At 41.7% G+C, this 128146-nt stretch overlaps 4 protein-coding genes and 1 long non-coding RNA gene across 10 annotated transcripts; 1 reads left to right on the plus strand and 4 right to left on the minus strand.

Annotated features, from left to right (window-relative positions):
- Window positions 1-16597: 16597 nt before the first annotated feature.
- Window positions 16598-22950, minus strand: tmem150b (transmembrane protein 150B). 3 transcript variants are annotated; one of them, XM_066707181.1, is made up of 8 exons: window positions 22457-22950; window positions 20472-20545; window positions 19172-19253; window positions 18931-18990; window positions 18327-18394; window positions 17980-18107; window positions 17586-17766; window positions 16598-17241 (listed from the first exon to the last, which is right to left on the minus strand). In XM_066707181.1, the coding sequence occupies exons 3-8, from the start codon at window positions 19234-19236 to the stop codon at window positions 17036-17038; spliced, it is 708 nt and encodes a 235-aa protein (XP_066563278.1). In that variant the 5' UTR covers window positions 19237-19253; window positions 20472-20545; window positions 22457-22950; the 3' UTR covers window positions 16598-17035. The 3 variants fall into 3 exon arrangements, with proteins under 3 accessions (XP_066563278.1, XP_066563277.1, XP_066563279.1); XM_066707180.1 differs by lacking the exon at window positions 20472-20545 and having other exon boundaries at window positions 22457-22948; XM_066707182.1 differs by lacking the exons at window positions 19172-19253; window positions 20472-20545 and having other exon boundaries at window positions 22457-22946.
- Window positions 22951-24824: 1874 nt separating this feature from the next.
- Window positions 24825-46843, minus strand: dlgap5 (discs, large (Drosophila) homolog-associated protein 5). Of its 3 annotated transcripts, none has more exons than XM_066707175.1 (19): window positions 46757-46843; window positions 45265-45570; window positions 44853-45049; window positions 44396-44467; window positions 44152-44224; window positions 41536-41637; window positions 37600-37701; window positions 37080-37129; window positions 34196-34557; window positions 33964-34077; window positions 33653-33741; window positions 28219-28379; window positions 27893-27994; window positions 27501-27732; window positions 26418-27138; window positions 26186-26243; window positions 25897-26089; window positions 25295-25353; window positions 24825-25133 (listed from the first exon to the last, which is right to left on the minus strand). In XM_066707175.1, the coding sequence occupies exons 2-19, from the start codon at window positions 45566-45568 to the stop codon at window positions 25026-25028; spliced, it is 3099 nt and encodes a 1032-aa protein (XP_066563272.1). In that variant the 5' UTR covers window positions 45569-45570; window positions 46757-46843; the 3' UTR covers window positions 24825-25025. The 3 variants fall into 3 exon arrangements, with proteins under 3 accessions (XP_066563272.1, XP_066563270.1, XP_066563273.1); XM_066707173.1 differs by having other exon boundaries at window positions 34196-34560; XM_066707176.1 differs by lacking the exon at window positions 25897-26089 and having other exon boundaries at window positions 34196-34560.
- Window positions 46844-47418: 575 nt separating this feature from the next.
- adsl (adenylosuccinate lyase) lies at window positions 47419-55970 on the minus strand. Its single transcript, XM_066707177.1, has 13 exons — window positions 55724-55970; window positions 54019-54225; window positions 53672-53716; window positions 51496-51575; window positions 51229-51400; window positions 51023-51069; window positions 50776-50866; window positions 50470-50539; window positions 50135-50282; window positions 49947-50037; window positions 48782-48871; window positions 48491-48667; window positions 47419-47622 (listed from the first exon to the last, which is right to left on the minus strand). The coding sequence occupies exons 1-13, from the start codon at window positions 55895-55897 to the stop codon at window positions 47536-47538; spliced, it is 1479 nt and encodes a 492-aa protein (XP_066563274.1). The 5' UTR covers window positions 55898-55970; the 3' UTR covers window positions 47419-47535.
- A 1216-nt stretch (window positions 55971-57186) lies between these two features.
- Window positions 57187-63117, plus strand: LOC136751513 (uncharacterized). Of its 2 annotated transcripts, XR_010817019.1 has the most exons (10): window positions 57187-57646; window positions 57982-58072; window positions 58624-58872; window positions 59026-59162; window positions 59271-59444; window positions 59533-59577; window positions 59659-59751; window positions 60510-60613; window positions 62184-62276; window positions 62476-63117. It is a non-coding gene; the product is annotated as an uncharacterized LOC136751513 (long non-coding RNA). The 2 variants fall into 2 exon arrangements; XR_010817018.1 differs by having other exon boundaries at window positions 60510-62276.
- Window positions 63118-108957: 45840 nt separating this feature from the next.
- LOC136751514 (nuclear body protein SP140-like protein) lies at window positions 108958-115998 on the minus strand. Its single transcript, XM_066707184.1, has 14 exons — window positions 115506-115998; window positions 114731-114853; window positions 114382-114515; window positions 113804-113869; window positions 113604-113657; window positions 113193-113220; window positions 112257-112421; window positions 111342-111484; window positions 111154-111219; window positions 110926-111044; window positions 110707-110815; window positions 110322-110393; window positions 109783-109926; window positions 108958-109522 (listed from the first exon to the last, which is right to left on the minus strand). The coding sequence occupies exons 2-14, from the start codon at window positions 114786-114788 to the stop codon at window positions 109442-109444; spliced, it is 1239 nt and encodes a 412-aa protein (XP_066563281.1). The 5' UTR covers window positions 114789-114853; window positions 115506-115998; the 3' UTR covers window positions 108958-109441.
- Between the last annotated feature and the right edge of the window lie 12148 nt (window positions 115999-128146).

The raw sequence follows: 128146 nt of genomic DNA on the forward strand, positions 1-128146 counted from the left end.
TCACCATTATTAAGACCTTGTGTTTCATAACCTATAGTCCTCTAGCACCATCTATTAGTATTTCAGTAAACTAAATTATTTATTAAACTAAAATGTAATTATGACAAAGTACATTCATTACCACATAGATTAATAGACAGATAGACATGGCTTCTGACTCAATTAACTGCTTACCCTACTGCTCATAGACCTCCAGTTTATTCCAAACTTTATACATTAAGGATACACAATTTGTAGATATATGGAATAAAACCACCTCCTATTTTGTCAATATAGATTTTACATACATTATAATTGCACTATACCTATGTATCTGTATTATTATTATTATTATTATTATTATTATTATTATTATTATTATTATTATTATTTCTTGGAAGATGCCCTTTTCCAGGGCGACTTACTACATAAATGCAAAACAAAGTGCAAAAATACAGTTAAGTAAAGGCATCAAACATTACAAATTCAATTTACATCAAACAGAAATTCAAAATATAATACATTTAGTACCCACTTATATTAGACCCTTTTACATTATGCTCTTACATTATTCAATTTCTATCATGTATCTATATCTAGAACATATTACAGCTGGTTATGTTGACTACAATTTCTGAAACAATTAACTTAATGTGTATGACATGCTTTATGCAAGATGAATATTTAATATGTTTCAAACTTGGTTTTTTGTGACAGTGTGGGGGATATATCCAGTACTGTTGGGGCTCTCATAGCATGGTTTAAGCAACACTTAGACAGAAGTATAGTGAAAACTGTGCAAGATTGTTATACTGTGTGCGAAACCAAAAGAAATACCAAAAATTGAACAAAAAAACTAGCTCCTCTTGAGGCTGCCTAACACTAGTAAACAAGTCCCTCTCTACACAAAACTAATAATGAACACAAATAGCAAACAATCCAGAGACCGTATTCCAATTTGTAACCCAAAGTCCATAAACAAAGTCCTGTTGTCCAAACACAATCTTTTCAGTATTGCACTCACAGTTGTCTCCTGCACACCCTCCTTCCAGGCTTACCTTGCTTCACTGTTTAATAGAGGCTGGGAGCCAGTAACTACCGGTAAATCCCCTCCCCCAGGGTCAGGAGAGGTAGAGGGCAGTTTTTAAAACAATTGTTAGATGAAATTCACAGACACTGCAGTCTCATATGTTCTGTACATCTGCAGTTTGACTCACTCTTTGTGTGAACTGTCCTTTTGTGGTTGTTCCTTTTAATTAATATCCTGATGCACTTCCTCATATAATCTGTCTAGCAGCCATGCTTTACCTGAGATTCTGTTTGTAATTCTGCTCATTTTGATATGCACTATGGTAAGTTCCCCTGCAGTCAGTTTGTACCATCACCACATTTGTTCTTATGACACCACCATAAATAGACATCTTAAATAAACTCTAATGTGCATGAATCCTGCAATTATACATTTGGAAGAACAATCAATCCAGGTTGGAATGTTTGTTGCAATGCCTTCATTACACATGACGTGGAGAACAGCAGTGAATCAAGAAGATCCCAAAGCTGTTCTCCTTTCATGTTGAAAGTCAGAGCTTTTTATAGACAGAAAACAAAGATCTGATTACAATTAATTGTAAGTACTATGTTATCTAAAAAACTAGCTAAGCAGAATATATTATTAGAGGACAGAGTCCGGGTCAATACAAGGATTAAAGGAGCAGACACTCAAATCATACTGTTTGTCACTGTCTCCAGGATGCTCATTGAAAATAACAAACAGGGGTCAAACTAACTTCTGGCCTGGCTGTTGACTTAACCTTATCTTTCTTAAGTATACATGAAGTAAAATATTTGTGAGGGGAATTTCTAACTTTACTTCAACATACAGCTGAATTAAAGTATGGGTATGTAGATGTTAATAATGGAAAATACTGTGTTGTACCGAGGACATTGCAAATGTCAGGCTTGAGATATGGGAACAGCCAGGGAAATGCAGGACTCAGGCACGGGCAAAAGGCAGGTCAATAACAGGCATAGGTTATGTAACAGTGATCAGGTCAATGCAGGCAAGGCTTCCTGTGTATTTGCACTAATCACTTAATCTGACCATTGTTCCCTTACTCTTCAATCCTCTCTACAGTTAAGTCCATAAATATTTAGACAGTGACACAATTGTCATCATTTTGGCTCTGTACCACAATAGATTTGAAAGGAAACAATCAAGATGTGCTTTAAGTGTAGACTTTTGTCTTTAATTTGAGGATAGTTAAATCCAAACTGGGTGAACAGTGTAGGAATTATGCCCATTTTTATATGTGGTCCCCCCAATTTTAGGGGCACAAAAGTAATTGGACAAACTAACATAATTATGAATTAAATAGTGAGTTTCAATACTTGGTTACAAATCCTTTGCAGTCAATGACTGCCTGAAGTCTGGAACCCATAGCCATCACCAGATGCTGGGTTTCTTCCCTGGTGATGCTCTGCCAGGCCTGCACTGCAGCTGTCTTTAGTTCCTGCTTGTTCTTGGGGCATTCTTGGACCATAATTCTCAATCTTTCATAACTACGTATTTACAATCTTTCACAATTCTCCACAATTAACCAATCAATTATATACACCTTTCAGCCATAACATTATGACTACCTGCCTAATATCATGTAGTCCCCCTTTTGCCGCCAAAACAGCCCTGACCCGTCGTGGCATGGACTACACTAGACCTGAAGGGGTCAGATTGCTGTATTTATCTCCCTTCATGAGCTGTCACTACATCTCACAGGAGCTCTTTCTCTTTCTCTTTTCTCTGCCTTGGTTTTCTTTTGAACAACAAACACTGTGATTGTGACTTAGAGCAGTTCATTGCAATTGACACTTGATGACACATTTAGGAAATAGTTACTAATAATAGCCTGTAATCTTTCCATTTAATATAATTTGCCCAAGTACATAATTGTGTCCAAGGGAATCGGTTTGATTTTAAGAGTATGGTTTTTATGTTCAGTTCTGAATAGTTGGTTGAAAGTAAGCAATGTGAAGTACATTCCTTGCTTTACAGTAACTTCATATACACTCACCTAAAGGATTATTAGGAACACCATATTAATACTGTGTTTGACCCCCTTTCGCCTTCAGAACTGCCTTAATTCTACGTGGCATTGATTCAACAAGGTGCTGAAAGCATTCTTTAGAAATGTTGGCCCATATTGATAGGATAGCATCTTGCAGTTGATGGAGATTTGTGGGATGCACATCCAGGGCACGAAGCTCCCGTTCCACCACATCCCAAAGATGCTCTATTGGGTTGAGATCTGGTGACTGTGGGGGCCAGTTTAGTACAGTGAACTCATTGTCATGTTCAAGAAACCAATTTGAAATGATTCGACCTTTGTGACATGGTGCATTATCCTGCTGGAAGTAGCCATCAGAGGATGGGTACATGGTGGTCATAAAGGGATGGACATGGTCAGAAACAATGCTCAGGTAGGCCGTGGCATTTAAACGATGCCCAATTGGCACTAAGGGGCCTAAAGTGTGCCAAGAAAACATCCCCCACACCATTACACCACCACCACCAGCCTGCACAGTGGTAACAAGGCATGATGGATCCATGTTCTCATTCTGTTTACGCCAAATTCTGACTCTACCATCTGAATGTCTCAACAGAAATCGAGACTCATCAGACCAGGCAACATTTTTCCAGTCTTCAACTGTCCAATTTTGGTGAGCTTGTGCAAATTGTAGCCTCTTTTTCCTATTTGTAGTGGAGATGAGTGGTACCCGGTGGGGTCTTCTGCTGTTGTAGCCCATCCGCCTCAAGGTTTGTATGTGTTGTGGCTTCACAAATGCTTTGCTGCATACCTTGGTTGTTACGAGTGGTTATTTCATTCAAAGTTGCTCTTCTATCAGCTTGAATCAGTCGGCCCATTCTCCTCTGACCTCTAGCATCAACAAGGCATTTTCGCCCACAGGACTGCCGCATACTGGATGTTTTTCCCTTTTCACACCATTCTTTGTAAACCCTAGAAATGGTTGTGCGTGAAAATCCCAGTAACTGAGCAGATTGTGAAATACTCAGACCGGCCCGTCTGGCACCAACAACCATGCCACGCTCAAAATTGCTTAAATCACCTTTCTTTCCCATTCAGACATTCAGTTTGGAGTTCAGGAGATTGTCTTGACCAGGACCACACCCCTAAATGCATTGAAGCAACTGCCATGTGATTGGTTGGTTAGATAATTACATTAATGAGAAATTGATCAGCTGTTCCTAATAATCCTTTAGGTGAGTGTATATGTGAACCCATGTATTCACTTCATAGAGGCTGCTTCCTGAACAGTACTTAACTTGGCTCAGACGATATTGTCAGTAAAGTCCTAATAATAATAATTATAACAAGAAAATTGAAAAAGCTGTAGTAATGTGTGCACTGGCATAGTTTATAATATTGTATTATAATCATATCATATGATTGATTTATTTCCATTGTTTAATGTCATTATAGGGAAGTAAAGTGGTAAAGCATATTATTCAGTTGATTTTAACTTTAGATTGATTACAAATGTAAAGACACTTTTTGAAAAATGTGATTCAAACGTATACAATTGTACAGATACCGCAGTGTAGATCTCATTGGCTGCAGCTCCTCGCCGATCTCACTACAGCGCTCAATAGGTACCGATCATTTCAAACTTGCTTAAAAACATCGGGGCGTCTGGGACAGCTCAAAACTGGGTCAGACGCGTCTCTGAGCTGCTCAGACTTAATGCGGTGAAGGGCCAGCACCAATTTGGCTCCGATCTGGGTTTTTGTTGCAGACCTCCAAAATGTGTCTGCAACACAAATCAAATAATGTGCACCTAGCATTAGCGCAGAGAGAGGTGTCCTCTGTGAAGTAAATGTGTGTGTCCATGACCAGTCGCTTTTGTGTGAGAGTGTCCTGATATTCAGGCTACGGGTACAAGAGCTTACTCTGTGCTGTGTGTGTGTGTGTCTAGTATTTGGAGGGAGTGCAGCCAGCGATCATAAATCACTGAGCTGGACAGAGGAGTGCCTCTGGTATGCAGTAGTTGTGTGCAGTGTTGGGCAAGCAACTTGGAAAATGTAGTGAGCTAAGCTACCAGTTACTCTACATTAAATGAAGCTTCACTACACTGAAGCTACCCCCCCCCCCCCCCCCCGGAAATGTAGACTCGCTGCAAGACTCGGATAAAGTGACCACTTCGTCAAAGGTAAGTTAGTTAATACAATTTATGTGGCTATGTTTATGTAACGTTAGCTGTTTCCGTTTTTTATTGTAATTGAACAAACATAGGTAACGTTAGCAAAGCTAACTTCAGTGTTTTGCAGGGTGCAGCCTTATTGCTACGGGGCTGTGCTCTTTAGGCTGCCCTGGTGCTTTAAACGATGTTGAGTCTGTAGACAGGGCTCCTACAGTCAGCCCATGTCATGCCATGTTAGTGGTTAACCTGAACGTACAGTAAACAACCGTAACGCTAACACAGAGAGGCGTTGAATGTCTGTTGCTATAATCCACAGGACAAACAAATAAATGCCACTCACCCGGACGAAAACCAAACGACAGTCTTTGTGGAGCACTTTGGTACCGTGGACCCAACCACTAACAAAAACCTTATAAGTCCATATTTTTGCATGCTTTTATTTGTTTTCTTGAGTAGAAGGATGTCGCAAATTGCAGTCTTTACGGCTGCATTTGTCGTCATTAGGACGCTTTGCGTTCTTCCCGGTTCTTCCACACGTGTCGGATGCGGCAAGAAATGAGTATCAGGAGAGAGACCCGACACACAATAACACACAACCAAGAGATACTGTAATGCGCAAGCGCACACGGTCCGGCCTGCTCTCGTCGCCGGGCTAAACTCGATCTGCCAGCACCCCCCACCCCCACTAATTTAGATTGATATCGTTTGTATAAAATTAATAATGACGTTTGTTTGCATTTTAATAAATTGGAAAGCAATGCAAACACATGCAGAAAGTATCGTTTTCTTTTTATTAAGATGGTGAAGTTGTATTATTATTATTATTGTTATTACTATTGTTATTACTATCATAACTATTTTGTATTAACAACGTGCTGTACGTATACGTAGATGATGAGACGCGACAGTCAGAGGAGAAATGTCTCTGTCTAGCAGATGTTAATGCTCCACTATAAACCCGGCTGTGGTAAATCTTCCTGAATCTATATCATTTTACAGCGCATGTGTTGCGTGATTAATATTACTTGTGGTATTGTTGTTATGTGACAGTAAATCATACTGTGTATATGTATATATGTGCTCTGAGGAAGATAAGCATTTTGATGTTCACTTTTTCTCTAATAAATAATTTTTGAGACCTCTGTGAATATGGACTGTTTTTAGATGGGAGCTGCTGTCCTTCCTTGACCGGATAATTGTTCTATATGAAATCCCTGGGATAAGGCACCCCGCATTTAAGATTTATTAAAACTATTGTAATGCCAGCTATTTTTAAACTTATATATATATGATTAGGGCTCTGGACTCATGACTGGAAGGTTGTGGATTCAAATCCTGGGTGGGGTGCTGTCCAGTGCTGCTGTACCCTTGAGCACCCTTGGTGCTTCACTGAGATTGCTCCAGTAAAATGCCCAGCTGTATAAATGGGTACAAATGTAAGTCGCCCTGGAAAAGAGCATCTGCAAAATGTCAAAAATAATAATAATAATAATAATAATAACATAACACAAGTAATAGTAATCACACACCACTTGCCCTGTAATGTGTTGCATTCTTCTTATATTTACCACAACAGCCTGCATGTAGTATTTGTTAGTTTTGCTTATTGAAGGATTAACAAAATACTTGTAGTTTGAATGTCTTTGGTCTTATTTTGTGGCTTGATGGATAAAAACAAGAAATATCGAGATCATGTATCGCCCAAACTCCTACAAATATGGAGATATTATTTTTAAGTCATATCGCCCAGCCCTACTACAGATGTGTAACTGCCAACGACACTTTTGACCGTATTATTTTAATTTAGTTAGGAGACATCCATAACCAGGGCAAGTTAACAGTAACAAAATACACACTTCACGATTAATCACACAGTATCATCAGCTACAATATAGTAGGTTTAATTGAACTAAAGTGTGCACGTCTCAGTGATGGCGTTTATGGACGCATTTATAAACCAGTCCAGCGGCGTCGCAGCCATTTTTGCATAATTCATTTTAATATCTCGACAAAAAGAACATAATGTGTGAGAGAAAACACCGTCAGCCCCCCCCCCCTCTTTCCGGAGAAAACACTGTCAGCAAAAATAACTTGAGATCAGGGGACATTCATAAAACATTCGGGGCTGTAGCCGCCCTAAAAACTGAAGTGTAGCAACGCCCCTGAACCAGTCCTTAATATTTTAGAGGGAAACCCAGATCTGATGGATTTATTTATTTATTCATTTAACTTGTAAATGGACACACGTTAACTGAATCGTGTTCGCCTTCATGCTGATTGTCTCTGTGGGGCTGTTAAACACCAGAATGCAGATATTTATTTTGTTGAGGAAAAAGGACTGAAAAGGGATTTTACTTAATTTTACTCATGCATATTTTTATGTTGAAAAAATATTTTATCATTATAATTGTTTTGAATGTTCTACCTCAGATTTCTGAAATGATCCACTGTTTGGCAAGTGTTTGTCATGTTCTGAACCATAAAGAATAGTTAAAAACCACAATTAACCATCTGGTTTCTTCAACTTTCACTCAGGAGCAAAAATCAGCCTTTAAACTTGAAAGAAATAATGATTTCACATTTACCGTGATAATTATCGATATCGACTGATATGATTGTTTTTAAATCGTGATAACATTTGTGGCCATATCACCCAGCCCTAATTGTTTGTAGAATTTTGAGGAAAATAATTAATTTAATCCATTTTGGAATAAGGCTGTAACATAACAAAATGTGGAAAAAGTGAAGCGCTGTGAATACTTTCCAGATGCACTGTAAATAGACAGTGTGCACTTATGACATCCAAATACATCAGAACATAAGCGATACCTTGTTGCAGGCAGGTTACATTTTTTGCAAGTGAATGTAAATGTACCTTTTCCAAAAGTAACTCTATCCCTTTATCAATTACAAATTAAAGACTACTGTATCTGTAAACGTTTTTGTAATTGTTAAGCCTACAGCTTAAATGGGAGGGTGATGTGCCCAAATAAAAAAATAAAAAAGAGGGTGCAGAGGCTTACAACTACTGGAACTAGCAAGGCCAGTTGCCTCTGGTTTCCTTATTGACAGTATTGGGTGGTGTTTTAAGAAACCTGTGAGTTGGCTGCTCTTTATCTGTCCGTGACTCCGACACCTTCAGGTTGTTGCCACAGCTCACTGGAAGGCAAGCTTCTGTACTTCTTTTGGAGAAATACCAAAATAAATATCAGACACCTTGTATATGTATCCACTGCTGCCTCTCCATATCAAAAGTTAAGATCTGTCTATTCTTATTGTAGCCAGATGATGCTGTTCTTCCCTGGGTGTCCTATACTGATCTTTTTACAATATCGACATGTAACAACCAGCCCCACATTTCATGTGACAACTTGCCTCAACCAGACTGTTATGCTAACTTAATGCTGACTACCTGATATGATATAGCATAGCCTTCCAGATAAAGAGTCAAAACATAACTGGGTCCTTCTTTAATTCAATTCCTATTTCTTGAATACCCCAATGTAACATAATAATAAGTTTTATTACAAAAGTAGTAGGAAACCCTTTTTAATTGTTTGGTGGTAAAAAACATGAACATTGTGCTTACCTCAATGTTTTGTGACTTGCAGTTGAACTAACACAATGGTTGACCTCAGATGAAAAAGGCACACATGCATTTTGATGTTACATGTTTGTATCAGAGTCAGGGGTGTCACTAAACACTATTTCCTGTATTTTCTCTCAGGCCCCCTAAAAATAATACAACAAAAGAATCCAAGAATGAAGAAGTAACTCAGCAACTCCCCCCCACCTTACACCAGAAAAAAAGACACCATCAGCACCCCCCAGTTTGTTTTTTAAATTGTTTTGCAAAGGGTTAGATGGATCTGTAAAGTAATGTTAATCGCTGTGTTAGTATGTATTGAAATAAGCAAAGTGTGTTTAATACTTAAAACTGAAAAGGAAAATTAAAAAAAATGTGTAATTGTAATGGAAGTGAGAAGTTGTTTAGACAGCATAATAATAATCATTCCTCATTTTTTTTTTAAACTCATCGGAGCTTCAGCGCATGCACACCAGCGTTACAGCTTTTGGATCGGATGATCGTTCAGCAACGACAACATCAGCCATCGCAGCTCAGCTCCACCTCTCTACTCAGACACTGTTCATGTGATCTGCTCTGAGCTGCAAGAGTGGTTGGACAAACGAGCTGATTGAGACAAAGAACTGTGCTGTCATTTTATTGTATTTGATGTCTTTTAGTTTTTTTGTTATTGGAATTTACTGATTGCACATTATTTCTTAAAAAAGTAAAATACCATTAAAGGAAAGTAGTAACACTGGTATGTTTTTATTCAAGGGTTTAGTATGCACTATGCCACAACCCTGAGCATATTGTACACTCATATAGGATTACAACAGCATAACAGAAGCATGCGTTCTCTCTTCACACAATTAATCTGCATGCATTTAATTTAAAGATATTGAGTTTTTCCACTAAATTAAATAATTATTAATTGTTTGATATGCTAAATGTTCTGTTCATTTTAGCACATCTAGTACAAAGTTGGAGACAAATAAAGTTAATTGTGCATATTAATTGCATATAGATAGATTAGATAGAAAGTATTTGTGTGTTTTCTGTTTTTGTTTATATATTTAGGATCACCTGAGCTCCTACCAAAATAAGTTAGTGTAACGCCCTGTGGGGCAGTCTTTTATTCTGACCCATCTTTAGACATATGGATTCAGTTATTAACTCTCAGTGGGCTCTAGGACAGACACAAGACAAGATACAACATGAAACATACAGAGGACAAGGTACCACTTAAATATACCGCAGGGTCCAAAACTGGCTTATCCCTATTTTCTTTATAAATGTGGTATATCGTGCACTGCTGTTTTGAAGTCTTCTGGATCTTCTTGTTGCTGTCAAAGAAGAGACGCTCACACCCAGGTCTTAAGATTAGCCCATAATACATTTAAATTGATGGACTGATTGAAAATCTTATTTGAATTCCAGTGCCAATGATCCTCCTTACATTCACATTTAGTGCTTAAAATATGTTGAGCATTCTCTGTTATATATGGTTTTCAGATGTGAGCTAGTCTCAGTATCCCAGAAAAGAGAAAGCAGGGAACTTCCAGGAAAATGCTCTGGAAGTACTGACCTCTGTTTCAGAGTTTTCCCAGTAAAACCTGCAATGCATAAAGTAGTCATTTGAGAAATTAACATTAGGGCTGGATAGGGCTTCACAGTTAGACCTGTGGGATGAGTATGAGAGTTTTTTGTTTCTGTCCCCTGTGAGGACAGATAGAAAAAGTTAGATTTTGATTCTTCTGTCAACTTCAATATCAATATATATAAAAGGTTTTACATAACCAGGCATTCAGTCTTGAGTGGCATGTGTTTGTGTTTATCAAACTGCATCTTATATAATGTAACATCCCTAACACACTGTGCAGTTTGTGCACTGTAGTGGAATTGGACATTTATTAATTGTTTCTTTTCTTGCATGTGCTCTTTCTCTCCAATTAATGTCCCAAGTACTTTACTATTTATTGACATAGTTGTGCTGTTCATGGTGCAGCATACTGTTCACTTACACCTCCAGTCACAACGTTCCTGGTCTCTCTCTCACTGCAGTCTCAGCTTCTTGTTTGATATTGTTTGGCACATGGTGGGGGAGGTGAAGCTGCATCCAATGTAGCTGCCCCCCTTTCCAGATGGGTTAGTTTATTCCCTTTATCAGCTTGGCACTGTCTCTGATTAGCTATGATGGCATCCCATCCTTCCCCCAATCTCTGCATTTCTCGATCCCATTGCTCACACTTCCTGATTTGAGTGACTAGTTACAGTTTGTGTTGCGCTATCCTCATTGTTTCACATATCGCAGTATCTAAGCTACAAACTGTGCCTTTGCACCACTACAAACACCTTTCTGTGACTCTGTCCACTGCACTGGCGGATCCAAGGGGTGGCAGATACCACCCCAGCAAAAAAGACTTGCCACCCCAATCTCCCCATGCTAAAATATATAATTTTGACATTATAGTACATTTCATTCAATAATATTAATATTATTATGATTGGCATTATTTAAATTACAATGTTATCACAAAGGTCACATTGTCCCTCCGATTTCGCAGCGAATAACTCACTGACAAAGATAATCGCAACACCTTTCTAATGGAAGGTGCAATGTATTTTCTCGACCATGGGGTGGCAACAGCAAGCTCAGCAAGCTCTCAACATGATCCTGAATACAGTCTAGACTCTATGGTAAAAATCTGAGAGAGAATGGTCTAATATTTCTTTCATGCTCCTGCATTTTTGATGTTTGTATTTAAGGTGAGTAAATAAGTGTACCTTCAAAGCACACTTTGGTATTGTAAAATCACCCTTAAGTGTATATTTTGTTCTAATTGAGTAATTGTCATTTGACTATGTTTATTAAGTGTCACAAGTATGCGCGTTCCTGTTAGGCTAATGCTACTCGTATCCTAGAGCCAGTTAAGCTAAAAGTACCTGCGTTCTTATTATACGTCCATGGGAGATACAAGCTGTGGTTCTTTTTCATTTTCTTGGTTGTAAATGGTAACATGTTCAGTATTTAAAATGAATTACTAAATCCTTTATTTTGACAATAATGTTTTCTTTTGTAATTGTAATTTGTAATTTTTCTATATTATTCATCAAGGAGTTTTCACACTGCTAGCTACATGTTTCTTTTATGATTATTTCAGAATAAAGCAGCATATTAATGATTAATCATGCTGTAAACATGTATGACATAGATTAACCTAAATATAATTTTTACATCTTGAATACTGTAGGGAAAAAATGAAAATGAAATTTAAAAGTGGGGACATTTCCAGCTTCTTCCTTCCCCTAAAAAAGTGTAGGGGGCAGAAGGAGGGAAAGTTGGAGAAAGAAGGAGAGCAGAGTGAGAGACAGGAGAGAGATGGTGAACTAAGATACAGAAATAAAGAGAAGAGACAGAGATGGAATCAGCAGACCCTGAGAAGAAAGAGATTCAGAGACAGGCAGTGAAGAAAGTGAGACCGACCGAGAGAAAGACAGGAACCCAGAGGTGGAAATTGAAGGGAGACCGAGAGAGATTGAAATGCCTGCCCCAAGTGCAGCTGAACTACATGGTATGTTTGTTGTTTGTGGTCTAGATACCTCAAATTGGAAGCTGTATGCATTTAGGATAATGTAAGTAGATGGATTATGAACTGGTTGATGTATAGGAAACAGAGGGTGTCGATTAGAGGAGTCGCTTCTAACTGGAGTGAGGTTGTTAGTAGAGTTCCACAGGGATCAGTACTAGGGTCTTTGCTGTTTCTAATCTATATTAATGACCTGGACTCTGGGATAGTTAGCAAACTTGTCAAATTTGCAGATGATACTAAAATAGGTGGCTCAGCAGAAACAATCTCGGCAGCACAGGCTATTCAAAGGAACTTAATAATTAGATAATATTCAGCTGTGGGCCGACACCTGGCAGATGAAATTCAATGTGTACAAGTGCAAGGTAATACATGCAGGTAACAAAAATGTCCACTATAATTATACTATGAGACGAATAGAACTAGATGAAGTAACTGAGAAAGATCTAGGAGTCTATGTGGACTCCTCACTCTCCCCATCCAAACAATGTGGGGAAGCAATAAAAAAGGCAAACAAAATGTTAGGGTATATTGTCTAAAGTGTAGAATTTAAAACAAGGGCAGTAATGTTCAGACTGTACAATGCACTACATAGAGCTCATCTGGATACTGTGTACATCTGGGCTCCACACTTCAAGAAAGATATCGCTGCTCTAGAGGCAGTTCAGAGGAGAGCAACCAGACTTATTCCAGGTCTGAAGGGAAAGTCCTACTGAGAGACTGAGGACCTGAACCTTTTCACCCTGGAACAGAGGAGACTACGTGAAGACTTGATTCAAGTCTTCAAAATCATGAAAGGCATCGAACACATCAAACCAGAGGAGCTTTTCCAGATCAGCAAGGACACAAATGGAAATTAGGTTTCAAGTAGGGCTGGGTGATATGGCCAAAAATGTTATCACGATTAAAAAAATAAAATAAAGACAGATAAAGAGCAGCCGACTCACAGGTTTCTTAAAACACCACCCAATACTGTCAATAAGGAAACCAGAGGCAACTGGCCTTGCTAGTTCCAGTAGTTGTAAGAGATGTGGAGCTCTGCACCCTCTTTTTTATTTTTTAATTTGGGCACATCACCCTCACATTTTAGCTGTAGGCTTAACAATTACAAAAACGTTTACAGATACAGTAGTCATTAATTTGTAATTAATAAAGGGATAGTTATTTTTGGAAAAGGTACATTTACATTCACTTGCAAAAAATGTAACCTGCCTGCAACAAGGTATCACTTATGTTCTGGTGTAGTTGTAGTGTGCACTATTTACAGTGCATCCAGAAAGTATTCACAACACTTCACTTTTTCCACATTTTGTTATGTTACAGCCTTATTCCAAAATGGATTAAATTAATTATTTTCCTCAAAATTCTACAAACAATTAGGGCTGGGTGATATGGCCAAAAATGTTATCACGATTAAAAAAAAACATCATATCAGTCGATATCGATAATTATCACGATAAATGTCAAATCATTATTTCTTTCAAGTTTAAAGGTTGATATTTGAGTGAAAGTTGAAGAAACCAGATGGTTGTGGTTTTTAACTATTCTTTATGGGTCAGAACATGAAAACACTTGCCAAACAGTGGATCATTTCAGAAATCTGAGGTAGAACATTCAAAACAATTATAATGATACAATCTTTTTTCAACATAAAAACATGCATGAGTAAAATTAAGTAAAATCCCTTTTCAGTCCTTTTTCCTCAACAATATAAATATCTGCATTCTGGTGTATAACAGCCCCACGGAGACAATCAGCATGAAGGCAAACACGATTCAGTTAACGTGTGTCAATTTACAAGTTAAATGAATAAATAAATAAATCCATCAGCTCTGGGTTTCCCTCTAAAATATTAAGGACTGGTTCAGGGGTGTTGCTAGACTTCAGGTTTTAGGCTGTGAATACTTATACTTAGTGCTTTTTTGTTTTTTATTTTTAATACATTTGCAAAGATTTCAAACAAACTTATTTCACATTGTCATTATGGAGTATTGTTTGTAGAATTTTGAGGAAAAAAATGAATTTAATCAATTTTGGAATAAGGCTGTAACATAACAAAATGTGGAAAAAATGAAGCGCTGTGAATACTTTCCGAATGCACTGTATAATTCATGTTGAAGTGAAGATCTGAACAATGTCCAATGTCCACGTGGAATTGAAATTAGCGGCATATGATGTGCGGACAGATAAATATAAGATTGAGTAAAAACTGTGACAGCCAGTCTCTCCCAGCGCGGGTTTTCCATGCACATTGCATCACCACAAAATGGAGGATTCTTTACCTTAGTTCAAGAGACATGCAAACTCAAACAAACAATACATCAAATAAACAATGTCCTCACCATTCCTGGCTGCTTTTGTAATTACTCGAATTCACAAGATTTCAAATTAATTCTGGTTGTTTCACATATTTACAAACGTATGTATTTAAGCATAAACATCACTGACCCATTAAATCGTTTCATAGCGCCCACGATCCATCACCTCATTCCCCGGTTGCTTAAAAATTATCCATAACATTATTTATAGTTATTTTATATATAATGTTGTATTTTTCCTTAAAAAATAAATAAACCTTCTATTAAACTATTATGTTCTCTTCTCTGCTAGGTGTTCTCTGCAAGCTTCTCTTGTTTTTTTTATTGTTTTTTAAAAAATATATACATTTATTTGCAAGGCCCTGCCGAGGCAGTTCCTCTGAAGCTGACGGTGAAAAATGGGAATTACTGCTAAAAGGGCTGGCCCATTTTCAAAAGCCCATAACTCTGTACGTATGTGCATCATACGCATATGGATGGTATTATTTGAAAGGAAATCACTTGATTTTTCTTTTCACAATTCAGGACATAGCTTGGAGTAACACAATGCACATAACACAAGATAACGCACAGAAAAGTAGAGTTTTATTGTTTCAATTTTCAAAATTATGTTTCGCATCACCTAAAGAAGGTGCCTCTCAGTACATTTCTCTGAATCGTCTCATATCCTGTCAGACCAATGTGTGTGCAGCTGCGCCCCACTGTACCAGGGCGTGTGTGAGAGGTGTCTAGTGCTGTCCAAACACATGCCCAAGTGGCCAAGTGGCACCCACTCAGACATGCACAGATCCATCAGATTCAATCTCATTTATTTGCAGATAGGCTTGTTTTGTTTAGAACACCCTTATGATGAATCCAGTATATATGTTTTATATGTAATATGTTCTATCAAACACAGAGAAGTTCAGATCCGATGATAAAACATAGTTCTGTATCAATGCACTGTACAGAGAGAAATGTTTGGCATATACATTTTAGCTGCTAATGCCTGTGCTGTGGCCCTGTGAAGGATCCACTCTCATCTCTATCCAACTGGGCACACTGCGCATGTCCATTCCAACATCTCCACCACGTGACATTGATATATGCAGTGACATATTGTTTCTGCTATATGATATATCCACTTTGGTTTATGATTTATATTTTTGTGCCATATGATCTATACATTTTGGTATATGATTGTTTTGTTTTCCTGCTATATGATATAGCCACTTTGGTATATGATTTATTTTTTCTGTTATTTTTTAATTGAACGGCCCCTCATACACTGCACCTGTCTGTGCATCTGTCCTTCTGTTCTGTGTGCCACCAGATGAGGGTGCTGCCCACTCAATATACACACTCCCTAAGCCCATTAGATCATCTGGGTCTCAGACAGAGAGGAAAACGCAACTGACTACAACTTTTGTCCATCTCCGCCCCTCCCCTCACCCCCTCAACAGATGCTGTGGTGTCAGTAGCTGATGTATCCCTGTATCTTTGACCTGCTGTAAAAGGGCTGTAAATATTAATCCCAGATGGGCCAGCAGTGTGGTCCGATACAGGCTCACACCCATCTGCGTCTCCACTGGCTGTCTGCTCAGTTATTGCCCTCTGTCTGGTTTACAGGCGGGATATTAGCTGGGTTATTTACCTAAGAGCTGCAATAAAAACAAATCAGTCATAAAAAGGAATTGGTCGTATTAATGTGTTACATTACCTTGTGTGCAATTATTATTGACTAGACTGAACTGAACTGCCGCAGAGTCACTGACTGGACTGGACTGGACTGCTGCAGAGCCACTGACTGGACAGGACTGGACTGCTGCAGAGCCACTGACTGGACACGACTGGACTGCTGCAGAGCCACTGACTGGACTGGACTGGACTGCTGCAGAGTCACTAACTGGACTGCTAGTGTGTGTATCAACAAAGGAAACCGTGACACAGTATATTAAGCACCCATTTTATACAAACAAAATATCCTTTAATTTCAGCTCAGCAGTTTTGAGATATATGTGTTCTATACATTACAGTAAATGCCAAAGTATATCAACAAACCTGCACCATTTAGAAAATAACTCTTATAATATATATCCATGTATCAAGTACATTACAGAATGTATATATGTGTGTGACTGTTTGTGTCAGTGTGTAATTGTGTGTATCAATGTGTCAGTCAATCTTTCTCCCTGTCCCCAAGTCTGTGTCTGTGTCTGTGTCTGTGTCCCTTACAGTATCTTTGACTCTCTCAGATCCTAGCTGTCTCCCAGTGGGTTTCCCAGTGTCAATCAGTCTCTCCCTCTCTCTCTTCCCCTCTCCCTTTTTCTCCCTGTCTGCCAGTCTGTTATCTTATTAGTTCCTCCTTCTCCTCACGCAGTGTCAGTCTTTCAGGCTGTGGGGGCAGTGGTGGCAGTGGAGGTCATCTCCTGGGGTGTGCCCTTTGCCCTCTGGCCATTCTGGACGTGGTACTGGTGGCAGTCCACGTAGCGGAAGTCTTCGGCGAAGAGGGCGAACAGCAGGAAGAAGGCCGTGGCTGCCCCCCACTCACAGCCCGCCGCCGCTGACCGGTAGTCTTGATTGTGGAGCACCGACACTGCAGGGGTTTGGGGTCAAGGGTCACAACCCCCAGAGCACAGTTACACAGCATCTTATCTCTTTCTATCACTCTTTTTTCATTCCATGTCTCTCTCGCTGGCTCTCTCTAGCATCTTCTCTCTCTCCCACTTCTCTCTGTCTCTTGCTAGCTTCTCCAACCTCTCTATCATCTCTCTCTTTCTATTTGTTCCTTCTCCCTATGTCTCTCACTCTCTTTTTATCTCATTCTCTTTTTTCTGTTGCTCTTGGTCTACAGCTCTCTGTCTCTCCAACTTCTCTCTCTCTATATAACCTCTCTTCTTTTTCTCCCTTCCCCTCCTCCATTTCTCCTTGTCAGGATACTGGTGATGATGAGCACAGTGCAGAGGCAGCAAAGCATGATGCGGACAGGGCCAAGCCAGCGCCCACCACCGGGGCAGCAGGCCGTGCTATAAGTCAGGTACACCTGGATCCAGAAGTAGGCCACGCCAACAAAGAAGGCCAGGAACGCCCCCAGGAGGTGAACCTGCATCACAGCCGATTGCTGTAGGGAACAGAGGGAGAGAGGGATGGAAATCGAGGGGAGGAGAGGAGAGGGAAGGTGGGAAGGGAGTTGATGACATTGGAAGGGACAGGTGTTACCAAAGCATTTACAATTAGGAAGAAAATCTATCTCTTTCCCCTTCTCCCTCCCCCATCTCTAGTTCTCCGTCTTTCTGCCCCCCTTTCTCTTCCCTAACACTCTCACTCCCAGTACCTGGAAGTTGCCCACGATGGAGCACCCCAGCGCACACACCAGCCCCAGCACCAGGCTGGCTGTGTTGGCCCGGCAGGCATAGCCACAGTCACGCAGCTGCTGGAAACGGATCAGCACTATCCACACCACTGTGAGAGAGGAAGGGGGTGGGAGAGAGGGAGGGGGGGAAGAGAGAGGTTGGTGGGGAAGAAAGGGTGAGAGGGAGGGGTAGGAGAGGGGTTGGGGGTGAGAGAGAGAGGGAGGGAGGGAGAAGATCTCAGTATTACTGCCCACAGAAAGAGAGGTGTTAATATACATCCATACTGACAGACAGAGGGGGGGAAGGAAGGAAGGAGAGAGAGACTCACCCATCAAAGCGCCAATGCTGAGAATCTGGGCAAAGACACAGCTCTGAGGTGTCTGGGTACCACATGTACTGAGAGAGAGAGAGAGAGAGAGAGAGAGAGAGAGAGAGAGAGAGAATGATGGGAGATGGGGGAGGGGATGAAGGGAGGGAGAGAGAGAGCAAATACATAAATAAATAGTTTCCTTTTCAGGCATGAAAGTAGTAAACCATCGTAATATTTTTGCTTCGTTTATCTCACATGTAAACAGCAGTTGGCTCCCCTGACTGCTTGCACACCCAGGGCCCACTGCGCTGAGGCTCAAACCCGCTTCCTGTAGGGCCCCTGCCTGTCGCAATTGCACAATCAACCCAGTTTATTTATTTATTTGTGTTTTTGTGAAGACTGTTTTGCCAGGATCCTCCAACTTTATCCCAATGTGTGTCTCCCCTCTCCTTCTCCCCTCCCTCTCACTCGCCCTTCCCCCTCTCCTTCTGCCCTATTTCTCTCCCCCTCCCCATCTGCCCTCTCCCTTCCTCCACCCCCTTTCCAGTATCCCACACCTCTCCCCTCCTCCTCCCCCTCTCCAACTCTCTCCCTCAGACTCTCACCTCTCCTGTCTGCTCACCTGATGTAGGGGAATTCTTGAGTCAGGTTGACTGATCCATTGGACACTGCCATACCAAACCTGAAACAGCAGAGGGAGAGTGAGAAAGAGATTGCTCAATTGCTTTGGCAGCACACATTTATTTGTCATGTCAGTAAAGTTCCTTAAATTGAAATTTTAATTGAACTGAGAGAGAGAGATCACAACTTCACACACAGAGGTAGGATGAACGGAGGGAGAGAGATTCTAGTGAGAAACTTACACTGCCCAGAACCCTATGGTTCCAATCATCGCCATGGCGATCGGAAGCAAAGCCCATACCCACATCCTGGCCAATCAGGAACCTGCGGAACACACATAGAAAGAGTGGGAGGGAGGGGCTGGGAGGGCGGTGGTTGTGGTAGGGGTCACAGGTCTGGTAGGTCAAATCTGTATTTACATATTTACATGAATGTATTAATAATCAGTTCTGGTGTTGAGACGACCCTATCCTCCAGGCTCACTTAGAATTTAAGTCTATCTTTCCATGGAAAATGCTTGCCTGGGACACAGTTTCTCCCAATTACTAAATTAATGTCATTATTTACTCAGGTAGGCTTATCTAAAACTTGTTTTTATTATTTTCATAGACGCTACTTTACATTTGGTCGATTACTCAAAACATTGAAACCATAGAACTTTTCAGAGTCATAAGAGAAGTGTTAAATTAATCCAGTTAATTGTATAATTTGACCAATTAAGGAGCCAAGCACTGTGCTGGAACGAAATCCAGCAGACACTGTGGCTCTCAAGGACTGGAGTCTGACACCCCGGCTGTGGGCCTAGTGTCTCTGCTGTAGCAGGACTGGCCACGCCTGCCCAAAACCTCCTTCCCAAAGATTTCAATAGCCAATCCTGTGGTCTGTTTAAGATTTGAGGGAGGTCCTCCCCCAGTACACAAATGTTTGCTCTTAAATAATTATTCTGGCATATTTCTACATTGTTTCTGCCCATCATTCTGCCCATTACAGCAGGGGTTCACAACCATAGTCCTGGAGCATCGCCTACCCTGCTGGTTTTAGTTTCAACTGAGCTCTCAATTACTTAACTGAATCCATAATTTAACAAATGATTTGTTTACATTTGACTTTTTAAATTGTGTAACTGATTAAAAGTTGGTTCCTTAATTAAAAAAGTTATTTATATAATTGTATGCTGAAAAGCATGGAACAAAAACCAGCAGGGTAGGGAGTCCTCCAGGACCAAGATTGGGAACTCCCATTTTACAGTCCACACACACAGCATGTTGACGCTGTTAATTTACCCATGCTGTTTGGGTGCGTCAGAGTAAGTTTAAGAAAATTTCTCCCAAAATGTATATTTTTCTGCCATATATTCCAATAAAAAAGCACAGATTTTCAATTGCTGTTAAGTGTGATTGTTGGTTTTTTTACATTATTTGTCATTTAGCAGACACTCTTATGCAGGGTGACTTACATTTGTACCCATTTATACAGCTGGGTATTTCACTGGAGCAATCTAAGTGAAGTATCTTGCTCAAGGGTACAACAGCACAGACTCACCCAGGATTTGGGCCCACAACCTTCCAGTTAACCTTCCAGTTAGTCCAGAGCCCTAACCACTGAGTCCCTTGAGTCTGAGTTGAGACCAAGACCAAGACCAGCAAACAATTACTGGACAGTTCATAGTATCACTAATAAAACATAAATTACTATTATTATTTGTATTAATCACAGTAATAATAATGATAATTGAATTCATACACCAATTGAACTGAGTGCAAGGACTCCTATTTACAAAAGATTATGATTTTATATCTTTTGGAATATTGTTTTTTAACATCCCAAAAAAGGAATGTAGACAAGAGAACTTAATTTAATATATCACATAGCATCTAGATAAAGTACATTATGTTTCAAACACAATCCCCAGTTATTAACAGTTTTATTTTACAAATGTGTGACCTACATACCTACATAGGAAGGAAAGATGCAACAGCTGCAAGTAACACTATTGGTAATGCAGTTAAAAATAGAGAACAAAAAAAGAGGCATAGCTTAGAACAGTGGTTTTAAAACCGGTCCTGGAGTACCCCCTGCCCTGCTAGTTTTTGTTTCAACCAAGGTTGCTTAATTGATTCCTTAATTGACCTAACAAAGCAATATACCATTCAATTAAGTAATTAAGACCTAGGTTGGAACAATAACCAGTAGGGCAGGGGGTACTCCAGGAAGGGTTTGAAAACCTCTGGCTTAGAAGAAAGTATTTTTAGAAGAGGAGTATTTTTTAACAACTCTTTCATTTTATTGCAATAAGTGATCCTAGTTGATCCTTGAAGAGGAGTTTGACTGTGGGGTCGTCCAAGATTCATGAGATGTAGAGAATGAGACCTTAAAAATCCTAAATCCTAAGGCACTGTTTGTATTGTGTTAATTATTACTTTCATATCCATTTTTTAATTTTTAATGTTTTTTTTTAATTATTAAATGTAATATTATTACATTAATAAAAGCTTTGGCTACACCAAACAGAGACAGTTCATACCAATACAAGTTTGAATTTAATTTAAATTGTGAGTGTGTGTGGACATACATTACAGTCAAAGTAGGAACAGAGTTTCTGGAACATGTCCCACAATGACCATTACCCCTGACCAGTTCACACTGTGGTGATGACCATACTTTGTCTAGCAGGCTTTTAAGCTAAATATCTAACACACACACTCACACACACACAAACTCTCTCCCACAGAGACACACACTTTCTCTCAGACACAACCACACACAGACACACTCTCTCTCCCTCTGGCATATGCACACACACACACACACTGTCCTTTGCTTTCCCCTCTGAGCTGTCCTCTTTGTCTTTCCCCTTTTCTTTCACTTTCTCTCACACACTCTCCAACTCCTTTTCTGCCTCACCCTCTCCCTCTTTCCGTTCTTCCTTTCCCCCACTCCCCATCTTCCTCTATCCCTCTCCGTTCCTCCCCTCCTCATAACAATATATAATATCTGTGACAATTATAATAGTTATTATAATTATTATAATAGTAAATTATTATTATTATTATTATAGTGTACATCGATGCACAAGATGCAGTGTAGCTAAATATGAAACCATTTTATATTATTTTATACAAATTGTTAGACATGAGGCAGGGAGAAGGAGAGAGAAGTGGAGGGATGGAAAGGGAGATGAAGAGAGAAGAAGTGAGAGAATGGGAAACAAAATTGAAAGCCGATAAAACGAGAGAAAGAAAGAGACATTACAGATATTACCCACAGACAGAACACAGTGATACACACAGTACACACACAGAACACAGCAATACACACACACAGACAGAACACATTGATACACACAGTGCATACACACACAACACAGCACTATGCACAGTACACATACCATACAGACAGAGCACAGTGATACACACAGTACACACACACAATACAGACAGATCACAAGCCGTGCAGATACAACACTGCTTTCAGACAAGACCTGCACCCCATAGACAGAAACCCCCTTTCACACAATACACACTCACCTTCTACTTCTGAGCACTGAGTGTTCAGGAGAGGTAGATGGACACAATATAAACTTGATTTTCCTGTAACCCCTGCCTCTCTCCCTCTCCACTTCCTCTCTTCCTTTCTCCTCACTATCTCTTTTGCTCTTCCTTTCCCGTCTTCACTCGTTCACGTTTTCTCTTATTTCCCCTATTCCGTTTCTCTCTTCCTTTGCTCTCTCTTTAAGCACTTCTTAAAAGTTTGTGATTACCATATTATCTCTCCTATAAGACCTCCCTGTTTTATGACAGTTATGCCCCACTCTCATTCAAGCTTTTGCCCTTATACCACATACAGTGGAGACCTACAGCACAGGACCAGGGCTGGAGACACCTGCTGTACTGTACTGTTGCCCCCCTCTCTCTGTCCTTCACACACAGAGATGCAGCACTAACACTTCTCTCTTTCTCAGATGTTGGTGTCTCACTCTGTTATACCACAAGCAGCACTAATTTCCTTACTACTGCCCCCTCCCCCAGATCTGTCCTGACACAGTACAGTGCACTGTATTACACTGCAGTACTCTACGCTCTACACTGCATTAACAGGAGGAACAAACAAGAGAATAAAGTGTTGTGGGTGTGCGACCTATACAGTTATTACGGTAGTTTCTGTTGGACTTTGCAATGCTTTCCGCCGGGTCTGTGATTTACAACTGTTGACGCAAGACACTCTGGGCAGATAAGATGTGCAACCAGGCTGCTTTCTGTCAGAGACCAGTCATTGATAACTAATGCCATAACAACTGGGTGGGTGGGCAAGATAAGATAGAGGAACTGAACTCTCCTGTAGTGGACTGGGCTGGGCCTGGCAGGACTCTGACTCAGTGCCTCCTGATTGTAATGTTCCTTTATTATTATACTCCATATATGTATTGTTATATTAAGTGTTTTATATTATGTTATTATACACTACTTACTATATACAGACGGGTGACAAACTAAAGGAAAAACCAACATAAAGTGTCTCAGTTAGGTGTTGAGCCACCATGAGCCACCAGAACAGCTTCAATGCACCTTGGCATATATTTTACAAGTCTCTGGACTCTACTGGAGGGATGAACACCATTCTTCCAAAAGATATTCCCTCATTTGGAGTTTTGATGACGTGGTGGAGAGCACTAACACATCAGTCCAAAATCTCCCATAGGTGTTCAATTGTGCTGAGATCTTGTGACTGCGAAGGCCATAGCATATGATTCACATAATTTTCATACTCATCAAAAAAAAAATAGGAAGTCATAAACTTTTTATTTTCACTAAACGCAGTAGAAATTAGTTTCTGAAGGGAGCACTGCAATTGTTTCTTTGGTTTTAGATGTGACACAGGAAAGCATACTAATCACTAAATAATCTGTTTTGGTTAATGTAGTATTTTGTTAGTTACAAGATAATTAAATTACACTCATAAAGTCATTTCTACATTTTTTTGTTGATTTTAAATCTTTTCTCTGCATTCCAAGTGCATCATTTTTCAGGTATGCTCAACCCATACAGTGCAGTGCTTTTGTCCTGCCACTGATAGCGAAATGAACACCATGTGCTGTGTGCTGCAGGGATAACAGCTGGTTTAATAAAGTGCTCAGAGTTAAACTAAAGGAAACTAGTAGTTTAGTATTTTAATGTGTACATCTTGTCCTCACTGTTGCTGCTGTTCTTTCAATAAAATGTGGCAATTAGTTATTCCCAGATCCTGCTAGTGATAGAATATGTAATAAACAAATCATTATAATTCACTAACATCATCCCAACAAAATCAATAGAAATCATGTTCGTTTTAGTTCTTAGTGTTATTTAAATAGCAGAGAGCGCTTAATTTTACAAATCTGCCATTTGACTTCGAATGTTGGTACAATACATCTTGAAACAAATTGGATATATTGCCTCTTTTGGCATGAATTTCTTTTAGATATTTTCTGCATTTTGGCTTTCTGTTGTCAACTGCCTAGCCCTCTTTATTGCACAAGAAACCAAGATATACCCAAATCAAACTATTATAAAAAAAAAAAAATGTAACAAGTTGAGGAACATTTTGGTCAGTCGTGTTGCACGCACAATGAGTTGTGACACGATCGTCTCCCTGTGCTATCGTGTGTCCTGGGAATCCACAATATAAGAACCAGCACATTTTGGTGTCGCAGTGCACTGCTGATGCTGGGACTGGTGCTATAACCCACCACTACTGGAACTCAAACCAGACGTGTTATTAGTAGGTACTGGAACCCAAACCAGTGTTAGCAGATTTTGGGAAAACAGTCTAGGCGTGTAGAAGGTGAACAGGCCTTGGGCTGCCCCCCACCTGCAAACAGGGAAGGAAATAAAGCTGTCTGTCCAGAACAGCACTCAACCGTAAACAGTGTAATACACTGATGCACACATAGCGCACAAAACTTTAATCACATTAATATAGATATGTTTTTTTTCCTATTATTTAAGGACTATAAAGATATACATACAAAAAACATACAAAATATAAAGAAAATTAGAAAACAAAGCAGTACAGTACACGAGTATATGGACATGGCTGCTGTACTGGACTGCAGGGGAGCTATTGGCTGGTGGGGGGGGTGAACATCATCAGGTCACTGGCGGCCAGCGACTGGCGCAGGGCCTCTCTCTGCTGGGGTGTGAAGAGGAGGAGGTCTTCTGCTCTGGGCTGGAGAGACAGGGGGAGAGGGAGCGAAATAAATAAAAATACAATAGGCAATGCAATACAAGGTCAGACAGGAAGTGAAAGGGCCAGTTAAGAGAAAAACCAGGTGAAAGAGTATGATAAGAAAGTGAGAGACAGTGACAGGGAGGGCCGGTGTTACTCACCGAAGCAGCAGGCGTGACGGAGTCAGTCAGGGCAGCCAGCTCTCTGGGCTGGACTGCAGCTGGGGAGGGGGAGAGGGATCAGTGATACAAGGTCAGATTCTTCCACATTTGTAGTCAGTGTGTGTGTGTGTGTGTGTGTGTGTGTGTGTGTGTGTGTGTGTGTGTGTGTGTGTGTGTGTGTGTGTGTGGGCGGGTTTATGTGGTTCACGAGGACAATTTTTTAAGGTTACAAACTGGTAATTACAAAGTTATTATGTTGTAAGTCGCCCTGGATAAGGGCGTCTGCCAAGAAATAAAAATAATAATAATAATTATTATTATTATTATGCTATAAAGGGGGTTTATGAGGACATTGCCAATGTCCCCATAATTCAAATCGCTTAAAAAACATACTAAATTATTTATTGAAAATGTAAAATATAAAAATGCAGAAAGTTTGTTATTAGGGTTAGTGGATAGAATCTATAGTTTGTACAGTATAAAAATCATTATGTCTATGGAGAGTCCTCATAATGATAGCGGCATCAACATGTGTGTGTGTATGGGTGAGTGAGTATGGGTCAGTGTGTGTGTGTGTCTGTGTGTCAGTGTCTGTATAGTACCTGTATAAGGGCTGTCAGTGTGTACTTCAGACCGCTGCTGCCCCCCCTGGTGGGCCAGCACAGGGCTCTCCATCTCCACATCTACGCCCAGCAGCATTGCTGGGGACGTCACCTCCATGGCAACAGCCTCCCGTGGTGACATGCTGCATCGCACAGTGGGCTGCAGGTACCGCAAGTCCAGAGCCGAGAACCCCTGGAGGACAGACACACACACAATCAGACTCAGAAACTAAATCACACAGGCGCAATTGGGGGGGGAGGGGACGGGGGGCTGCGGACTGAGACTCACCTGACACTGGGGGCTGGCTGGGGTCCCAGGTAACGAGAGCATTGCAGGACCTAGTGGACTGAGAGAAAGAGAGATCAGTCATGCCCACTAAGCTTTCTTGAACTGAATTGAGAGAGGAGGACAGTCCTGGGCAAGAATATAAACAAAATGAGAAACAATCAAAAATATATGTGAGAGAGAGAGACAGAAGACAGAGACAGTGGGGGAGACAGAGGTGGTGGGAATAACCTACCTCTCTGTCCTGTCCACACAGTGTGGGGCCAAGTTTGTGACCTTTAATCCCTCTGCCTCCAGGGGGTCAGAGTGCCCATCCGCCTCCCCCAGAGCAAGGGAGAAGGGAGCTACAGAGGGGGTGGGGGAGAGGGAGAAACTCAGCCCCCCTACCTGAGCCAATGGTGGAGAAACGGAGCTTGGGACGAGGAAGCGAGGGGAGAGGGAAGGGGGTGGCGAGCCAGGGGTCCTGGACCCGCAATCTGCCTCGGGCTGCTGGGGGGACAGTGGGCACTCTTTCTGGGCCAGGGAGAGGCTGGCTTCCTGTCCCTGTGTCTCTGTGGGATCAGAGGTCACCCAGTCTGGAGAAGAGAGGGGAGGGTTTGGCATTGGGGAGAGAGGAAGAGGAGGAGAGAGAGATGGGTTGGAGACAGGGGCCCTGGATGGAGTCAGAGAGACAGTGGAAGGAGGAGCGGATGGGGTGGGCATGACCATGGGGCAGTGGGCCTCAGTGCAGAGGGGAGGGGAAATGGGGTCCGAGTGGGCGTGGGTGTGCGTGGGGGCAGGGGAGAGAGGGGGAAGAGGGCAGAGCGAAGGAGAGGGAGGGGCGAGAGAGGATGGGTTTGAGGGAGAGCGCTCGATGTCTGGGGTGGGCTGTGGGAGGAGGAGGAGGCGGCGCCGGGGGGACAGCTTGGGGGAGGAGGCTGGTACTGTACTCTGATGGAGAGATTTTCTCACAGAACCTGCAGGAGAAAGAATAATAAAGGAGAAGGGAGGGAGAGGTGTGCAGAAGAGGGAGAGAAGGGCAAGAGGGTGGGGGAAGAGAGAAACAATTTTTGACTAATGTACTGAGGTACACACACTCTTACATGCCTATCCCCCCACCCCCTCCTCACCACTCACTGTCTCTGCCCCCTACCTCCAGCATTCAAATTTTAAATAACTTTATTGACATGCCATTGTGACCCCAGTGCTGCCAGAGCAGTGACAGACAGGCCCAGAGCTCTGGAACAGGAGCCACAGATACAGCCACTCTGCACTGAGGGACAGAGCACAGATGTGCTCTCTCTCTCTCTCTCTCTCTCTCTCTCTCTCGCTCTCTCACCTGGTAGCTTGGCAGGGCTCTCCACCTTGAAGAAACCGGCGTCAAACACCACAGTCTCTGTGTCAGAGGCGGCAGTGGCAGTGGCAGGCTCCCCCTCTGTGCCACAACCTGTCCCTTCCCTCTGCCTGGCCCTCATTGCTGCCTTCACAGCCGCCAGGCGGCTCCTGGCCCCCGCCCTCGAGCCCCCGGCCACCCCCGGCCCCGCGGCACTCTGAGAAGGGGGGGGCAGCTTCTGCAGAGACAGAGGGAAAGAACAAAGAGAAAAATTATGTATCTCTAGATGGCAGAGAAAATTGAGAAGATGGTGCTGAAAGAGATAGAGAAGGAAATAGAGAGAGAGCAAGAGACTCATACAATCACACACCCCTACCCCCCTCACTCTTAGCTCTTACCCTGGCTGTCTTCTTGGGGCGTGAGGGGGCTCTCTGGAGCTGCTGCCACCCGCTCTGCTCCAGCTGCTCCAAAGAACTGAACTTCTTACTAACATCCTCCACCTGAGGGAGGGAGGGAGAGAGGATAGAAGAGGGAGGGAGAGATGAAAGAGAAGGAAGGAGTTTTTGATGGTCATATTATACATCACTCCCCCTCTCTATCCTCCCTTCACTCCTCTCACCAACCACTCCCTCTCTCATGTCCTAAAAGTGCAAGTCAGAGGTCATTGGCTGCTGTGTGCTCAAATGTAACCCCTCTCTCCTGTCCCTGACTCTCAGCCCCTAACCTGGAAGTACACCATGTCCCAGAAGCCCTGGAGGTCAGAGGTTGTGGTCTCTTTCTCCCCACGGCCCAGTTCACAATCATCCACCAGCCCCGTGAACTGCAGGAAGCGCTGTGACATCAGCAGCCTGGCCTGGCCCACTGTGGTCCTGATCAGGTCTTGTACTGAGAGGGGGAAGAGAGAGAGAATAGTCTGTAACAATACCACTGCACACAGGAGGATTCCATTGACTGGATTCCACCCCTGACAGAGAGAGAGAGAGAGAGAGAGAGAGAGAGAGAAACAGTACATATACTTAAGACTGCAATCAGTGCATCAGGGAGCTTCAGCCTGGCAGTGAATGAACACAAAGTAAAATCCAGAAGAGCTTTATAAGCCATCAGATGAAAATTATACAAAATAAATATACCCATTAGAATCTGGGGTAACATATTCAACAGTGTGGTCCAGCCCATTGTGCTGTACAGCAGTGAGGTGTGGGGTCCAGTCAGGTGGCAAGACAACACTAACGCTAGGGAAAAACACCCAGTAGAAATCCTGTAGTCTGAATTCTGTAAAGTCATATTACAAGTACAGAGAATTACTCCCAACAACACATACAGGGCAGAATTAGGCAGATACCTCTTGCTCATCATAGCGCACTCGACACGCCCTGTCTGCAATCAGAAGCGTTACACTGTGTAGGCTGTGATTATTTAGCATTTGTTTAACATTACTACGAGCTATTGTTCAGTGTAACTGCGTGTATCTGGCACTGTCTTTTTCTGTATTCAGATATTAAGCGGCCAGTAATTGTGCTATTAGCAGTCCTGCGTGGGAGGGAGGGCCATCCTGACCAGCCTCGTGTCATTCAACGCAACACAGGTGTGCACTGTCCTCATTAGTTACAGGTGTCGTATTTAACCGCCCCCCACCCCTCTGCGCCAGCAGCCTCAGTGCCCCCCTTCCGAAGGGCCCCAATTACAAAGGGCAGGGACTCTAGCTGCGGGGACTCCAGCGAGGAGACGCTGCACAGCAACAACAGGCAACCATGACGATCTCTCCAATTCCTGTCCTGCTCTCTCCTTCCTCTCGGCGTGCAGCTGTGCGCCATTGTTTCCCTAATCCCTCTAACCTCATCTCTTTGCCTCTCCCCCCCTCCTCCTCCCTCTCCTCTACTCCACTCTCTGGAGGCCTGTGGAACTGCCACTCAGCTTCCAACAAGGCCGACTTCATCTCTGCCTTCGCCTCCCACCAGTCTCTGGATTTCCTCACTCTCACAGAGACATGGATCTCCCCAGACAACTCTAACACCCCTGCTGCCTTATCCTCTCTCTTTGTCCTGTCCCACTTCTCTAGTCTTACTGGGCGGGGAGGAGGAACAGGGCTCCTGCTCTCCCCTTCTCTCCTCTTCTCTGTCCCCCCCTCTCTCTCCTCTATCACGACCCACAGCTTTGAATTCCATGCAGTGGAAATCACCTCTCCCTCTCACCTCTTCCTTCTAGTTCTCTACCGTCCACCTGGTCCACTCACCTCCTTCCTGGATGAACTCGACTTTCTTCTCTCCTCTCTCCCCTCGCTGTCCTCACCTACCATCCTCCTGGGAGACTTCAACATCCACCTCTCCAACCCTTCCCACTGTGCCGGATTTCTTCCTCTCCTTCACTCCTTTAACTTCTCTCTCTCCCCATCTCCCCCCACTCACAGGGCTGGCCGCCAGCTAGACCTCATCTTCTCAAGAGGCTGCTCCCCTTCGACACTCTCCGTGACACCCATGGACATCTCGGACCACCACTTCATTTCCTTCTCCCTTTCCCTTCCCTCCCTCCCCTCTCCAGCCACTCCCTGTCACCTTCCACCAAAATCTCCGCTCTGTCTCCCCCTCCACCCTTGCCTCCACTGCCCTCACTCTCTTGCATTCCATTGATTGCTTTTCAAATCTATCTGTCAACTGTGCTACCTCCTCTTTGTTCTCCTCCCTCACCTCCTCCCTTGACTCTCTCTGTCCTCTGACGTCTCATCCTGCCCGTCCCTTCCCTCCTCAGCCTTGGATCTCTGCTGTTCTCCGTGCAACCCGAACTAGTCTGCGTGCCGCCGAACAGAAGTGGAAAAGGACAACAACCCTCGCAAACTCTTCTCCACCTTCTCCTCCCTCCTTGCCCCCCCTCCCCCTCCTCCTCCCTCATCTCTCACTGCTGATGATTTCGCCTCCTTCTTCTCCTCCAAGATTGCAGACATCCACAGGCTCTTCAATACTCCACCCTCATCTCCCACCACACCGAAACCTCCCACCGACCTAGCTTCCTTTCCTTCATTCTCACCTCTCTCAGATGCTGAAGTTTCTGCTCTCCTCCTACATCACAAACCCACAACATGCGACCTGGACCCTCTCCCTTCTCGTCTCTTCCAAGCAACCGCTCCTGATCTTCTCCCCTTCATCTCCTCCCTCCTCAACTCCTCACTCCTCTCTGGCTGTTTCCCCTCTGCATTTAAACAAGCTGCTGTCATCCCACTCCTCAAGAAACCAACCCTTGATGCCACCTCTCCTCAGAACTACCGCCCCGTCTCCCTACTTCCCTTCCTCTCCAAGACTCTCAAGCGGGCGGTCCACCGTCAGCTCTTGAACTTTCTGTCCCAACACTCACTCCTTGATCCTCTGCAATCCGGCTTCCGCACAGCTCACTCCACTGAAACAGCTCTCCTGGCTGTCACTGACTCCCTCAGCCGCGCTCGGGCAGCCTCCCTCTCCTCAGTCCTCATCCTCCTTGACCTCTCTGCAGCATTTGACACCGTCGATCACTCCATCCTCCTCTCCTGCCTCGCTGACCTTGGGATCTCTGGGACTGCGCTCACGTGGTTCTCCTCCTACCTCAGCGACTGGTCCTACCAAGTGACATGGCAAGGCTCCTCATCCAACCCCCAACCTCTCCTCACAGGTGTTCCCCAAGGCTCCGTCCAGGGCCTGCTCCTGTTCTCTCTCTACACTCGCTCCCTGGGCCCCCTCATCGCTTCCCATGGCTTCTCCTACCACTTCTACGCTGATGATGCCCAGATCTTCCTGTCTTTTCCCTCTTCTGACCCTCTCATCCCCTCACGCATCTCTTCCTGCTTGTCTGCCATTTCCGCCTGGATGTACTCGCACCACCTCAAGCTCAACCTCTGCAAATCAGATCTCCTCTTTTTCCCCAACTCTTCCTCACCTTCTGCTGACCTCCCCATCTCGATCCCCTTGGAATCCACCACACTCTCTCCTTCTTCTTCCGCTAAAAATCTAGGAGTCACCCTCGATCCTGCACTCTCCTTCTCCCAGCACATCACCACGCTGATGCGCACCTGTAGATTCTTCCTGAGCAACATACGCCGGATCCGTCCCTTCCTCACCGACTACTCGACTCAGCTACTCGTCCAGTCACTGGTCCTCTCCCGCCTGGACTACTGCAACTCCCTCCTGGCCGGCCTGCCTACATCCACTACCCGCCCACTCCAGCTCATCCACAACTCTGCGGCTCGTCTGGTATTCTCTCTGCCATGATTCGCACACGCTACTCCACTGCTCTGCTCCCTCCACTGGCTCCTGATAGCGGCACGCATTCAGTTCAAGACTTTGACCCTCACCTACCGCTGTCTTGACCACACTGCACCAAGCTACCTTCAGACACTCGTCTCTCCATACATCCCCTCCAGACCACTGCGCTCCTCCAGTGCCAGAAGGCTAACTCTGCCTCCTCTCCACTCTCCTTCCTCCAGAGCCGCTCCTTCTCATCCCTGGCCCCTAAGTGGTGGAACGACCTGCCCACCGAAGTCAAAACAGCAGAGTCCTTGACCTCATTCCGGCGCTTACTCAAGACGCATCTCTTCCGACAGCACAAAATATTAGTCCTCTATCCCTGCTAGATAGCACTTCAGCTTATTACGCTCCTCGCGTTCTTGATTGTTTTCCTCCTTGCTCCCTTTCCCGTAGCCCTAGTCTGTAACCCTACATCTTGACAGCACTTAGCTTTCACCGTCCAGGATGTAGGAAGTCTCTTACTGTACTTGTGTAAATTGTAATTGGAATTTGTAAAATGTATTATTTTGAATTGCTATGTTTTAGCTAAGTTGAATTTGTAATGATTGATGCCTTGTACTTCTCTGTATTTTTGCACTTATGTTGTAAGTCGCCCTGGATAAGGGCGTCTGCCAAGAAATAAAAATAATAATAATAATAATAATCATTATTCAAAAAGAGCACGAAATTGTTTAAATTACCTCAAAATTAACCCATGAGACTCATTACAATATAAAAAAGCCCTAAAAGCCCAAGAAGTCAGCCCAGAGAAGAGTCCCTTCTGTCAGCTGGCCAGATAACTTCTTAGTAACATCTACTATATTTCTATGAATCAAATCTCATCCCATGTCCCTTAACCCTTAAATCCCCAAAATCTCATTCCAATTCGACCCCCCAAACCCTAACCCCCATCCAAAATCTAACCTCTATATTCGAAATTTTACTAGACCTCATAACCTAAACCCTAACTCACACAATATGATAACTCTTTATATACAACAAGGGATATACAAAGGCCAATACAACCTGGAAGAGCCAGTACACTTTGGGGAGTTGGACAGAACATCCTTTTGATTAATCCAACACCCCAAACTCTATTTTCCAAAACTAACCAGCTTCAGGTCAGCACTGCTGAACAACAGCCATTCAGAGCCAACCAAATTATAGAACAAACCAAAACCTCCTATCTAGATCATTGGGACAATGAAACAAAATCCCAAAGTAAACTGGATTGTTATCAGGCCCTAAACAGAGAATCAATCCTAGCAGAATCTCTCTTCAGTGTCAGATGCAGAGATGGATCCTGACCCAGTACAGACTCAGTGACCACAGCCTGGTCAGAGAAACAGGTTGTCACAGGCAGACCTGGCTGCCCATAGGACCAGCGCTCTGGTAAAAGACAGGAGAGGTGGACACAGATGCGCTGCAATAAATATGCCCAAATAAGGGACATACTCTTTAATAAAATAATAAATGCCCACCCTATCTTTGATAAAAACACACTCAATCCTCCTGGGAGAGGGACAAAAATCCCCCCTGGCTGCCCAATATATCGCCGCCTGCCACAGCCTGAGGGGGGCAATGTGACACTCTGCACACGAGCACAGTCTGGCAGAGCAATTGTACATACTATTTTCTGATGTATGTTCTTGTAATTTCTGTGTTATTGTGTTAAAAACAAAAAAAAGTAAATTGTTTATGTATATTAAGAGTACTATATTTTCTTTTTATGTTTAAAATATAATTTATATTGTACTTTTTTCTGTACATCAACACATTTTATAAAGTAATGTGATTTATGATTTAATGTATTATTTTCTATACATGTATGTAATGTTCAATTGCTTTGGCAACACAAATTTGTTAATAAAGCTCCTTAAACTGAAAATTTAAATTTAAATTGAGACTCACTGTCTTCGGGGATGGTGGGGTCCTCTGTCCGACTGTCCCACTGTATACACAGACCTGTCAGTCTGTCTGTCTCACCCTGGATCACCGCCCTATGGAGGGAGCATTAAGTGTTAGTGACTGATAGACAGATAGGCTCTGAGACACAAACTAAGAACTAAAAACTAAGTTAGATAGATACACACATGCAGTGATTTAGTCTGTGTGCCATGCTACAAATACACACACACAGTTCCATGATATCACACGTATTGAGACATACAGACTCACACACACAGACCCAGTGAGTCAGGCTCAGCGTCTGTGTCGTTCACCTGAAGTAGGAGACATCGTGCTGGGGCTCAGTTGCCTGTTCCAGGGGGGATGGAGCTGCCTGTTCCAGGGGGGACAGAGCTGGGGCTACCTGCTGGGGTTCAGTCTGGTCAGTACTGGAAAGAGAGGGGGAAACCGATAAGAAAAGAGAAAGGACACAGAGTGACCCCCCCCCCCCCCAACAATAACTCACCCACACCAAACACAGCCCCCTCCCCACAGTGCTCTCCATACCTGTGCAGGTGTACCCGGGGGCTCCAGGTGAAGCGGGGATTGAGGAAGGCCTCTGCACTGCAGGGGCTCATGGGGTTAGGCTGGAAGGAGCCCAGGCCCTCGGGGGGCTGGAACATGAAGTCCTGTGGGGCGAAGGAGGAGGGGGCAAGGGCAGGGAGCGAGGCTGGAGTTTCTGCAGTGCTCTCAGCCTCCATTCCCCCCTCTGACGTAATAGGGGAGGGGTCCACACATTCTCTCTCCATCTGTCTCTCCCTCTCTCTCTCCATCTCACTCTCTGTTGGTCTCTCCCTCTCCATCTCACTCTCCGTTGGTCTCTCCCCCTCTGTCGGTCTCTCAGTCATTCTCTCCCTCTCAGTTGGTTTCTGCTATAAAGAGAAATTGCACACTGGGGTTTTGGACTAATTTGATCCCCTGCTGATTTTGTACGTTTGCCCACTAACAAAGAAATGATCAGTCTATAATTCTAATGGTAGGTGTATTTTAACAGTGAGAGACAGAATAACAACAAAAAATCCAGAAAAAGCATTTCAAAAAAGTTATAAATTGGTTTGCTTGTTAATGAGGAAAATAAGTATTTGACCCCTTCGACTTAGTACTTGGTGGCAAAACCCTTGTTGGCAATCACAGAGGTCAGACGTTTCTTGTAGTTGGCCACCAGGTTTGCACACCTCTCAGGAGGGATTTTGTCCCACTCCTCTTTGCAGATCCTCTCCAAGTCATTAAGGTTTTGAGGCTGACATTTGGCAACTCGAACCTTCAGCTCCCTCCACAGATTTTCTATGGGATTAAGCTCTGGAGACTGGCTAGGCCACTCCAGGACCTTAATGTGCTTCTTCTTGAGCCACTCCTTTGTTGCCTTGACTGTGTGTTTTGGGTCATTGTCATGCTGGAATACCCATCCACGACCCGTTTTCAATGCCCTGGCTGAGGGAAGGAGGTTCTCACCCAAGATTTGACGGTACATGGCCCCGTCCATCATCCCTTTGATGCGGTGCAGTTGTCCTGTCCCCTTAGCAGAAAAACACCTCCAAAGCATAATGTTTTCACCTCTATGTTTGACGGTGGGGATGGTGTTCTTGGGGTCATTCCTCCTCCTCCAAACACGGCGAGTTGAGTTGATGCCAAAGAGCTCAATCTTGGTCTCATCTGACCACAACACTTTCACCCAGTTCTCCTCTGAATCATTCAGATGTTCACTGGCAAACTTCAGACGGGCCTGTACATGTGCTTTCTTGAGCAGGGGGACCTTGCGGGCGCTGCAGGATTTCAGTCCTTCACGGCGTAGTGTTACCAATTGTTTTCTTGGTGTCTATGGTCCCAGCTGCCTTGAGATCATTAACAAGATCCTCCCGTGTAGTTCTGGGCTGATTCCTCACCGTTCTCATGATCATTGAAACTCCACGAGGTGAGATCTTGCATGGAGCCCCAGACCGAGGGAGACTGACAGTTATTTTGTGTTTCTTCCATTTGCGAATAATTGCACCAACTGTTGTCACCTTCTCACCAAGCTGCTTGGCGATGGTCTTGTAGCCCATTCCAGCCTTGTGTAGGTCTACAATCTTGTCCCTGACATCCTTGGACAGCTCTTTGGTCTTGGCCATGGTGGAGAGTTTGGAATCTGATTGATTGATTGCTTCTGTGGACAGGTGTCTTTTATACAGGTAACGAGCTGAGATTAGGAGCACTCCCTTTAAGAGAGTGCTCCTAATCTCAGCTCGTTACCTGTATAAAAGATACCTGGGAGCCAGAAATCTTGCTGATTGATAGGGGATCAAATACTCATTTCCCTCATTAACATGCAAATCAATGTATAACTTTTTTGAAATGAGTTTTTCTGGATTTTTTTGTTGTTATTCTGTCTCTCACTGTTAAAATACACCTACCATTAAAATTATAGACTGATCATTTCTTTGTCAGTGGGCAAACGTACAAAATCAGCAGGGGATCAAATACTTTTTTCCCACACTGTAATCCATAAATAATATTAAACAATATATTGTCAACAGCAATTAGTTGAGATAGTAAAACCAAAGGCATACCAAATACAATCAAATAGAATAAAAAAAGAAACCAAACAATGTTTTTATAAGTGTACACTTTTTAGATTCAAATGAATATATAAAAGAACAATGCTTTTTTAAGTGTTTAAGTGTCTTTCAGGTGTGTTGTATGGGGAGGTTCCATGCCAAAAATACCAACATATTTACTTTGTCAGGCTTTAACGATGATCACATCAGAGCTGCAATGTTTCACTATTAGTTTATTAAATGGTAGCCTAATACCTGATCACATTATATAGTGATTGCATTGGAGACCAACAAAGTGTCATCATAACAATACTAAAACAAAACTAAAATAGCCTACAGTGATAAAAATAAGATGAAATGCCCAAATGTTTAATAGGTGAGGAGGCTGAAGTTTTCATCAACACTGAAGTTGCGTCACAGCGGTGAGGCGGTACACCATTTAAAAGCACAGCCCTAGACAATCATATCCCAGCGTTAGCAAATTGTGAACCCAAAACTAACATGACCAGATCAATTTGTTTCACTGGCACCCTTGCAACCTATAAAAAAAAAAAAATGGTGCCACACTGCCAAGTGAAAATGTTGTAAATGCGAGTGGTTTGGTTGCACTTTAGAATTCTGTGCTCACACCCGCAGACACACTCTCACAGCCTCACTCAAACACATATCTGCACAGACACTAACCCTCACTCACACAGACACACTCACTCTAGTGCGACCCACCCCACACTCTCATCCCTTCACACAGAGACAGACACACGGCAAACTCAATCACACAAACACACTGTAAAATTAAAAAAGGGGGGGTATTGCTGAAGACAGGAGGGAAGAAACATAAGGCAAAGAGTGGGGCTCACCTGCTCCTCATCCTTCTTTCTTATCTCTTTTCTCATCATCTCTCCGTTTCCTGAAGAACCAAATAGGAAATGTCAAATAAAGCAACGGGAATTATTATGGTTAATAGTGTGGTAAAGTGTGGTGAATAGCTGTGGTCTGTGTGGACAGTCAGTTACTGTGCTGTCGTCGACATAGAGAGGACTGTGTTGGGGGCATGGAACATTTAAATAATTACATTAGCAATAATAACAATTACAACAAGAATAAGAGTAACAGAAATTATAACAATAATAATATACTAATTAAAGTATTAATAACAACAATTAATAACAGTTTTCAAAACAATTAATAACAGTAATGATCCCCATCATGAGAATTGTTCACAACAATAACCGAGTCCTGAGATTTGCCCCCTGCCACATTAAAATGAGGCCTTAACACAAGCGGTGTAAGGACTATGGCACAAACAGGAGCACACTCCAACACCTTGGTGAATCAGGAATCAGAATCCAAGAGTGTGTGTTTGAGTGACGGCGTTACCTGGGGCTGCCCTGGCTCTGCTTGCAGGGGGCGCTACTGCCTGGGTCCTGGAGGCAGCGGCTCTAGTCTGTGGAGCCCTAGTGGAGCTGGAGACTGGATTAGCTGAAAGAGAGTAAAGGTTGGGGGGGGGGAGAGGGTGGAAGAAAAAGAGGAAGGGAGAGATGGTTTTAATGCTTGATTTTCAGAACAAAAATTAAAAAAAGTCAGTCACATAAACTGATATATATATGATGGAGTAACATTACAAGTCCTGTTTGTGTTTGTAGCAATTACAATTTTGTTGATCTACAGTTTATATTGGTTCCATACTAAACTTTTGCATTTGGTGACTTTACACTGACTCCACACTGGTTCTCTACGGTGTCTCCTGGCGGACTCGTTCCAGCCTGCTGGTATCCTGCATTTCTCCGACTGCTTCCTCGCAGATTCTCTGGAATGTTACGGACCTTTCTTCACCCTGAGACCAGGCTTGGACATTTTCACAGTGGGCCCAGATTTGTTTACAGCTGATCATCTGTTTCGATCTAAGTCTCCTCAAGCACAGCTTATTGTTTAATGTACTCTTTCCTAATTTTTTGCTTCTCCTCACGTTCCTTTTTTGTAACACGTCCATTAATGCCATTTTGAATCCTGTTTTGCTGCTCAGGCCAATCCCTTTCCCTCTCCTGGCTGATACAATGTTTCCACTCTTCACTTAGGGCTGTTATTTCGTTAAAGGTAACTGTCACTGGGGTAACCTGTTTACAATATTCTGTATGTTATCCCATTGTTTGCCTGTTTGTTATTAAAACAAAATTGATTTCTGCAAACTCTTTCACATGTGCAGCAGTCTGAAAGCGTTAATTATAGTCAGGGCCTTATTTTATTATTGTTGTTGGTTTCTGGAAATGTACATTTAAATCCATGGGGTTTAAACTGTGATGGCTGATGCAAACAATTGGACTTTTACAGATTTCTGCAATTGTAAGAATCACGGATTTATGCATTTGAATATCTGTAGTTTTCCATCTAAACTTTATGAACTGAAAGCATTAATGCATACAACCAGCACAGACATCTCCATCATTGTCCATCTCTGAATCATGGCTTTGGAAATCTGTGACAAATTCCGATGTTATCATTCCTGGCTGTAATATTTTCCATCAGGACAGGTCTTCCAAGGGAGGAGGGGTTGCTATCTATTGTAAAGAGAGTTTTCAGTGCTCTGTGATTATATCCAAGCTGGGACATGGTTAACCCTCCTAACTTGTTGCAACTCCCACCAGATACAACCCTAAATCTATGGATAATGGTACACTTATAGATGTTATTCCCCCTAATATGCCTGATAATTACACCTCTGCAGTTTTGTGCCAAGGCCTTAGTGACCATTGTTGTACTGTCTATGTCCACAACTGTACTATTGCCAACAACCTCCTTTCATTATTGTTAAATGTCTGTTAAAGCATTTTAACAAGCAGACATTCTTACAGGACCTTACATCTGTACACTGGTCCAGAATCAAGCTGTTGAGGACGTTTGGTCCTATTTTAAAAGCGCTTTTCTCACAGTCGTTAATATGCATACTCCACTTAAGAAATTTCAAACTAAAAAACGCAATAGCCCCTGCTTTATCACTGATCTGTCTGAGCTAATCCAGCAGAAACACTTGTTCTGGTGCAAAGCAAAGGCCTCCATGAATCCATCTGACTGGCAACACTTAATGGAACCAAGGAATAAATGTACTTATCAATTAGGAAAGCAAAAGCAGGATATTATAAACAACAATTTGCCACCTGTAGTTCTGACCCAAAGTGGTTCTGGAACATTGGAACATGGAAAATAAAAAAAGAATCCTCTCAGCTACCCACTGGACTCAATATTGAGAACACTTTCATCTCAATAGTTGAGTTTAAACAAGCATTTTTCCAGGGCTGGCTATGCCTTTGACCATGTCCATTTCTTCAGCTAGTCATGTTATTAGACCCTCTTGTAGAGCTTTCCCTCATACCACCCCCTGCTTCTCTTTCCAGCAAGTACAGGAGAACAAAGTGCTAAGGGAGTTAAAGAATCCAGACCCTAATAAATCGGCAGGGCATGATGGTCTGGACCCCTTTTTCTTAAAGCTGTTGACCTCCATTATCTCAACCCCTATTACCTGCCTATTTAAGCTTTCCTTACAAACATCTGAACTTACACAGGATTGGAACACTGTTTGAACACTATGCTGACCACTCTACAACATAGCTTTAACAAAATCCAGCACGTCTTCTCTAACCTTCACCTACTTCTCAATATCAAAAAAGCAAAATGCGTGCTCTTCAACAGGAATTTGCCCCAACCTAACATTCTCACCCTGAGTGGGTCAGCAATAGATTACGTCGACATTTACAAATACCTTGGGATATGGTTGGACTGCTCACTCTCATTCCATACTCATATCACCCATCTTCAATCTAAAGTCAAATCTAGAATTAGTTTCCTGTAGCATAACAAAGCATCTTTCACCTACTCTGCTAATCTCACCCTTATAAAGATGACTATCCTGCCAATCCTGGACTATGGTGACATAGTTTACAGGATTGCCCCTAAAGCCGCCCTCAATAAATTAGACAATCTACCACACTGCCATCTGTTTTGCTACCAGTACCTCTTTTAACACTCATCTGATCTTTATACCTTGGTCTACTGGCCCTCATTGCATACTGATCACCAGATTCACTGGCAAACAATTTATGTATAAGTCCCTCACAGGCAAGTCCCCTCTCTAACTCAGATCACTCCTCAATATTTCTACAATGAATAGCAATCAGTGCTCTTGTAGATGTATGAAATTGGTCAGTCACAAAACCGGCACTTCCAACAAATGCACTTGTCATTTTATGCATATAATATCAATTTGTAATCAATTTATATCTCAGTGGCTATTTTTATTGTGCATTGATGTATTTGCTTTGTATATAGTGTTGCATTTACTTAAATTTGTAGAGGTTTTATTGACTTATCTGGTTAAATAAATGTGAAATGAAATGAAATATAGACACACATTTTATATATATAGAACAATTGTCCGGTCAAGGAAGGATGGACAGCAGCTCCTGTCTGAAAACAGTCCACATTCACCGATGTCTCAAAAATTATTTATTAGAGAAAAAGTGAACATCATAAAGCTTACGGGTTTTGACTTATCTTCCTCAGAGCATCGTAAAATTTTACATAGATACAATTAATTAATTCAATAGCTCCCCAAAACAGGTACATTTAACTGTTTACAAACAATCTGTCAGGTTTCTTCCCAGTAAAAATGAATAAACAAAGTAAAAATAAATATAACTTAAATTAAACCTCTCTTCAAGTCCCTGTCCCAATAATCCCTCAGTACTCTCAGTTCAACAGCACCATGTTGTGGTGCAAAAAGCACAGTTATTCCGCATGCTCTCCTGGGAGACGGCTCCTGTTTCTCTCATAGATTGCTGTGACTTCACTAAAAACAAGCTCACTTGGTATGGAGGAGGGTGGTGAGCAGAGATATTTTCTGGCGTGTGAAGCAAGTAACTTACAGCATGCTTCATTCTAGCTACTATAATCTAAAACATTTAAAAAAATGTAATCTGTTATATAGTATCATGTTTGCAAATACAGCGTAGTGTTGATTGGCTATTTACCTGTGAGCTATAACCAATCCGATAACACTGCAGGCGGGACATTGAGCCAGACTAGATGCAGAAACCTTTCTGAAGAATGCGGCTGCATCTGAGACAGTGCAGCGCATTTAGAAAAAGTAGGCCTATCTTATCAGCAATCATATCAGACAAATTAATGATTACAATTATTGGGAAAAATTATGAATATCGGATCCAATAATTGGCCCGGCTGATAATTGGTCGATCCCTATATATATATATATAAAAATAAAAACACAGACATGCGTATACACACTAAATGTGTGAGAGTTACCTGGGGCTGCCCTGGCTCTGCCAGCAGGGGGCGCTACTCCCTGGGTCCTGGAGGCAGCAGCTCTAGTCTGTGGAGCCCTGCTGGTGCCAGAGACTGAATCAGCTGAGAGAGGGAGGGGAGAGAGACATTGCATTAAATAACCAGTTACACCAGCCAATAGTCAGGTTAACACTAGAGCCGCATAGACTTTTAGGCATACCTACAACCACCCAGTGTTAATTCTGTCAACTTTTTTAGATTTAGTTTTAGTCTTACTCTTCTGACTAAAATGCTTATCAGTTTTAGTCACAATTTAATAATTTCATCTTTATTAGTTATAGTTAATATTAGTCGATGAAAACTCCTGTCATTATAGTCTAGTTTTAGTCAGTGTAATTTTAGTACTTTTTTTTTTTTTTTACTTAATTATCAATATTATGCATTATGTCTGATGCCAGATGTTTCCAACAATTAGTGGATGGATGCAAAACATTAAATGTAGTCACAAACCGCTATTGTAAACTTCATGGTCACCAATTTCTTTAACTCATTTTTTGTTTTTTTAAGTTTTAAATCTCTCTTGAAATAGAGTTAGAGTTACAATAACAGTATGTAAGCATATAGTGGTCTTTATTCAATGCAAATGTAATCCCACAATTGCATTTTCATTTTTCATTTATGCACGTGTTATTTAGGTAAAAATGCAAATATAATCATGACATTTGTATTTTTATATTCCATTATGCACAATCGCTGGCAATAATAACATTTCAAATGGCTTTTGCATTAACATTTAATGTTCAAGATATTGCAAGTTTAAAGTGATTATTAAAAGCATAAGCATATTGTTTATCCCTAATGTAGCCAAGCGTGAATTGCACTTAATGCTGCAAGTGCTAAACATGGCTTACTGACTGTACTTAGATCCAAACTTCATTAATTACAAGACCCGCACTTACCAGTCCTATATACAAAATAACAGGCTTAACTTCACACAATCTGTATCAACTTCACGTTAAACCCAATACATTAAACCACATCAAGGGCCGGATTAAAACAAAACTTTGACCTGCCGGCTAATAGCAAACTACAAACCTGTACATCATAGCGGTTACATTTATGATTAGAAGAAAGTGTCATCTTACAGAAAATGAAGCGGCAACTGAGTACAGTTGTGTAGTTTTCTACATGTTTAATTTAATCCGGCCCTTGGGTACAATTGGGTCGCACTGTGTTGCACTGTGTTGGGCAGATTTCGTGCTTGTCCGCAGATCTGCAGAAACACAGACCCCTCTGGTGCAGCAGCGCAAACTGCGACCAGCGGCGCTACAGGACCGCGATGCCGAGTCGAGGCCTGATCATGATTGGATGAACCATGAAACAGCTCCCCGACCGGCCGTCTCGCACAATACTGTAATTTATGTCCATTAGTCTTGTGTTTAATTATCGTTTCGTCACATTTTAGTCAACTAAAATTAGAAGGCTTTTTCAGTTATCGTTTTCTACACAGTATGTCGTCTCGTTATCGACACTGAAAATAGATCGAAAATCAATTTGACACCGTAATAAAAACATGATCAAAACAATGACACATAAAGCAGCTGCGCTACCTAAATAATGTAAATAAATAGCATGTATACATACATTATTCACCATACACACAGCAACAAAAAAGTAAACTAATAACAAATTTGAACAAAAAAAAAATTCTAGGCCTGTATATATGCTGCTATACAAATGAAATGCTATAAATAAGGAATACAAAACTTCAAATAAAGCAGTTAACATATAGCAGCAGAAGAAAAAAAAATAAACACATAGACAACATGCGTCCAGGAACGTATAAAATATTAATAATACTGAACAAGGTAGAAATGCGTCTATACGGCTATATTCTAATTAGGCCTATACAAAACTATTCAATACACTTAACTATACTATATAATCAAAATAAATAAATATAATATAAATTAACGAATCGTGAAAATGTGTTTTTTAAATGATACATATGTATATATAAATGTTTATAGACTATGGAAATCAACCATGTCAATAAAAACAAACTGTATTCATAGAGACAAAACATGGAATCATGTTTACAGTAACACAAATAAAATTGAATGCGAAACACCCCAAGAACAAGCAGGAACTAAAGGCAGCTGCAGTACAGGCCTGGCAGAGCATCACCAGGGAAGAAACCCAGCATCTGGTGATGGCTATGGGTTCCAGACTTCAGGCAGTCATTGACTGCAAAGGATTTGTAACCAAGTATTGAAACTCACTATTTAATTAATGATTGTGTTAGTTTGTCCAATTACTTTTGAGCCCCTAAAATTGGGGGGATCACATATAAAAATGGGTGTAATTCCTACACTGTTCACCTAATTTGGATGTAACTACTCTCATTAATTAAAGATGAAAGTCTACGCTTCAAGCACATTGTTGTTCAAATCCATTGTGTTGGAGTACAGAGCCAAAATAATGACAAATGTGTCACTGTCCAAATATTTATGGACGTAACTATCTTACCGAACCGCAGAGTAATTAAACAATTGTAACAATTTAAACAAGTGTAAGCTGTTAAAATGATGGCCTTGATGGTTCTAGAGTTAACACAATTAATCCATCCAGTCTTACCAGTTCGAGGGGGTGGGGCAGCATCTCTCTTGGCTGCAGAGCGGGGGGGCCCTCCAGTACGACCTGACTGGATCTGGGCAAGGAGAGAGGGAATATATATATAGATATACATACTTTTATATATACATGTGAGTGTGTGTTAGTGTGTGAGAGACTGAGGGAATGTGTGCATGTGTGCAAGCAAAAGAGTCCGTTTGTGTGCGAGCGAGAGAAGAGATTGTTTGTGTGAGTGTAGCTGAATTACCTTCACAGTCTCCTGCTGTTGCTGCTGCGTCATAGAGCGAGTCATCCGGGTGGGAACAGAAGCCACTGGAGCCTGATAAAGAAGAAGAAGATGATAATGCAGTAGAATCCTGATTATCCGACAGTGGTCGGATGACCGAAAATATTGGATAATGTGGAAATGGGTCGGGTGGGGAAAACAAATCACAAATTAAATGGAAGTGCAGTACAAGTATTCTACAGTACAGCTAACAATAGAATATAGAACTATTATATAGAATAAATACATTTCAATCAAGTAAACTGAACAATGGATTTTAAATTGATTAAATGCAACATTTAGTATACAGTATGGCAAAACACACCACTTTTCTAACTCACTTCTTTTCCTCCTCCAGTCACCAATGGCTATGTCGGATAACTGAAGGACGGACAATCGGGACTCTACTGTAGTAGCAATGAAGAGGATGGATACACACCTTGCTCCTGGTCTGTGCCCGTGTATGTGTGGCAGGGGGAGGCAGGTAGGTGGCCGGCTCTGGCTTGTACAGGCCCACCTTGAATACCCCCTTCTGGCCTTGCTGCCTGCGCTCCCTCTCTTTCTGCAGCAGCTTTGCCTCCTTATACCTCTCCAGCATGCGCTTCCTCTCCTCCACGGCTGCACTGCTCACACCCTCTGACAGAGACAGAGGCAAAGAGACTGATACACACAGACTGACAATCTTACTTGATACTGCTGTACCATGCATTCACTCACTGGAACAGAGGGGAGGTGGGGGGAGAGAAAAAAGGGGGTAAACACAAAATGGTACGAGACCAAAATTGGAAGAAATTGGAAAAAAGACCCAGACACACTCACACTGGCAGACCATCACACTCCCCCCCACTCACTGTGTTGCTGCTGCTGCTGTGTGAGAGGCTGCTGCTGCCCGCTCCCCTTCCCTCGCTCTCTGCTGGCCGGGGCATCGAGCGGGGCATCGAGCGGGGCGCTGGGCTCCAGCAGGGACAGCTCCCTCTCGGGCAACGCTGTCAGGGCCGACTCCAGGCCACGACGCTGGCTGTAGGCCCGGTGCCGGTTCTCCTTCTGGGAGAGGGAGCGGCGGCGGGCGAGGCGCACACGCATCAAGGACACGCTGGAGTCCCTCCGGTACAGCCGGGCGAACCGGGACACCCCGGTCTCCATGTCACTGTCCATAGCTGGGGGGTGGAGGGGAAGGTTAATATACATACAGAGACTGATCCAGGAGCAGGGGGGAGAGATGGAAAGTAAGAGGGAGGTTAGAGACTCTGGGCAGGGGGAGGCAGGATAATACACAGAGACTCTCACTCCAGAGTGGATAGAAGGAAAAAGACCGAGAAGTTGGGGATACTGTTACAACAATTAATATCTCATTTAGTGTATGTAAATGTCTGTCTATATCTGTCCAAGTCTTAAATACATACGGGTAGAATGCATCTGGATACACAGAAGGAAAATAGGTATAGTACAGTACAATGATGATTCAAGCGTATTAGGTTAGAATAGCGACCCTGCATAGTGATCTTTAGGGCAGTTAGTAAACAAAGCCAACACGTCAGACGGGACGACGTTAGATCGTGCCTTTAAAAATAATCGTGACCGTCCTTAAACGCACACAGCACTAAATAATAAAATAAGTTACTGACACGACTAGTTTGCAGTATACTATCCGTCCTCTGATCCTCTCATTATGCCTGAATTGCACTGTATTATTGCACTTATTTTGCTCTTATATTTTCTAAGTCGCCCTGGACAAAGGCGTCTGCTAAGAAATAATAATAATAATAATAATAATAATAATAATAATAATAATAATAGTTTCCTTGCTATAGCAAATCCCGAAGCAAAAGTAATACCATGTATAAATAAGATGAGTAATTTATGGCAGACTGTCTTATAACGTTAGGTTTTTCTATGTATATTACGATGTAATGGAAGGCAAGTAGTGCATGCATAGATAATTAAATTTATTAAAGTATACAATTATTAAAATTTGAATGATAAATGTCAGTTAGGCTGCTTTTAAACATTCAGATAATTACTGAAATTCGGTTAATATGTCGTTAGGATATATTCCAAAATAATTTCGGATTTTTTTAATTTCAAGCACAACACATACATGAGTTTAGACACAATAAAACACTGCAGAATTATAACATTACATTTGTGTATGCCTACTTGTTTCCTCGTTGTTTTTTTCTTATCGTGGATTGTTTCTAACGCTTTTTAAGTCTGTCAACCTTCAGACCTTTTAATTATCTGGACGCACCCAGGCGCGATTACGCTTAAACACGTACTGGTTTAACTATGTACAACACATGCTGTATGTCCTTAAAAAAACTACATTCATGAATTTTGACTCACCACAGAAAATCAACGTTAAATCTCTCTCACGGAAACAACTTCTACCAAGACAATATGGCGGGCATAATGTTTGAAAGTCTGTATTGTGCGTCTGATTGGCTGTGGGCGTCTTGCCGCCCCTCCATTGGCTGAAAGTTTGAAAAGGCCGCCATCGGCCCTGAGACGTGCCGCTTGGTTGTACTGTAAATTCTATGAAATACGCGCACTTGTTTTTTTATCCATACACTGAAATAAATGTCACCCGCGTATGGGAGTTATTGATACTGCACATCCGGTGTTTGTTTCTTTAAAGGGAGGTGAGAGGGGAACAGGGGACAATATGACAAAATATAAAACAATCGCGGTGATAATGCTTGTATAAATCCATCTTCAGTCAGGTTGATGTTCGCTTGTATACACTGTACTACGGTAACGCAGTGTACACTGGATAATTTAATTTAAAATACTTAGAATGTGTGAGACCCTGCTGTACTGTACTGTCTCCCCCCAGGACCAGGGCTGGTGTTCTGTGCTGTACCTCTCCTGGACCAGGGCTGGAGAACCTGCTGTACTGTTCTGTGTCACCCTGGGACAAGGGCTGGTGTTATGTACTGTAGCTCTATTGGACCAATATGAATGCATCACTCAATCCCAACAGGCAGACAGAGGCAGTGACAAACCGAGGCAGTGAAAATCTTTTTATTTTTCTTCTGTTATACAGTTTCTCCTCAACCCCCAACACAGCGAAACCACACTTTTGTTTGCTTATCAGTCATTTTGCCAGTCAGTCATTCAGTGTCTCAAAGCTCCAGATCAACATTCTCTTCCATCTGGTTTCTGTATGGCTCCAGTATGGGGCGCACCTCCTCTGCCAGGAAACGAACGACCTGGAGAGAAAGGGGGATGAGTGACAGAGAGTCACTAGTAAGATGAGCTCCTAAAGAAATCTGTTATATTTGTGTTATTTTGGGGGAAATTTGGATTTTTATTGACAAAGAAGGACATCTTTGATCAGCACAATACAATTAAAGCCAACGGGAATCAGTAAAATAATGAAAGATAAACCATCAAGCTCCACCCAGGACCCTGAGACACAAAGGCAAGAGGGAAAGAAACAGCAGAGATGAAGAGAGGAAAAAAGAGGAACAGAAAATATAAATACAAAAGAAAAGAAAAAGGGACAGAGAAAATCACAGGAAAGAAATAAAAGTTTCCAAATACCAACAGATTAGACACTAGCATACCAGCAGAAAGCAGGCAGCATTTCTCCTATTGCACAAAATGCTGGGAGGTTCCCTTTCACACACAAAACAGAGAATGCCGGAAAGAGCGATGTAGCCATGGGATCAACATGCAGTAGAAGCTTGTGGATTCAGCAGAGGAGACATGGATTGATATTCTGGACACGTTTGTAAAATTTCAATCATTTCCCCGTTTTGCCATTTTCCTTCCATTGGGTTAACTGGGGTATTGGTTCTAACAGGGAGGCGGTTCGGTTCGTACTCAGGAAAGTCATGAGGGAAACAAACAATGTCACTGTAGACCAGCGTGCTTGGAGGGCACGGACCCCAACAGCACAGTCCTCACCTCACCAGGCTGAAGGAGGAGGAGGCCCAGCCCAGTGAGTGGAGCCTCACTAAGCAACTGCAGGGCCTGAGGGTAACACCTCCGAAAACACAGCATAGCCCCCATCCAGACACACAATTCATCCCAATTAAGCTTTATAGAATGTATTTGAATAGGGGGTTTTCTTGCCTGTTGGGGTGCCCTGCCGATGAATGTCTGGGGGTCCATTAGGGTGTCCAGCTGGCCCAGGATGGGGGAGAAGTAGGGGTCGCCACGGATACGGGCAATGAGGTCATTGTCACCACCCTCCTGCTTGACCACAGCTGCGGCCTCCTGGGACAGCACCCTGATCTTCTCGTGGCAGTCCTGAGAGAGAGAGAGAGAGAACAGCTTTCAATGGTCATGCCAATAAAGCACTGTTGAATTGAATGGAATTGTATCCGTCTGTGTCTGACGCCATCTGGTGTCTGGGAACAGTACCTGTCGGTTGCCGCCTGCCTGCACCATGGCCATGATGATGTTCTCTGTGGCCATGAAGGGCAGCTCCTGACTGATGTGGCGCTGAATCACCTGCAGGGGGCAACAGTGAGAGGACCTGTACATCAATGCTCTGGCAACACTGATGTAACTTAGTCAGGCCGATAAAGCTTTTTGGAATTTGAATTAAACAAGAGAGACACAGGGAGACAGAGACTGTCATGCTGTGATATACTCTGTTGTGATCACAAGGCCAGAGAACAAACACCGTCAACACCACAGTACACTAACCCTGTAAATATCTGTATATACATGTAAATAACTGTACACTTGTAAAATCTGCAAAGCTATACTGAACACAAATATAAACGCAACATATAAAGTGTTGGTCCCCGTTTATGTCCCTGTTAGTGAGCATTTCTCCTTTGCCAAGGTAATCCATCCACCTGATAGGTGTGGCGAATCAAGAAGCCGACTAAACAGCATGATCATTACACAGGTGCACCTGGTGCGGAGGACAATAAAAGGCCACTCTTAAATGTGCAGTTTTGTCACACAACACAATGCCACTGATGTCTCAGGTTTTGAGGGAAGGTGCAATTTACAGGAATGTCCATCAGAGGTGCTGCCAGATAATTGAATGTTAATTTCTCTACTATACGCCACTTACAATGTTGTTGTAGAGAATTTGGCAGCACGTCTAAATCGACCTCACAACCGCAGACTAAGTGTCACCATGCCAGCTCAGGACCCCCACATCCGGCTTCTTCGCCTGTGGGATCATCTGAGACGAGTCACCTGGACAGCTGATGAGACTGTGGGTTTGCACAAACGGTCAGAAAGTGTCTCTGGGAAGCTCATCTCCGGCTTGTCGTCCTCACCAGAGTCTTGACCTGCTTTTAGCTCTGGTGCATATTCCCTCACAACTTAAGACTAGAAATCCATAGATTAGGGCCTAATTAATGCACTTCAGTTGATCTCCTCATATGAACTGTAACTTTAAATTGTTGGAGGTTGCATTTTTATTTGTAAGTATTTTTTATTTTACTTGTATTTGTTCTCTTTACTGTAAATGCTTTGGCAACATGTGTAAACTTGCCATGCCAATAAAGCTCATTTTGAATTAGAGAGACAGACATACAGGGAGAGATGCACAGAGGGCACTGACCTTGGGGTACACCACCAGCCCCTCAGTAATGTTCTGCAGGGTGCTGAGGATGATGTCAGCAGTCAGGAAGGCCTCTGGCAGAGAGATACGCCTGAGAGAGAGAGAGAGGGGTTAATACAGACACTGGACACTGCAGTTTATAACTTTCTCCCTACCTCCTTCTTTCTCCCGCTCCCTTTCTCGCTTACCGGTTGGCACTGTCGTCCAGTGTCCTCTCCAGCCACTGGTTGGCAGCAGTGTGCAGTGGGTTGCTTATCAGTGCCATCAGGTGGCGCGCCAGGCTGCAGCAGCGCTCACTGCGCATGGGGTTCCTCTTGTAGGGCATCGCACTGGAGCCTGGTGGGGGGGACACTATGATTAAGAGCTCAAGAGAAAGGCAGAGGCGCCGAGAAAGAGATGCAGAAATAAAGAAAGCACAGTGTGCAGTAGCCAGTCTATGGAATGCAGTATCCAGTGTACAGTGTAAAGTGTGTGTATGGTATGTAGTGTAGTCTACCCAGTGAGCAGTACACTGGTGTCTCACCTATCTGGTCCTTCTCAAAGGGCTCCTCGATCTCCTTCAGGTTGGCCAGCAGACGGATATCTGTGCAGATCTGCAGACCGGGAGGCAATTAACACCAATTAGTACACAGTACCTCACCCCTTAACTTCACCCAACATCAACTATTACAGACCAGTACAAACCAGTATAGAGCTGTGCAGACCAGTATAGACCATTATAGAGCTGCACAGAGCAGTACAGACCAGTCCAGTATGACTATTATAGATCTATACAAATCTGTTCAGCGGGGGGCGCTGTTCCCCCTGGCCAGACAGCACTGCGTCTCACCTTGTGCACAGTGGCGCCCAGGCTGGACAGCACAGTCAGCGAGTCGATGTCCACCTTGCGGCTGTAGGTCTGACCAGTCACTAGGTAAGACCTGTGGACACAGACACACACACACAGGGGTCACACACACACACACTGCCATTGCAACAGCGTGTTGTGGTGTAAGGTATTATATTGTATTGCATTAGACTGCATTGTTCTATATTATACTGATATTGTACTGTATTGATCGGTGCTGTACACTCACTTCTTGAAGCCGGCCATTTCTGTAACCATCCTGTCCAGCTCTTCCACCTGCAGAGCAATCACACACACTTTACTCACACCAGAGAACTCAGTCCTTACACACACAGAAACACAACAGCACTCACACACATAAGAATCCCCTCCTTCTACTGCGCTGCCCATTTGCTCTCCTCTCTCCTTCCATCTCTCTGACCTCTCTCCCCTCACCTTGCTGTGGTCTCCGTGGAAGAGCTGCAGGAAGCTGGCCTGTGTACCTGTGGTTCCCTTGACCCCCCGGAAACGCAGGTTGTTTCTGGCATACCGAAGGTTGCCCTCGTCCATCACCAGCTCCTGAAGCCACAGGCACGCCCGCTTCCCCACGGTGGTCAGCTGGGCCGGCCTGGGAGCGGGAGAGAGGGAGAGAAGGGCAAGGGTCAACTAGACAGACTGACACACTGACTGACACCTGATAGACAGACTGACAGACAGACTCACTGGAAGTGTGTGAACCCCAGGGTGGGTAGGTCAGCGTACTTCTCCGCAAAGTTAGCCAGCCTGTGAATCACACGAGCCAGCTGAGAGAGAGAGGGATTGAGAGAAAGAAAGGGTGTCAATGTGAGTTTGTCTCTGCGTGTCTGTGTCAATGCAAGTGTGTGTCAGTATGTATCAGTGTGTCAGCAGGCGCGTTTATACTGCAATTTCTGATCCGGATCATTGCATTGGTAGCATTTGATCCTGATCGGCTCAAGTTCCGGCATGCAAACTCATAAGAGAACATGTCCCTACTTCCCTTATTATGAATAAAATACTGTACAAATTAACAATGGCTTGTTATTTTATGTTAGCAAAAATATATAATTGTATTTTAATTTAAAATTCTTCTGCTGTAAAACATAACATTTTATATTAGCAAAAAATATTTGTATGTTTATTTGAAATGCTTTGGTTGGGAAAAAAATATGCAAATGCATTGGTTTTACTTGTTAGAATAATTTGTAACAAGATCAAACGTCAGTTTTTGATATAGCCGTTGTTCTAAAGGACTAATTTAATATATGCGTATAATGAAGTTTGTACTTGCATGATAGTGCACATGCGAGAACCCCTGTGTTGGCTGAAAGTTGATCCTAATTAAATGGCAGTGTAAATGTGTAAACCACTGATCCTGATCAAATGTTCCGATCAGGGAATAAAATTAACACCTGCCACCCGCCAAATGCGGGTAGATTTAGCCAGTGGTGGGTAAATCTGTCAATCTTACCATCCACTTTGGCAGGTAGCCAACAAGTGTACGGGAACTCAACTTGTTTTAATTTCTCATAGCGAATTGGTTGATATGTTTCAAAACACAAATTCATTTGTTGATGTTGTAGTCTTGGTATCTTAGTTGATTTGGCCAACCGCAATATCTTGTTTTTTTTAAAATGTATGGCATCTGGACAGCCTTCGGTCCAGGAGGACATATTTCAAGGAGAGCAATGAAGCAGAAGCAAGATTCCTGCAGATTAAGTATGTGGAAAGATAATGACTTTTAATGACCTGGATCAAAGTGTTTTCGAATTATAATAGCTGCATTGACAAAGTTCATACACGCACAACCTGTGAAATTCTGCAGATCTGTGCATATCTGCGGAAATCTGCACTACAACGCGCCCCATGGCTTCCATACAGAGAAGCACATACGTGTATAATATGTGCAGTGCAATTAAACTACCACAAATCTACAGCTGGTATGTTAACCCACCTAAAAGTCAAACACCCTTCTGCGAAACCAGCAATGACAAAAAAGGAAAGAGGAGCAACAAACACATTAATATTACATACACAGCCAGCTATTGCGATTTATTTTTTATTCGCTGTAACTCGAATGCACAGGTGTATTTCCGAAAATAGACTGTGTTGAGTGTGGTTTGGAAACGTGGAAAAGTCCATCGTTTAGTCAAGTAGATTGTATAAATTAGCTAGCTAGATAGGTCTTATACATTTTATATTTCACCAGAAAACATTGCCACAAGGACACTAATGTTAAGGCAGTTCACATTGCTAAACTGGCAATTGAATGAAATTGAAAAAAATTAAATTAAAATTAAAAATTGAAAAAGAAAAACATATTGGTCGGTCAGTTACAGATGTAATGGCAAAATATTCCTTTATAAACGAATAGTCACAGCATTTTCTGCTGCGTAGTGGAGATTCTGCTGAAGAGAAATTGTGTCTTTGCTGGCATGCATGGTATTGCCCAATGGAAAGGACGTTACTGTCTGTCATCATCCCTATAGATGAGGACCCTATAGATTTTCTTTTTCATCCCTAAAAATATAATATATAGTACAATCCTTTTCCCTCATATGCATCTGTCTAAGAGTCTATACAGGTGTGCGATTAGCTTTTGTTATTGATTCATTACCTGAATAAATGTAATGTTTTAACATGTTCACAACACATTTACGCACCATCATGTATTTCTGGTGATGTCTGCCTTTGGCTGGTAAAAATACTTAGTGGTCGGTAATTTGGTCATTCTACCAGACATAGTGGCTAGTGGCCAAAAAAGTTAATTTAATCCCTGGTTCCGATGCATTTGATCCGGATCAGAAATGGCACTGTAACTGTGCCTGGTGTCTTTTGTGTCCGTGTGCGAACGTATAAGGACAGGTCAGCAGAGTCTCACCTTGGGCAGCAGTATATTAAAACCATCACGAAGCATTATTAGATCCTGAGAGAGAGAGAGAAAGGGCAGAGACAGAAAGACAAGACAGAGAGAAAGGTTAATTAGTTTCCAGCCTCTAGTTTTTTTTGTTTGTTTTTTAAACTAATCCCAGAATGCCAAGTGTCCCAGAATGTGTTTTGACCTTCTGAGCCTGACATTCACTTCTTATGGCAGCTTTACTTGACAGAAATGCAATTGAAACCTAGGCAGAAGTGTGGCACAGCCATGCCGAGGTGCACCTAAGCATGGACAGTGGAAACAGGGTATTAGTCCACTCTCAACAGAGTCCACCCCATCCCCCACCTCACCGTGTTGTCCCCCACATAGCAGGAGGTGGAGCCCAGGTGTATGATGGGCGCAGCATTGGGGCAGGCGTGTGCGAAGGTGTGCACGTGGGCCATGACGTCGTGCCGCAGCCGGCGCTCCTCAGCTGCCGCCCGCGCCCAGTCCACCCCCGCTGCAAGCCCCTCCTCCATCTCGCGAACCTGCTCCTCCGTAACAGCCAGACCCAGATCCTGGGGAGAGAGAGGTAGAAATGGGGAGATGCACATGCACACACGCACGCACACACACACACACAGTGCTACTCCCTCTGGCTGCCATCTACTGTCTGGTGGCAGTGTGCAGACTGTATTGCTTGCTGTGTGTCAATGCCGCAATTGAATGCTGCATGTGATGTATAGCATCCATATTGCTTGCATCCTGTAATGCTGTGTCTTTGCATCTTTACTGTAGAACTATGGTGGTTTCCAGTACAGATATTATTGTAGCTGGCAGGTTTTCACGGCTCAGGGGCCTTGGAAAATGTTGGTAGCCCAGGGCCTCAGAGGTCCAGAATTTATCATTCTTGTAGCCTTAAACAGAGACTCTACTGAATGCAGTGTTCATGATAGAGCTAATCTACATGAATTGATCACTCAAAGGTTGTTCCTTAATCATGTAATTTACTCCAGCGGCCAGTAAAGGCTCAACCAACCACTTCTATTGTTGTAACAAATTGCCTATAAACCTCTTTTGTCTGGGGCTATCTCCTTAGAACAGTGGTAGGCAACCTAAATTAATCAGCGGGCCACAAGTCCAGGTGTCAAATTACTGCCTGGGTCACAAGACCCTTTTTACCACAATTACAAGCCAAAAATGCTAAATTTGTATTTAAAAAAATAGCACTATAATGCAATCAATACATATCAACAAGGACTAACACATTAATACAAACTATGCAGTGGTCATAAATACTACTTTATTCTTGTTATTTTTGGGGGGTGGTCATGGGCCACTGCCTTAAAACAATGAGCATTCATATCCTCTGCTAGTATTAGAACATTCCCAACTTAAATTAGGTTTAAACATGTTTTCAAATACCTATTTATATAACATAATACCCTAAATCTGTAGAAAATGAGAGTGTGCGCCCTGTGGCAACTGTTGGCCAGTTATTGCCACTTTCACTGCTCCTTCCCCCCCTGTTGTCCAGATCAGCTGAGGGGATGCATGTGATAGACAGTCTGCAGCAAATTAACAGTGTGTGTGTGTGTGTGTGTGTGTGTGTGTGTTGCACTGTAGGTGTGATTGTGTTGCACAGTGTTTGACTGTGTACGTGATGCACTGTGTTGCCGTGTTTTGTGTCGTGTGAGGCGCTATGTTGCTGTATAGCTCTGAAAAAAGAGCTATTTTTCCAGAGCTGTGTCTGTGTGTGTGTGTGTGTGTGTGTGTGTGTGTGTGTGTGTGTGTGTGTGTGTGTGTGTGTTAAGAGTGAACTCTGGCCATCAAATACAAATAGACCACTCTGTCACAGTCTATTTATACAGAGAGAGGACTGTAATCTGAGCTGAGAGAGAAGGAAAGAGAGGGAGGGATAGTGACAAGGGAATGAACAAACACATAGAAAGAGACTGACGGGGGCAGGGGATAGATAGATAGATAGATAGATAGATAGATAGATAGATAGAGAGAGAGAGAGAGAGAGAGAGAGAGAGAGAGAGAGAGAGAGAGAAAACACTGACTGAGACTGACTTTCTGTGCTTTCGCCAGGTAGATCCACAGTTTCCGCCAGGTAGTAAACTTCTTCTCCTCGCTGAAGTTGAAAGCCATCTCCTTGCTGGCGTAGCGCGACACCAGGGGCGACCGGTACCTCGAGTGCTCGTCTTCCGCAACCCCGCTGCCACTGCTGTGGGTCCTGCCCTCCATCGTGGTGCCCTCGCTGCTGCTGCCGCTCACGCACGCTGCGCCTGAACACGCCGCAACCCGCCGTAAAGTCTAGTTACGCCCCCTCCTACTGGGTGAGATTATACGGATGTTTCTGACTAACATTTCCCATGATGCGTCGCTGCTCACGGAGACAGCCGAGATTCCCCGAAGGTGACGTCACAACAAGATTTGTAGCGAAGCCTCGTTTTGCCGGTTGCTCGGGGTAGGCACACGGAGGCTGATACTATGGAGGGTGATGAGTGCCAAAATTAAGATGAACGTGATTATGAACATGAAGATGATTATGAAGATGAACATGAAGATGAACATGAGCTCTGGATAGGACAATAAGCGCACTGGCTACCGCCCACCAGCTCTGATTGACAGAGTTCAATGTTTTTGTCACATCGAAAAAACAGAAATACAAGAGACGCTACGAAATGTAGAAGCGAACTGAGAAATGCGAAAAGCAAAAAGAGAAACGGGAAATAAATATATACATGATGAAACTAATGAATGAATAAATACATGTTGCAATAAATAAACAAATAAATAGATGAATAATTAGATATATACCATAAAAACATCATCCATACATCATAATTCGGACCCAATAAATACCTTATAGTTTAATACTTTCCATATTGTATTTTGTTTGATTTTATTCGGGAAAATGTACAGAGACCCATCTACTCGCTCACACGGTATCTATAGATAAAGGGAGGTGTTAATTGAGTCCTACATTGTACTCTATTGCATTAGTTTTAGGGTTTATACAATGTATTGTGGAGCTATAGAACACATACAGATAGGCAGGTTACATTCATAATTGGTTAAGGCGTACGACTATGAGACTGGTATTTTCTGGGTCCTAATTATAATGTATGCATTATGTTTTTTAGGTGTATATATATATATATATATATATTCCGGAGTTACACGGTTTCAGAGTATGGAGGATTATCCAAACTGAAATTTAAAATAAATGCAGGGAAAATAAATACACGATTAAACAAATACATGGACATTAAAGCCTATCTATTTATGTATTAATCTATTTATTTGTTTATTTATTTCAACATGTATTTATTCATTCATTAGTTTCATCATGTATATATTTATTTCCCGTTTCTCTCTTTGATTTTCGCATTTCTCAGTTCGCTTCTACATTTCATAGCGTCTCTTGTATTTTTTGTCAATCAGAGCTGGTAGGCGGGACCAGTGCGCTTATTGTCCTATCCAGTGCTCATAATCCTCTTCATGTTCGTCTTCATAATCATCTTCATGTTCATAATCTTGTTAATAATCATCTTCATGTTCATCTTCATGTTCATAATCATCTTCATGTTCATAATCATAATCATCTTCATGTTCATGTTCATAATCATGTTAATAATCATCTTCATGTTCATCTTCATGTTCATAATCACATTCATCTTAATTTTGGCACTCATCACCCTCCATACTTCTACTGATATGCCACAGAGCTGTCTACTCTTTGCTTGCGTACGTTTAAATTTGTATTATTAATTATAGTTTGATCTGTGGTTGCATTAGTTATCTGTTATGGTGCTGTGTACCGTTTGCCGGTTGATTTTACAGGTTAATGTACCTGTGCCAGTATATAAATACAAATACGAAGACCATCGACATGATAGCACTCTTGTGTAAAGGTGCTTCAGATTCTAGGCCTAAGTATGGTCTTCAAGATACCTGAAGAGATGGACGCTGGACGTCCAACAATGTCAGGTAGGTTGTTATCAGTATACATTTCATACGGTATATTATACAGACCACAACAAGTAGACTGAACTTATTAGTGTAATGTTACTTTAATTTTGTTATTTTAATATATTGCCTTGTTCCGTCATGTTACGACACGTTTAAATTCATAAGTGTATTGTTTCCCCTTTTTATTTGTTTTTTGCACCCTAATCCCTGTTTTTCACTTTTAACTGTCTGATCTTATGTTATACTCAAGTTCAGCTGACATTGCCCTCTGTGTTCATAACTGAACTTGTCGACATGTTGTAGGTGCCCAAAATGTAGGCAACAAAGCAATATTCCACTACGTCATTTTTCAGATTAAAGACGAACAAGATTTTGCCAGACACCTGTCAAATGTACAGAGAGCCACCTCCTTAAAAAGCACTGGGGAATTTCAATTTGGTGTTGGTAAGTATCTTTTTGACAGTGCTAATATATAGATATACACTCACCTAAAGGATTATTAGGAACACCTGTTCAATTTCTCATTAATGCAATTATCTAACCAACCAATCACATGGCAGTTGCTTCAATGCATTTAGAGGTGTGGTCCTGGTCAAGACAATCTCCTGAACTCCAAACTGAATGTCTGAATGGGAAAGAAAGGTGATTTAAGCAATTTTGAGCGTGGCATGGTTGTTGGTGCCAGACGGGCCGGTCTGAGTATTTCACAATCTGCTCAGTTACTGGGATTTTCACGCACAACCATTTCTAGGGTTTACAAAGAATGATGTGAAAAGGGAAAAACATCCAGTATGCGGCAGTCCTGTGGGCGAAAATGCCTTGTTGATGCTAGAGGTCAGAGGAGAATGGGCTGACTGATTCAAGCTGACTGATATATATATATATCTTTTTTTTAATGTTGTTTTTTTTTGGGGGGGGGGGTTGGATAATTGTTTGTTTTGAATGTCAAAAAGTACATCTGATTTTATACTGTTTTCTTTTTCCTTACTGTCAAGGTGGTGTTCGTCACATGGGATGTATGCACTCTGTAGTTTATTACTCTTCACCTCTGTGGTGGCAAGAATCAGCAAGAGACCATGCGGATGGATTGCTGAGTTTCAGACATCCCCCAAACTTGTATATATCAAACATTGCAGGGAGAGTAGCAAGACACACCAACAACAGAACCTCCTAGAAGTACTTTCAGCCTCATGATGGAAGGCTCTTGAAGCATCAGAGAACAACATTAAGAGTGCTCTAAACTGGTAAGTATATTACATTACATTTAACAGTATTAAACAATTAACTTGTCATGGTATACTCAGTCATTACAATAGTTGGTTATTTTATTGTGTTCACATAATTAATAAGCGCAGTACATAAGCAGATTTTTTAACAACATGTACTTTACTTTGTAGAACAAAGACTGCAAAAACTACAACTGCAAAAGCTGTCCAGACCAAAGGTTTTATTATCAGAACCCAAAGACGGAGGTGAAGAAGACAATGGCATCAAATTTTCCTTTGATATGTTTCCCATTCTGGATGAAAATAAGGTTTCGTTGATAATACCACAATAATTGAATTGTTTACATAGGCAGACATCGTAGTGTATTATATTGTTAAGTATGATTTTTTTATATCTATATTTTGTGCATCTTTAGGGAAAACGTTGCAGGCTTTTGCAGGAAGGACCGAATGAGTCTGAAGTAGTTATTAAAGTGCAGACAATCATGGCAACATTCAAAGATGTGAAAAGTTTATGCCCCCCTTACATTGTACTGGCAGAGGAAGAAACATACAAGGACTGGGGCGGTGGACCTTGGCTGACAGATAGTGTAAGTAAAGGTTATTTTGAAAATAAAGAGTTTCAACTTGAAAAGTAAAATGCAACTGTATATTCCCAATTATCTATTTATTTTAAAGGTTGTCTGTGCAAGAATCAAGCAGATGTGTTCTAGGGAAAAAGATGTAAGTATGTTAATTACATTTTAAGATAGCTGTATAAAGCCGTTTCAAACTCCAGTAAATTTGCAACATGTTTTCCAACAGATGGAAAAGATTGAGAATTTCTGGTTCACAGTTTGGTGGAGAGACATGAAAACCATAAAAGACATACAAAAGCGTAATCTGCTGTGCATGAAGGTATGTGGTCTTATCATTTCTGTGTCGTGCTTCTAAATATTTAATTACTTGTAAAGAACTAGCATCCAATTGTGTGTATATTCAGAAACAATACAGAGCCGTTTTTTATTTGCAGAATATTCACAAAGACACAAAGCTTTTGTTTCCACGAGTTGTAGGCCACTCCACCCCTGAATCAGGAAACCACTTCATCATTATTATTATTATTAATAATAATAATAATAATAATAATAATAATATTTTTATTTTTTTTATTTCTTGGCAGACGCCCTTATCCAGGGCGACTTACAACATAAGTGCAAAATACAGAGAATTACAAGGCAATCATTACAAATTAACTTAGCTAAAATACAGCAATTCAAAAATACATTTTACAAATTCCAATTACAATTTACACAAGTACAGTAAGAGACTTCCTACATCCTGGACGGTGAAGCTAAGTGCTGTCAAGATGTAGGGTTACAGACAAGGGCTACGGGAAAGGGAGCAAGGAGGAAAACAATCAAGAAGGAGCATAATAAGGTGAAGTGCAATCTAGCAGGGTAATTAGCGGAACAATTAGCAGAACTTGAAATTCGAGGCATCAGTATGGCATCTGACATATTAAACGGAAGACAGGTCACTCACTTAAGACAGTATCATGCTTCATCACTGATGATGTGTTTGCAACATAAGGTAATATTACTCTACAATACTAAATCAAGTTTTAGACTGCGCTACATACAGTATAACATGCAACACTTTGTTTTCCTTAACAGGTGCACAATACACCACTACCACTAACAGAAGAGGAGGACAGTACTTTGTGCATGGCCAGTGATATAAGTGCATGCATTTATCAGCGAAGTACAACTGGAAAGAGGTGAGTAACTAAAGTGAACCAGTAATATTGTATTGCATCCAGATAAATTAATAATTCATTACAAATGTATGTTATTACATTGTAGGTTGTAAAGACCTGAGTTTGCCTTGTCATGTTTTTATGACATTGTACCCAGAACAGAAAAGAATGCAGTGGATTCAATGTGATTCTTGCAAGGGCTGGCTTTTCCCTCATATCTATTCCACTCTCTTGTATACTTAAGAAAGATAAGGTCAAGCCAGAAGGACAGGCCAGGAGGTAGCTTGTTTTCTGTTTGTTATTTAAGATGAGAATCTTGGAGACAATGTCAAACAGTATGATTGAAGTGTCTGCTCCTTAATCCTTGTATTGACCCATGGACTCTGTCCTTTAATAATATATTCTGCTTAGCAAGCTTTTAAGATAACAAAAGTAATTACTTATTAATTGTAACCAGATCTTTGTTTTTTATGTATAAAAGGCTCTGACTTTTAAATGAAGACAGAGCGACTTTGGGATCTTCTCGATTCACTGTTCCTCTCCACGCTGCGTGTATTAAAGGCATTGAAACGAACGTTCCAACCTGATTGAAGATGGTTTTTGTTCCACAGTGCTTTAAATGTTAATAAGAGAACTTTAAAGTTGATCCTGTAGTGCACAGGCAGCCAGTGAAGAGAAACCAATACTGGAGTGATGTGTTCATGTTTTTTTGTTTTAGTTAGAATTCTTGCAGCAGCATTTTGGACTAACTGAAGTGCAGAAATAGCTCTGTTTGTGCTGCCTGACAGAATGGCATTACAGTAATCCAATCGAGATGTAACAAATGCGTGAATCAATTTCTCAGTGTCCTGTAACGAGAGGAAATGTCTAAGTCTAGCAATGTTTCTAAGCTGGAGGAAGGAAGATCTCGACACATTCTGAATGTGTGATTCAAAAGATTATGATCACAGATGACACCCAGGTTTCGTGCCATCTCCTTAGGGGAGAAATTAAAGTTATCATTACCCAGTTTTGTTAGTGCATGATGAACAGTTCGATTTATTTTTTTGTCTCCTAAAATTATGACTTCTGTTTTGTCAGAATTAAGCATAAGAATTTTTTTTGTCATCCATGTTTTAATCTCAGACAGACAGCAGATTCGTTTTTCTAGGTCTATGGTGTTGTTAGGATTTACTGACAGATATAATTGTGTGTCATCTGCATAATTGTGAAAGTTAATATTATGCCTAAAAGGAGCATGTATAATGAAAAAAGTATAGGTCCGAGGACTGAGCCCTGTGGGACTCCGTACTTAACCTCAGTTGAATTTGAGTGGTTCTCGTTAATCTGTACATATTGGAGTCTGTTTGACAGATATGATTTAAACCATGACAGCACATTGCGAGATAGGCCAATACGGTTTTCTAAGCGGTGTAACAAGATTTTGTGGTCGATATTTGTGGTTGATATGCCCAAATTAAATCACAAATTAAAAGACAATGAAACTGAGGATGAGTATACTCGATGGAAAAAGAGGCAAGTATATTGTATTATCAGTATTATAATGTAATGTATACTGCAGATTGAAAACAATGTTATTTGCATCATTGAGACATGTTCACTTCTGGAGAAAATCAAGAGTGCTGTGAAGCTGAAGATGACTTATGCAAATACTTCATTACTTCTGGATGTGTTAGCTCCTGAGGTAAATATACATTTTACATATTTTCCACAATACAATGGATGTCAATATCACAGGCATATTTTTTTGTTATTATTCACATTAGTTTTTGAATAAATGATGGTTAAGCACTTACTTCAGCTTTTCCTCAGCAACAAAGTATACTTTGCTGGTGGTCTTCCACAGGTACTCATTTAACTGTCTTTTCATGCATGTTTTTCAGGTTATGATCAAAATACTGCAGAAACATGAGGGATTCTCCAGATAGCATGCAGAACTACCATTAGCTTCAGAAAGCCCAGTGAAGACCCGAAGGATGCACTGTGGATTCATTCGATGTTTTCAAAATGTTAAGACCGTGTTAAGAATGTTATGAAAATGTTGTACATGGCTGTTATTGTAAACTGCTGCTGATCGGACACCGTTCATACTAAAACTGGTGATTTAATCTGAAACAATTTTTTTTTTTTTTTTTTTTAATCATGTTACAAATTTGGTCAGTTATTTTTCCCAAAACAAGGGCAAACAATGCCTGTAAGTTCTAATTAAAGAAATTGTAAGTTCAACAAACATGTTTGCACTTGGTTAAAACATGATATGTATGTATTTGGTCCATGAATGTGTGAAGGCCAATTTATTACTATTGCACTCACATGGTTTCTTTAGATCAAATACAAAAAAGTGGTGTAACATAACATTGTATTGTCATGATTGGCACATGATGGAGGGGTCACAGAATGTGACAAAAACTTACAGTTGTTGTGTTCTGGATTCATATAATGTTTATGATTACTACTTTTCCTTTTAAGAATGAAATGCATCACAATTGTAATCACATTACACATTTGTCTTCCGTTCTGCACATTTTGGCTTTTTTGGGGGGGAAAATTATAAACTTTATAAATATGAAAGTAATATGCTGTTGTATTACACCTTTTTGAAAACCATAGTATATGTTTATATCCTATAATACATACTTTGGCAGTATTTTCCAGTGAAGCACAATGGAAGGCAAAGCAAACCGGAATCAAAGAATGCTCTTTATAGAACTTCGCAAACATTGCGCAGGCAGAAGTGTTCTTGCACTTAATAGTCAGCTAATAGAGATTAGGCAGAGACACCAAAGGAAAGTACTGTATTAAGTACCATAGTGCATCACAATGTACTACTGTATATCTCGGTGTACTATAGAGTCACAGTCACAGTTACTACATTTGATTGTATAATATTCTGTCAAAGTTTACAAAAAAAAATACAGTAGGTATAGCGTATAGGTTTATTCCATATGGGGTTATTTTTAACGCAATGTTTCCATCGGTAACCTTGAATTATATATTTTTATATCCAAGAAATCGCAGTCTGTGTATGTAGTTCGAATCAGAAACACGAGAAACTAAGTGAGGAAAACTGAGAACCAGAGACCGCTATTTAAACGGGAAAAAAATGTTGAAAAGTAATAGATTGAACAATACATGATGTACTTAATCAATTATAGCAACGTGGTAATGTTATTACAATTATAATACGGAAACAGCAGCCTAAGTGTTGATACACACCTCACAGTGTACCTTGCGTTTCAGTCGCTCTAGGGATGACAACATTTTCACATTTGGCGACACATAGAAATGTAATTTCTTACTGTAAAAACGTAACTGTTCACACAACACAAAGATCACATCTGGAAACGCCCCAAACAGCAAACTGAAACAGTACTGTACCAGAAGGAGGCTGTATGGTTTATATATAACAGTGTCAACTGCATAAAACCATACAAAACAATTTCAAGCGTATCAAAAAGGACCTCGGAAATTGTACGCAGACGAAGGCACGCCATGTCCATGTGCAGCAGCACAGCTGTACTGTGGGTAACAGACACAAGCCACCGTGTCGGTGCGGAAGACCGAACCAGAGCCCGTATGGAGGACATTTTCACTGACTCAACACTGACACACTGAGGCTCAGACACACGGACAATATGAACATGTGTGATTATATCACTGTAGCCTGGACATTTTTAGGAGTTCAGAAAAGTGAATCAATGGCAGCGCAGTGACCGTGTCGGGGCTGCAGCACTAGAGCGCTCGGCTCCGGACCGGACACGGTGCGCATGTGAACACTTTCTGATTTGGTTTCGGATTTGTGTTTTTGTTTTTAAAAGGCAAAACTATATCGGCTACTTATTGGTTAACATTAATGCCTTCCGCGTTATTGCACGGGATAATATCAGTAAACACATTTTTATTATTAAACAGTAGGGTTGATAACTAATACGTTTATGATTATTGTTTGTAGTTTCGATATACCGACTTCATATTTTATAGTAAACGGGTTTTAGACGATATGTCCAAGAAAAAAAATACATCCCAGTTTGCGCTACGTGATGCGGACCACTCGGTCGCAGTGGTTCGGACCAAAAAATGCTACAACCCCTTCTCTCTACATCTATAGATATATATATATATTTTCTCTCTCTCTCTCTCTCTCTCTCTCTCTCTCTCTCTCTCTCTCTCTCACACACACACACACACACACAGTAATAAAGACTGAACTCGAAATTCAAAGCACAGCAATCATCGTAAGCTGCTCAGCGGAGGAGTCCGGGAACAGAGACCCTGCGCAGCACTGCTGGACGACTGGGACCAGTGCAACCACTCGATCGATATGGTCCGAACCACGGAATATTACAACCCTCTCCTTGGCGGAGTGGCAGCGTGAGAAAAAATACATTATAAAAGAGCGCTCAAAATAAAAATAGACCATACAATAAAGATCGAGCGGTTTTACATACATACATGTATTATTATTATTATTATTATTATTATTATTATTATTATTATTATGATTATTATTATTATTATTATTTATTTATTTATTTTTATTAATATTTCTTGGCAGATGTCCTTATCCAGGGCGACTTACAACATAAGTGCAAAATACAGAGAAGTACAAGGTATCAATCATAACAAATTCAACTTGGCTAAAATATCGCAATTCAAAATACATTTTAAAAATTCCAATTACAATTTACACAAGTACAGTAAAAGACTTCCTACATCCTGGACGGTGAAAGCTAAGTGCTGTCAAGATGTAGGGTTACAGACTAGGGCTACAGGAAAGGGAGCAAGGAGGAAAACAATCAAGAACGAGAGGAGCATAATAAGCTGAAGTGCTATCTAGCAGGGATAGAGTACTAATATTACAAGTGCGGTCGGAAGAGATGCGTCTTGAGTAAGCGCCGGAATGAGGTCAAGGACTCTGCTGTTTTGACTTCGGTGGGCAGGTCATTCCACCACTTAGGGTTCAGGGATGAGAAGGAGCGGCTCTGGAGGAAGGAGAGTGGAGAGGAGGCAGAGTTAGCCTTCTGGCACTGGAGGAGCGCAGTGGTCTGGTGGGGATGTATGTATATGTATGTATGTATGTATGTATGTATGTATATGTATGTATGTATGTATGTCTTCTTCGTAGCAGGTTTGTCTCTTGCAGCGTCCTTAATGCTCACGGCTTTATATGCACTTACAAGATTACTTCTCGCCTTCCTGCACCTGTGCTACTCCTTCCCCCTCAAACACACTGCCCTCCCTCTGCTTCTGGCCAGACTATTTGAAGTGCTCCCGTTAATTGAACGCAGGTGTCAAATAAACTAAAGTCAATACGTGCAATCAAATAAAAAGGAGAATAATAGTGAAGTAAATAAGTAGTCCAAACCAAAATAAAGTGCTCAAAACGAAATCATGAAAAACAATTAATAATAAATAAACAAAAAGTGCAAGTCCCAAGGGTGACACAGGTTCCCGGCCAATTGCTTTAAAATATTTGAAACATAATAAAACACACACCTCACCTGTCCTTGCTTCACTGTTTATGCAGCTTTCTCTGAGAACTGTAAGCAGAGACGAGCCAAATCTGAAGATGAAAAGCCATTTCTTTTGAAACTGTTTATCCTGTCCAATCATTCCATCATCGTCCTTGCATAATGCAATAACCATTGTGAACATAAGCTGCTAACTTACAAGTTACACACTAACGCAGTGACAATAACGATGTATTCACTGAGGTAAAGTTAGTCTACTTTTCACTTTGAATAAACTCCTAAAACATGATGGTAATAAACGAGATGTAATACTTGGTTCAGCGATGAACCAGAACACAAACAACATTATATTAAGTACCAATATACACGAGGTGAATTCAAACAAGTGCTACACGAGCACAAATACAGGGCATATGTGATTTGGATTTGAAGCTTGAAGGTACTGCCAATGATCAAACTGTCAATATTAAAAAAAAACAACAACAACAACATGACAGTGACGGTAAGAAACCCGCACCGACAGCACAGACGAACGAGTCAGAAAATGAGTGCGTTGGACGAGATGGGGTAAATGCATGACTGACGTCACAGATCCGGGAGATAATTTTGTTATTTCTATGTAAGGGAATTAGTTAGATTGTTTCTTTTAACGGCACAAACCGGCATAAATCGAGCACAAACGAATGACACCGGTTTGGAGCGACGTGGACAACATGGGGTGGAAAATGACATCACCGCTCCCAAAAACATTCTTGCTATATCTAAGGTAGGGAAACAGTTACAGCGTTTGTTTTAATGGCACAAACCGGCACAAACGACCAGCACCTGTTTGGAGCGATTTGAGCGAGATGGGGTGGAGAGTGACGTCACACAGCCCAAACATGAACACCAAACCAGCACAAACGTTCATTTGTGCGGCACAAGTCAGCACAAACACATTACTAATTAATGGAATAGTTTTGGTAAATCTTGACCAAATATGAATTATTTAGCTCATGTAGTTTGTGTACCTTTACAAATTATCTCATTGCTAACAGCAGCTACTGTGTAAAATGAAACTATTTTTATGTTTTCAAAGTGACGAAAACATTGCAACATCCACACCTTTGGTACATGGATTCATAAGGCCACCACCACCAACTGTTTCGACTATTTCATCACATTCTATCCCAAAACAGTGAGTATAATGTCATGTTTTTACTTTAATAAAAATAAAATCAAACATCCTTCTGGGTTATTGTGTATGGCATCCTTAGGAAGAAAAATACTTGTCCTTTTGCATTACCTGATAAAATGACGATATTGTCATTGTAGGTTTGCTGAAATACTATCACATATCATGTTATAAAGATGATGTCATACACTTTGTGCTCACTGCTGCTTTTTGTTATCATCTATGTAAAGTTAGAAATGTCAAAACTATAATGTGTGTTCAACAAGCTGAAAGAAGCCTATTGTTTTTTTTTTACATGAGCCATGACAATGTAGAAACTTTTTTGCTTTCACTGTAAATGTTCACTTTCACGTGCCCAAAGAGGAAAATCAGAGAGGAATGAATGAATTAATGTAATTATTTCCCAATGGTTTTGTCAGAGAGGACGAATTCAATATAGCAGGAGTTGAGCAGATGGACAGCGTCAACTCAAATGAGACCACAACTCATGATTTGGATTCAAGGTATGAAAATTATATTGTTTATCAATTGTAATCAATGTACTTTTCAAGTTCTAATTGGAAATACATTCTTTGATCATGCCTCATTTTCAAATTTATAATTTTTTTTCCTTGTAGTAATTATTTGCTTGGAAAAATGTTGCTGATGAATTTAACGATATTCGAAATTCAGTGTAAGTGGCTTGACTGACAGAATTAAAGTTGGTTATTATGAAGAAATAATATTGTGTGAATAGTAGTCTCAAATTATTATTTTTATTCTTATATAGTATTGACTGGGAAGACAACACATGGTGTCCTGATATGGAGATGGAGGCGATGTCGTCTTTAGAAGAATATGACACCAAAGAAGAATACACAGACTATGATGATAGTGATGATGACTATAATCCTCGTATTTGTGTGCGGTGAGTTAAAAAAACATTATTGCTAAGTTGACATCATGCTATTGTAAATTTTTTTTACATAATACCATTCTTTACAAAAGGACTGGTGGCGCTTCAAAGATGCCCATTTGCTTAGATGATATTCAAACTATCATTATGGAGGAAACAGTGCACGATGCAGTAGATGTCCAAGAGCCAGCTACCGCAGACATGCCTCCATTCCCAGAGTCACTTAATATCTTGGTTGCAGAGGATTTATTTGGCCATCCAGCATCCATAGCATACCATGACTCTCTGAAGCAGCTTGCCCATTACCTTGTTTTACCAGTAAGGAGTGCACCGCTAAGGATATGAACACAAAGGTTGAGTGTGGGGCAACTAGACCTTTCAATATCAGTATAAAGTCCAGGGGTACAGCTGCTATTATTGAATGGGTGAGTCTTTATTATCCAACAATCTTCATTAAATGTGTTGTAGGTACACACCTCTGGGACTGCTCTCACCTGGTTCTCCTCCTACCTCAGTGACCGGTCCTACCAAGTGACATGGTGAGGCTCCTCATCCACCCCCCAACCTCTCCTCACAGGCATTCCCCAAGGCTCCGTCCTTGGCCCGCTCCTGTTCTCTCTCTACACTCGCTCCCTGGACCCCCTCATCGCTTCCCATGGTTTATCCTACCACTTCTACGCTGATGATGCCCAGATCTTCCTGTCTTTTCCCTCTTCTGACCCTCTCATCCCCTCTCGTATCTCTTCCTGCTTGTCTGCTATTGCCGCCTGGCTCAACCTCTCCAAATTGGATCTCCTGTTTTTCCCCCACTCTTCCTCACCTTCTGCTGACCTCCCCGTCTCGATCCCCTTGGAATCCACCACACTCTCTCCTTCTTCTTCCGCTAAAAATCTAAGAGTCACCCTCGATCCTGCGCTCTCCTACACCCAGCACATCACCTCGCTGATACGCACGTGTAGATTCTTCCTGAGCAACATACACCGGATCCGTTCCTTCCTCACAGACTTCTCGACTCAGCTACTCGTCCAGTCACTGGTCCTCTCTCGCCTGGACTACTGCAACTCCCTCCTGGCCGGCCTGCCTGCATCCACTACCTGCCGCTCCAGCTCATCCAGAACTCTGCGGCTCGTCTGGTATTCTCTCTGGCATGGTTTGCACATGCTACTCCACTGCTCCGCTCCCTCCACTGGCTCCCGATAGCGGCACGCATTCAGTTCAAGACATTGACCCTCACCTACCGCTGTCTTGACCACACTACACCAAGCTACCTTCAGACCCTACTGTCTCTCCATACATCCCCTCCAAACCACTGCATTCCTTAAGTGCCAGAAGACTAACTCTACCTCCTCTCCACTCTCTTTCCTCCAGAGCCCGGTCTTTCTCATCCCTGGTCTCTAAGTGGTGGAACGACCTGCCCACCGAACTCAAAACAGCAGAGTCCTTGACCTCATTCCGGCGCATCTTTTCCCACAGTACTTGTAATATTAGTTCTCTATCCCTGCTAGATAGCACTTCACAGTTTTTATTATGCTTCTTGCGATTTTTATTGATTTCCTCCTTGCTCCCTTTCCCGTAGCCCCTGACTGTGACCCTACATCTTGACAGCACTTAGCTTTCACTGTCCAGGATGTAGGACCTTACTTACTGTACTTGTGTAAATTGTAAATTGGAATTGGTAAAATGTATTAGTTTGAATTGCTATGTTTTAGCTAAATTTAATTTGTAATGATTGATGACTTGTACTTAACTGTATTTTTGCACTTTATTTGCACTTATGTTGTAAGTCACCCTGGATAAGGGCATCTGCCTAGAAAAATAAATAAATAAATAAATAAATAATATAATTGATAATATATCATACATGTTTTAGTAATTGTTGGTACTTAATGGTGCTGTTATTCTCCACCTTTGTTTATTTCAGATATGTCCTTCTGGTCACTCTGTTTGGAAATGGTCTTCACAGCCCACTTTAAAGTATGGCATGCAAGTTGGGGACTTTATGTTGGCCAGTAACATACTGCTCTCAGGCAACAACTATGCCAAAATATCACTCCTTTTCCGGTTCATACAAATGGGAATGGTAAACAGGAGCTCTTTCTTCAAGATCCAGGACACCTACTGTGTAGAAATTGCAATCCAAAGATCAGCATACAGTGACTGGACATTATTATAAAGACTATGTATTCCATGTTTTTATTCTATCCTATTGTAGACAAGGGGAAATACAAAGACAGTGCAGTACACCACACGCTTGACATCTGGCATGGATCCAAAAGCTTGAGCAAAAAAATTAATGCAGTAAGTTATTGAACTCTGTACATTAAAAGTATGATCTAGCTAAACTTTTATTTATTTATGATTTCATGTATGTAAACATTTTCAAAAATTTGACATACAATCCAAATTTAATTTGTTTGATGTCCAGGCAGGGCAGCAAAAGGGCTGCTCTATTTTACAGATGTGGAGCAAAGCCATATGCAACCACTTCTGGTATTGCTGTAAGGTTGCAGATAACTATGACGACTTCTTATTACATAAATATGTGAGTAGTTAAACTAACTGTTTATAAACCTTAAAATAAGTTTTTTCTTAAAATAAGTCTAAAAGCTTTCATTTTATTCCAATTATAATCATTTTATTTATCAATTGTAATTTGTGCAACCTGTTTGATTTTTTGTAGACAAAACCCACAATACATTTGTAACTGATTTATTTTGGGACGTGTGGGTTGGACTCCTACACTACATCACAGGAGAACATTTGTGGGCCCTTGGTGCATGTGATCACGGTCCCTTAGTGGAGCAGAGAGAGAAGATGTGGATTAAGAGAGGTTCTAAGGCACACCAGAGTCTGACAGATATAATTCTGGATGCACTGTGGCTAAAGAATGTGCACAAGTATCTATATTTCAGGTTTGACAGTTTAGGTCTATGTACAACTTACTGTTTCCCCTATGCAAGTAGTACGCTGAGATTTGACTGTGATGTCGACTGTAGAATAAAATGAATCTGAACATAGTACACTGTTTCCTATGTGTCTACAGGTCAACTTCAGAACTGGAGTCCTTTCACAATCACATACTTATGTATGCAAGCAAGCGCTTCAGTTTCTCCCCTCCTGTATACACAACTCACACCATGCTTGCTGGCCTGGACTACAATTACCACATTTACAGACCAGCCAAGAGAAAAGATGATGGCTCCATTCAGTATGTTGTATACTAAATTTTCCAATGCAATGTATTCAATTCCAGGTGCTGAGTAAACGCAGACATTAACTAACCATAAAATCTGTCTTTTTTTCAGATATGGAAAGGTGTACAACAAGAAGTCCAGAAAGTGGAGCTTATATACGTTGAAGGTGGATAAAGACTACAGCTACATTAGAGACATGCAGAGCGCTATCCTGTTGAAAATGTTGTCTAGTACTGAGGGGATGCCACGGAGAAGACCAGCATGGTCTGTCGATCCACGTCTACTTGGAGTTCTGTCTGGTGTCCCTGCCCCAACCACCCAGGAGCTGTTGCAGATGAAAGTCAGCAGAGGGACAGGTGAGGCTTATGATGTTGGTTGTTGGCCATGAAGTGGAAATGTATTAGTGTACAAAAGCAATCTGTACTTCTATGTAGTAAAGAGCTACACAATCTGGACGTTCTTGGCTATTTCAGGATGTATTTTTACTTATTTTGCTTATAGCCTAAAGTATTTGTCTAAGAAAATTCATAGCTTATCCATATGGAAAATGTTGTTTTTAAAAATAAACTATTATAGAAACCAAATTGTAAGTACAAATGACACTGAATTGCAGTTTTGCTAACTCTAATAAAACTGTAATTTGAGTTTATGTAACATTTGTAACAAATTATGACCAGAATAAAATATTATCCAAAGTGTTTTATCTACCAACAGGTATGATATTCAGAAATTTAGTTTTTGTCATTGCAAATAATGCATCCAACTATGCATTCATTCCATCCAGCAATGTATCTGTCTTTGGAATGCTGTATTTACTAATTGTGCATTGTCTTTCTAAAGGACAATCACTTCAAACCAGTAGAAGGTAACCACAGCGAACACACATAACTAGTCATCCATCCCTGTCCTGTGAAAGTCAACATTCAAGACTCTTCTGCACACTCCCATTGTTGCTTTACAGTGTAATATATACACTCACCTAAAGGATTATTAGGAACACCATACTAATACTGTTTGACCCCCTTTCGCCTTCAGAACTGCCTTAATTCTACGTGGCATTGATTCAACAAGGTGCTGAAAGCATTCTTTAGAAATGTTGGCCCATATTGATAGGATAGCATCTTGCAGTTGATGGAGATTTGTGGGATGCACATCCAGGGCACGAAGCTCCCGTTCCACCACATCCCAAAGATGCTCTATTGGGTTGAGATCTGGTGACTGTGGGGGCCATTTTAGTACAGTGAACTCATTGTCATGTTCAAGAAACCAATTTGAAATGATTCGACCTTTGTGACATGGTGCATTATCCTGCTGGAAGTAGCCATCAGAGGATGGGTACATGATGGTCATAAAGGGATGGACATGGTCAGAAACAATGCTCAGGTAGGCCGTGGCATTTAAACGATGCCCAATTGGCACTAAGGGGCCTAAAGTGTGCCAAGAAAACATCCCCCACACCATTACACCACCACCACCAGCCTGCACAGTGGTAACAAGGCATGATGGATCCGTGTTCTCATTCTGTTTACGATAAATTCTGACTCTACCATCTGAATGTCTCAACAGAAATCGAGACTCATCAGACCAGGCAACATTTTTCCAGTCTTCAACTGTCCAATTTTGGTGAGCTTGTGCAAATTGTAGCCTCTTTTTCCTATTTGTAGTGGAGATGAGTGGTACCCGGTGGGGTCTTCTGCTGTTGTAGCCCATCCGCCTCAAGGTTGTACGTGTTGTGGCTTCACAAATGCTTTGCTGCATACCTTGGTTGTAATGAGTGGTTATTTCAGTCAAAGTTGCTCTTCTATCAGCTTGAATCAGTCGGCCCATTCTCCTCTGACCTCTAGCATCAACAAGGCATTTCCGCCCACAGGACTGCCGCATACTGGATGTTTTTCCCTTTTCACACCATTCTTTGTAAACCCTAGAAATGGTTGTGCGTGAAAATCCCAGTAACTGAGCAGATTGTGAAATACTCAGACCGGCCCGTCTGGCACCAACAACCATGCCACGCTCAAAATTGCTTAAATCACCATTTTTGGTCAAACATTGTTATACTGCATTTGACTGTTCTTTGTGCATGTCAATGGAAACATTTTTTTGTTAAAATATCTAAATACAGGAAATGTATAGTCCTTAATAATTTATTAAAATAACAACATATAACACAAAACAAGTAATACATAACTTTGAAAAGAACATTCAGAACAAGTAATAAATATAATTACTAAAACAGTGAGTTTTTTTTATAATAACAAGGGAATGAAGACAATCTGTCATGTAACATCAACTATATGTTCGAACAACCACTGGATATTATTATTGCACAATGTAACATGAAGTCTTTCAGGTTTTGAACTTCTAGGAACAAATCCCTGATATTGTCCATGTGGGTCTGGGAAATGATCCCGTATTTTCCAAACACAGCAGCTGGGTATTACAACTCTTTGACCCTGTCCCAGTACCCCGTATTGCCACACTACAAACTGTCTATATGCTGCATAACGGTACTGTCTGTTGCTCTCCCCAGGGTCCGGAAGGTCAGGAACTGCCCTGATGTTAGTCCAGATACATCTGGCAAGGCGCAGTACCCCCTCTTGTAAAATATATGCCTCCACATATGGGAGTATGGAAACACAGAAGTTTTTTTCCAAGTCTGTGGGCATTTCTCTGCAGTTATGACAGACACACCAAGTTTGTTGACTTGTAAGAGGAGGGCCTGGTGGAGGAGCATCTGCTGATGTGAAATGTAAGATGTCAAACATCAGACTAGGGTCATGTGACAGACAAATCTCCAGCTTCTGATGAGATTGTTCCAAGCTTAGTCCTCAAATTCTGGCCTGTGAAGCAATATATTATCTATTCTATTAGAATTGTTTTAATCAAGACAGCTTTGTTATTCTATAAGAAGCCTTGTGTCCACAGTACATGGCAACACGCAACAGGTAAACACGCACAGATAAAGTAATAACTGTCCACAAACTGAGACAGCCTTATAGTTAGTGGTGGTGTTGAAATCAGAATTTCATAAAAAAATATTCTACAGATACCTGCTGATGAATCATGAACTCGACGTGCATCTTCCAGTCCGAGACATAATGCTCCTTCAACATTCCTCTGATCGCCTCTTCCTCGGACCCTACTTGTTTGCGGCCCTCTTGCTCGACCTTCCAAGACTTGTCCATAAGTCTCTGCCTGTCCACTAATGCCAGATGAGGTACTTGGACTGAAGTCATCATCCGAGCCAACCAAGCTCTCATCGTGAAAACATGCAAAAAAAACGTATGACATTATATTATTGCGAAATGTGATGTTTTTACTTTTTTTTTATTATTATTATTTTTTTAATAATAACTGTAAATAAGTTGTTTACGTTCGTTTTTTTATTATGTCTAACCTGTGTATGAGACATGAGGTAATCTGATCCCATGGCGATAGATTCCAGCAGCACATCTCTCCTCCTGGCGAACAGACTCTGCTCTGTTTGGGTCTGTGTGTGCGCATTTGTGATAGAGGGGGCATGGCTCTGGAAACACCTCTGAAGTGAGGGGGGCTCTAACTTTCAAAACAAGCTTGCTAACGGCTGGCTTCTCAGGATTGCATACCCTACCTTTAAGTCATTCTGTTTGACATTGTCTCCAAGGTTCTCATCTCAACAGAACTACCTTCTGGCCTGACCTTCTAGCTTGACCTTATCTTTCTTAAATATGCAAGAGAGAAACAGGTGTGGGAAAATAATTTCTAACTTTCCTTCCACACATACATACATACATACATACATACATATGTATCACAATAAGATGTAATAAAGTACAGAAAAGGAAATGTAATAAAATGTGATCTTTAATTATACAAATAAAGAAAATAGGTTTACAATTTCCAGATTCCTTTTTTGAAATACAATGACATGCATTACAATCGAGTATTTCCATTTTATTTACAGCCGGTGCTCGTGTGTCACTGTGCTCCTCAGGCTGTGGCAGGTGCCGACATATTGGGCAGCCAGGGGGGCTGTGTGTCCCTCCCCCTGTGAGGACTAACCATTTTCCTTATTTCTCAGTTTTGCCAAAGGTTGAGTGGGCACTCCTTATTTTGTATGGAATGTTTCCCTTCGTTTGGGCATATGTATTGCAGTGCAGAAGGGAGTGCATTTCTCTCTCTCTCTCTCTCTCTCTCTCTCTCTCTCTCTCTTTCTCGTTTGTACCATTTTTTGGGAGGCTCTGCCCTGTTGGGGTGGAGCTGTGATCCAGGTGAACAGCAGATCAGGCATAGGTGGGCATGTGGGCGGAGGAGAAGGAAGGCCGGTCAAGCAAATAAGTTTGCTGAAGACTCTGTATAGGAAGTTGAAGAAAGTGTTTTGTGATAATTATTTAATGTTTTGTATTGGTACTAGCATTGGTACCAGATTAGATTTAGCAGGACAAGTAAAGGGTCAACAAGGTCGATTTGTTTTAAACTCCTGTCAGTAATGAAAGATTACACAGTGCCGAAATAGCCTACAGATGTCTGCTGTGAATTTGTTTATGACTTAATCGTTTCTCCAGATAAGGCAGGAATTGTTTCTGTTACTGAGCAATTGACACTAGGTAAATGATAACCGTGGGATCGCATCTTCCTAGTGCACATCAAAGACGGACATCTGCTTTTTGTATCCATGACCTCTTCACGAGAGGACAGATCGTAAACGGACCCGGACCTGTATCTTCTGATTGGATGAACGGTCATGTGGTCAAGATGTTATGTCATTTTTCCTATAAAGTTGTACTCATGTCTGTAAACATTAAGCCTCACTGAAGGAATTATTCCTGACAGTGGAGCTTCCGAGCGGCTCGATTAAAGTTCTGTTTGCTTTGTCTCCACGACTCTCCACTTATTTCAGACTCAGTTCTACACTTGCTAAGGTACGCAGCAGCAGCAAACAGCCCCAGGCTGGCTGGCAGTAACTGAGTGGTTGACAGTGTGTCTAGTGTTAAATGTATGTCACAGAAATTATTTGTTTCAAATGGACTCAAGGGCCGGAACAAACAGCCTCAGGAGCCGTATACGGCCTGGAGGCCAGATATTCCCCACCCCTGTCCTAGATGATCATCGCACAATCGAGCTCCATTCTCATCAAACATGGCTGGCCACATGGCCATACTTGACAAGGTGTGTACGATTACAGTTAGATGCTTCAAAATACTATGAATAAAGGATGGATATGTTTTTACTGACAAACAATATGATTATGACCTTAAGCCCTGCATATAGTAACCCAGATAGCACAGCAGCGTTGGGCCAACTACGGCCCGACGGATCATGAGTGGCCTACATTGGCCCGATGAGCAAAAGGAAGTCTGCCCAATGTCGGTCCAACGTCGGTCGGTACATCCATGTTCTTGCTGTTGTAGAAATATATTGCAGAAATATAACTACAGTCACTGGGTCAATGCTTCATTTTCTCTCTCCCTGTGAGGTACAGATGCAGGAAGCTTGACAGAGTATTTCTAAAATGTGTATTATCCAATACACAGTTATTTAAAAAGCTGACGTCTTATACATGCTCAACAGAACCAAGCCCAATTAAATAACGCATTCAATATTAATTAAGTAAATGTGCATAGCCACTTACAGATCCCCAGATCAAAACACAACAGAAAGACATGTAAGATCGTATATTCAAATCACTCAGCAGAGGCATTAAGGAATAATAAGCACCAATTTTATTCAAAAAAAGTAGATGAAACATTTAAAAGAATAAATGATACACGTCTGATCTTGCTTCTCAGTGACCGAGTTCCTGAATCCTCTGGACACATTTGGCTCAATTCTAGATAAACAGATAAACAAACAAAAAACTAAAAAAACTAAACTACAAGGCATCAAATAAGCCGTATTAATTCTTATAACTGTATTTTTAATTGTCAGTATTGACAACTTTTAAAATAGTTGTTTGAGTGTTCCCTTCTTTCCTGTAGCTATAAAGTAATGTTTGTGGCTAATTCAGTGTCCTCTAGAAATACAAACAAACAACTTGTTTCTGTGCCATCTTCACACACACCGCCTGTACTTAAGAATGAAACCGGCTCACTGAAGAAAAATACAATGTGAAGAAAATGTGAACACTTCTGTTGATCACTTCTGATAAATTAGTTACAAATTCAAATAAATTCGCTACAGAATTCATGACTCAACTGGCTATATTGTCATTTACACTTTAAGCCATTCCACAATACAGAAAATTAGAAGCCTATCAGTGATATTTTTAAAAATGTTACTTTTAAATGTTACTGTGTCATACATACAACCCGGTACTTCAGCCAATTACATATTCTACATGTCAGTATATTTAAAATGTAAAATTAAACATTTTAATAATAGTTGTGAAGGTGAACTTACTTTCCAGCGGCTCTCCGGTGTGACGTCATCTGAGGAGACGCCTGTGGGCTGGAGGAAGAGCGCTTGAGCACTCTCAATACTGAAGCGCAGCATTCTGACAGAATCAAATATATGTACTGTAATTATTATTAATACGTATGATATTTTAAAGTTATATAGGTCAGTGCAATTTTTAATTGCACTGATATCATATCTGTCGGCATTCAGTTGGACATGATCCATATCACCGACTGTAACTGCAGTCCCACCATGCCAACCATATGCCGTTGTCGGTCATCCTCCCCCCCCGACCACATTGCTGTCCGACCATGCCAACCATAATCCGACGTCGGCTATACGTCACCCCCCTCCCAGCCATACTGCTGTCCGACCATGCCAACCAAAGGCCGACGTCGGCTATACGTGAAGGTGTGCTGTGGTATCTGGCACCAAGACGTTAGCAGCAGATCCTTTAAGTCCTGTAAGTTGCGAGGTGGGGCCTCCATGGTTCGGACTTGTTTGTCCAGCACATCCCACAGATGCTCGATTGGATTGAGATCTGGGGAATTTGGAAGCCAAGTCAACACCTTGACCTCATGATTCATCAGACCAGGCCACCTTCTTCCATTGCTCCATGGTCCAGTTCTGATGCTCATGTGCCCATTGTAGGCGCTTTCGGCAGTGGACATGGTTCAGCATGGGCACCGTGACTGGCCATGGCTATGCAGCCCCATACGCAACAAACTGCGATGCAGTGTGTGTTCTGACACCTTTCTATCAGAAATAGCATTAACTTTTTCAGCAATTTGAGCTACAGTAGCTCATCTGTTGGATCGGACCACACGGGCCAGCCTTCGCTCCCCACGTGCATCAATGAGCCTTGGCCACACATGACCCTGTCTCCAGTTCACCACTTTTCCTTCCTTGGACCACTTTTGATAGGTACTGACCACTGCAGACTGGGAACCCCCACAAGAGCTGCAGTTTTGGAGATGCTCTGACCCAGTCGTCTAGCCATCACAATTTGGCCCTTGTCAAAGTCGCTCAGATCCTTACGCTTGCCCATTTTTCCTGCTTCTAACACATCAACTTTGATGACAAAATGTTCACTTGCTGCCTAATATATCCCACCCACTGTCAGGTGCCATGATAACGAGATTATCAGTGTTATTCACTTCACCTGTCAGTGGTCATAATGTTATGGCTGATCGGTGTATGTATGTGTGTTTTTGGTCACAAGGTGGTCAGACCAGCAGTAAACCAGCTAAGTTGTTCTAAAACAAAACCCTAAGCTTAAGCTGGTCAATGGTGGAATTTCCAGAAGGGTTTAGAATGGGAATATTCGCAGTATGAAAATTGCATTGGTGTAAGGTGTTTAAAGTGGTAGCGACCAGCTTCTTAATCACTCTTCTGGTCTATTTAGATTTTTTTCATGAAACCGGTGTTACGTACGTGCATTCTGGCCACTGGCGTGTGCTCTGTGTCTGTTGTCCTCCTATCCCTATTGTACGCAGGTGTCCCGCTGCGATTGGCTCTTGTCCCCGTCACTCAACTACGCTGTTCCATGCTGTTCCTGTCCAATCAGATATCTCCAACTACTGCTTAAATACCCCGTCATTCCTCCATTTTGGGAGACTACCGATTGCAACGCCATTTCGTGTTGCTACCCTGTCTGTTTGTGTAAAATACCTTTGTGACGGATTGTTTTTCCTTGTGTAAATACCCAGTTTTCTTCTGTTTTGTTTCCATTTACATTGTATTTTGTATTGTGCTCTGTTCAGGGGAGAACGGGTAGATAGGTGAGATACCCATGGGTTTACACGGTTACACGTAGGGATGTATGTTGTCTAGCACATTAGGTATTTAGGTAGGGGCGGTGATCACCCCTCTGTACTAGTTGTTAGGTTTAGATAGTTTAGTTAGTGTAGCTAGTTAGGGTCATCCTACAAATACAACTCAGGTAGTGGTTTACTCTTTTAGACTAGCTTAGATAGGTTTTGTTTTGTTTCAGTGTTAGCTGACACCACCCAGGGTGTTTGCCTCTGTATATTTGTTCATTATTTGTATCATTATCATCACGTGTTTTTGTATACTGTACATACTTGTATATACTCCCTTCCCCATTGTAAATAAACCCTTCTTATATAATCTTATTGATATTGTGGTGGTTTTTGCACTCCCTTCACTCTCCCACTACTGCATTTGTGTGCTTTATGTTACGTTCCTCTTATGCCCTTACATCAGCCACTTGGGGTCGTAACCCCAATTCATAAGAGTGAATAGTGTTCATATGTTCCGGTCAATGGATGTTCTTCGTCATATCTTCCAACATTCAATTGTTCAGTCTTTACACCGAAACCTTTTAACTGCAGGACAGATAGCCAAGGCAATTCCAATTTTAATGTGTGGTTTAGAGTTAATGTTCTTCTCTGACACTTCACAGAGCCTTCCATCATGAGGCTGAACAGTAGTAGTACTGAGTAGTAGAGTAGCCTACTGTGTGGTGGTCCACTCTGGACCACAAAATCAATGTGGTCCGGACCTGGGAAACTGTATTTTAATACTTTATTCTGTTTTTTAAAGGGGTCATGAACTGACTTTTTTATTTTGTACTGTTCTCTGAGGTCCACTTATAACGTTATCAATATTTTTACATCAAAAAACATCATAATTTAGAAATAATAGGCTACTTTCTGTCTTGTTTTGACCCTCCTCATCGGAACACACCATTTGAATAGGCGTGGCTGAATGTAGACTCGGAAGTAAACGTCCACTGGTATGATTGGCTGACTGTTTTTCATATTTAAACATTTTCAACTCACCTGTCAGTACACGTGTGGAATTGTTTTGAAAACTGCATGTATGTTTGATGGCCAAATCCTTCAGAGATGGATGCTGCTGTGATTCAGGTTAAAAATTCATAAATATGCAGTACATATCAAACGATCTGTAATAACAGACAAAGCAATAGTGACCACATCATAAAAACAGTTACTCACTTTTGTGTGGTGCAACATTAATATCGCATCCAATATACTCGGCACAGCATTGTCTTTTAGTTTCTATCTTTCTGAAAATCTTGCGTTGAATTGTGCCTTGTTTGTAAACGAATCCATGGTAAAATGAAGTGAACAGAGGACCAAGTTCTTACTGACGTGGCCTGGAACTTCATTAAAAATAAAGTTCATCCACTCTTTCCTAATGTTGGTATCAGAAGGAAAGCAATGCAAAGACTGTTTTTCCACAACTTGGCAATGCACAGCGTCTTGTTGTCTTCGGAGCCATCTTTATCGTTTGGTTTCTACATAGAGCTGCGTTTGCCTCTCTCGTTATTGACCTACTATATGCATGAATCGGTGGGCTTGGCTAAGCAGGCAGTAATGTAGACCAGGCGCTGATCTTCTTCTGCGGAGGTGGAGTTTAGCCACACTATTACGTAATAAAGTGGCACATTCCACATCCTGTCGTTTTTACAGATTGGCTACAATATAAGCTGTTTTTAGACTAACGAGAAAGTTTTGAGTTCTGAAACTTACAGGATGTTTTTAAAATACAATTTTGATTTCTCAGTTCATGACCCCTTTAAAGCAGACATAACTAATTAGGCTACTTAACATACTTAATCCCTTCCCTGCTCTTCTACGGAATAATAATAATAACAGTAAACACATTATTATTATTATAAATAATATTGTTGTAAGAGTAGGGCCTAGTAATAATTACAATAGTAATAACAATAAATTAGGATATTCCCTTAGGATATGCTAATATGAACATGTTTATGTGGATGGCCAGACAGGCCAGCAGAGCAGTCGCCTAGCTCAGCTCAGGATATATACTTTTTTTTCACGTGTTTACTAGTTTAGTTAAGTGATACATCGGTTGTTTGCATGTTTACTAGTTTAGTGAACAGATATATATTGCACCCGTGGCATATTATTACTTCTTGGCAGATGCAAATACAAAGTGCAAAAATACAGTTAAATACAAGGCATCATACATTACAAATTCAAATTTACATTAAGCAGAGCAATTCAAAACATAATACATTTTACAACTTCCAATTTACAACAGGTAAGTACAGTAAGTGAGGTCATACATCCTGGAAAGTAAAAGCTAAGTGCTGTCAAGATGTAGGGTCATAGTCAAGAACTATGGGAAAGGGAGCAAGGGGGAAATCAATCAATAACGCAAGAAGCATGAAAAAACTCTGTGAAGTGCTATCTAATGGGGATTAAAAGGACTAATATTACAAGTACTGTCTGAGAAGATGTGTCTTGAGTAAACGCCAGAAGGAGGTCAAGGACTCTGCCGTTTTGACTTCGGTGGGAAGGTCGTTCCACCATTTAGGAGCCAGGGATGAGAAGGAACGGGTTCTGGAGGATGAAGAGTGGAGAGGAGGCAGAGTTTAGCTTTCTGGCACCAGAAGAGCACAGTGGTTTGGAGGGGATGTATGGGGAGACAGTAGGGTCTAAAGGTAGCTTGGTGCAGTGTGGTTGAGACAGCAGTAGGTGAGGGTAAATATCTTGAACTGAATGCCTGCTGGTATCGGGAGCCAGTGGAGGGAGCAGAGCAGTGGAGTAGCGTGTGCGAACTGGGGAAGTAACGCCCGTAATGCCACACCACTTTAACACAATGAAACAGAGCTCCCGGTTTAATTTCTTTAAAAAAAAAACGCATTGATGATAACCAGCCGGGCACAAGGCCTACATCAACGGAGCAGGATGTTTCTCCATCACCCTCCCCCTCAACAAGTGCGACTTCAGCTGCACCAAGGCCTGCGGAGACAGAACAAGAGGATGCAGAATTGGCTAACGTTAACTGTAGTGGTTTCAGTAAATCTCAGGATGCACTGATGAAGTAACAAGTTTATTATACAAAACATAAATACAGGTTAACCCGGAGCTCTTCTCTCACATGAAGTGAAGAAAAGAACTAGAGATGTGAGCTGGAAGAATCCCCTTTGTATCTTTGATAGATAATAGGTTACAGCAAATCCAGTTACATCCAGCTGTATGAGTCCAATTTGCCCCATGCATACTAATACAGTTGTGGATCAGGTATTCAAAAGACAATAGCTGTAGGCCTATAAAGTCAAGAAACAAGGCAGAGGCAGAGTAACTTGGAGACAATTGTTTTGTATACAAACTAAGAAACAATAAACCTTGAGGGGGAGGCAGGATAACATGACTTTGGTAGATTTCTGTAGCATTCTTGCATGCAAACTTGTAATTAAATTAGTTCCCACGAAGGGGTAAATACAAACAAATGGTTGTTTCATAAACAATGAATACTATAACAACATGAAACAATTAATAATATAGAAATAATATACAGAACATAATAAAAGGAAATATTCCAACTACATTAACCCTACACATCTCTCGGCGGTAGATTAAGCATGTCAGCCCAAACTGCGTGCTTTCCCAGTCACCTAAACAGTCAGTGCAAAGAGCAGGAGTTTGTTGGCAAAATGGTATGACCAGTACAGTTGGATAGAGTATAGCATTAAACTGGATGCTGTATTTTGCCAACCTTGCTGCCACTTTAACATTGATGTCAAGGAGGACAGATTTAGCAAAGCAGGACTGAAAGACTGGGGGCATCTTGGTCAGTTTTGTATAAAACACGAGGCTAGTAAAGCCCATGCTGCTGCTATGACCAAACACAAAGGTTTAATGAACATTAAAAGGTCTGGAAAAGGCAATTTTAGCTGACAAGTACAAAGACCTGTACAAAGGTACATGCATAATGATAATCTGAGAGAGAGAGAGCTGTCAGATTTGTTGCAAGAGAGGATATGACCACCTCTGGCATCGGCTAACAAAATTGTGGACGTACTGGAACCACTGCAGCTGGACCCTTCATTGTGTGTGGGTTTCAGTTTTGACAGGGCATGCCAGCAGTTTACTTTGTGTTTTGATCACATTGCCTGTTACAAGCTGTTCCATGGAGCACCTGTTCTCAACAGTCAACAGGACAAAATCCAGCAGCAGAGCAGCCATGCTTACAGGAAGACTAAATAGTCTCTCGTTACTGGCGTTTGAAAGGGAACTTACAGACTTTGGAGTCGAATGAAATAATTGAATTATTTAAAGATAAGCCCTTTAAGATGTCAATTTGCACAGGTAGGCTGTCCCAATAACGTTTTATGTAAATGTAATTTGGGGTATGTGGTGTAGATTCTTGCCTAGTTGTTATCTATTCTAATCTATTGTAGGTCAATTTTTATTTTATTTGATAAGCCTATGTAAAGAATGATTGTTATTGTTAATTTAAATGTTACAGTGCAATCTAAAAATGGACTACTGTGAAAATTCGATGTGGCACACATCAGATGCACACCCACAGTCTTTTATCTGGCTACACTACTGTATTGCACCTGTATTGTAGTAATGGCAGCGACTATTTGTTAGTTAATTAGCAACTTACATAGCGCACTTTGTCCATAGAACAACACGGTTTCTGTAAATCTGAAGCGGATACATTGTAGGCTTTTATTATGTAGCATCGTTGTGAGCTATTGATCAGTGTAACTGCCCTTGTCTGTATTCAGATCTAAAGCGGCCATTAATTGTGCTATTAGCAGTCCTGCCTGGGAGGGATTGCGCCATCCTGACAGCCTTGTGTCATTCAATTAAATTCAACAAACACAGGTGTGTACCCTTCTAATTAGTTACAGGTGGAGTATTTAATGGGCCCCAGGACTGCTGCGCCAACAGTCAGTCAGCCAGTAGCCTTGAGTGCACCCCTTCTTAAGGGCCCCATCTCCAAAGGGCAGGCTGTGGGACTCCAGCAAGGAGAAGACTGTGAGGAGACGCCACACAGCAACAGCAGGCAGCCATGACTATCGCTCTAATTCCAGTCCTGCTCTCTCCTTCCTCTTGGCATGCACCTGCACTGCATTGCCTCCCTAATCCCTCTAACCTCATCTCCCTGCCTTTCCCCTCCTCCTGCCTCCCCTCTATTCCCCTCTTAGGAGGTCTGTGGAACTGCCACTCAGCTTCCAACAAGACTGACTTCATCTCTGCCTTCGCCTCCCAACACTCTCTGGATTTCCTCGCTCTTACCGAGACATGGATCTCCCCTGAGAACTCCGTCACCCTTGCATCCCTATCCTCTGTTTGTCCTTTCCCACTCCCCTCATATTACTGGGTGGGAAGGAGGAACAGGGCTCCTGCTCTCCCCTTCTCTTCTCTTTCTCCCGTTTATCTACTCTCACAACTAACAGCTTTGAATTCCACACAGTAGAACTCACCTTTCCCTCTCACCTCTTCCTTCTAGTTCTCTACCGCCTTCCCGGTCAACTCCTCCTTCCTGGACAAACTTGATTTTCTTTTCTCCTACCTCCTCTCACTGTCCTCACCTACCATCCTCCTGGGAGACTTCAACATCCACCTTTCCAACCCCTCCCAGATGGATTTCTTCCCCTCCTCCACTCTTTTAACTTCTCTCTCTCGCCGTCTCCCCAACTCACAGGGCAGGCCACCAGCTAGATCTATTTCTGTAGAGCACTGTTTTTCAAAGTACTGGTCGTGACCCACTACTGGGTCGCGGAAGATAAGGCCACTGGGTCACTTGCAAATTAAAAATATAAAATGTTTTTGTTAGTTTTAAAATAACATTACACACTTATTTTAAAGTCGGGACAGTTACTTGTATCAAGCAAGACTTATTTGTTTGAAGTGAGTTCCCTTACGCAAAAGGCACTATACGTGATCAAAACATAGCAGTTTCAAATGTAACTAATCACACCTAACATAACGTCGACTGTATTCTGAATCTGAACAGTCAATGTGTTGTTGCTGGCATAAGAGAATTTCGATATGCTTGTTTTTTCAGTCAATCTAAATAGTTGGACTGAAAACTCAGGTCAATTGGTTTCTCTTTTAAGATTAGTTTGCAATAATCATTTGTGACAAAAATAGGAAACTAATATCATTCAATTATATTACTGAAACTAAGTAATATTAAGCTTCTGCTGGATTACAGTAAGAAACATAATACCCAGTTTCTTCTCTCTCCTCACAGGACAACTTTAGTTCAGCCTGGTCAGGCCGGAAGCGGAGTGTCTCTCTTGGTCTCTCCTCTCCTGCTCTTTCTTGTTGCTCGTTGAAGAATTAAGAAGTTAAGAGAACTAAACTTTTTCCTGAGCAACATACGCCGGATCCGCCCCTTCCTCAGGATTTATTTGGCCATCCAGCATCCATAGCATACCATGACTCTCTGAAGCAGCTTGCCCATTACCTTGTTTTACCAGTAAGGAGTGCACCGCTAAGGATATGAACACAAAGGTTGAGTGTGGGGCACCTAGACCTTTCAATATCAGTATAAAGTCCAGGGGTACAGCTGCTATTATTGAATGGGTGAGTCTTTATTATCCAACAATCTTCATTAAATGTGTTGTAGGTACACACCTCTGGGACTGCTCTCACCTGGTTCTCCTCCTACCTCAGTGACCGGTCCTACCAAGTGACATGGTGAGGCTCCTCATCCACCCCCCAACCTCTCCTCACAGGCATTCCCCAAGGCTCCGTCCTGGGCCCGCTCCTGTTCTCTCTCTACACTCGCTCCCTGGACCCCCTCATCGCTTTCCATGGTTTATCCTACCACTTCTACGCTGATGATGCCCAGATCGTCCTGTCTTTTCCCTCTTCTGACCCTCTCATCCCCTCTCGTATCTCTTCCTGCTTGTCTGCTATTGCCGCCTGGCTCAACCTCTCCAAATTGGATCTCCTGTTTTTCCCCACTCTTCCTCACCTTCTGCTGACCTCCCCGTCTCGATCCCCTTGGAATCCACCACACTCTCTCCTTCTTCTTCCACTAAAAATCTAAGAGTCACCCTCGATCCTGCGCTCTCCTACACCCAGCACATCACCACGCTGATACGCACGTGTAGATTCTTCCTGAGCAACATACACCGGATCCGTTCCTTCCTCACAGACTTCTCGACTCAGCTACTCGTCCAGTCACTGGTCCTCTCCCGTCTTGACTATTGCAACTCCCTCCTGGCCGGCCTGCCTTCATCCACTACCCGCCGCTCCAGCTCATCCAGAACTCTGCGGCTCGTCTGGTGTCTCTCTGCCCCGATTCACACGCTACTCCATTGCTCCGCTCCCTCCACTGGCTCCCGATAGTGGCACACATCCAATTCAAGACTCTGACCCTCACCTACCGCTGTCTTGACCACACTGCACCAAGCTACCTTCAGTCACTCGTCTCTCCATACATCCCCACCAGACCACTGCGCTCCTCCAGTGCCAGAAGGCTAACTCTGCCTCCTCTCCACTCTCCTTCCTCCAGAGCCGCTCCTTCTCATCCCTGGCCCCTAAGTGGTGGAACGACCTGCTCACCGAAGTCAAAACAGCAGAGTCCCTGACCTCATTCCGGCGCTTACTCAAGATGCATCTCTTCCGACAGCACTTGTAATATTAGTCCTCTTTCCCTGCCAGATTGCACTTCAGCTTATTATGCTCCTCGCATTCTTGATTGTTTTCCTCCTTGCTCCCTTTCCCGTAGCCCTTGTCTATAACCCTACATCTTGACAGCACTTAGCTTTCACCGTCCAGGATGTAGGAAGTCTTTTACTGTACTTGCATAAATTTGTAATTGGAATTTGTAAAATGTATTTTTGAATTGCTGTATTTTAGTTGAAGTTGAATTTGTAATGATTGCCTTGTACTTCTCTGTATTTTGCACTGATGTTGTAAGTCGTCCTGGATAAGGGCGTCTGCCAAGAAATTAAAATAATAAAAAAATAATAATAATAATAAACTTCTCTTTGTTTTCCCTTTTATGTGGTTTCCTTTCAACCAATAGCATTTTGCCACCACCATGACTTGGATGCTTTAATGCTAATGTAATTTAGATGTGGGGGGTCCTTTAGAATTTGGCTAACAGCCAATCAGAGAACAGGTACCCTTTTGGTGTCTGGTCATATGTATAAGGATACCAGGGTCTACCAGTGGCTACCAGGGAACTTAGATAAAAGGAAGGAAGTCTGTTTCCTCTACCAAACCAGATGGTATAGAATTTCCCATAGAAAAATACATTCTAACAAATAATATCTTACACTCTCAACTCCTGGTTGTCACAAAACTCACACATCACCGTATCATCCTCAATGTGATGGTATGGTTGAAAGATTAAATTGCACTATGAAAGACCAGCTGGCGAAGAAACTTTATAACACACAACTCAAATGGGACACACTTCTTACTCAAACACAGCTTGTATACTACAACAGTGTGCATGCCAGTACCGGCTTCAACCCTTTATTTCTAGCATATGGCTGTGAAGCTCGGCTTCCCATTAATTGTTTACTAGATCCTGATCTTTCCACTGCAACACCTGGCATGCCTGAAGAATATGCTTCTATCCTGACCAAGAGACTCCACATTGCTCTGACCACTTCTGCTCAGAATAGCCAGCTGGCCCATCCGCAACAATAAGCCTACTATGATGCTGGCAGGAAGTACCAAGTTTAAAACGAGGGTGACTTAGTTTGGGTGAACAACCCTGCCAACTCAGCACAAGCTTGCACCACGTTGGAAGGTACTGCTCATGTCCTGCAGAGATTTCCAACCATGGATGCTGTTGCTGCCATTCTCTGTGAGGTGAGGGACCTCAATCAATTCCCCACAAAGTTTGAGTTATTGGTGGGCACTTCAGTAGCAAAAGAGCAAAGACACCAAGCTACAGTTCCAAAAATATTTGTTTTATTTATTTAATCTCTATTAAAGAAAGCAAAACTCTCATGAATAGGAAAGGTACATGTAGCCCCAGATGCCATAGGAAAGTAATCAGATCATTAAATTTCTACTCAGTGCAAAAAATAATACAACAGTTAAAGTGCCAACAGGCAGCCACACAAATAATACAAATACGAAATATGATAAAGAAGTTTCAAAAATACCAAAACAACCTTGCGTTATAAAGCAGCCCAAACAAAAAATAATTAGACATTAGAAACTTAACTATTCTTAAAACATTCCATAAAACACTGGCTCAAACCTTTCACCTTATAGCAATCAATAAAGATCTAGTACAAAATACAAAAGGCATCGGCCTATACATCAACACTTTAAAATAAGAGTATGCAAGGTGGTAGGACTGCGCTTAAAACACATTAGTCAGAAAGGTTACTTCTCACCCAGCTGTCCACTTGAACCTTCACTTCCTCTTGGTCTTCCATTGGCATCTGGATCCTCTGAACATCTACTTCTACGACTCCAGCTTGAACCTCCTCCACATCATGGTTACTACACACTTCATGGGGCTCTATGTGGGTAACAGCCACAATTTGTCTCTGCCTAGTAAATAAAACTGGATAGGTGTGAGGGTTCTGTACACGCACTGGCACCTTCCCCTGTTGAACTATGGCCAATATATGACCAACCTCAAAAGCAGCGTCTTTTGATGCTGGTTCAACTAATACTCAGCAGGTTCGATTAGTGTGCAAACCAGAAATTCTGACCCACACAGTTTTCTTGCTGTTGGGAGGGACCTCTACTGGATTTCTATTAGCCGGTCTCCCCTGGACCAATTTTCCATCACTGTTTTTCAGCAGCCACACATTGACACTCCACCAGGGTACATCTCCATGGTTCTTCTTCTGGGTTGTTAGACAGGCCAGTCCCCTGAAAAACCTCTTCCCAACAAGCAGAAAGCACATTCATCGCAAGTATGCCTACTTCAATTCCAATACATTTGTCTTCTTCAATCAATACTCCTTTCCTCTTCACCTGTACCCTTGATCCTGCCTCATCCAGTTGGCAATTTCCTAACCACTTCTAAAAGAAAGACTGGCTAAACAAGGTTACCTGGGAGCCTGTATCCTCCAAACATGGTACTTTAATTCCATAAATCTCCAATTCTACTTGTGGACAATTTCCTATAATGGAGGGCCATAGTCCAATCTCACTTGGGGTTGTCTCCTCAACTACTTGCCCTACAGTAGGTGAGCATTGGAGTTTAAAGCTGTATATAGGTGAGTGTATATTATATATTATTTTATACATTTGAGTATTCACAAATAGTGCTTCACTGTGTCTCTAAGAAAAGTGGTGTACATGTCTTTATGTGTGTGTGTGTGTGTGTGTGTGTGTGTGTGTAATGAAATTAAATGCAGTATATTCTTAAATATGATAAATGTTAAGGCTAAGTTTGAGCATTCACTAATGTAACAAAAACATACAGGTCTGGTCAAAATATACATATATAATTCTATACATTTCACTGTTGTTCTCTAAGAAAAGTGTTGTCCATGTGGGTTCAAATCCCACTCTGGGTAAATATTAATTTTTCTTTTTTAATTTACTAAACCAGTATCATAAAACAATATAACCTTAAATATATAAAAAGCATTTATTTTTCTTATTTTATAATTTACTAAAACAGTATAATCAAACATTATAATCTAAACTAATATATATATATATATATATATATATATATATATATATATATATATATGTGTATTTACAACTTTTATTTTTCACAAATGTTATACAATATAACCTAATATATACAGTGAGGGAAAAAAGTATTTGATCCCCTGATGATTTTGTACGTTTGCCCAATGACAAAGAAATTATCAGTCTATAATTTTAATGGTAAGTGTATTTTAACAGTGAGAGACAGAATAACAACAAAAAAATCCAGAAAAATGCATTTCAAAAAAGTTATAAATTGATTTGCATGTTAATGAGGGAAATAAGTAAATGATCCCCTATTAATCAGCAAGATTTCTGGCTCCCAGGTGTCTTTTATACAGGTAACGACCTGAGATTAGGAGCACTCTCAGCTTGTTACCTGTATAAAAGACACATGTCCACAGGAACAATCAATCATTCAGATTCCAAACTCTCCACCATGGCCAAGACCAAAGAGCTGTCATCCCCACCGTCAAACATGGAGGTGGAAACATTATGCTTTGGGGGTGTTTTTCTGCTAAGGGGACAGGACAACTGCACCACATCAAAGGGACGATGGATGGGACCATGTTCTGTCAAATCTTGGGTGAGAACCTCCTTCCCTCAGCCAGGGCATTGAAAATGGGTCATGGATGGGTATTCCAGCACGACATTGACCCAAAACACACAGCCAAGGCAACAAAGGAGTGGCTCAAGAAGAAGCACATTAAGGTCCTGGAGTGGCCTAGCCAGTCTCCAGACCATAATCCCATAGAAAATCTGTGGAGGGAGCTGAAGGTTCGAGTTGCCAAACATCAGCCTTGAAACCTTAATGACTTGGAGAGCATCCTCCTGAGATGTGTGCAAACCTGGTGGCCAACTACAAGAAACGTCTGACCTCTGTGATTGCCAACAAGGGTTTTGCCACCAAGTACTAAGTCGAAGGGGTCAAATACTTATTTTCCTCTATATACATTTTTAATTTTCTCTTTTTATTTACTAAAACAGTATCATAAAACAATATAACCTTAAAAATGTATATGTATTTAGAAGTTTTCTTTTTTTGTAATTGACTAAAACTGTATCCTAAAACATTATAACCTTAAAAACACAGTTTATGCTATTAAACATTACACCTCCATACCAGCAGGGTGAGGTACCCTTGGACCATCACAATGATGGATGTCATCCTAACAAAATGGCTACCATCTTATCAGATGACCTATGACCTTACAAATGGCAGATATCATCCAAGATGGCTGACAGGTGAGAGGTGTTCTGGTTCAAAGGTGGGGTAACTGGAAGGTGAGGTGGGCCTTCCGGTCTATGTTATGGGGGAGGGGGGAGAAACGTGTCAAAAACGTTATATGAGATGCCATCTTTACTACTCATGTAGACTACACCAATTTAGCCGTTATCCATAAAAACAAAAAACAGACATGTTTTCACCATCAGTGATGTCTGACTGCTTTCAGTTATCAGATTTGCCATATATTTGCAGATTTCCACTATTGATATGCCCTTCATTATGCCACAGAATGCAACTTTACAATCACATGTGAAGGACATCAGGTCAACCTGATGTTGGCTCAATGCAGACTGTGAGGGAACTGTACATTCCCCAAATCCATCAATGATGAATTATTTATCCTTCTTGAATCATAGCGCTTGTAGCAGCTGAAGCAGTGTCATTTCCAACTGCTTAGGCATCCTATTTTAGTCAAGTGATTGAGGTAGATACAAAATAACATACATGTTTAGTTTTAAGTTAATGCTGCATTTCTTAATTAGACATGTTGTATGTACTCTAAATCAACCTCTAATCTGATAAGTATTTAATATTTCCAGTGGTGTTTAGTGTCTCTTTCTAAATATATATAAACTGTACATCCCTTTCTCTTAATATAAATTATTAATATCTGTAGTAGTTTTGCATAGAAGATAGATCTTAATAACTGGTCAACTCCTTGGTTTGTCCTTCCTTTTAAGAACTGATACTCCAGAGTCAGGAAGAATCTATGAAAAAATACATTTTACTTGGAAATATTTTTGAATTCAACGGAAAATAATTAAAAGTGAGTCCAAGTCTAAGTCCACATTCATATTCAATTAAAGTGGTATTCTAATGTTTTTTAAGAGTTGTGAACATTGTATAATAGTAATAAATATTGTAACCCCCACACCAACAAAAATACAGCAATCATATTGCTGTATAGAGAGAATTTGAAATTTAGAATAAATATAAATGAACAAAAACACAGTCTAGTCTAGTGAACAACAATTTAGCTAGTCTTTTACTTTGACTGCAATCATACATCCACCTGTTGCCCCCCCAGCCTTCAGGAGTGCCTGATGACTGGAAACTGCGGTTAAACAGAGATCAACAGGGTGGCAGTCCAATGTCAGTCCAGCTGGCTGGACCAGTGTTTCCCCACCCTATGAGCCACACCTAATTCACTTTAAATGCTGTGTAGCACCATGGCCCCGCCGCCCCCCCCCCACCTGCATGCGCTGCCCTTTTGTGAGACACCTCAGCTCATCGGGATTCATATTTATTTATGTTTATTACTTTATTATTTTAGTTGTTCTGACATTTGACTTGTTCTCATGTGCCCAAAACGTCCATGGCACACTTGTGCATGCCTGATAACACACCAGGAGAGATAGATTTAGGAACAAGATGACAGAGGATAAGTAGAGAGTGGAGTGAGGACAGGAGGGAGAGAGGAAGAGAGATGGGTTAGAGTGAGAGGATAGAGAAGGAGCAGGAAGAGAGAGTGGTGTTCAATTCAGTATAAATGCAATATAATATATATATTAAAAGACCAATAGATAGACTGGTGTTAAAGACTTCTAGCTGGACTCCTGACTGCAGTCTCTCTGGGGTTGAAGCGATGTCTCCGAAGCCTCCACCCACAGCACAGCCCTGACTCACCCTGCGCACTGTGCACTACACTGAACAGACCACCTGTTTGACCTGAAGGGGGTGGGTGAATACCTTCCACTACCACTGTATTTGTTGATGGCTATATGTAGTGTGACATTTTGACAGGTGTAGTCCTTCAATATCTGGAGAACTTTTTTCTACTACCCTCAGATGCTGCTGTTTCATTTTCAATGTGTTTTTGTTTTCCTCTACCCCGCCCCATATCTCACTTGAAATGTACAGGAATGTTTGACAGCACTGCTGTTTTTTTTTATTTAATGCAAATGTAATTTTATTTACATATTTATTTTTCACCACAGCCACCGTTGAAAAGCTTGATCCCTTCCCTAATCATTCTATGAAGAAATGTCTCCAGCTCAGACACGGTCATAGGGTCTACATTAGCATTGTCTGCATGTCTCACAATGTATGCTCCACTCTGTAAACCTTGTTCTAGTCTTGGAGTTTTGTTGGACTTGGCACAGCAGTAGGCAGACCATAAATAGACAGGTACGTTCACATTGTTACCGATGACAGTATTTTCAGATGCAACGACTCCCACAATTACATAGCGGTGGACATTTTGTCCACCGCAAGAATTGTTTATGTTGGTCAGATCTTCACGCAGACGTTGTTCATGACTACTCCATATTATATTGTTGTGATTCATAAGCTGTGGCACGACGTTTGTGTATGTACAGGTGGCATTAGCTGCATCCCCCAGGTTGTGACTGACTGGGTTAAGATGGCCCTTGGTGTATCTTGTACCCCTGTAATCTGCATCTGTGGCTTGAGATTGTGCCCCAGGTCCATATCCTTCTTCCACCATGTTTTGCTGTCCACCATTAATCTATAAAAAAACAATTTAAAAGAAAAAATATCTTAATTTATGTACAGCATCCTAACAGTTACATAAACCCCCCATCACTTCTACATGTTTATGCATACAGACTGTATGTGATGAACCTGTGCGTTACAATGACAAAGTTTTTAAGTTACTTCCTTTCCTATGGACATTATGGGAGCTGGCCCAGTACTTCTGCTGCAGCCCCACACCGAGGAGACAGGTGAGTTGGTCATTGGGTTGTATAATGTGTTTCTTTGCATTTAAAACCTACTGAAAACTGAATGTATGGTTGTGTAAAATCCAGCTCAATGCATTGCCGGCACATTCACACAGGAGAGGAAAAGAATGAAAACCTGAAATTGATGCAGAAAAAACAATATTCTGTACGTGCCTATTGGAATAACTGATACCAACACTTTGGAAAATGACATGCTCCTCCTAATACTATTTAAAAAATAATATTCTACTTACATTAGGCTGATAATACCAGGTCCTGTCATCAATTCCATGCCCAGCTTCCAGCAGGTATGCAGAGTAGACAGGAATCTTCTTATTGGGGTCAAACAGTGTGGCGTAGTGGTAATGATTATTGAGTCTCTGGCAAATGCGAATGTGATGATTGGTTCTGATGTTCTGTGGAGGTTTCCTTCTGTAGAAGAACTGTTTGCAGTCCTGAAAGCCCATTGCATAATAGACCGGAGCCACTAACCCCAGGAGCACCACAGCCACAACCAGAATGAGCTTCATCATCCCTGTGCCTTCTCTCTGTCTAAACCCTGTGACAGACTGGCCTTTTCATACTGTACAGCCATTCTGGGGCCACCCACAGATATGCAAAATCACAAAATGCACACCCCTTCACACTCTAGCACCAGTTGCCACATTGCAATGACATGCCAAATTAAATTCACCAAACCCTAAGACATTATATGTAAAATCGCCATGCAATTCAAAATACATAAATACATTGAATCCCAGGTTCAGAGTGTGGTAGATGCTATCATGCACCTTACAAATGCTAGAGCATGGCACTGTTTTACTTTGAAACTCATTTTCAGTTCAGGATGAGCTCAAGTTTAATCCAAGGTCATTGCAACTGCTAGAAAAATAATATAATCTCATGGTATAATAGACAGTTTTCTGTATTTGATATGCAAAAGACCTCAGGTAGGCCACCTTGACATGTTACCCTGTACAGGGTCACACTATTCGATATTATCTCCTCGCTTTACATTGTATGCCCATTACATGTTAAATTGTCATCGAGTTATAAATAAATTAATACATAGAAACCTTTCTGAGTTCTGAGTGTATTAGAAGCTAACATGCAGCTTATGAACACTACAGCATGATTTTGGCCCTGGATTTTGAACCACTTTGCTGTCTGGGGGGAGGCGGGGGTGATGCCTGATGAAGTGTGGTTCAGGGAAGGGAGTTGGTCACCCCCAGCCTACAGGACGACCAGTCCACCGGGAATTCTCCTGGTGCTCCAGATGGCCAGTCTACTACTGCTTTGAGATTAATTTTCAGTTCAGAAGGAGCTTCTGTTTAATGCAAGGTCATTGCCACTGACCGTATTTCTCAAATACAATGGCATTTCTTAAATACAAGAAAGTAGTAAATGCAGAAAACATTAAAAGGGCAGGGTCTCATTGAGAGTAAAATGTCACTTTTAAAGCATCACATTTGGGTTGGGGGGGAGTTGTTGTTGCACATTGGGGCATGCAAGGGTGAGAAAATGCTCAATCCCTATGCAGTTTCCAAACATATATTGCTATCACTGAAAAATCACCATATATCTAAATAATGTATATATTGTAATTATGCGCTGGTTGGTGTGGTGTGGACCCACCCTGAACTGCCTTGTGCCTCTCCAGACCCCGGGGGAGGGGATTCACCAGTGGAACAGGTGACCCGCTGTTCCCAACTTGAATGACCCCCTGCCTCTTTAAAACAGGGAAGCACCCACTTCCTGTTGATGATGGGTAGGCAGAAGGTTTACCTGGGTAAGACTGTGTATTTGTAATGAATTTAGAACTATGTGGAGATTATATTTTTCACTTTGACATAATGGACATTTTCTTTGTTGATCAGTGGCAAAAGCTGATTAAATCCAATGTGGAAATGTGGAAAAGTCCAAGGGGGGGGATACTTTTAAGAGCCACTGTATCTATATCTATATCTCTATATCACATCACAATTGGACTGTCAATCCACTGCTGGATGAAGGCCTCCTCTTTGATCTACAGCTTCTACAGCCCCATTTTCATGCCATTTTAACATAATTTTTATATACCTCGGTAGCTGGTATTATGCTATATACTAATACACTGAAACACAGTGAAAGGCTAATGTTGTTTATGCTACTTTATCCATATACTTATGACTTACTAGAAAGACACGCACATCGATTGCTCAGCAACCCATGTCCCAGCAGTACTCTGGCTGCAGGGTGTAGATTACATTACAATCTTCTTCTCCTTCTTGTGTTCATCTTTTTCCTTTTGGTTACTGCTCTTGATTTCTTCTCCTTCATCGATTCTTTCTTTTCTTCTGTTTACTCTTCCTTTTATTATTTTTTGTGTCTTAGGGCACACACCCCGGTGAAACACCAGTAACACATGTTGCCACACACAAAAGATGCTGACAGCCGGTTTGGCCTGTATCTTTGTCAACAGCTCCATCATGGCCTTTGAGGGTTAGCAGTAACAATCTTGTACACAAGAGACAACTGTTAGTGTGCAAGTGAGTGCTTTCAGCCTTTCTGTCAAATTTATAATTAATACTATGAGCATAACCTACATACACAGTCACTGATTTTTGCTGCTGCTGCTGCTGCTCCTTCTTCTTCCTCTGGGGGCAGCAGAGTTTTAAAGGGGGTGAGACACAGGCACAGAGGAAGAGGTTGGTTCACAGAGCAGCTGTTCTGTGTCTGTTCCCTTCAGGGGGCCTTGCACAGGGCTTGGCAGGGCACTGTTCACAGGGCACATGGAGCACCATTCAGTCTTATCGCAAGTGCTCTAGGAGAAACAGCCACTGTTCACAGACCAATTGTAGAGTAGATTCTCCCACTGTGACCACAACCCTTTTGTGGCTGGAGAGTAAAGGGCTATTTCTTCCCATGGTGGTCGCTGTTGCTCCTTCAGCCACTGAAGTACTGGTTGTAGATCCATGTCCTGCTCCTGTTGGCACCTCCACTCCTCAGCATCAACCTCAGTCAGTTCCCTGCAAACAATTACTTTGGCATGGCATACTTGGGATATCAACATCTGCAGGAGATCTCAACTCTTCCTGCTGAGCCTCCCTCTTTTCACAATAGCTACAGCCCTCTTTACTACAAGGTCGGCGGGATAGAGCATCCGCGTTGGCATGATGGCTTCCTGCCCGATGCAGGAGTTTGAAATTGAAAGCCTGCAGCTGTTCAATCCAGCGGGCGACCTGTCTTCTGGTTCTTTGAAAGTCATGAGCCACTGCAGGGCAGCATGGTCTGTTCTCACAAGGAAGGGCAGGCCAAAGAGATAGTACCTGAAGTGCTGGATTGCAGCAACCACAGCTAGGAGCTCCCTGCGGGTGACACAATAGCGGCGTTCAGATTTGTTCAAAGTCTTGCTAAAGTAGGCCACCACCCTTTCTCCTTCGGGCCCAGCCTGTGCCAACACAGCTCCAATCCCTTCATTACTGGCATCGGTGTCCAGAATAAATGGCAGGTTGGGGTCTGGTGGAGAGAATACTGGAGACTGTGACAGGGCCTGCTGTAACGTGTTAAAGGCTGCTTGTTGTTCTTCTGTCCACATGAAAGGTTCATTTTTGCATAGGAGCTTGTACAAGGGAGCCGCTATACTGGAGAAGCCCTTCACGAACCGTCTATAGTAGGAGGCAAGGCCCAGGAACCCCCAAAGCTGCAGCTGGTCAGTGGGCATGGGCCATTTTTGAACCCCTGTCACTTTGTCAGTCACAGTGCTGATTCCCTCTCCAACAATCCGGTGACCTAAAAACGTCACCTCTCTCTGCATAAACCGGCACTTATCAGGGTGAAGCTTCAATCCAGCTGCAGCCACTCTCTCCAGCACCCTCCTGAGTGCACACAAGGCCGACTGGAATGATGCACCATGCACCAGGAAGTCATCAAGGTAAACCAGGCACTCTTGCCATGGAATGCCAACCAGGACCTTCTCCATTAGCCGCTCAAAAGTTGCTGGGGCATTACAGATTCCGAATGGCATGACACAGAACTGCCATAGACCTCTGCCGGTAGAAAATGCTGTTTTGGGCTTGGCAGCAGGTGACAGGGGCACCTGCCAGTATCCACTCTTCAGGTCGAGAGAAGAGAACCAGGATGATCCTGCTACAAGGTCCAGTGTTTCATCAATGCAGGGGAGGGGGTATGAGTTTTTCTTTGTCACCTCATTTAATCTCTTGTAATTGATACAAAATCTCCACCCACCGTCCTTCTTGGGGACCATCACTATCGATGATGCCCAGGGGCTGTCTGATGGTTCAATCAGACCTGCCTTGTCCACTTCCCCCAACACTTTTTCTGAAGCCTCCTGGCATGCCAGGGGCAGGTAGCGGGGGCGATGCTTGATGGGTGTCGCCTCACCTGTGTCGATATGGTGTTGCACCAGAGATGTCTGGCCAACTACTTCCGGGCTGGCAGCAAGACTGTTCCTGTACTCCAGTAGCAGTGCCCGTAGCTCTTCCTGTTGCTCCAGGTCAAGCCCTTCACAGTTGCAGTGCAAGACTGTGTCCACAGCTGCAAGGGTTGCTTCCTACTCCAGCGGTTGCCCCCGTTGAATTGAAGTAGCTTGTTGCCGGTCCAGGGTTGGGGATGGAATATCCAGCACTTCCTGTGCTAAGGCCTGCTGATGACAGGTGGGCAGTGTTAACAGCTGTGTTGTCTGGCTTGCTGGGCCTACAGGAAAAAACCTGTTGGTCGCATTCTGTACTTTACAGGTAGAGGGGCCGTGGCCCTGATTAGACTGCCCCAAGGGTATGGCTAGTTCCCTGGATTTCAGTGGATTTCAGGAAGTCGAGCCCCAAGATGCAACAATCTTGCACAGCTGCCACCCAGACAGGGTGGTGTACAGTCTGGTCTGCAAGCCGGATTTCCAGGGTCCCCTTCCCTCTTATTGGTGCTAGCTCCCCCGTGCGGAGTTGCACCATTGTAGGGTCTAAGCGGACCCACTCAGGAACTACATCAGGTCTCACCAATGTCACAGTGGATCCAGTGTCAACCAGGGCGGTGCAGGGGACCCCTTCCACTTGTACTGGAACATGGCAAAAGTCCCCTACCAAGGTCCGTCCTACAACAATGATGGGAAGAATGTGGCCAGCTTCTTCTGGGGGGAGTGGAGCCTCCCTCCCCAGTCTGTGCTGTTGGACTCCTTCAACTGATGTCGCTGCCTGGCGGGCATAGGGGTTGGTGTCCCACGCTGTCCCGCTTACACGGGCCCCTGGTAGTTTCTTGAAAGCTGTGGTGACTGGCATGAGCGCCGTGTGGCATTGGCAGGGCACTGGCATAATAGGTGGCCTGGTTGGCCACACCCCCAGCATGACCGTGTGCGAGGGCAATTTTGATGTGAGGTCTGAATTTTCACAGCACAGAGAAGTTCAGTGAGCTCAGAGAGCCAGGCTGGTTTGGGAGTCCTCCCGGTTCCCTTCTCCTTGCATCTCAGACAAACGGATGGTTGGTCTACCTTCTCGCCGTTTGCCCCAGTCTACACTGGCCCAGACCACCTCCCTCTCAGTAGCGATCTCCAATGCCTCTTGTAAAGTCCGTGGTCATGCCAGTTGTGTCTCAACACGCAGCTCAGTAGGATTTAAAGCATGGATGAACTGATCCTGTGCTAACTCACTCAGAGGGGGGCATGTGTGCATAAGCACATCTCATCAGGTGTTCAATTGCAGTGGCCAGCACTCTCAGAGTTTCTTCAGGCCCTCTGTTCCTGTTGCGCAGTTCATTTCGGAGTAGCCCTGGCTGTAAACTATGCCCAAAGCGCCTCTGTAATGAGTCTGTTAACGCCCCATAGTCTTTCCTTTGATCTGGTGTTAACAGCACTAAACAGGATAAAGCATCATCAGTCAAACACATTGCTAACTGTAGAGCTTTCATCTCTTCAGTCCATCCCCCTGATTGTGCTAACAGTTCGAACTGAGCATGAAAAGCATCCCAATCCACCTTACCAGAATATTTGGGTGTCTTAATGTGAGCTGCACTTTGTTTGTGTACATCAGCATGGGTGCAGTCATCTTTGTTTACATTCCATAGCGGAAATCCTCTGTCGCGGCTCTCCGATGTCATCACTTCCACGCCGTCTCAGGTCCACATGTCTGTCGTCATCCTCGGCTCCGCCATCTTCTTATGCAGCCAGCCTTTAATTTTCTCAGACGCCCACTTGCTCTGCCTTGCAGTCTTTCCTCTCCCCCTGCAAATGAAATTTCCATCTCTGTCTCTTCTTCTTCTTTCACTTCCATCTTGCACTTCTGATCACCAGTGTAATGACCCACAAAATAAAGTTACAGAGACTTACGTACCATTTGCGAATACACGGTTTATTCTTTGCACGTGTAAATAACACAGACTACTGTTAGCCATAGTCTACGCCAGGACAGCAAGTAGGAACAGAGAACACACTCTTCTTTGAGAAAAGAAGCAAACAGGTCTCCACACCGCATCAAACCCGCAGGTGCCCGGGGGACAGACAGGCAGCTCTTTCACGCCCAGAGGGGTCATAACCTGCACAGACAGAACAAAGCATGTGCAACAGAACTATATACACTGACTCTCCTGCACACCTACACCACTACCCCCCTCACAGTACAGTTTGCAGGGTCGCTACAATATGATATATACGGTAAGCAGAATGGGACAGACCATGTATGGTTGAATTGACAGTCCTGTGTATTTCACGTCATTGAAGATGCGCCATCACGTGAAGTAAAGTGGAAGCACTAACATATATGCTGTTGTGAAATTCTTTATTGCTTTTTGAAACAAGAGTGTTTAACAATGTGAATCAAGCATATAACGGGCCATGATGGGGACTCAAACCACAATTCTCCCATACCACAGTGCAGCAATCTAACCGCATCACTAAAAGGCCCAGGCCTCTTTTTTTTGCTTTTGCTTATGGTCTTGTCTTGTCCCAGGTCACCGGCAAGCGACACCAAGTGTGCGGAATTGAACATAAAGCACCAGTGTTTGTATGAGCAATTGCTCCACTCTGTCTTCCCCCATTACATCTTTGGTCCACCTGATATAACAAGTCATTTTAATATGAAACTGGGAGTTTTATATTAAATTTGCAATGGGCTCTGTCAGCATTTACCAATTGACCATCAATAACCTCAACTTGGTCATACAGGCAACTCAAGGTATCATCTTGTGACTGGTCAGGTGCATAGTCTGCAGGCCGGAAGAATGCAGAGTCCTGCCTGGTGCATGGAGTTGTCACTCAGCTGCTCTCACGCTCAGGAACCCCAGCCAGATCAGAAGTGGGCGTTTCCATTCCCTGTCTCTGCTTGCTGTGAGCGTGAGCTGGGGTATCAGTGAAACCTTGCCCAGACATCTCATCTCCAGCAGAAATCGAAGGTTCTTTTCCCCTAGTTCCGTGTCCCCAAGTAACCCCAGCCAATTTACCACCAGAGAGCCTAGGATCACATATCTGGGATAGAAAATCAAACCAATCCCATCCTAGGCCCACCAGGAAAGGTAGGCGGGGGGCAACCGCCGCCTCCAACACATAATTGTTAAGGTACAACCACTTCACCAGAAGTAAACCATTCAGGTTCCCTGGACTAGGATAACCCCTGGACTAGGATAACCCAGCACCGTCAGTGCAGGATGGTGGATTCTCCGCAGGAGACAAGCTCGGGAAGAAAAAAGTAACCGACACAATGCCCGATCGTTTGTCTTCAGTTTATTTCTGCCACAGCACACAGTTTTATACATATCAGATGTCCGTTTCGGGGCAGGACATATTACAGATTTAGTTGCTAGGCAGACATGGAATGTGTCCAATATCATAACTCCTAACACACTCAAGACTTTCAGTTGACATATCTGCACGGTTTGCCTAGCAATAGATGACGTGGGACTCTGATCTTATTTCTGGTTTGTGTGAAGAGCAGCATGTATATTGTTTATATTGTTTATGTTGTCAGCTCTGAGCTGTTCCTCAAAATATAATATAAATGTAGAGAGATTGTGGTTTGACATTTCCAAAATAGAGGTGAGGGGATGGCCGTGAGTTCAAGTTTCTAGACTTTCACAGAAATAGTTATGCGCAAGTATGTTATTTACGTTATTTCTGCAATAATGACAAATTTCAGCCCCCCTTACCAAGGCAATGTTTTCAGTGAGATATGACAATGTTAACTCTGCAACTTCAAGGCTAATCCTACAATAAGAATACAATACAATGAGTTACATGGTTACAGTAGGTTAAATAATCAGTATGCCTACCTAATATCAGAACAAAGCTTAATAATTCCTAACAATTAGTAGAATATGTTATATAAAAATCCTTGTACTCTGTTCTCCCAACATGCAGAGTATTATAATTATACAGTGGGTATATACAATACATAGGGGGCAATTTTACCCCAACAATAATCCTCCCAGCCAATTGTGCGGGTCACCTGGGTTGTAGGATACCAGTGCACATCCCCCTGTACACACTGTATAGCTACCATGGTACCCCCTCTGCCCTTGCCTTGGGGAGCCAGGCCAATCTGGATGAGCATTTTTGTACATCCAGAGTCCAGAAGGGCCTGGACTTCATGTCCCCCAACCTTTACAGATTGTGAAGTCTGTCATTGCAATGGGGTGCGCAGTCTGCTTCAACTCCTCATGGACTAAGGGCACGGTCTGCAGACTGTGCCTCCCCTGTGAGAAGGCTACTCTAAGTTTGGCTTTCAAAGATGGTGATGAATGCTTTAGTGTGGTTCCCCGGTCCCATTTTGGGGATTTTCTAGTCAACCCAGACTGGTTCTCTCCCTAGCTGTGGTCCTGTTACAGCTGGTTCCATTGTCAGGGTAGGCAAGGCTTTGTCATTTGCACAATTGAGTCCAGAGTGCACTGCTGCGGAGTCTGCAGCTTAACGACAGCGGTGGTAAGAGCACTGATTGCCGTCTACCTGGTCTGAAGAACCTCAGCAAGACACAGCTGCCGACACTGATGAGAAGCTCCCAGAAGAGAATAGAACTTTTAGCCTCCGTAAATCCCAGGAAACACCAATGAAGAAGTAACAAGTTTATTATACAAAACAAATACAGGATAACCCGGAGCTCTCCTTTCACAAAGTGAGGAAGAGAACTAGAGATGTGAGCTGGAAGAAGCCCCTTTGTATCTTTGATAGACAACAGGTTATAGCAAATCCAGCTCAATCGAGCTGTAGGAGTTTAAAATTTACCCCATACATACTAATACAGTGCATCCGGAAAGGATTCACAACACTTCACTTTTTCCACATTTTGTGATGTTACAGCCTTATTCCAAAATTGATTAAATTCACAAAAAAAGCACATGTACATAAGTACTCAAAGCCTTTGCTCCATACTTTGTTAAAGCACCTTTGGCACCAATTACAGCCTCAAGTCTTTTTGAGTATTATGCTACAAACTTGGCACACCCTATTTTTGGGCAGTTTCTCCCATTCTTCTTTGCAGGACCTCTCAAGCTCCATCAGGTTGGATGGGGAGCGTCAGTGCACAGCCATCTTCAGATCTCTCCAGAGATGTTCAAATCAGGTTCAAGTCTGGGCTACTCAAGAACATTCACAGAGTTGTCCTGTAGCCACTCCTTTGTTATCTTGGCTGTGTGCTTAGGGTCGTTTTCCTGTTGGAAGATGAACCTTCGCCTCAGTCTGAGGTCCAGAGCACTCTGGAGCAGGTTTTCATCAAGGATGTCTCTGTACATTGCTGAATTCATCTTTCCCTCGATCCTGACTAGTCTCCCAGTTCCTGCCACTGAAAAACATCCCCACAGCATGATACTGCCACCACCATGCTTCACTGTAGGGATGGTATTGGCCAGGTGATGAGAGGTGCCTGGTTTCCTCCAGACATGACGCTTGCCATTCAGGCCAAAGAGTTCAATCTGTTTTTCATGGTCCTTCAGGTGCCTTTTGGAAAACTCCAGGTGGGCGGTCATGTGCCTTTACTGAGGAGTGGCTTCCGTCTGGCCACTCTACCATACAGGCCTGATTGGTGGAGTGCTGCAGAGATGGTTGTTCTTCTGGAAGGTTCTCCTCTCTCGACAAAGACACGCTGGAGCTCTGTCAGACTGACCATCGGGTTCTTGGTCACCTCCCTGACTAAGGCCCTTCTCCCACAATTGCTCAGTTTGGCCGGGCAGCCAGCTCTAGAAAGAGTTCTGGTGGTTCTAGACTTCTTCCATTTACGGATGATGGAGACCACTGTGCTCATTGGGACCTTCAATGCTGCAGACATTTTTTTTCTGTACCCTTCCCCAGAGGTCTACAGACAATTCCTTGGACGTCATGTTTGTGCTGTAACATGCACTTTCAACTGTGGGACCTTATATAGACAGGTGTGTGCCTTTCCAAATCATGTCCAATCAACTGAATTTACCACAGGTGGACTCCAATCAAGTTGTAGAAACATCTCAAGGATAATCAGTGGAAACAGGATGCACCTGAGCTCAATTTTGAGTCATGGCAAAGGCTTTGAATACTTTTGTACATGTGCTTTTTTTGTTTTTTATTTTTAAAAATGTGCAAAGATTTCAAACAAACGTCTTTCACGTTGTCATTATGGGGTATTGTTTGTAGAATTTTGAGGAAAATAATGAATTTAATCCATTTTGGAATAAGGCTGTAACATAACAAAATGTGGAAAAAGTGAAGCGCTGTGAATACTTTTTGGATGCACTGTAGTTGTTGATCAGGTATTCAAAAGACAATAGCTGTAGGCCTATATATTCAAGAAACAATTAACCTTGAAGGGAGGCAGAGTGAAATTGGTAGATTTCTGTAGCATTCTTGCATGAAACTAATAATTAAAGTAGTTCCCACAAAGGGGTAAATACAAACAAATGATTGCTTCATAGACAAAACTGAAATAATTAATACTATAACAACATGAAACAATTAATAATATAGAAATAATATACAGAACATAATACAAGTACATTTTCCCACTACAAGCCCAACATTAGAAGGAATACTGATGGGTGCGATTGGGATCATGACCATGCTATGCCAATTGTAAATGAGGAAAACCAGCAACCAACGAGATCCAGGTGTACAACTGCTGGAACCCATTCTAATCCCCATCAAATACCTAGGTCCATTGTCCTGCAGATGGAAGTTGTGGGGCATGCTTCTATTTCAGAGGTGGTCCTGCAGGGTTAGATTCTTCCTAGGATTTGTGTAAGTGAATGGAATCCTCAGAACAATTATTCAATAATTGGGGATGATTGTAGTATTGGTAGATACATTTGTTTTAGTTGGTGGATGTTGGTTTAGGGGTGAGTATTGGGGAATAAACCAACAAATGCATGCTTTCAGTGTGTTAAGTTTATTGATTATTTTATGTTTTATTTAGAACCCTTTTAAGAAGACTGGATTCTCTCTGAGAGGGGATTGTGCAGGATTCAGGTTCAGGAAAGGGTATGTATTTTAACTTACTTAGTAAAACGATCAAGCCTGCTGTATGTTTTTAATTGTAATATTGTATCTTTGAGATGTATGCACTTTTGCAGAACAGAATTGAATAAAATTGAATACATCACTGTTTTATGTCTGTATTGCAGGTTCAGCTTTATCACGGTTTTATTTGCATATTATTTGAATTGCGTTTATGAGCTATTTGAACATTTCATGTTAGTTTAAAAGGTTTATCTTGTTTTTCCTTTTTTTGTGTTGCTATTGGAAATCATTTTATAAAGCTGTTGGCTTTTTGTTTTCACTTGAGGTTGTCCTGTACCTGTGATAAGGATTTTAAAGGAAATATATTTTAGAATCGACTGTAACAAAGTTATGTCAGCTGCTGTTTACAACTTGAGTGTAATATTCATATTTGGTTGCAATATGTTTTATTTATAAATAAAGGAAACATCTTTTAAATCTGGATGATTCTGTGATGCATTTGCTGCTCCAATACATTAGGAGTGCAATGAGTCTGCTATAAATAGTTGGTATTATGCAACCATGCTCTACAGATGTATGGAAACCATAGATTTCAGTATACAGACCATTTGCCTGTCTCTTGTAATCTGAATATTTCTGTTTTGCCAAGGATCTGACATGATCTGTAAGTATGAAATGGACACCTGTTGAAACAAATTGGCAATTAACTGCACTTTTATTTCAGACCTGGTGCTAAAGTAATGGTGCTAAAGGTTGGCAGAAAGTTTCCCACATGCAAAATCCATCCTAACAGCACTGTTGATCTGCCACATGAACAGTGGCAGAACCGTGATAAGGCTGAATGGTGCTCCTTGTGTCCTGTGCACAGACCCCTGCCAGGCTGTGTGTGTGTGGGGTTATTAATTATTGTGGTTGCGTGTGGTTCGTGACTTTTGTGTAAAACCAGGCTTGAAATGGCTGTGTGGCTGAGTGGCCAAAGGGTCACCTTCCTTCATTAATGGTCAGTCTAATAGCAGATAATCGCACCTTAAATCTGTGCTTACAAACCCCCATGAACACACAACCTGTATATTTCCTTTGTGGATTTAAGTCCAAAGAAAATAGCTATATATACAGTATATCCCCAACAAAACTTATAATAGCTATATCTCACTAATATAAAAAAAACAAAATTGTATGTATATGAACTCATGATTACATTATAAACAACAGGAAGTTATCCACATACATAACAGTACAAATACAATGGATGTTAACGATATACCAAAAATAATCGTAGTTAACTATATACCATGCTCAAAAAAATTAAGGGAACACTTAAACTACACATGGGATCTCAATGAACTAAATATATTAAAGATACATTATATTACTGTACATTGTGTAATTTGCTGAGAACAAAATGATGTAACAACAGTCAACGGTCCCAAAGGTTCTCAATTGGATTCAGGTCTGGGGAACGTGAGGGCCACTCAATGGCATCAATGCCTTTGTTATCCAGGAACTGCCTACTCCCTCTGGTCACATGAGGCCGGGCATTGTCCTGCACCAGGAGGAACCCAGGGTCCACTGCACCAGCGTAAGGTCTGACGATGGGTCTGAGGATTTCATCCTGGTACTTAACAGCAGTCAGGGTATCGTTGGCTAGCATGTGGAGGTCTTTGCGACCCTCCAAGGATATGCCTCCCCAGACCATCACTGACCCACCACCCAACCGGTCATGCTGGATGATGTTGCAGGCAGCATAACATTCACCATTCCAGGATGGCAATGCCCCCATCCACAGGGCACAAGGGCTCACTGAATGGTTTGATGAGTATGAAAATGATGTGAATATGTGAATAGATGATGTGAATAAAAAAAAATAAGAACTTTTAAATACATATTTATTTTTTAGGTTATATTGTTTTATGATACTGTTTTAGTAAATAAAAAGAGAATAAGAAAAAAAAAAATGTATATACAGACAGGGAAAAAGTATTTGATCCCCTGCTGATTTTGTACGTTTGCCCACTAACAAAGAAATGATCAGTCTATAATTTTAATGGTAGGTGTATTTTAACAGTGAGAGACAGAATAACAACAAAAAAATCCAGAAAAAGCATTTCAAAAAAGTTATAAATTGGTTTGCTTGTTAATGAGGAAAATAAGTATTTGACCCCTTCGACTTAGTACTTGGTGGCAAAACCCTTGTTGGCAATCACAGAGGTCAGACGTTTCTTGTAGGTGGCCACCAGGTTTGCACACATCTCAGGAGGGATTTTGTCCCACTCCTCTTTGCAGATCCTCTCCAAGTCATTAAGGTTTCGAGGCTGACATTTGGCAACTCGAACCTTCAGCTCCCTCCACAGATTTTCTATGGGATTAAGCTCTGGAGACTGGCTAGGCCACTCCAGGACCTTAATGTGCTTCTTCTTGAGCCACTCCTTTGTTGCCTTGGCTGTGTGTTTTGGGTCATTGTCATGCTGGAATACCCATCCACGACCCGTTTTCAATGCCCTGGCTGAGGGAAGGAGGTTCTCACCCAAGATTTGACGGTACATGGCCCCGTCCATCATCCCTTTGATGTGGTGCAGTTGTCCTGTCCCCTTAGCAGAAAAACACCTCCAAAGCATAATGTTTTCACCTCCATGTTTGACGGTGGGGATGGTGTTCTTGGGGTCATTCCTCCTCCTCCAAACACGGCGAGTTGAGTTGATGCCAAAGAGCTCAATCTTGGTCTCATCTGACCACAACACTTTCACACAGTTCTCCTCTGAATCATTCAGATGTTCATTAAAAACTTCAGACGGGCCTGTACATGTGCTTTCTTGAGCAGGGGGACCTTGTGGGAGCTGCAGGATTTCAGTCCTTCACAGCGTAGTGTGTTACCAATTGTTTTCTTGGTGACTATGGTCTCAGCTGCCTTGAGATCATTAACAAGATCCTCCTGTGTAGTTCTGGGCTGATTCCTCACCGGTCTCATGATCATTGAAACTCCACGAGATGAGATCTTGCATGGAGCCCCAGACCAAAGCATTTGTGAATAATCGCACCAACTGTTGTCACCTTCTCACCAAGCTGCTTGGTGATGGTCTTGTAGCCCATTCCAGCCTTGTGTAGGTCTACAATCTTGTCCCTGACATCCTTGGACAGCTCTTTGGTCTTGGCCATGGTGGAGAGTTTGGAATCTGATTGATTGATTGATTGCTTCTGTGGACAGGTGTCTTTTATACAGGTAACGAGCTGAGATTAGGAGCACTCCCTTTAAGAGAGTGCTCCTAATCTCAGCTCGTTACCTGTATAAGAAACACCTGGGAGCCAGAAAACTTGCTGATTGATAGGGAATCAAATACTTATTTCCCTCATTAACATGCAATTCAATTTATAACTTTTTTGAAATTCTTTTTCTGGATTTCTTTGTTGTTATTCTGTCTCTCATTGTTAAAATACACCTACCATTAAAATTATAGACTGATCATTTCTTTGTCAGTGGGCAAACGTACAAAATCAGCAGGGGATCAAATACTTTTTTCCCTCACTGTAAAGTTTTTTATTTTTGTTTTATTTTGAGTTGATGCCTACAGCCATGTATAACTCATCTTCTGTAACTAATTTTAAAAGGTTCACGTTCATCAGTTAATTTTGACCATTAGTTGATGGCAGCTTATTTTTCCTCATCCTCACAAGAGCTCTTTTAAAAAAACCTTATTGTCTCCCAGCAGTGGTACAGCACACTGAAGCAGATGACTTAAACGGCCATGTCCACAGATCAAATATAACAATAACAAATATTAAAATAAGCTGTTTAAATCAATTTAGGCAATGAATCTAAATACATGTGACTCAATGTGTGTCACGCTGTGTGAAAGTCCTTCTTTCTCCTACATTTCTTGAATTTCTTGTGAATGCTGTACATTTTCCCAAGTCCAATTTATAAAATGTTTGTAGTGTTGTCAGGATACTGTTGAGTTGGAAATTGTCTCAGGTCCCAAAAACACTGCTGAATTCCTTCTCAAAGAACTCTTTCAGCTGCTTTCCCAAAGCAAGGAATCTTTTATCAGACTGGGGGAAATAACAAGAAAAAGAGAACAAGAGAGAATCACACTGCTGGATTGGCAAATGATAATATTCTGTATATTGTTCTAAATTAATTTTTCCCAAAATATTTACTTTTCCCTTTTCCCGTGAAGGTGAACTGAATAGTATCTGTCTCTCTTTCTGTCTCTCACTCCCTGTCTTTCCACTATGCAGTCTTTCATACAGCGATCCCCAGTAGAACTCAGGGATTCTGATATCTCTTACTAATAACCGATTAATCTCACCTTGTTGTACTTGGTGCAGTTTTGAAATATCAGTCTGACGTCCCCCACAAACTGACCCACAGTCTGGTACCTGTTCCTCAGCAGATTCTCCCTCATCTGCGCCAGCCACATGGGTCGACTGATCACACTGCAGTATCTCTCCAGCTTTGCCAAGGAGACAGAAGGGAAGATGTGGTTACACACACAAACACACACACACACACACTAACACACGATCAACACACAAACAGACACATGCATACACAAACACAAACACACATACAAACCAGATCACGCACACACACTCATGCAAAAAAATACCAGAATGCACAAACACACAGAGATCCACAGATACTCACACCCCCACCCTGTCACACAGACACACAAACACTCACACACACACATACACAAATACACAGACACACTCACAGAGGCAGAACAGACACAGACACAGACCCACACATACAGTCACATTCTCTCTCGCTCACACAGATACACACATCTGGGGGATATCATTCTTGCAAGATGATAGCAGGGACAGTGCCAGCTGGTACACTCACATGCCTGGGGTTGTTGATGAAGGTGTTGTTCTTGTCCTCACAGTAAAGCCTGAGAAGGAGGTACTGACATCTCTGGGAAATACAGCATCAACTCAAGTCAGTCAAGGACTGGTGACAAGATACTGGATGATGATGAATAATATAATCATAACAATTATGATTTTCTGATCTAAAAGATGTTTTGCGATCTCTTTAAGAGCTGTTTATTGAGTGATTTAAATGTTTCAAAAGTATTGATATGTTTATCAGCAACTTATAATACTCATTCTGTACTGTACTATACTGTTTCTCTTCAGGACCAGGGCTGGAGACCCTGCTGTACTGGACTGTATTTCTCCAGGATTCAGAACCCCTGGGCTGAAGAGCCCAAAGGTAAGACCCCTACCAAGAGATGTTCCTTTGTACTGCAGAGCAGCACCTCTGACATGTGATGTGTGACATGCAGGGGCCGTGGGATCTTGCTATGCTCACACAGGGTGCAGATCCACCTGGCACTGGAAAAAGCAAAAATGAAGACCTATAATAATAATACTAATAACAATAACAATAATGTCCAGTCCTGACAGTGGTGTAGGAATGCAGACAGTGATCCTGTGAGACTGACCTAAGACACTCTTTGCTCACAGGGGGGATGTGGCAGTCATTGTGGAAGGAGTGTGGACACATGTCACAGAGCAGCAGCTCCCCACCCTGGCCACAGGGCAGACACTCGTCATCATTGTTCTGCATAGAGAGAGAGAGAGAGAGAGGTATGGTATAGTATAGTATCCTATAGTATACTGTAGTATAGTGTAATAAATTGTGTATAGGTGTCAGTAGATGAGGTTCGCACCATCTGGGAGCTGGGGATGCAGATGAAACACATACAGTCCTCAGAGTGACTCTCCAAGACCCCCATCTACAAAAGAGACGCAAAGAAATACAAAATTAAAACTGTAGCACAGTGCAGTATAACAGTGAAGTACAGTGTAGTATAACAGTATAGCACAGTACAGTGCAGTATAGCAGGTTTTGTCTCACCCTGATGAGTCTGTTTAGGGTCCAGTGCCCATGCACAATGCAGTGGCCCCAGGACTGGTCATCAGCCTGCAGCCTCCCCTCCCTCAGGAACTCCAGGGGGGTGTACCACCTCTGTGGTGTCCTGATGCACTTCCCCCGGATCGCTGCATGGAGAGGCGGGGATCAGTTGAACAAGACAGTTCATTGTTTTATGTATTATTTATTTGTGAGTGTGAAGGCGTGTAAGAGAGTGTGTGTGAGTGTATGCGAGTGTATGTGTTAAGTTTATTGTTCTCCAAGCTTTCACCTCCCGTGTGCTGTTAGTGGGGCCTGTGCCACTCTATGGGCTCAAATTAGCATCATAAGTAACAAATTCAAAATAAAATATATCGTAAACAAACAAAATAAGGTTGAGAAAAAATGGATGTTGAGATCAAGAATAAAAAACGTATTAAAAAAACTTACTAAAAAAGCAAATTATTTTTTTAAATAAATTATCCTGGGCCTCCATTGGTCCACTAGGTTTGAGTGATGGTTCTTCCTAACCCAATCAGTGAGTAGGGTGGTATGCTCTGCATTGGATTTTACAATTTTCTGCCAAAACTAGTACTATAAGTAGCGAATTCAAAATAAAATATATCGTTAATGAAAAAAATAATTAAAGCAAAGAAACTGGTGGCGAAAGCAAACATTTCAGTATCACAACCAAAGGCAGTGACTCCAGTGCTCTCGCTTTACAATTATTTGCTTACAAGTTTTTTGGTTTTGCTTTTAATAATATTATTTTTGTTTACAATTATATACATTTTGCTTTCAATTGTTTTATTTTTGATCTCAACATCCATTTTTTGTCAAATTTAGTTTTTTCATTAACAATATATTTTATTTTGAATTCGCTACTTATAGCACTAATTTGAGCCCATACCACTCACTCACCATTGGCAAAGCGTGACTTGTAGAGTTTCCCTTCCACACACCCACACTTCACCAGCAGGATTTTGCAGGTTTGAAGGGCCTTTCCATCTGCACCCTCCTCCTCTGCAGCACTCTCCTCTGAACTCCACTGCTTCATGCTCTGGCAGACTGGCTTCATCTCACACTCTGGACGGGAGAGAGAGACATACAGACAGGCAGACAGAGAGTGATAGACAGACAATCAGGCCAATAGAGAGCCAACAGATGGACAGTCATGGTCAGATTGAAAGACAAGCAGAAGTCATGCAGACAGTCAGAAAATCTGACCGACAGACCAACAGAACAGAGACACTCGAAAGAGAGGCAGATAGACAGACAGGCAGACAACAGGAGATAGGAGAGAGACACAGAGATAGACAAACACAGAGACAGTCAGAGTGTGAGAGAGACTTCATCAGCCCTGATGGAATCAGGCACCTGTTTGGACACATGGCCCTGAGCCACAGCACAACAACCACAAAGAGGAATGGCTTTGGCAACACATTCAACAGGAGTGGGAAAGAGCCTGGGTGTGTACACAGTCAATGGGAGGACCAGGGGGTACTCTGGGAAACCACTCCCACAGCTGGGTTCAGTGTGGTTGACTGTCCCTGAACCCCCACAGCATAAAGAGAAGCCTGAAATACTGTCTGGACCCACAGTCCCTCCAACACAGCAGGAACGCACACCACACACAGACTCCCACAGGCAGCTGGCCCTGAGGCTCGGCACCCAGAGCCACTCACCCACAGGACTGAGCAACTGAGCAGCTGGGACATAGCTGCCCCACTACAGCCCATCACTGCAGCCCTGCACAGATCAAACAGCAGAGAATACACCCCACAGACCACCCGACACAGGTCATAGACCCCACACTGAGACAGAACACCTGGAGGCACTGCAGGAACACAAGCTGACCTGAGGCACTGGAGGTCTGAGGGCTGCCCTGAAACAACAGCAGCAAAAACAGTCACAACAGAGCACTAACAATGCTGAGGATGAAGACAATACTGATGGTCATAAAATGGTCATAAGAAATACAAACCATACAAAATAAGTCATAATGAGAATACACCATATAATAATAATAATAATAATAATAATAATACAAGTGGTTATAATAATTATAATAGTATTAATTATCCAAGCTGAAATAGCAGGAAATATAACAAGGAACATAACAGACTATCAGAATTATTATAATAATAATTATTTAGTAGTAGTAGTAATAGTAGTAGTAGTAGTAGTAGTAGTAGTAGTAGTAGTAGTATGGTTATTAATATTATGATTATTGTTGTTGTTAATAATAATATTACTGTTTGCACTCACTTTGTCTGCTGGGCTCTTCGTGGCTCTTCTCTTTGCCGGCGGGGATGCTGCTCTCTGTGCAAAACCACATCAAACAGTGCCCAAATGGGTAGCATTAGTATATGGACCAGGGCACGGAGAGGGTGACCATATCACTACATTAGTCCCTCAGCAACAGGAGAGCCCCAAATACAGTTAATCCACCACTCTGCATCTCCTACCTGGCTGTGCGAGTGACTGGTCCCTCTTTTGCTATGAGCGGGTTTGGGAGATTGCTCTGTCAGCTCCTAGAAAGTTGGAAGAAATAGCAGTAAGCCATTAGACTGGTTAATGATGACAGTTTGCGTCATATTGGATATTGGATATCATATTCCATATTGGAGCTGGAATGTCTTCTAAAAGGAAGTGCAGCATTCATTCAACAAAGAAATCTGTAAAAACACATCATAAAAAAATAAAAACCTCTCTATATTGCTTCATAGAATATGTTGTTGATATGATATTGATTAGCTTGTGTGTCTCTCTGTGTGTCTACCTCTGTGTCCGTAAGTCTTATGCCTTAACAAAGCAACTTTAGCACAAATGTTGATTGAATGCCAGCAAGAGAAGTACTGCCAGAATAAAATATATATAAATAACAATGGCAATAAGTCTTAAGCTCAATGTAACAGGAAAAATAATTGATTTACAGTTGAACATTAACTGGATAGGGTCTTGAGTCAAATCTATTGGAGCACAAATCTTCACTTCTATCACCCTTGCTCATATCATGTCTCTGTGTGCATCTCTGAAACAGTACCTGAAACAGCTGACCCAGAGGGATGTTCTTCGCTCGAATGCTACTCCTCCACTTCTTGGCTTTGCCTTTTCCCCCCAGCACCTCAAACCCACTGCAGCTAACCCACCTTGTCTCGGTTAAAATGCAGTCCTCACCTGCAGTCACAACACAAACACAAATCATATACAGACACACAGAGTGTAAATCAAAGTTCTGTGTGAGTCAAGGAGAGACACAGTACAGCACAGCAGGGTCTCCAGCCCTGGTCCTGGAGGGAGACATTCCAGTACAGCAGGGTCTCCACTTCAGCCCTGGTCCTGGAAGGACTCAGTCCCAAATATATTTCTAAAGCACTGAATGTTATTCGTACCTTTCATTAGTTTGCTCAAATGCAGCTGCCCTTCTCTGCTGCCACATGTCACTAGCATGACCAGCTCAGAGATGGGGGCGGCCTTGGGGACTTGGGGGGCCTGGGTTGAATGGCGCCGAGTACCTGCAGCACACAACAAACTCAATTTACACACTCACAATACTAGACACCACACACCACACAGACACTAAGCAATACACACACAGCACACGACACACACTGAAAACACTAGACACCACGTGGCCATGTGCTTACCACAGTGCACAGTAAATTCACCAGTGTTGAACTAACTCCAACAGTGTTAAAATTAACTCTAAGAATGTGTTTATATAATACACACTCACCAGAGTAAAATTAACACTTCCAACAGAGTTGGCATTTTTACACTGCCTCAGAGTTAAAAGTTCTGCTCTCAGGGAGTTAAATAAGCAACTCTTATAAGTGTTTATTTTATTTTATTTAACACTACACTACTCTCACCAGTTTTAACTCTGTTACTCCATTAAATTGTTAAACCCCTGTTTACTCTGCTTTTATCAATCAAACGATAACTAGCATTACCACAAGATTTGCTTGTATACACTGGATGATCAGAAATGTGTGCATGTGTATAATTGGTACTGTGCATTAAATTCTAGCAGTCCTTTGTTAGAGAGAATATATATATATATATATATATATATATATGTGTGTGTGTGTGTGTTTACAATTTACTTTTCAGTATTAATTAATACCCAGACCCAATCAAACAGGCAAAGTGATCAGGACACCTTACCTAGACACAACTGCGTATCTCATTGTCACCAGGAAGGCCATCCGAGCTTTTCACCATCATGGCCCTCGGTCAACAAGGTCTCAACACAGCGCCCGATCAGGGACTTGAACCCTGGACCCTGGACCCTCAGATAAAAAGTCTGATATTCTCCCGGCTGAGCTACCAAGGCTGATCAGGCATATACAGATAATGCTTTCAAACACCAATACAAACAGATAAATAGCCAAACATTCTGGCTCAAAGACATGAGTTCACAATTAGGGTAGAAAAATCTGACAACACAAATATAAATACATTGGTGGGTAAAGATACATTTTACCCTCAAACAATAATTCATGTACAATAATTAACATTTATACAATTATTAAGAAAAAAATAAAACCATAAAAGAACAATTATTCAGGAAACTACCACAATGCATTGCACATAGACACGCCCACTGGCCAGAATCATTTTGCATTAAAAGAAATTAGAATTCAAATTTTTGGTCAAGAGTTTTGCATGTTGGCACAGCCTTTTTAAAGATGTATTACTACTGTACTACTACTACTACTACTACTACTACTACTACTACTACTACTATAGCCCACCCCACCAAGCTCACAAGCTGTCCCCCTTGAACAACATGAAAAAAAAAAAAAAAAAATTATATATATATATATTTATATATTTATATAAACAGCCCACGCATTCGTTTGCTATGGCTAAGCCCCGTGCTTTTGTTTGCTATGACTACAACCCCCATTCGACAATCAGACTGCACTCCCCCATACTCGCACACAATGATCAAACTGCACCTCCTCCCCCCCATGTCAACAATTCAGTAACAAACTGCCCTGCCTATGCATCATTTCTGGGGGAAATGCTGTTGTTTATTATTTTCTGTGTTAGTTTTGCAGCCTCTCTCACCAGGAAACTCGCTCTTCTCCAGGCACAGCTGCAGGGCCTGGAGCTCAGGGCTGCTCTTGCGAATGTGATCCTTTAGCAGGGTCTTCCAGAAGAGGAGAATCTTCACTGGGCTCTTCTCCAGGCAGGACAGCAGGGTGTACAGCCCCTTCACCTGCTCCTTCCCCGACAGGCTCTGAACCTCCTGGACAAACAACAGCAGAGATGGATTACAGTCAGTCAGTGTACCAGTGTGTGTTTTAGGAGGGAGGCCAGCATTATTCACAAAGACTTAATTACCTTGCACTTCTTTTCAGGGATGACGTTGTTGTCCTTCAGGTCATTAAGCAACAGGAAGGGGTTGCTGATTGCTGCAATTTCAGTCTTCTTGCTCCTGAAGAGGCATTGCTGCTGCTCCTCTGTCAGACTCCTCAGGTGCTCCAAGCTGTCCATGACCAGACCGCAACCAGACTACCAGACCTGAGGTGAATAGAGACAGACTTCAGGCTCCACTGTGTATGGAATTTCCTTAAAATACTATTAAAATGTTGATAAATTTGATTGACGATACTTTGACTGATTGTCTGACTGACTGATATACTTGTGACGGTCAAAATAGCCCCTGTCACTATAAGAAGAAGTAGCCTACTGACTGCACAGTCTTGTTTGTTTGTGTTAAGCAAAGGAGCACCAGGTGTATAATATGAATATGGCAATTTACTATGTTTATTGTGTTATATATACAGTTAGGAGCCTTACTTCGAACATACAGTTAGGTCCATAAATATTTGGACAGTGACACAATTGTCATATTTTTGGCTTTGTATGCCACCACAATGGATTTTGAAAGGAAACAAACAAGATGTGCTTCAAGTGTAGACTTTCATCTTTAATTTGAGGGTAGTTACATCTAAATTGGGTTAACGGTGTAGGAATTGCCTGAAGTCTGGAACCCATGGACATCACCAGATGATGGGTTTCTTCCCTGGCGAAGCTCTGCCAGGCCTGCACTTGCAGCTGTTTTTAGTTCCTGCTTGTTCTTGGGGTATTTTGCCTTCAGTTTTTTCCTTCAGCAAGTGAAATGCATGCTCAATTGGATTCAGGACAGGTGATTAACTTGGCCATTGCAGAACATTCCACTTATTCACCTTAAAAATGTCTTGGGTTGCTTTCTCAGTATGCTTCGAGTCATTGTCAATATGCACTGTGAAGCGCCGTACAATGAGTTTTGAAGCATTTTGCTTAATATGAGCAGATCATATAGCACTAAACACTTCAGAATTCATCCTGCTGCTTTTGTCAGCAGTCACAGCATCAATAAATACATGGGAGCCAGTTCCCATGGCAGCCATACATACCCATGCCATAACATACTTCACAGATGAGGTGGGTTGCTTTGGAACATGAGCAGTTCCTTCCCTTCTCCATACTCTTCTCTTCCCATCATTCTGGTACAAGTTGATCTTTGTCTCATCTGTCCAAAGGATGTTGTTCCAGAACTGGTCAGGATTCTTTATTCTTTTTTGGAAAACTACTGTTTTTGGGGCTTTCCAATGGTTTACATCTTGTTGTAAACCCTCTGTATTTACTCTGGTGAAGTCTTCTCTTGATTGTTGACTTTGACACAGATACACCTACCTCCTGGAGGGTGTTCTTGATCTGGCCAACTGTTGTGAAGGGGTTTTTCTTCACCAGGGAAATAATTTTCTGTCACCCACGACAGTTGTTTTCCATGGTCTTCCTGGCCTTTTGGTGTTCCTGAGCTCACAAGTGAGTTATTTCTTTTTAAGAATGTACCAAATAGTTGATGTGGCCACATCTAATGTTTTTGCTATGTCTCTGATCGGTTTGTTTTGATTTCTCAGCCTAATGATGGCTTGCTTCACTCACAGTGGCAGCTCTTTGGACTTCATATTGAGGGTTAACAGCAACAGATTCCAAATGCAAATGCTCAATTTCTCTCTCTAAATTTCCAGACTACCACAAGGCTACCACAGCACTTTGCAGCATTTTGCAGTGTCATCCAATATCCTCTGGTAGATGCCTAGTTGGTCAGGGGTTCATCCTATAGCAGATAATGACCCATAACATGGGTCAAAAGGCAAAACTCCCCAAGAACAAGCAGGAACTAAAGACAGCTGCAATGCAGGCCTGGCAGAGCATCACCAGAGAAGAAACCCAGCATCTGGTGACGTCTATGGGTTCCAGACTTCAGGCAGTCATTGACTGCAAAGGATTTGCAACCAAGTATTGAAAGTCACAATTTAATTCATGATTATGTTAGTTTGTCCAGTTACTTTTGAGCCCCTAAAATTGGGGGACCACATATAAAAAGTGGTGTATTTCCTACACCGTTCACCCAATTTGGATGTAACTACTCTGAAACTAAAGATGAAACTCTACACTTAAAGCACACATTGTTTCCTTTAAAATCCATTGTGGTGGCTGTCAAAATATTTATGGACCTAACACTTGCTCTTCTGATTGTAGTTGTAACTGTAATAATAATAATAATAATAATAATAATAATAATAATAATAATAATAATAATAATAATAATAATAATATTTATTGTGGAAATCAACTAAAATCTTCCAACATAATCAGAACAAACAAGGCATCCCAATTAGTCTCAAGAAATAACTATAGTCTCTCAAAGTAAAATAATGCAACTTATTTGATTGAAAACAGAACAGATACCCTCTCAAACAATAAGCCTTACATACATTGCAGGACATGTGGGTCTGTGGCCGGGGTCTGTCACTGGGGGTCTGCCAGAGTGTTATCTTGAGGTCAGATTTCTGACCCTTGTAATGTTCATGGTAGTCTTCCTCGGAAGAGGTGTGCGATCCAAAGAACAGATGTCTTCCTTTGATATACTAGGAATGGTCCGATCCCACGGATCTTATTTAACAACTGTCAATCGCTCATTAAGAAAAACCATTCCTGCCTATCTGGAGAAAAGTCCACAGACTTTTAACAAACAGCTGTGGGCCCTCTCTCTCTCTGCATTTTGATCCTTTCTATTATTGACAGAAATGTCTAGAGGGTATGCCCTGAACAACTTGTAAAATGGTTGTTGCTACCATAATACATTTACTTTGTGTGGTCTGCATATTATTTTTAATATAAAACATAATACAGTTTATATAAAACATTAATAACGTTTCTTCACATACCTTTCTCAGAGAGGAACACTCCAGTTTCTCTTTCGTTTCTGTATAGAGGGAACTTGAAACTGATCTGAGTAATAACAAACCACTCACTGTCTCTTGCTCTCCTGGCTCATTGTTTGCTATAGACAGGGCGTGTACAAACCTGATTTTACTGCGGGGTTGTTGTTGCTGGAACAAGATCACCTGGCTCTAACCCTTTGCATAACCTTAACCATCTCTGTCATGTTGATCCAGGAAGAACAGCCACATGGCAAAGTGAGATTGTGGTAGGGCGTTTTCTCAATATTTAAGTCCTTCAGCACAATGAGGCTGATATTGGCACCTCTTAAAGCTGATTGTTGAGTGGTCACTAACAATCATTATTTGATTTCATAGCAGATGCTCTTATCCAGGGTGACTTACTATTGTTACAATATACACTTTTTTTTTTTTACATACAATTTCCCATTTATACAGCTGGGATTGAACTCACAAAAAAACAGTTAGCCAATTTCCCCAAACCCCGCAGAAATCTTCCAAAATTAAACATTGGCCTACATTGTCCTACTGTATGTTAGATCAATTGTATGAACTGTATCCTTGGTCAAGACTTCTTTCTTGAACTGACATTCTTTTATGGAAACTTGCCAAACAAAAGTCTGTGACCACTAACAAGGACTCAATGACCTGAGTAGACAGTAGGGTCCTATTGGCGTGGCCTATTTTGTTATGACGTATGACCTTACCTTATTAATATTCCTACGTCATAATTAGGGGGGATTGTTTGTACCGCGTCACAAAATAATTACCATATTGATTAATTCTGAAGAAATGTGCAGGGTGGTGGGGGGTCTTCAACTGTTCTTTAAGCCAGACTGATTCTTTAGTAAAATAGCTATTTTTCTCTATACGTGTGAAGCTCCAAAACAGCGCTATGTATACCCTTCAGATTCTTTAGAAAACATAGATATTTTTCCCTACGCTAGTGAAGCCCCAAAAGAGTTGTATTAAAGTCCCCCCGATTTATTTATTTAGTAGAATAGCTATTTTCCCTAAGCGAGTGAAGCTCCAAAAGAGCTCTATTAAAGCCCTCACGATTCTTTAGTAACATAGATACTTCTACTTAAGCGAGAGCCGCGAGGCAACAGGGCCAAAGCAGTTACCTCTTTCAAATGGACAAGGGTCCTGTCGGTCTGGAGCTTTTTGAGCTAGTGGGGGTGGTGAGGAGATGTCTACGTCTTTAGTAACCTCGGATCAGTGAAGAATTAGTATATTTGGGGGCAGAGTTGACAGGGCACTGAAGGAATAGCCTATCAGGTTAGAGTTTGGTCTGAAGAATTTCAATATTTGGGGGCGGAGCTAACAGGGCACTGGTGACAGGTGGGTCTGTTTTCAATTTAAGAAGCGGCTCTGTTGACATTGGAGGCGATGGGCCCCCCGGGCCCCGGACAAGGGAATGTGTTGAGAGATAGCGATCTGTAGAAGCGCTGGGGCTGTGGGCAGCTGGAGAGACACAAGATGGACTGAACTTTAAAAAATCCTGAATATGAGCAAAATGGAAAGAAATGTAATACAGAAAATGTAAATTAAAACTTTCAGTAGTCAGTATAATCTCAGTAAATACTACACCTATCCAAGACCAATTTTTTCCAGCATATATCAAACGTATTATTTAAAGAACAGATACAATGTAAAGATTGAATAAATACAATTATGAAGTTTTAAAGGTGTGTGTGTGTGTGTGTGTGTGTGTGTGTTCACAACACCCGGTGATGTAAATGAAATGTAACGTTACTATGTTAAGAAATCCTTAAATATAGAAGAGTTTTAGAATATATATGTTATATAAGAAGCATAGACTATATATGTAGAAACTGGGAAATTTCAATACAACTCAATAAAATCAGCATTTGTAATAATATTAGTAACCAAACATCACATTATTTTAAATAAATAGGTAATATAATTCATTCATGCAATAAGATTAAGTAAATACATTTAATACGATCTACGCACAAACCTGTGTGTGTGCGTGTGTGTGTGTGTGTGTGTGTGTGTGTGTGTGTGTGTGTGTTTACATATATACCGAGTGCAAGCTGTAGATCACGGCCCCAGGTTTCTTTTCTTTTTCTTTTTCAGATCCTAATAAGATTCAGCCCGTCCTCCACTTTGCACAGATTTGTACTAGATTGCAACTTTTACGTACAGAGCTAAAGAATGATAAGTCAGGTCTAAACTTTAGAAAATCCTTAATATGCACAAAAGTAAAAGAAATGTAAAACAGAAAATGTAATTGGAACTTTCAGGAAATCAACTTAATATCAGTAAATACCACTCCTACCCAAGACCTATATTTTCCTGTATTGTAGAATATATCAAACTTGTTATTTAAAGAAAAGGTAAATGTAAAGCTTGAATAAATACAAGTATAATGTTTTAAATGTATGTGTGTGTGTGTGTGTGTGTGTGTGTGTATTCACAACACCCGGTGATGTAAATGAAATGTAACGTTACTACGTTAACTTAAGAAATCCTTAGAAGAATCATAGAATATATATGTAGAAACTGTGAAATTTCAAAAAAACTCAATAAAAGCAGCATTAAATAAATTAATAAAAGCAGTAATATTAGTAATAAAACATCAAATTATTTTAAATAAATATCTAATGTAAGCCATTCATGCAATAAGATTAAGTAAATACACAATATGATTTAAGTAAAATCTATGTGTGTATGTATATTTATATAATTTGCACAATAGCTTGGGGGTGCGGTCTGAAGACCTTAATGGTCTTGGTTGTATTGACAGTAAGACATTTGAACAGACTTCAGTACAACTAACTAGTAACTCATGTACAGACATAAAGAACGAAAACACAATTTAATAACGATAGTAAGTAAATGAAACTAAACCACACTTATTTAACTTAAGAAGTACATAACCGTAACAGTATATAACCGACATTTAACTGAGCACAGCTCTTTGCTAGTTAGATAACTCTCCACGGTCAAACAAAAGCCTTATAGTAGTAACTTTCTTACAGAAATAAAGAATGCACCCCATGATGTTAAGAAAAAAATGAATTAAAAAATACTAAAGTAACTTTAGACATATTAAATATGTATCATCCATTAAGTATGTGTCTATTAAAACAGTAGATTTATACTTTTTCTAGAAAAATAATCTCCAGGCTCAGCATCTCAGGGAGTGAGACCGACCCAGCAGCACATAAACACAATACAGACAGAGGCCGGAGGGAGCAGCAACCTGAGACGACAGCGAGAGACAAGCGCAGGGAGACACAGTCACACTAGAGTCACACCGGATCATGCGTGAATCCAGCAGGTCTGTAGTGAGATAGGGTTAACACAAAACAGTCAGGCACAGAAAAAGAGAGATTGGCTAGAAATAGAGAAAAACGATAAATAAATACATACATACATATACATACATAAATAAATAACTATAATAACAGGGTGTGTTATAAAGACCAAACCGACACTGTTAAATATTTGAACGTTGTTTTAAGAATTTGCTTCACCAAAACAGTTTACACAGTCACTCCACTGATGCCCTGACAGGATCACACTGCAGTGGAGGGGCTTCACAAGCAGCACGTCCTGCTCTCAGCACCGCGGTGGGGGTTTGCAGGAGCGGCAACAACACAAAACAGACCCCCTAATGACTGAGAATTTATCACCAGAAAGCCTGTACAAAGCCAGCGGTCAGGCACTTCTACCCTGTCTGAGTAACGTCATTCAGTAACATCTCTCAATGATATTCTGGGTGTCTGACTTTAAGTCTTCCTTTTTATGGTCTTAAACATTTTTGCAATTAAGTGATATTGTACAGATATGTGAGACACCAGATGTATTTCACTAGTTTTGGAAACTGCTTTATGAGACTCATTGTCTGTATCTAAGTAATGTACAATTGTGTTGAAACATGCACAGTGTACTGAAATACTTGACATACTGATGTGATAGAATTTACTATTTCGCTACAAATGTTGATATTTGGGAAATGCTTAATTATTATTATTATTATTATTATTATTATTATTATTATTATTATTATTATTATTATTATTATCATTAATATTAGTATCATTAATATCATTATTATTATTTATCGGGAGACGCCCTTATCCAGGGCAACTTACAACATCAGTGCAATATAAAATGTATTTTCTATATCAAAGTCAATTTCGGTTGTTACAAAGCACACATAGCAAACAGAAATAGTCAATACTTTATATTCAAAATACTTTGTGGGCTTATTGCATATATCAATTTTATTATTTTTATTACAGAAAGGTCTCCTCAAGAGGAGTTTAAGCGGCTCTGTATGGGTTGGGGTGGGGTCTGAGCTCAGGCATATCCAGAAGCCTTAATGCCCTGCTCTCTTTCAAGAGCCAAGTTTAGCCATTTGGCATTCCTTTTAAGTGTATGTAGTCTGGTGATAACATAAAGCTGTTTTTTATGTTTACACATTGTGACAGACTGACAGACAGACACAGCATCACCCTGAACAGATCTGTCAAATCAACAGCTAGGACCTAACAGCCAAATGGTGCCCGCTGTCGGTGCCCAGACAGGCGGGGCATAGGACCTCCCTACTCCAGGCGGGCAAGGTGCGTCGGCCGCAAGCAGCACAGTGGCGGGGGCGAGAGGAGGTCATCGCCGAGCACATGCGCACGTGAACAGGGAAACGTGGAGGAAAAAGGTCTTGTGGACAAAAAAACAACACAGCAACCAGTCGGAATATATATAGCACTATATAAACATGACTATTATGTTTAAAAGGCTCTTCTTGTGAAAGAAACTGAAACCGAAAGCGCAGCCAGTCCTCTGGTGTGTGGACGGAACAGAATCGGGAATAGCTATCAATATTAACTAAACACACACAAGACAACGTGTAGCAAAAACGGTGGTGAACAACACTATGAAGTGAAGCCAGCCAGCCGAAATAGACAGTTTGAATGTTTATTACAAACACAGACACAGAGAGCTTATGTTCTCTAGTCCAGTGAAATGGCAAAAGAGGATGATCCTGCTCTGATGTCACATTTTATAGAATAGGAAGTGGAAGGGACCTGTTCTGAGTGACGTGCACAGGGGCCAATGGCAGCTTTGATAGAGTGATGTTTCAATCAGGTTCCTACGGAAGTGCGCAGAAACCCCTCCACCTTGGGCAGTGCTTCCGACTTGAAAGATAACTGTAGGCCTACTACATACTGCATCAAAATTACTACAGTTGATTGTATGATATTCTGTAGAATTCTATAGTAGATACTATAGATGTGTATATTAGAGTATATCACTGTAAACAAATCCATAAATTTAACAGTAAAATTACCGGCAGCAGATTTGCCAGTACAATTTCCCTAAAAAAAATGTTAAGGCTGTGTAAACTTAAATACAGTTAATGACTTCAATTCACTATACAGTCACACTTTAATAAGTGTTGACCATAAAGTTCAAACTTTTTACATAAATACTACATTAATGATGTAGGCCGTATACTATACATTACAGTTATGTATTGTACATTACTGAATAGAGGTGTAACTGTATATACTGCATTAGTGTCAATTATTGTAAATCACTTTATATAATATTATGATCATATTCTGAATTGAAGTCATTGACTGTATTTACACTACAAGTCAAAAGTTTTGGAACACCCCCATTATTCCAGTTTTTATTGAAATGTAAGCAGTTCAAGTCCAGTGAATAACCTGAAAAGGTACAAAGGTAAGCAGTAAACTGCCAGAGGTTAACAAATTAACATTTCAGAGTTATATACTGTGTTATACAACCTCTTAAGCATTATTTGGAAGTGTTACACACAGCTCCTGTGCATAGAAGCTACATTGTATTCCTACAATGCACACATTGTTTGAAAGCTTATTCTCTTGGCTAAACGTGGATGGTCTTGTATTGATCAGTAGACTGTCTGGTTCCAGAATATTAAAACAAATATTTAGAGTCTTCTCACTACTCTTACTTGCTGTGATGCAGCTTGGTGGTGGTATTAGGGGCTGGTGTGTGAACGTGTGTGCGTCAAACAGGGAATTGAGATATCCGAGGGCTGGTTGTGGTGGGCCGGTCTGGGAGTCTAGGGTCATATTTTAGTCCCAGTCCGTCCCTGTTTCCCCGTCTCTTGTAATCTGAATAGCCTGCTTGTGTACCTAACTGTATGCATGAAATGGACTTATATGTTGAAACAGCAATGAACAGCACTACACACAACAGTGACTGTTTGACTGTTAGGGTGCTAAAGATAAGGTTGGCAGAAAGTTTCCCACATGCAAAACCCAGCCTCAAAGCAAAAGCTTTTTACAGCTTATCTGCGTCTTTACAACTAGTGCATCATCAGTAGCTGCTACCTCCCCAGCATTGTGATAAGGCTGAAAGGTGATCGTTGTGCCCTGTGCACAGCTCCCTGCCAGGCTGCGTGTGTCAAACATAACTGTACCTTGTTGACAGCCAATCATACAAAAATAATAACATATGCCATATATTTACAAATACATTTAGCATATGCATGAGTTTATTAACTATTTTAGTTGCGTGTGGTGTGTGACGTTTGTGTAAAACCAGGCTTGAAATGGCTGCATGGCTGAGTGGCCAAAGGGTCACCCCCTTCATTAACGGTCAGTCTAACAGCATATAATCTCACTTTATACCTGTGCTTACAAACCCCCATAAACACACAACCTGTATATTGGGTTTGTGGATTTAAGAAGTCTAAAGAAAATAGTTATATATACAGTATAAAATAACAATAGTTAAATATCCCACTACATATGTACACTACCGGTCATAAGGTTTAGAACACCCCCATTTTTTTTAAACCTGTTCAATTCATAACCTGAAATGGTACAAACATAAGCAGTAAACTGCCAGAGGTAAAAAAAAAAGTTTAGGTTACCAAAAACTGAAAAATAATGTACATTTCAGAGTTATATACTGTGTTATACAACCTCTTAAGCATTATTTGGAAGTGTTACACACAGCTCCTGTGCATAGAAGCTACATTGTATTCCTACAATGCACACATTGTTTGAAAGCTTATTCTCTTGGCTAAACGTGGATGGTCTTGTATTGATCAGTAGACTGTCTGGTTCCAGAATATTAAAACAAATATTTAGCGTCTTCTCACTACTCTTACTTGCTGTGATGCAGCTTGGTGGTGGTATTAGGGGCTGGTGTGTGAACGTGTGTGCGTCAAACAGGGAATTGAGATATCCGAGGGCTGGTTGTGGTGGGCCGGTCTGGGAGTCTAGGGTCATATTTTAGTCCCAGTCCGTCCCTGTTTCCCCGTCTCTTGTAATCTGAATAGCCTGCTTGTGTACCTAACTGTATGCATGAAATGGACTTATATGTTGAAACAGCAATGAACAGCACTACACACAACAGTGACTGTTTGACTGTTAGGGTGCTAAAGATAAGGTTGGCAGAAAGTTTCCCACATGCAAAACCCAGCCTCAAAGCAAAAGCTTTTTACAGCTTATCTGCGTCTTTACAACTAGTGCATCATCAGTAGCTGCTTCCTCCCCAGCATTGTGATAAGGCTGAAAGGTGATCGTTGTGCCCTGTGCACAGCTCCCTGCCAGGCTGCGTGTGTCAAACATAACTGTACCTTGTTGACAGCCAATCATACAAAAATAATAACATATGCCATATATTTACAAATACATTTAGCATATGCATGAGTTTATTAACTATTTTAGTTGCGTGTGGTGTGTGACGTTTGTGTAAAACCAGGCTTGAAATGGCTGCATGGCTGAGTGGCCAAAGGGTCACCCCCTTCATTAACGGTCAGTCTAACAGCATATAATCTCACTTTATACCTGTGCTTACAAACCCCCATAAACACACAACCTGTATATTGGGTTTGTGGATTTAAGAAGTCTAAAGAAAATAGTTATATATACAGTATAAAATAACAATAGTTAAATATCCCACTACATATGTACACTACCGGTCATAAGGTTTAGAACACCCCCATTTTTTTTAAACCTGTTCAATTCATAACCTGAAATGGTACAAACATAAGCAGTAAACTGCCAGAGGTAAAAAAAAAAGTTTAGGTTACCAAAAACTGAAAAATAATGTACATTTCAGAGTTATATACTGTGTTATACAACCTCTTAAGCATTATTTGGAAGTGTTACACACAGCTCCTGTGCATAGAAGCTACATTGTATTCCTACAATGCACACATTGTTTGAAAGCTTATTCTCTTGGCTAAACGTGGATGGTCTTGTATTGATCAGTAGACTGTCTGGTTCCAGAATATTAAAACAAATATTTAGCGTCTTCTCACTACTCTTACTTGCTGTGATGCAGCTTGGTGGTGGTATTAGGGGCTGGTGTGTGAACGTGTGTGCGTCAAACAGGGAATTGAGATATCCGAGGGCTGGTTGTGGTGGGCCGGTCTGGGAGTCTAGGGTCATATTTTAGTCCCAGTCCGTCCCTGTTTCCCCGTCTCTTGTAATCTGAATAGCCTGCTTGTGTACCTAACTGTATGCATGAAATGGACTTATATGTTGAAACAGCAATGAACAGCACTACACACAACAGTGACTGTTT

Source organism: Amia ocellicauda, chromosome 6, assembly GCF_036373705.1.
Source record: "Amia ocellicauda isolate fAmiCal2 chromosome 6, fAmiCal2.hap1, whole genome shotgun sequence".
NCBI classification, from domain to species: Eukaryota; Metazoa; Chordata; class Actinopteri; order Amiiformes; family Amiidae; genus Amia; species Amia ocellicauda.

Excerpts from the sequence above, each read along its gene's own strand:
- tmem150b (XM_066707181.1), bottom strand. The coding sequence starts at position 19,236 with ATGTGGGTATGGGCTTTGCTTCCGATCGCCATGGCGATGATTGGAACC. Across the intron at positions 18,395-18,930 it reads CAAGAATTCCCCTACATCAG|TACATGTGGTACCCAGACAC; the intron begins GTGAGCAGACAG and ends TCTCTCTCTCAG. Across the intron at positions 18,108-18,326 it reads CAGCATTGGCGCTTTGATGG|TGGTGTGGATAGTGCTGATC; the intron begins GTGAGTCTCTCT and ends CCTCTCTCACAG.
- dlgap5 (XM_066707173.1), bottom strand. The coding sequence starts at position 45,568 with ATGGACAGTGACATGGAGACCGGGGTGTCCCGGTTCGCCCGGCTGTAC. Across the intron at positions 44,468-44,852 it reads GGGCACAGACCAGGAGCAAG|GCTCCAGTGGCTTCTGTTCC; the intron begins GTGTGTATCCAT and ends CTTCTTTATCAG. Across the intron at positions 37,130-37,599 it reads CAGAGCCAGGGCAGCCCCAG|GAAACGGAGAGATGATGAGA; the intron begins GTAACGCCGTCA and ends TTGGTTCTTCAG.
- adsl (XM_066707177.1), bottom strand. The coding sequence starts at position 55,897 with ATGGAGGGCAGGACCCACAGCAGTGGCAGCGGGGTTGCGGAAGACGAG. Across the intron at positions 50,283-50,469 it reads CTTTGAGAAGGACCAGATAG|GCTCCAGTGCGATGCCCTAC; the intron begins GTGAGACACCAG and ends CCCCCCCACCAG. Across the intron at positions 50,038-50,134 it reads CTGGACGACAGTGCCAACCG|GCGTATCTCTCTGCCAGAGG; the intron begins GTAAGCGAGAAA and ends TCTCTCTCTCAG.
- LOC136751514 (XM_066707184.1), bottom strand. The coding sequence starts at position 114,788 with ATGCTAGTGACATGTGGCAGCAGAGAAGGGCAGCTGCATTTGAGCAAA. Across the intron at positions 114,516-114,730 it reads TTTGAGCAAACTAATGAAAG|GTGAGGACTGCATTTTAACC; the intron begins GTACGAATAACA and ends TTGTGACTGCAG. Across the intron at positions 110,394-110,706 it reads GTACAAAGGAACATCTCTTG|AGATGTCAGTACCTCCTTCT; the intron begins GTAGGGGTCTTA and ends TGTATTTCCCAG.